Here is a 121,896-nt window from a genome sequence, read left to right as displayed (position 1 = left end):
ATGTATACATATATCAAAACATTATGTTGTACATTGTTATGATATGCAATCTTTATTCGTCAATTATACCTCAATAAAACTGGAAAAATAAATAAGATTTTAACTTAAATGTCACTTGCTTAGAGATGTCTTCTCTGACCCAAGTCACTGTATCACATTGCCTTCCTAGCCATTAAAACTACCTGAGAGGTGAAACCCCGTCTCTACTAAAAATAGAAAAAATTAGCCGGGCGTGGTGGCGGGCGCCTGTAGTCCCAGCTACTCGGGAGGCTGAGGCAGGAGAATGGCGTGAACCCGGGAGGCGGAGCTTGCAGTGAGCCGAGATTGCGCCACTGCACTCCAGCTTGGGCGACAGAGCAAGACTCCGTCTCAAAAAAAAAAAAAAAAAAAAAAAAAACTACCTGAGATTTATTGCCTTTTTTGGTCTATTTTATCTCTCCATTCTAAAATGTATCTGCCATGAGAGGGGAGATCTTGTCTGTTTTGTTTTCTCTCTGCCCCCAGAGCCTAGAATAGTGTCTGGCATTTTAAAGTACACAATAAATGCTTGTTGAACAAATGAATGGATTTGTTAGTTTTGTGCCCATTTCACAGAGGGGCAAAGTGAGGCCTTTGAGAGCCAGAAGCTCTAGGTCAGCGCCTGTCCTAGTCTATCCAAGCACAGTGCAGCTCTGGCTCGTCTCTGCTCAATTCCTCTCCCCTCGCCGAAATGTCCCTGAGCTGCAGCCTAGCTCCCGGACGACACCCTCGCGGGTTCTCCCCGCAGTGTCTCCTGGATCCCGCCAGGAGGCAGCAGAGGCGCCAGCACCCAGTCCGGCGGGACAGCGGACCGGAGGGGGTTTCCGCTTCCGGGAGAGACTGACCGTTTCCGCTTCCGTCCACTTGGCGAGTGAGACGCTGACGGGAGGATGGACGGATTGGTTTCTCGGTGCTCCGCGCGGCTGCTGCAGCAGGTTTGGACGCAGGAGACCGGCGGGAAAGCCTGAAAGAGATGGAACAGGCTCTGGCTTCTGCCCAAGCGGCTTCGGGGGCGGGACAGCTAGACGAGGACCATCCTGGTCGTCTCAGAGTGGGGCGGCAGGGTCCCTGTGGGAGCAGGAAGGGTTGGGAGAGGAAGCACCCATCATTCCAAAGCCCGTGTGACTGTGATTTTCAGCGTAATGGAAGGTCCCCACACTCTCCCAGGCCTCCCCCAAGCCAGCGTCTTCGGTGGGCTGGAGCCTGGCATGTTCAGAACGATTACCTCCCCACAATCCACCTCTTCTGCATACACACGTGCTTTCTCAGGGGATGCGGGGAGATAGACAAGGCGGGAGGGAATACGTTCAGAGCTCTGGGTCTTGGTTTGCAGCTCAGCCGCAGTTCTTTCCGGGTTACTGAGCGAGAGGATTCCTAGTAAGCCCATGGGGTGATTTACTATCAGACCAACGGAGTTTGTTCTGTGCCCTCAACATTGGTCGGAAGGCAGCCACACCATATAAAAGTGAAAGCGGAACAATACCATTACCTTTTATGCCCAGATGGGGAGGAATGGTAGGAAGATAGTTCACAGCACTGTATCCTGTTACAGCTTTATACTTAATCAGCAGTCACAGAGTACAAGTTAGTCGAGTAAATTGGCAAGGTCTTCACATTTCTGAGCAATGTGTTTATCGGTATGAAGTTATAAGGACTGCCTCACTGGGTTGTGATAATCATGAAGATAATTTCTGAAAAGTGTTAAGCTCAGCTCCTGGAACATACTGTATGCTCATTTATGGCAATTTGGTTTTGGCTGTAGCTATCTCCCAGTAAGTAATCTGAAATTGCAGGTGAGGAATCTTCCCCTGAGTTTTGCAGTTAAGTTGGAAGCCTTCTTTCTTTCTGAATTGACATGTCTTTAGTTTTAGGTGTTAAAGTACAAAGCCTTGTCTGGTCTAGTCTAGGACCTGACACACTGAAAATAGGAAGAAATGGGCAAATTGTTTAGTCCGAGAAAGGGTGAAAGGCAGACCCTCGAGCTATTTTGAATGTGACAGAAGACATTTGGTTTTTTAAGAGTCCCAAGTGAGAAGATTTGGGAATAAAAGCATGTTGGTCAACCTGAAACTTAACTAAGTACTCTTGCTAAGTCAGAGTGTCTTATCGAGCCAAAGAAAAAAACTAAGGATATGAGACATCCCATTATATACTTACTCCTATTCCGGTCTCCCAACACACATGTGTGTGCGCTTAATATTTTCTTTTTCTTTTCCTTTCTTTTTTTCTTTTTTTTTTTTTTTTTTTTGGAGACAAGAGTCTTGCTGTGTCAAGCAGGCTGGAATGCAGTGGCATGATCTTGGCTCACTGCAACCTCCACCTCTAGGATTCAGTCAATTCTCCAGCCTCAGCCTCCCAAGTAGCTGGGATTACAGACATGGGCCACCATGCCTAGCTAATTTTTGTATTTTTAGCAGAGACAGCGTTTCGCTGTGTTGGCCACGCTGGTCTTGAACTCTTGACCTCAAATGATCCGCCTGCCTAGGCCTCCCAAAGTGCTGGGATTACAGGCGTGAGCCACCATGCCTGGCTAGTATTTTCTTTTTTGAGACGGAGTCTCGCTCTGTCGCCCAGGCTGGAGTGCAGTGGCCGGATCTCAGCTCACTGCAAGCTCCGCCTCCCGGGTTCACGCCATTCTCCTGCCTCAGCCTCCCGAGTAGCTGGGACTACAGGCGCCCACCACCTCGCCCGGCTAGTTTTTTGTATTTTTTTAGTAGAGACGGGGTTTCACCGTGTTAGCCAGGATGGTCTCGATCTCCCGACCTCGTGATCCGCCCGTCTCGGACTCCCAAAGTGCTGGGATTACAGGCTTGAGCCACCGCGCCCGGCCTAGTATTTTCTTATTAAGGATAATATGCTAACATCAGCAAAAGTCTCAGAGGAGAAAAAAACACAGCTCATCAGAGGGAACATTAATGATTCCCATGGTCTATGCCATGCCTTGCTAGAGAGGGGAAATGTGGAAGTAAGTTTATGGACTGAAAAAAGTGCTTTTTTTCCATAGGAAGAAGAGATTAAATCTCTGACTGCTGAAATTGACCGGTTGAAAAACTGTGGCTGTTTAGGAGCTTCTCCAAATTTGGAGCAGTTACAAGAAGAAAATTTAAAATTGAAGTATCGACTGAATATTCTTCAAAAGGTGAGTACTTTGGGTTCCAGTTTTATCCTCCAGTTTGAATTATTATACCTTTTTTAAAGCCTTTGTTACCGAAGATTCTGGAAGTATATCCTATGGAATTTGGAAAAAGGAGCATAGAAACCCTATTCTTTTCCCTGCATTAGACAACTTAGGACTGAGGTAGTTGGTACAAATAGTGAGAAGTTGGTGTTGTCCTGTCCTTCAGGACTCTTTGAAATGTTTCATCCTGCTATTTGGCTAACTTTAGGTAGGGTGAGGCATTTCTTTTTAAAAATTTATTTATTATTTTTTGAGACAGGGTGTCAGTCACTCAGGCCAGAGTATGGTGGCATGATCACAGCTCAGTGCAGCCTCAACCTTCAGGCTTAAGCAGTCATCCCACTGCAGCCTCTTGAGTGGCTGGGACTACAGGTGTGTGCCACCACATCCAGCTAATTTTTTTTTTTTTTTAAATAGAGATGGGGTCTTGCTGTGTTGACCAGCCTGGCCTCAGAATTCCTGGCCTCAAGCAACCCTCCCTGTCTTGGCCTCCCAAAGTGTTGGAATTACAAGTATGACCCACCGCACCCAGCAAGGTTGAGGCATTTCTTTCAACAGTTTATGCCCATGCCTTTTTTAAAAAAACATATTTGATTTTTAAATCATTGCCTCTATCATAAAGGAAATATTTGAAAATACACCTACATATTTTCTCTGCCCTAAGTTGGTTATTTTACAGTTTTATTTTTATATCTTACATAATCATTTGGGTTTGTTTCCACCTGGTATTTCAAAACTTTTTTTTTTCCCTGTGAAGCTTGTGCTATATTTATTTAATGGTCTCATAATTTAACAGTGTTTATCAATTTTGTTTTAAAAAAATGAACTTACAGCCAGGTGCAGTGGCTCACTCCTGTAATCCCAGCACTTTGGGAGGCTGAGGCAAGCGGATCACGAGGTCAGGATATCGAGACCATCCTGGCTAACATGGCGAAACCCCGTCTCTACTAAAAATTGCAAAAAATTAGCCAGGCGTGGTGGCGGGCACCTGTAGTCCCAGCTACTTGGGAGGCTGAAGCAGGAGAATGGTGTGAACCCAGGAGGCGGAGCTGAGATCACGCCACTGCACTTCAGCCTGGGCAACAGAGCAAGACTCCGTCTCAAAGAAAAAAAGAACTTGCTGCAGTTTTTTGGTCTGCCTTTAATATTTGGTGATGACATATCCCAGAGTGTTGACCTCATTCCCATAACAATTCTCCCATGTGTATATATTACTCTCAGACAAACTGCGCTGGCATTACATCCTTTTCCCAAAGCTGATTGATTCCATTTACTCACCTTAGACTCTATGTGCCCCACTCCCATGACGTCTCTCATATTACCTATTTTTATTTTTTTATTTTTTTGAGACAGAGTCTCGCTCTTGTTGCCCAGGCTGGAGTGCAATGGCACGATCTCGGCTCACCGCAACCTCTGCCTCCCGGGTTCAAGTGATTCTCCTGCCTCAGCCTCCTGAGTAGCTGAGACTACAGGCATGCACCACCATACTGGTTAATTTTGTATTTTTAGTAGAGACAGGGTTTCTCCATGTTCGTCAGGCTGGTCTCGAACCCCCGACCTCAGGTGATCTGCCCGTCTCAGCTTCCCAAAGTGCTGGGATTACAGGCGTGAGCCACCACGCCCAGCATCCATATTACCTATATGTGGTCTGCTAGGCTGGAGTCTCATACTACCTATATGTAATCTGCTGTGCTTGTCTTTGAGTCTTCTAAAATCACAAAATTCCTTTTCCATAGAATCTTCTCAAAAGAATCTCACCTTTCTCGTTATGTCATTTATTCTGCACTTATATATGTTTAATTCTGTTATATTTATTTTAATTCAAAAGTATTATTAAATGTCTAATATATGCTAGAGACTATAAGGGAAAAGATACAAAAGGAAGTACAGTATTTTCTGGAACTCCTCACCTCAAGTAATCCTCCCACTTCAGCCTCCCAAGTAGCTGGGATAGAAGGACAGCATATTCTACAACACATTTTTTCCTGTAATGCAAATTAGCTCTCATATAGATAGGAGAATGCTCTTAGTGTATTGTGGAAGGCATATTGGTTCTTTGACAAATACTTTGCCCTACTGAATGAGCAACTGAACACAAGGTACACAGCAGAACTAAAAACCACAGAGTAATAAAGTACTGTGTGTGATGGCCATTCACCCTGTTGTCTCACCCTGGTTCACTTTGGCCACATGCTCTGACTTGAAAGCATCACATATGACACTGGTAGAGACAACTTGTTGAATTGATTATAATCAGATAGTAATTTGCATAGTGCCAAAACTTAAGCACAGATTTCGTGTGTATAGGTACACACACATACATATGTACATAGTGGTACTCCTATCCTTTAAAAATAAAAAATTGAGGCCAGGCGCAGTGGCTCACACCTGCAATCCCAGCTCTTTGGGAGGCCGAGGCAGGTGGATCACCTGAAGTCAGGAGTTCGAGACCAGCCCGGGCAACATGGCAAAACCCTGTCTCTACTAAAAATACAAAAATTAGCCAGGGATGGTGGCGCAGGCCTATAATTCCAGCTGCTTGGAAGGCTGAGGCATGAGAATCACTTAAACCCAGGAGGCACACCTTCATGACTTGAGCCAAAATCGTGCCACTGCACTCCAGCCTGAGCAACAGAGCAAGACCCGGTCTCAAAAAAATAAAAATAAACAAAAATTTGATATTTATTATAGCAGGTTTTGGGTATAAGATCATAATCTAGGCCAAGTGTGGTGGCTCACACCAGTAATCCCAATGCTTTGGGAGGCCAAGGCAGGAGGATCTCTTGAACCCAGGAGTTCAACATTATAGTGAGATGTCATGCCACTGCACTTCAGCCTCAGCAGAGTGCACAGTGAGATCTTGTCTCTTACCCCCAACAAAGAAGAAAAAAGGATCATATCCAAGTAAGTTTGGTATTTGCTGTTGGAAATCTTTAGATTGGTAAAAACATATCTTCCTTAAGTATGTTACCACAGAGAGGAGTCAGTTATTGATTAGCTACAAACTTGAAATCAGGTTTTTTAGTGAATTTAAGAATGTAATTTCTTCATATGATAGAGAGGGATGATGAGGGGAGCATAAAACTTGGACTCCATTCCAATAGACCTGAATTTGAATCTGGCCTTTTCCACTTATTCTGTCTTGTCTTTGGCAAGTTACTTATCTGTAGCCCACATAGAAATAGTGTTAATAGTAACAAACTCAATTTTATTATGTAGATGGAATAAGATAATGCATATAAATAAAGCATTTGGTTCAAATCTTGACATTACATACTCAAATGTTAACTTTTGTTATTGTTGTCATTATTTTATACTGTTGACATTTTGATGAATATAAATTTATGATGAGCATAAAATTGTGATGAACATTTTGGTGAACATAAAATTGATGAACATAAAGGCGTATAGGCAATATATTTATCTTTCATTAAAAGCATATTTATTCATTGACTTTTTTTTTTTTTTCTTTTTTTTTTGCTAAACTGCTGTATGGCAAGTAGTGCTAGGTGCCAGGGAAGAGAGCCATGAATTAAGCACTTTCTGTGCATGCAGCAGTCTAGTGATAGAGACAGATAGTTTTGTGAGGGCATGATAAGTGCAGTAATAGAATTATATGCCATCTTCAGTGACTATATTCCATGGGAAAACAGGAGGTAGTAGGTCTAATAACAGTAAAACAGAACTACTGGCTTTTCTGGTATATTGATATTACCTACTTTGCTCCCTTTTATTTCATGCCTTGAACAGGTCAACATTTTGATGGACATCATGTATTTTTTTATTTGTTTTTTGCCCATTGAGTTTTCACTTCCAATATTTGCTGTGAAATTATATTATTTTCTCAGATTTGGAGAAGCTGAGAAAAGGTTTCCGTCAGCCCTTTTAACTCCCTCCTCCCAGTCTCTGTTCTGCTAAAACAAATGCAAAAAGTAAGACCTCAGGGCATTTCCCATGGATGTCTTAGATGCCGTGGGATGGACTTGTCCTGCTACATGTCTTAGAAAATCCCAGAAGTGAGGGCCTCACACTATGAGTACGTTTTCTCTTTTGGTTCTTAAGATATTTGAAGGTTTATACTCAGAATACTTGGAGAAATCGTGTATGATGATGGTGTAGTACATTGTTGACATGTTTCCCTTCTTTTCCTACAGAGTCTTCAGGCAGAAAGGAACAAACCAACTAAAAATATGATTAACATTAATAGCCGCCTACAAGAGGTATTTGGTCATGCAATTAAGGCTGCATATCCAGATTTGGAAAATCCTCCTCTGCTAGTGACACCAAGTCAGCAGCCCAAGTTTGGAGACTATCAGTGTAATAGTGCTATGGGTATTTCTCAGGTGATGTATTGTCATGACTCCTGGTTATTTGATTTTTTTAAAGTATTATTATCATCATTACCATTTACAGAAGTAATACTATTGCAAGTTGTGTCCTTAGTGAAAAGGACATTTGCCACAGTTTGAAAAACTTGAGAAATGTTGGGGGGGTATATGTGTTAACTTTTTTTTAGGCACAATTTTTAAGTTTTGGTTAAATTTTATATGTCTTCTCAATATTTAAGGGCAATCATTGGTACTCTTTCGTTTAGGTATTTCCCTCCTGCTGTGTCCAGAATTGCTGTCTGTTGTTGATGAGTGTTGGGAGGTGAAAAATTAAAATAAACCATTTACCAGTTGGCATCCCAATTAAATATTTGATGTAACCGTGGTCTTTGAGCCAGGGTTATATATTCACCTTCAAGCAGAGGAGTTCCCCGTTTTAAATAGCTGCATTGTCTGATGTGTTTGTGGTTAACTGCATCTGGCTTGGGTCTTTCTGTTTTCCTTTCTTTGCTGAATTGGAAAGGGTTACTCTGAAGAGTCCAGGTCTTATTGTGTTGTTTATTTCTCAAGTGTGAATATTGCACACCTTCATGACTTGAAAATTAGAAATGTAAATATGCTGGAACCAGGCTTCATAACTGTAGACTTTGTTAGGTCATCATTAAAAAGTTTGAGGTGTTGTAATCCCAGCTACTAGGGAGGCTGAGGCAGGAGAATTGCTTGAACCCGGGGCAGGGGTTGCAGTGAACCAAGATCATGCCACTGCACTCCAGCCTGGGTGACAGAGCAAGACTCCGTCTCAAAAACCAAAAAAAAAAGTTCCAGGTATGTATGTGTGTAACGTATTTGGAAATAGAGATCATGTAGTTTGGGCACTTTTCTATTCCTCTTGGCACTATTGATACTTTAATCTGTCATTCATAATGTGATTGGACTTCTCTGCTTCTGCCTTTTGATGGTTCTTAATGTAAAATGCATCTCGTGCCTTGTCAGGTGTGCATTTCCGAGTAACTTGCTGAAATCTGTTGTGTAATGAATCGTTTTATATTGTGTTGTAGATGCTCAAAACCAAGGAACAGAAAGTTAATCCAAGAGAAATTGCTGAAAACATTACCAAACACCTCCCAGACAATGAATGTATTGAAAAAGTTGAAATTGCTGGTCCTGGTATGACATCATGTTATCCTTCTTAATAGTTGTATTGAAGATGAGTCCTTTTTGAAGTTAAAAAAGAACACACATTTTAATTACAGGGTTAAAATTTATATACTGAACAAGGTGGTGAGAGCACTGTGGATTGTGATATAGGAAATTGTTAATCTAGACTCAGCTACCGCTTTTAGCTGCCTTACCTTGAATGAGTTACTTTGCCTCTCTGTGATTCAGTTTTTCATCAGCAAAATGAGGATAGATAATGGCAGATAAGTCTTCGGCACAAGGGCCTTCTGTTTTCTCTTGAGAGGCTGAAAGGGAAAGGGCCCTGAGTTAAGTAGGAAGCTTTTAGGAGAAGGGTGAAGGCTTGAAGTAGACGGTGAGACAGAAGCTTACAAGACAGCTTAAGTCAAGGCCACAACTGGTATTGGAATCCTGAAGAATTTTGCCAGAGCCAGGTCAGTGTCTGGAGCAAATCCTTAGGAGTGAGCGAGTATTCAAGATAAGACACTATCAGATATTTTTTTCTCTTCTATCCATTAGGTTTTATTAATGTCCACTTAAGAAAGGATTTTGTATCAGAACAATTGACCAGTCTCCTAGTTAATGGAGTTCAACTACCTGCTGTGGGAGAGAATAAAAAGGTATATGTGCAGTCTTCTATTAATATATTAGTATCTTAGAACTGCATGGAACCAAGCATGGTGGTATGTGCCTATAGTCTTAGCTACTAGGGAGACTGAGGGAGGAGGATTACTTGAGCCCAGAAATTCAAGGCTGAGGTGTGCTACAATTGCACCTGTGAATAGCTACTGCACTTCAGCCTGGGCAATATAGTGAGACTTCATCTCTAAAAAAGAAAAAGAAAAACGAACTGCATGGAAAGTGCTGAAACTGGGAATGGATTTCACTTTTTATATTGAAATTTAATCATTCACATTTGAGATTATGAACATTTATGAAGTAGCCTTTCTCCTGGGTCTAGCATGTTGTGTGATTTTTTTTTTTTCCACTGAATTCCACAAGGCATTTGAGGTAGCCAATTGATACACAGATAACAGTGAAATAGAGTGGATAATTTGTATAAATGAGTTTGATTCTTTTTCAGTTAATAATATACAAGCAGGGCCGGGCATGGTGGCTCACGCCTGTAATCCCAGCACTTTGGGAGGCCGAGGTGGGCAGATCAAAAATACAAAAAATTAGCCAGGTGTGGTGGTGGGCGCCTGTAGTCCCAGCTACTTGGGAGGCTGAGGCAGGAGAATGGCGTGAACCCTGGAGGAGGAGCTTGCAGTGAGCCGAGATCACGCCGCTGCACTCTAGCCTGGCGACAGAGCGAGATTCTGTCTCAAAAAAAAAAAAAAAAAAAAAAAAAATGTGTGTGTGTATATATATATATATATATAAGCAGATCCTTCATAAAATCAAACATGGTTGAATTACAACCCAAATTAGTGTTTAAGTCTGAGTTTGTTATTAGATGTGTTATTAATGAATGCATTAGAACAAAATGTTTATGCTCCTCTTAAAAAAATCTTTCTCTCTTTATGTTTTTGCCCCTCTTAACAGCCTTTCTCTTCTTGTCTACCCCAGGTTATAGTTGACTTTTCCTCCCCTAATATAGCTAAAGAGATGCATGTAGGCCACCTGAGGTCAACTATCATAGGAGAGAGTGTAAGCCGCCTCTTTGAATTTGCTGGGTATGATGTGCTCAGGTATGTGCTCTTGCCTTGCTTACTGTACTCTTTCCTTATTTTCTTGTTTGGAAAATTCTATAGAACATGAAATGTCTCACTCAAGAAAGAACGTTCAACTAAATCAGTGGTTCGTCAGCTTAGTTCTTTACAATCACCCAGTAAACTTTTAAAATACGTCCTGAGCCTCTCCTCTGAACCTTTTTTACTGTTTTTTTTTTTTAGACTCTTAGTGGAACCAAGGATAAAACACATTCATTCATTCTACAAATGCTTCTTGAGGACCTCTTGTATGCATGGGGTTTATATCCTAGTAGGGAGAGAAGTAGTAAAGGAACAGGGTATTTTGGGCCTTGTAAGCTATGATAGGCAATTGAGATTTTATTCTAAGTGTCCTGGGAAGCTATTGGAGAGTTTTAGTTTGTGAAGCAGGGTGATCAAATTAAAGATTAGTCTGGGTACTGTGGCTCACACCTGTAATCCCAGCACTTTGGGAGGCCAAGGTGGGAGGATCACTACCTTGGCCAGGAGTCTAGGCCAGCTTGGGCAACATAGCGAGAACCTGTCTCTATTTTTTATATTTTTAAAGAAATAAAAATTTTTAAAATAATACAAATAAAAGATTACTGTGGTTAGTTACTGTGAAGAAGCTAGGCAAAGAAGGGAGACTATAACAGTAAGTGTTAGGCTGGGCACAGTGGCTCATGTCTGTAATCCCAGCACTTTGGGAGGCCAAGGGGGGATGGATCACGAAGTCAGGAGTTTGAGACCAACCTGGCAACACAATGAAACCCCATATCTACTAAAAATACAAAAATTAGCTGGGCGTGTGGCACACACCTGTAATCCTAGCTACTTGGGAAGCTGAGGCGGGAGAATTGTTTGGACCTGGGAGGCAGAGATTGCAGTGAGCTGAGATCGCGCTACTGCACTCCAGCCTGGGCAACAGAGCAAGACTCTGTGTCAAAAAACAAAACAAAAAAACGAAAACAGTAAGTCGAGAGGCTATCATCATGATCCCCTTGAAAGATGATCTGGTGGTTTGGATTAGATAAAAGCAGAGAGGGAGAGAAGTAGGTAGGATCAACGTATATTTTCTTTTTTTTTTTTTTTTTTTTTTTTTTTTTTGGAGGCAGTCTCACTCTGTCGCCCAGGCTGGAGTGCAGTAGCACAATCTTGGCTCACTGCAAGCTCTGCCTCCGGGGTTCACACCATTCTCCTTCCTCATCCTCCTGAGTAGCTGGGACTATAGGTGCCCGCCACCACGCCCGGCTAATTTTTTGTATTTTTAGTAGAGACGGGGTTTCACCATGTTGGCCAGGCTAGTCTCGAACTCCTAACCTCCAGTGATCCGCCTGCCTCCGCCTCCCATAGTGCTGAGATTACAGGCGTGAGCCACCACCCAGCCTCAACATATATTTTCAAGAATCCATTGATATTTGGGAACCATTGGTCTAAATTATACTAAGATAATGGTTAAAATGTTAAGTTTTTGCCGGGCGCGGTGTCTCACGCCTGTAATCCCAGCACTTTGGGAGGCCGAGGCGGGTGGATCACAAAGTCAGGAGATCGAGACCATCCTGGCTAACACGGTGAAACCCCGTCTCTACTAAAAATACAAAAAATTAGCCGGGCGTGGTGGTGCGTGCCTGTAGTCCCAGCTACTCGGAGACTGAGGCAGGAGAATGGTGTGAACCCAGGAGGCGGAGCTTGCAGTGAGCTGAGATGATGCCACTGCACTCCAGCCTGGGCGACAAAGCGAGACTCAGTCTCAAAAAAAAAAAAAAAAAGTTAAGTTTTCATAAAATTGTGGGAGTAACCAACATTGGCCAAGCTGTCATTGTTTCAGTTAGCTACAAAATAAACAGATTATAGTCCGCTGACAGAAAACACATTCATTCAGCAAATTCTGGATGCCCACCATGTGCAGCCTCTATTACTTGAGTATGTAGAGCTGAAAGTAACAGACATAGTTTTCATCTCTTACGGAGTTTGCAGACCAGTTGAAGAAACAACCAAGTAAACAGATATTACTAAATGGTGATGTACTGGTATGTAAATGTTAGTGGTTCCTAATGGATAGTTCCTCTAATTTAACTTAACCATTTTTATGATTTGAAAAATGATTTTATATTCTCTGATTGGTGTTAGGTTAAATCATGTAGGAGACTGGGGGACTCAGTTTGGCATGCTCATCGCTCACCTGCAAGATAAATTTCCAGATTATCTAACAGTTTCACCTCCTATTGGAGATCTTCAGGCCTTTTATAAGGTTTGATACCATTTATTTTATATTATTTGTGTGTTTCCATTAATCATAATTATCCATTTTCCTTAGGAAACTTAAAATGGTTTTTAAAGCTACTATGGAGTTAAGTGAAAGTTGCTAACAGCCTGAGTAATACATGTTTCTGTATAAGTGACACTCTCTTGAACTTAATTTTTTTTTAAAATTTATAAAGAAAAGACGTTTAATTACCTCACAGTTCTGCAGTCTGTACAAGCATGGCGCTAGCATCTGCTCAGTTTCTGGGGAGGACTCAGGGAGCTTTTATTTATGGTAGAAGGCAAAATGGGAACAGATCAATTGATAAACATATAAAATTTGTTCACTTACACTGACAGGCCTTTTTGTTTAGTTTACTTACCTGAAAAACTGAATTCTTTTTTATTCTGACATTCATTGCATTTGGTTGTGTGCCTTAGAAAGAGCCGTCCCCTACCTCCAGATTCATTGCATTTGGTTGTGTATGTAGAACCACTACTAGATACCCTACATTTGGTTGTATGTGTGGAAACAGCCATCCCCCACCTGTTAATATGTCATCTTTGCTTTGTTTATTGGCATATGTTAAAAATCAAATTCTAGGCCAGGTGCGATGGCTCACGTCCATAATCCCAGCACTTTGAGAGGCTGAGGCAAGCAGATTGCTTGAGCTCAGGAGATTGAGACCAGCCTGAGCAACAAAGTGAGATCCCATCTCTACAAAAAATACAAAAATAACTAGCCAGGCATGGTGGTTCACACTTGTAGTTCCAGCTACTTGGGAGGCTGAGGCGGGAGAATCACTGGAGCCCAGGAGATCAAGGCTGCAGTGTGCCCTGATCATGCCACTGTGCTCCAACCTGGGTGACAGAGCAAGACCGTATCTTAAAAAATAAAATTATATTAAAAAATAAAAGTTTAAAAAAATGAATTCTACCACATTGAATTTAGAGGTTCATTAATCAGAATACATTATAGCACTTAAAATTTTTTGATGTTTAATTTTATGTATTTTGATATTATTAAATGTATGTAAAAACAATTTTAAAGACAAATTTTTGCATCATCCATAATTTTAAAATGCCCAACGTGATCAACTTTCTTTGACTTCTTGACTTATTTATATATCAACATGTATTAATCATTTATGATTTTAACATAGTTTTTATATTATGTTTAATATTGCAAACTTGTGTGTGTTACTTTATGACTGCATATTTTGTTGGATCAGTGTACCAATGTTTACATTAATCCTTTATTGAATTTTTTTCTATTTTAGAGATGTTTTTATTCAGTAAATAGCTTTGTACACATGGATTTTTTTCCCTTTTTAAAAATTATTTCCTGGCTGGGTTCAGGTGTGATTACAGGCTCACACCTGTAATCCCAACATTTTGTCAGGCCAAGCTGGGCAAAATGCTTGAGCCTAGGAGTTTGAGGCCAGTCTGGGCAACATGGCAAAACCTCATCTCTACAAAAAAAAAAAAGTTAGCCAGGCATGTTGGCATACATCTGTAGTCTCAGCTACTTGGGAGGCTAAGGTGGGAGTGAGTATCACTTGAGCCCAGGGAGCTCAAGGCTGCAGTGAGCTGTGATCACACCATTGCACTATACAGCCTGGGCAACAGAGCGAGACCCTGTCTCAAAATTTATTTCTTCAAAAATTAAAAATAAAAAATTAAAAAATTTCCCTTTGGGCCAGGTGCAGTGGCTCATACCTGTAATCCTAGCACTTTGGGAGGCCAAGGCAGGCAGATCACTTGAGTCCAGGAGTTCAAGACCAGCCTGGACAATGTGGAGAGACCCTGTCTCTACATAAAATACAAAAAAATTAGCCGGGCACACTCCTATAGTTCCAGCTACTCGGGAGGCAGAGGTGGGAGGATCACCCAAGCCTGGCAAGGTTAAGGCTGCATTGAGCTGTGAACTTACTACTGCATTCCATCCTCAGTGACAGAGTGAGACCCTGTCTTTAAAAAAAAAAAAAAAAAAAAAAAATTCCTTATGGTAGAAAGATTATAAAGATCATAATTTCCTCTCAAATATTTTGATTAATAAATTTATTTTAATGTGAAATGCATGTTTTCTGTTAGTTTAAATTCTTAGGCATTTTCTTTATGACGGAGAACCTTTTAAGAATAGGATTCCTATATTAAAAAGCAAATATTTGTGGGGATTTTGTTTTTGTTTGCTTCATTTTACTTTCGGTAAATTTTTTCTGTGGAAAATAAGCTAAATATTTACTGGTACGAGACTGGAAAAGTAATGTTATAAACATCTTTTGGAGTTCTGCACTTTGAATATAATGAAGCAGATCTATTAATGCAAGAAATTGTTTGTATAAATAAATTGCTGAAATTTACAAACCACAGTAAAGAAAAGCCATTTCCAATTTTTGATAAAACATATATGTCGGCCGGGCGCGGTGGCTCAAGCCTGTAATCCCAGCACTTTGGGAGGCCGAGACGGGCGGATCACGAGGTCAGGAGATCGAGACCATCCTGGCTAACACAGTGAAACCCCGTCTCTACTAAAAAATACAAAAAAATAGCCGGGCGAGGTGGCGGGCGCCTGTAGTCCCAGCTACTCGGGAGGCTGAGGCAGGAGAATGGCGTAAACCCGGGAGGCGGAGCTTGCAGTGAGCTGAGATCCAGCCACTGCACTCCAGCCTGGGCGACGGAGCCAGACTCCGTCTCAAAAAAAAAAAAAAAAAAAAAAAAAAACAACAAAAAAATATATGTGTATTTGCAAAGAAATATCTAGATTTGTTCACTAAATGTTAACACCGGTTAATTTGAGGTGAGAGTAATTATTTTTAAGTAAGTATTGCTTTCAAAATAGAAATAAAACAATGAAAGCAACTTTCTTTTTAGTTAAAAAAATAGTAAGTTGGCCAGACACGGTGGCTCACACCTGTAATCCCAGCACTTTGGGAGGCCCAGGTGGGCAGATCACTTGAGGTCAGGAATTCAAGACCAGCCTGGCCAACATGGTGAAATCCTGTCTCTACTGACAATACACAAATTAGCCGAGTGTGATGGCGTGTGCCTATAATCCCAGCTATTTGGGGGCTGACGCATGAAAATCGCTTGAACCCGGGACACGGAGGTTGCAATGAGCTGAAATCGTGCCACTCCAGTCCACTCCAGCCTGGGAGACAGAGTGAGACTCTGTCTCAAAAAAAAAAGAAAAAAAGAAAATTCATTCAGGACCACATCCAAAATGGAGATTGGAACACAGAAAATTCAGTCCTACCTGTTAGCTATTCTGTACTAACTCTTCTTGAACACAAAAGTATTAGCTGAAGTAGACTTTTGTGAATTGGAAAAGTGTAAAGAAAACTGTGGTGAGATTTTTGTACTTTTCAAGAGAAATGATTTCAGAGTTCTTTGTCATGTTCATTTGTAACAGTATTGTCAACTATTGAGGGAGAGCACTTGTTCTGGTGTTCTGAGTTTGTACTTTCTCACTGTGTTTGTGTAGAAATGTGTAAGTTCTTTTTCTAGAAATACAGGATTAGATCTTTTTACAAACCTTTCTTTTTAAAATATATATACACACAGGAATCTAAGAAGAGGTTTGATACTGAGGAGGAATTTAAGAAGCGAGCATATCAGTGTGTAGTTCTGCTCCAGGGTAAAAACCCAGATATTACAAAAGCTTGGAAGCTTATCTGTGATGTCTCCCGCCAAGGTGAGTTTCTGGGCTTTGTTCCTTCATCCAGCAAATACTATGCATATCATTTCCTTGAGTCTTCATTTTGATTTGACTCTGAATGATATTTTAACCTTATGAGGACAGGCAAATGGATTTTTTCTTAAATGTATTTCTGAAACAACTAATAAATTTTGAACCTGCCATAGGACAGGCAGGTTCAAATTTTAACTTTCTTAGAAGTCAACAAAAATTAATTAGAAAATAAAGTGGAAAATAAAAAGAAATCTTATTCATAGTAGCAACAAAACCTATAAAACAGGAGCACTTAGGAATGAATTTATTCAGAAATGTATAGGACCAAAATGATGAGAAGTACACACTGAGATGTAATGGAATGTTCGGATAGAGTGCCGTGCCCAGCTCCCTCAGTCTCCACATTTATTTATGTTTTTAAGTCAATTTCAAGTTTTCTAACTTGACATAATAGTTTTAAAGGTTTCTTTGAAGAGTAAATGGGTAAAGAACAATCAGTAAATCTTTGAAAAAGACGACTAATGATGACTGGCTTGCAGCACTAGGTAATAAAATGTTTTATAATTACAATAATTAATACTATGTCACTGATGTATTGCTACATAGACAGGTAAGTGGTTTAAATCAGGAGAAACCACAAGAAAATTCAGTAAATATTTGATCACTAGATAGGAAGAGTTTTTTTTTCCTTCTCATTTACATTTTTTTAAGAATTAATTTTTAAAAAGTTATACAAGAAGGACATGTTCCTTATATAAAAAAGTAAATGTAGGCCGGGCGCAGTGGCTCACACCTATAATCCTAGCACTCTGGGAGGCCGAGGCAGGTGGATCACCTGAGGTCAGGAGTTCAAGACCAGCCTGGTCAGCATGGTGAAACCCCGTCTCTACCAAAAATACAAAAATTAGCTGGGCGTGGTGGCACACGCCTGTAGTCTCAGCTACTCAGGGGACTGAGGCAGGAGAATCACTTGAACCCGGGAGGCAGAGGTTGCAGTGAGCTGAGATCGCGCCACTGTACTCCAGCCTGGGTGACAGAGCGAGACTCTATCTCAAAAAGTAATAAAAAGAAAGTAAATGTAGACAGGAGAAAAATAAAATTATAGTCCCACGATTGTTAATATTTTCTTTTTTTTTTTTTTTTTTTTTTTTTTGAGACGGAGTCTCGCTCTGTCGCCCAGGCTGGAGTGCAGTGGCCGGATCTCAGCTCACTGCAAGCTCCGCCTCCCGGGTTTACGCCATTCTCCTGCCTCAGCCTCCCAAGTAGCTGGGACTACAGGCGCCCGCCACCTCGCCCGGCTAGTTTTTTGTATTTTTAGTAGAGACGGGGTTTCACCATGTTAGCCAGGATGGTCTCGATCTCCTGACCTTGTGATCCGCCCGTCTCGGCCTCCCAAAGTGCTGGGATTACAGGCTTGAGCCACCACGCCCGGCCAGATTGTTAATATTTTCATGTGTATCTTACCATATTCTTTCCCTTTTTTCAAAACAACAGCATGTATATAATGTTCTATATCATACATTTATGTAATTAATTTCCCTTTAATATATTTATTAATAAATTTATTTCAATATAGGATGCATGTTTCTTGTTTTTAAAAAATTCTTATGCATTTTATTTGGTGGCACTTTATTTTTTTCCTTAGAGTTTAATAAAATCTATGATGCATTGGACGTCTCTTTAATAGAGAGAGGGGAATCCTTCTATCAAGATAGGATGAATGATATTGTACAGGAATTTGAAGATAGAGGTAGGCACTCTTAACTTTTTATTATGGAAATTTTCAAACATAGACAAAAGTGGATAGAATTTATAGTAATGCCAGCTTCACGTACTCATCGTCCAATTTCAACAATTAAGGGTACTGACCAACCTTATTGTATCTACACGTTCTTACACTGCTTCCATCATATCATTCCATCTATAATGACTTTGGTATATGTCTCTGAAAGAACAGTCCCTTCTTTCTGCCCTAAAACCACAATGTCGTTATTGACAAGAAATGTATATGTATATATAATTTTTTTTTTTTTTTGACAGTCTTGCTATGTTGCCTAGGCTGGTATGGAACTCTTAGCCTCAAGTGATCCATGGCGGCCTCCCGAGTGCTGGGATTATAGGCATGAACTACCATACCCAGCCAATAATAATTTCTTAATACCATTAAATAGAGTTCAAATTTCCCAAGTTGACTCATGAATTTTTTTTTTTTTTTTTTTTTTTTTTTTTGAAACAGAGTCTTACTCTGTCGCCCAGGCTAGAGTGCAGTGGAGTGATCTCAGCTGACTGCAACCTCCGTCTCCTGGGTTCAAGCAGTTCTTCTGCCTCAGCCTTCTATGTAGCTGGAATTACATGCGTGCACCACCACACCCAGCGAATTTTTGTGTTTTTAATGGAGACAAGGTTACACCATGTTGGCTGGGCTGGTCTTGAACTCCTGACCTCAGTGATCCACCCGCCTCAGCCTCCCAAAGTGTTGGATTCATGTTTTTTTTTTTTTTAATCATTTTTTCAAAGTCTGCATATAACATTTGTTTGATATGTATCTTAAGTTCTGTAACTCTGAGGTTTCTCCCTCTTTTTAAATTTATTTTATTGTTGAAGAAACTGGGCCATTTATCCTAAAGAATTTCCCATATGGAACTGTTTAGCATAATTCCTTGTGTTTCTCTAAAGAGGCTTCATTAGATTCTGATTTATGTTTTATTCCTTTTTTTGTTGTTTTAGTTGCAAGAACGCAGGCAATGAGGTGGTGTCTGGTTGTCTTTTTGTCATATTAAGATTGATTAGTGAGTTCAAGTATTGTCAGCTGGATCTGTCCAGAAATTTCCCCATCAGACTTCTCTATTGGTTTTATTAGCTATTTATAACCATGACTTTGATCCATCACTTCATTGGAGGTTAGGAAATGGTAGTGTTCTGTCATTCTTTCTCTATTTGTTACTTGGGATTCTCTTATGCTGAACTTTGTTACAAATTATTTTGGTTATCCTCAGGTATAATAAGACAGGTAGGGTAGTAGAAGTGCTTTTTTTTTTCTTCTTCTTCTTCATCAATTGCAGAATAATAGGTTTGTTTCTTAGCATCTCAAAGTGAGTTGTTTGATTTTAACCTTATTGGGTGGGCTTTTAATGTGTTTTATATTTTTCAATCAGTTATCTTTATAATTTTTGTAATGCTCAAATTGTCCCATTTTGGCTAAGTAACTTCATATTTTTTGTTGTGGTTTTGTTTTTTTTCAACCCCTTTGGTAGTTACTTAATTGCTTTCTGGTGTACAATATTCCAGGCCCATTTTGTACATTTCCTGCCTCAGACCTGAAATCAGCCATATCTCTATGGAAGCCTGTTTCCTTGAATGGAAGTAGTATTTTAATAACAGTCTAGGGTCTAGGGACCATACTTTTTAAGATGATAAAATTTTGGCTAGGTGCAGTGGCTCATGCCTATAAGCACAGCACTTGGAGAGGCTGAGGCAGGAGGACCTCTTGAGGCCAGGAGTTTGAGACCAGCCTGGGCAACATAGCAGGACCCTTTTTCTACCAAAAAATTAACGAAAGAAATAGTTGGGCGTGGTGATGCATGCCTGTAGTTCTAGCTATGCTTGAGCCCAGGCATTTGAGGTTACAGTGAGCTATGCTTACACCACTGCACTACAGCCTGGGCAACAGAATGGGGCTCTGTCTCTGGAAAAAAAAAAAAAAAGAACCATGAGAGAGAGAGAGGTCAAGCACAGTAGCTCGTGACTGTAATCTCAGCACTTCGGGAGGCTGAGGTAGGAGAATCACTTGAGCCCAGGAGTTTAAGGCCAGCCTGGGCAACAAGGTGTGAGACCCTCTCTCTACAAATTAAAAAATTAGCCAGGTGAGGCTGGGTGTGGTGGCTCACAGCTGTAATCCCAGCACTTTAGGAGGCCAAGGCGAGAGAATCACAAGGACAGGAGATCAAGACCATCCTGACCAACATGGTGAAACTGCATCTCTACTAAAATACAAAAAATTAGCTGGTGTGACGCGCGCCTATAGTCCCAGCTACTCGGGAGGCTGAGGCGGGGGAATCGCTTGAACCAGGGAGGTGGAGAGTGCAGTGAGCCGAGATTGTGCCACTGCACTCCAGCCTGGCGACAGAGTGAGATTCCATCTCAAAAAAAAAAAAAAATTAGCCAGGTGTGATCGTGCATTCCTATGGTCACAGCTTCATGAGAGGCTGAGGCAGGAGGATTGCTTGAGCCCAGGAGGTCTAGGCCACAGTGAACATGTTCACACCACTGCACTCCAGCCTGGATGGCAAGAGCAAGACCCTGTCTCAAAATAAATAAATGCAATTTTTAAAATATTTATTTTATGAGAAAATAGGCACAGAGAAGTTAGTAGCTTCCCAGGGTGACATAGCTAATAAGTTATATGTCTGAGATTCAAACTTAGCCAGTCTGGCTTCAAAGCTCGTGTTTTTAACTACTATTTTATACTGCCTTTACATTACCAAGCCTCAATTTTCTAAACTGTAAGAAAGCAGAGAGTTATTTACTACATAGGGTTATTTTGAAGGTTAAATTTAAGGACTTAGCGTAGTACTTGGCACATAGTAGCACTCTTACATAGCTGCTACTGTTACCTTGTTCTTCCTGTACCTTCTTGCATCCAATAATTTTGTATTTTTCATCGTGAGTGTATGAACATGGATTTAATTTTTCTTCCTACTTCTCATTCCAAATGCCAAGTCCTGCCATGTTTGTTTTGTGGACCTTGAAACAGTGTCAACTACTATTCAGCACATTGTTAGAGATAAGTATAAGAATTGCATCTTTCTCCAAGAGGAAGGTTATGGCTCCAGCTTGAAAGCAAAGCACAGAAGTTTTCGTGTTCTGGGCCTACCTAGCTGATGGGCTCCAACTAAAGAGTTTGGGAGGCCAGGCATGGTGGCTCACACCTGTAATCCCAGTACCTGGGGAGGCACAAGCAGGAGAATCACTTGAGCCCAGGAGTTTGAGACTGACCTGGGCAATGTAGCAAGACTGTTTGTCAAAAAAAAAAAAAAAAAAAAAAAAAAAGCATTTGGGAGCCAAGTTTACTGTAAGTCTGGAAAACTGCCAGAACATCTGACCTGTGCTCTGATGGCACCCTGAGTGTCCAGGCAACCTTGATGGTGAACCTTTTCCAAGGCTTGTAATAGATCATGGTGAGGAAAAAAATACGTGATTTCTTTAGCTCTCTAATAAATACATTTTAAAATATTCTTAGAATAACTAAATATTTATATAGTAGAATGAGTAAGCCTTCATTTTCCTTCAGGGTTCTTTTAACTTTATTAATGAAGTTTTTTTTTGCCCCCTAGGATTTGTGCAGGTGGATGATGGCAGAAAGATTGTATTTGTCCCAGGGTGTTCCATACCATTAACCATAGTAAAATCAGATGGAGGTTATACCTATGATACATCTGACCTGGCTGCTATTAAACAAAGACTATCTGAGGAAAAAGCAGATATGATTATCTATGTGGTGGACAGTGGACAAGTGAGTTTGTAGATTTTGTAGATTTGTATGTATTTTACATTGTCTGATTGGAGGTAAGACAGTATGGTGAGGTTGGTGACATTTGACACTGGATGACTATAAATTTTCCCCAAAGACTAAGATTCAGGACATCAATATAGCATAGAAGAAAGAAAGGGTTTGGGCCGGGCGCGGTGGCTCAAGCCTGTAATCCCAGCACTTTGGGAGGCCGAGATGGGCGGATCACGAGGTCAGGAGATCGAGACCATCCTAGCTAACATGGTGAAACCCCGTCTCTACTTAAAAATACAAAAAGAAAAAACTAACCGGGCGAGGTGGCGGGCGCCTGTAGTCCCAGCTACTGGGGAGGCTGAGGCAGGAGAATGGCTTAAACCCAGGAGGCGGAGCTTGCCGTGAGCTGAGATCCAGCCACTGCACTCCTGCCTGGGCGACAGAGCAAGACTCTGTCTCAAAAAAAGAAAGAAAGAAAGAAAGAAAGGGTTTGGACCCAGCCAAACTGGACACTTCCTAGTTTTCCAGCTTGCCACCACAAACTGGAGAAGGTTGTTAGTCCTCTGAACCTCCAGCAATTGTTCCTATCAGTAGGGTTGTTGTGAGACCTAAAATGTAATAGAAGTTTCTGCATGTGACCCTGTTCTTCATTTAGTTGCTTTTAAAAACGTTTGAACATAGTAGAAAATATAACAGTGTTGCTCTTAGTGTTTCTCATATATAGGGAATAAAAGAAGAGGTTTTATAATAACACTTGTCTCACAAGATTTATGAGCAATTTGAATTTTACAGATCTATTCCTAAGCAAAAGCGCCTTAAGTCTTTTTTTTTTTTTCTTAAAGAAGACTAGCAAGTAACTTTCCGTTTCTGTTGATTTGTAGTCTGTGCACTTCCAGACAATATTTGCTGCTGCTCAAATGATTGGTTGGTATGACCCTAAAGTAACTCGAGTCTTCCATGCTGGATTTGGTGTGGTGCTAGGGGAAGACAAGTAAGTCTGGAAAATCCGAAGATGGTAATGATATACTTGGTCCCCACATTTACTTGGAAGAGGCTACTTTTCATCTGAGTCCACAGTTTTCTTTAGTCCACATAAGCTATAATGGTGTAAATCCAGCTGAGTGATTTTGTGTCTATATCATCACTGCCGGAGAATGTAGCCTTTTAGGTAGATAGTATGTACAAAGTTTAGTGAAAACCAGACTGTAGACCTAATAGATTATATATAAGGGGTTTCCTCTCCCACAAATCTAAATTATAAAATCTATTACTGTACCTGCTCAGATTTCAGACACTAACAATATAGCTTATGCATTTTATAAATGTTTTTGTTTTTTCCTTCAAAGTTGAACATAGGCAAAAGGTATAAGTTATTGAGATTCCAATTAAGTTTTAAGATTCACTGGTTTTGTTTTTATGTTCTCTCCAAAAATATTGTTTATTGAGAACTATAAATATTCATACTTTCAGCTTTTCTATTTTCTAATTTTTTAATATTCTCAATATTTGTAAAATAAAAAGGTAAATACAACCGTGTTTCGATGCAGTAGTCCTCAATTCAAAGGCACAGCATTTTTCATATTTTAACCTCTGGTATTCACTGGTGTCTTAGGATCACTTACCAAAAATCTGTGGCATCTTCGAGTTGGTGACAAAGCCTAAATATTTCCATCCTACAAAGGTGGTAATGCTTCTAAAAACCACGTGAAGTAGCTCAAGATGTTTGGCCAGCCAATGTACAAAAGCCCTAATTGAACATGTAAAAGATTAGATGTGTTAAGGTATTATCTTAGATACAGATTATGTGGAGCTCAAGGACCTTGTTGGAAACAACATTTTCTAATTGTGTTACTTCTCCGCGGATCTGCACTTTTTTGAAATCAAAAGATACTAAGGGCCGGGCACAGTGGCTCTCATGCCTGTAATTCCAGCACTTTAGGAGGCCAATGCTGGAGGATTGTGTGAACCTGGGAGTTGAAGACCAACCTGGGCAACATGGTGAAACCCCATATCTGCCACAAAAAAAAAAGAAAGGAAACTTAGCTGGGCATAGTGGCATGCACCTGTAATCCCAGCTGAGGATTACTTGAGCGTCAGACATGGAAGTTACATTGAGGTGAGATCACATCATTGGGCTCCAGCCTGGGTGACAGAGTGAGACTCTGTCTCAAAAACAAAAAGAACAACAAAGAAGACACTAAGTCCTTATTATAGTGTGTATGGACATAAAGTTTTTTAAAACAAACCAGTAAGTTGAACATTACTTAACAGTATCTTAGTTACTTAACGGTTGGTTTTTTGGACATGTAGATGATATTCCGACACTTGCTTAAAATTACTCACTAGTGCTCATATGGCATTTAATTCATTTGTCATATAATGGCTACAGGATTCTTGATAATTTTTAAAATTTTTCTGCACTCAGCATCATGTAATTACAGCATCCTATCCCCCCCCTTTTTTTTTTTTTTTTTTTTTTAATTTTGGGCCAGGCGCAGTGGCTCACACCTGTAGTCCCAGCACTTTGGGAGGCCGAGGTGGGTGGATCATGAGGTCAGGAGTTGAGACCAGCCTGGCCAACATAGTGAAACCCCATCTCTACTAAAAATACAAAAATTAGCTGGGCATGGTGGCAGGCGCCTGTAGTCCCAGCTACTCTGGAGGCTGAGGTAGGAGAATGCTTTGAACCTGGGAGGCGGAGGTTGCAGTAAGCCAAGATTACACCATTGCGCTCCAGCCTGGGTGACAGGGTGAGACTCCATCTCAAAAGAAACGAATTTGTTTGTTTTGTTTGGTTTTGAGATAGGGTCTCACTTTGTCACCTAGGCTGGAGTGCAGTGGCATGATCACAGCTCACTGCAGCCTCAACTTTCCAGGTTTACATGATCCTCCTGCCTCAGCCTTCCGAGTAGCTGAGACTATAGGTGCGCACCACTACACTTGGCAAATTTTTTCCATTTTTTGTAGAGACAGGGTCTCACTATGTTGCCCAGTCTGGTCTCACTGGGCTCAAGTAACCTCCTATCTTGATCTCCCAAAGTGCTGCGATTACAGACATGAACCACCACGTCCAGCCCATTTTTCTTTTAAGGGTAATTTAAATGATAGTTCACCAGTGACAACTTACCATATTTTAAATATTTATCTCAAAATGCTCATAGAGGGCCTGGCGTGGTGGCTCACGCCCGTAATCCCAGCACTTTGGTGGGCCAAGGCAGGCAGACCACAAGGTCAGGATATCGAGACCATCCTGGCTAACATGGTGAAACCTCGTCTCACTAAAAATACAGAAAATTAGCTGGGTGTGGTGGCGGGCGCCTGTAGTCCCAGCTACTTGGGAGGCTGAGGCAGGAGAATGGTGTGAACCCGGGAGGCGGAGCTTGCAGTGAGCTGAGATTGTGCCACTGCACTCCAGCCTGAGAGACAGAGTGAGACTCTGCCTCAAAAAAAAAAAAAAAAAAAAAAAATGCTCACAGAGGGGGATGGGACTTAAAAAAAGGTTTGTTAGTTTTTTTAATGCTTACAGATTCTGCTATTTTTAAATGACATTTTCTGTTTTAATTTTTTGAGTGATAAAAAAATTTTATTTCATCATCTTCCTGCTATTCCTTGTATATCTGTTTATTGAGTATGTGCTGTGCATGGTGTTGGTTGGATGCTGCACAATGTGTACACACAGATACACAGAACATGACCTCCTCTCTGAAGGAGGCTATCATCTAGAGCAGAACAGTTTCCTGTGGAGCTTGTGAAAATACACATGCAAGGCCTGCTGTGGGAGTTGCTGACTTATTAGGTCTAAAGTGGGTATTAGTCATCTGTGTTTTTTTTTTAAAGCTCTCTTGGTATTCAGATATGCATCCCTCATTGTAGAGCCACTAGTCAGAACAGACCAACACAAAAACAAAAATTCAAGGCAGGCACAGGTAGGGAGTAACTGAAAGGAACAGTAATTGCAAAGTTGAAACAGTAAGGAAGGTTTTCTTTAGCATTTTGAACTGGTCTTCATGATGAGTTTCATTTTATCAGAAATTTGAAAGTTGGACACTTGAGTGTATGGCATAAAGCTATGGAAATATATAATGCATTTGTGGGATAATAAAGGAGTTTTAATTCTGTATAAGAATTTTACAGGGCAAGTAGATTCTTGCTTAGGCAAGCTCTGGAAATAAAACTTTAACAGAAAGTAGCACATTCATTTTGGTACTCTTTGTGTTAGAAAAGCATGCTTCATTGTTAATTTTTGAGGGATTTTTTAATCCCCCTCCCCCCAAAAAAAGGAAAATGATATTATATCCTTGGTGTTATGTAAACTTTTTTGTTTAATAGGTGTAATTCAATTTTCTCAAAATGCTTTTTTAACAGCAGCTGCCCAGGGCAGTGCTTATTAGTCCTTTTGCCGTATCCATAGTGATTCTGATTGCAGTAGATCTGAACAGGACCCTAGCATCCTGGGGTTTTTTCTCTTTTTTCTTTTCTTTTCTTTTCTTTTTTTTTTAAAGCAACTGGGCCAGGTGCAGTGTCTCCAGCCTGTAATCCCAACACTTTGAGAGGCTGAGGTGGGAGGATCACTTGAGACCAGGAGTTTGATAGGAGCCTGGGCAGCATAGCGAGAAGATACCATCTCTACAAAAAATAAAAATTAAAAAATTAACCTGGTGTGGTGACTCGCACCTATAGAATTAGCTACTTGGCAGGGTAAGGTAGAAGAATTACTTAATCCTAGGAGTTCAAGGTTACAGTGAGCTGTGGTCATATTACTTCACTCCAGCCTGGGTGACAGAGCAAGACCCTGTCTCTAAAAATAAATGAGTGAATGAAGCAAGCAAACAACTGGCTGCTCAAACATCTTTTTTAAACCTTGCCAGGCGATTCTGGTATGAATCAAGGCTTGGTTACCACTGAACAAGAGGAATTAGTATACAGAGAAATTCAAGTGAGATTTCATCAAAGAATTTCCTGACTTTCCCAGCAATTCTAGAAACATATATTTTGATTAGTAATTTTTCTAAAAAGGTGAAACATCTAAGCCAAACTTTGTATTCCAAGAAAGTGAACAAATGAACAAATACCTTCTTTCTCTGTTAGGAAATTTATTGAAGGTAAATATGTAGAGAGAGCTGTTGAGGGCTAGAGCATTGGATGCTTTGCGTTGAGGGCTAGAGATGAAAAGCACTTGAAAGCACAGTGTTTCATTTAGTACTCTCCTTGCTTGATGACTGGCATAAGGCATTGTTAACATTGGCATCAACCCTCTCTTAATAGTTCTCAGGGGCAATATATACCTTAGAGATTTGAAACATATGTTGAAGTTTGTGGTCAGGTCTCTCAAACCTTCATTTTCAAAGATTTCTAAGTTGAAAAGTCTGTTTCAAAATCTGATTGAGGGTTTTACATTTTTTAGGAAAAAGTTTAAAACACGTGCGGGTGAAACAGTGCGCCTCATGGACCTTATGGGAGAAGGACTAAAACGATCCATGGACAAGTTGAAGGAAAAAGAAAGAGACAAGGTAATCCCAAGCCTTATTGGCATAATGTGTATCAAGCATTGTGATTTTTCATTTTTGTTTTTGTTGAGAGAACTGAGGAGAATTATAAGGAGTCAGTCCCACCTAGGACAAGGCTTATATTGCTCTGACTTTATTGCACAGTAAGTTTATCTTGTGAATTGCTGAGCATTTATTTAGAAAATATAGTTCTTGGCAATTAAAAAAGACCTTGACGTTTTCCTCCTTTGTTAATGTAGCTTAGTATCTGTGCTGCTTAACAGCAGTTCCCAGTGATGGGAGAATATTGCAGACTGAATGGGTTTGATTCTTCAGCTCACATCAGAGTCTACATGTGCCGTGCTCCTTCTTTGGAGCATTTGTAGAGTGGTCATAGCAGTCAGTTCTTGTCACCCAAGGCCATTGATGAACCTTCAGAGCAGGCAACATGATGGCCTTTCATAGCTCCGTTAGAAAAGACTGTGGTTCAGTTTGTGTGGAATTTGGAGGAATGAAAAAGAAGAGTCAACAAGAACTTTTTTTTTTTTTTTTTTTTTTAAGTTTAGAACAGTAGAGAGGCCACGCATACCTGAGACTGGGTAATTTATAAAAGAGATTTAATTGGCTCTTGGTTCTTCTGGCTGTAGGAGCGTGGCACCAACATCAGTTTGCTTCTGGGGAGGCCTCAGGGAACTTTTATTCATGGGGGAAGGTAAAGGGAAAGCAGGCACTTCACATGGCTAAAGCAGGAGCAAGAGAGAGAGGGTAGGGGGAGGAGGTACCACACACTTAAATGACCAGATCTCACAAGAACTCTATCACCAAGACAGCACCAAGCCATAAGGAATCTGCCCCCATGGTCCAGCTAAATCACTGGTCTAGGCATATCTGGCACAGTCAGATGAAAAGTGGAAAGTTAGGCCGGCGCAGTGGCTCACACCTGTAATCCCAGCACTTTGGGAAGCTGAGGAGGGTGGATCACGAGGTCAGGAGTTCAAGACCAGCCTGGCCAAGATGCTGAAACCCCGTGTCTACTAAATATACGAAAATCAGCTGGGTGTGGTGGCACGTGCCTGTAATCCTAGCTACTTTGAAGGCTGAGGCAGGAGAATCGCTTAAACCTTAAAGAGGTTGCAGTGAACCAAGATCAAGCCACTGCACTCCAGCCTGGGCGACAGAGCAAGACTTTGTCTCAAAAAGAAAAGTGGGAAATTTAGTCATCTAGCTGTTTGTTAGTCTGCCTGATGACAAAAATTGCTTTGACTCTTTTTAACCACCCCAGCTAGTATTTTTTTAAGTTAATTTTAAATGTGTATGGTAAAATGCACAGCTTAATAAATTTTTACATATATATGCCTTAGAACACAAGATATATTTCCATCACCCCAGAAATTTTCCTATCACCATAAATCACTTTTGCTTATTCTGGAATTTCATATAAATGAAATCACATAGTATGTGCCCTTTTCCATGTGCATCAGTAGTTCGTATGTTTTCGGTTTTGTTTTGTTTTTGAGACAGAGTCTCACTCTGTCACTCAGGCTGGAGTGCAGTGGCAAGATCATGACTCACTGCACCTTGACCTCCTGGGCTCAAGTGATCCTTCTATCTCAGCCTCCCGGGTAGCTAGGACTATAGGCACCCACTGCCATACCTGGCTAATTTTTGTATTTTTTGTAGAGATGGGGTTTTGCCATGTTGCCGAGGCTGGAACTCCTGGGCTCAAGCAATCCACCCACCTTGCCCTCCCAAAGTGCTAAGATTACAGGCATAAGCCACCACACCCAGCTGTAGTTCATTTGTTTTTATTGCTGCATGATATTCTGATATATGAAGGTGCCACATTTTGTTTATCCATTCTCCTATTGATGGACATTAGGATTATTTCCAGTTGTTGGCTGTTCTGAATACAAAGGTATTGTGAACATTGTTGTTCAAGCTCTTTTAGAGGTACATGTGCTTTTTCTTTTGGATATATATCTAGGAATGGCATTGCTGGGTTGTAGGGTTGTCTTATGCTTAACTTTATTAAAAATTGCCAAGGAGGGCCAGGTGCGGTTGCTCACGCCTGTAATCCCAGCACTTTGGGAGGCCGAGGCGGGCGGATCACGAGGTCAGGAGATCGAGACCATCCTGGCGAACATGGTGAAACCCCGTCTCTACTAAAAATACAAAAAAATTAGCCGGGCATGGTGGCGGGTACCTGTAGCCCCAGCTACTGGGGAGGCTGAGGCAGGAGAATGGCGTGAACCCAGGAGGCGGAGCTTGCAGTGAGCTGAGATCGCGCCACTGCACTCCAGCCTGGGTGACAGAGCGAGACTCTGTCTCAAAAAAAAAAAAAAAAAAATTGCCAAGGAGAAAGTGGTGACTGTTGTATACTCCCACTACTAACATATGAGAGTTTCATTGCACCATATGTTTACCAACATTGATGTATTAGGGTTCTCTAGAGGGACAGAATAGGATAGATATATATAAAGGGACGTTTATTAAGTATTACACAATAACAAGGTCCCACAATAGGCTCTCTGCAAGCTGAAGATCAAGGAGAGCCAGTCTGAGTCCCAAAACTGAAGAACTTGGAGTCAGATGTTTGAGGGCAGGAAGCATCCAGCACAGGAGAAAGATGTAGGCTGAGAGGCTAGGCTAGTCTCTTCTTTTCACGTTTTTCTCCCTGCTTTATATTCACTGGCAGCTGATTAGATGGTGCCCACCCAATTAAGGTTGGGTCTGCCTTCCCAGCCCATGGACTGAAATGTTAATCTCCTTGGCAACACTCTCACAGACACACCTAGGATCAATACTTTGTACCCTTCAGTCCAATCAAGTTGACATATTAACCATCACAATTGGTTTAGTCAGTGTTTTTTATTTTAGCTTTTCTGGTGAGTGCATAGTGACTTATTGTGGTTAAAATATTCATTCCTCTGATGAATAATGATATTGACGATACTGACTACCTTTCCTCCCTCCCTCCCTTCCTTCCTTGTTCTTTTCTTTTCTTTTCTTTTCTCTCTTTTCTTTTTTCTTTTCTTTTCTTTCTTTTCTTTCTAAAGTCTCACTCTGTCACCCAGGCTGGAGTGCAGTGGCATGATCTTGGCTCCCTGCAACCTCCATCTCCCGGGTTCAAGCAATTCTCCTGCGTCAGCCTCCCGAGTAGGTGGGACTACAGGCACATGCCAACACACCAAGCTAATTTTTGTATCGTTTGTAGAGATGAGGTTTCGCCATGTTGGCCAGGCGAGTCTCAAACCCCTGGACTCAGCAATCTGCCTGCCTCAGGCTCTCAAAGTGCTGGGATTATAGGCATGAGCCACCATGCCCAGCCTGACTGCCTTTTCTTAGGCTTATTGGTCATCTAGATAATCTTCTCTTGTGAAGAGTCTTAACTCTTTTGCCCATTTATCATTATTATTATTATTTTGCATTAGACAATCAGTACTTACATTTATCTATATATTTTTGCCCTTTCCTGCAGTTTTTTTGCTTACACCTGGGGTTGTTTTTCCACAATCTGAAGGTCTTTATTCTTTTACCACAAGTCTGCTGGGGCGACAGATTCTTTCAGAATTTTTGTTTGTCCAAAAATGTCTTTATGTTGCCTTCAGTTTTGAACAATGTTTTTATTGGGTATAGAATTCTAGTTTGGCAGCTGTTTTCTTTCAGCAATTTTAGAGATGATATTCCACAGAACTGGAGAGGACCAGTAGGGCGGGGGGAAGGAAATAAATAAAAATGATATTCCATTGTCTTCCAGCTACCATAGTTTCCTTCGAAAATCAGTTGTAAGTTTCATTGTTTCTCCTTTGAAAGTATGCATCTTTTTCTCAGACTTTTTTTAGTGTTTTTCTTAAGCTTTATTTTTAGTATTTTGACTAAGAAATGCCTAAGTGTGGTTTAGGGAGTCATTTTTCTTTTTACCCTCTGGAGGGCTGCCGAACTTCCTAAATCTGTGAGTTGAGTTCTTTCATCAGGTTAGGAAAATTCTTGGCCATGTCTCTTCAAATATTACTACTTTTCGTCATTCTGTTATTTTTGGTACTCTAAGTACATATGTTAGAACTTTGTATCTCATGTGTTTCTTATGCTCTAAATCATTTTTTTCTCTTTGCTTTATTTTGGATATTTTCTGCTTCAGATATTATATTTTGGTATTCTATGTTTAAGGTATTTTTTGAAACTTTTCATCTTTTCTTCCAGTTTTCTTATTCTTTTCCTTTTAATTTTTTGAACATGTTAATCATAGTTTTCTTTAAACATTTTAAAACAGTTTAGACATAAAAAGCTTGTGAGATAGTACGAAGAATTTTATATATTTCATTTAGTATCCCCAGATACTAATATCTTTCATAGCTATATAGTATGATTATCAAAATCAGGAAATTAACATTGATATAATACCATTAACTAATCTGCAGTCCTTATTCTGGTTTCACAGTTGGTCTCACTCATGTCCTTTTTCTAGCCTAAGATCCAGTCCAGGATAACATGTTACATTTAGTTATCATGTCTCCTTTATCTTTAATCTGGGCAGTTAGTTCCTTGGTCTGTCTTTGACTTTCATGACCTCGACACTTCTGAAGTCTGCTGGTCAGTTACTTTTTTTGGAATATCACTTAGTTGGATTTGTCTGATATTGGCTCCTGTTCTGTTAAATTCTGTTTCCAGGTTATACAGTCTTATAAGTTTTATAAATCGTACTCTGTTTCCAGGTTATACTGTCTTATAAGAATAGATGTAGAGTTCTTATCAGTTCATCATATCAGGAGGCACAATATCGATAAGCTTCATGATTAATAATAATAATTTTGATCTCTTTGGTAAGGTGATAGTGTCAGTTTTCTCCCCTGTAAAGTTAGTATTTTCCCCCTTTGTCATTAATAATTATTTTTAAAGTAGCTTCTTCTTAAACAATTCCAGACTTTAAAGTTGCTGTTATCTTTTTTCTTTTGTTTCTGTTTTCTTGATTCTCTCCTAGCCCTTTCTTTGTAGTCCCCCTCCTTAGTATTTAGTTATTTCATCTTACTCTTGAGACCCCCAAGAGATAGGGGTCTCACTATGTTGTCCAGGCTGGTCTCAAACTCCTGGCCTCAAGTGATCCTTCCGCCTCAGCCTCCCAAGTAGCTGCATTACAGGCATGAGCAATTATACCTGGCTTATCTTGCTTTTTTAGAAAGCTTTGTTATTGGGTGCTGAGCATTATGAAGATAAAATTATAAAGATTCTGGCTGAGGTTATTTCCCTCCAAGACCATTAAGTTTCCTTCTAGCCGACAGACAGCATACCAGCTGATTATCTTGACCCTGTTTGTATTGGCCTTATGCTTCTTTAGGGCTGAACTATTTAAATTTTACCTTCATGACTTGGGTGAGGTCCTTACTCTTGAAATACGACCCTCTGGCCATATTTCAATGGCGTGTATGCTAATGCCCTTCCATTTTGCCGCTACAGAACTGCCTAGTGTCACACAGTTGCTAAAATCACTGCTCAGCTCTTTAATTACCACTTGCTCTTTCATGATAGATTTTTTGGAGTCTTGCCTTGTGCATGCCAGCCGTATGACATTTGAAAGAAATTTGTTCACAGAGTCTTTGACTCCTCTGTGGCTCCTTCTTTTTGGGGATTGTGTCCTTGCTTCTTTTGCAGCCCCATACTCTTAAACTCTTGTCTTCTCACCTTAGTAAGACCACTTCTTTCTGCTTGGATTCTGTCCCCCTTGTCCATTATGTAGTGATTTGAAAAATGCCCTTACGGAAAAAGCCAAGTGAGTATGGACTCATTCCCTATGTTTCGTTCTTCCAGGAACTGTGTTTTGTTCTTCCAAGAACTTCAACTTTGCTTGTGTTGATGCTCTCTAGTGACTTCAAACAGTTGTTTCATATGCTCAACCCAGTTTTAAAGAGATGCTTTGGGTAGAATAGTTAGTCTGCTGCAAGGTACTCTGTCATGGGCAGAAGCAAAAATCCTTAATTACTTACTTGTGGCCTAATAATGCTTCAGAATACTTGAGCAAATATTAGCAAAACAGTGAATGGGTTCTTTTATCTACTCTTAATACACCCTTGATTTCAATTAATTATTTAACCCTTTTTGTTTGTATTTTTCTGTTACTCTGTTTCCTATAACCTCACAATGTTCATAGTATGAAGTGGATATAAACTAATAATTGATGCTTCTGGTTTCGTATCTACTGAATACATTGGAAAAAGGTATTCATGCTGACATTTTATATTTTACAAATTCAGTTTCTCATAGAAACATTCTTCATTGTGCATAACGCGTTTTATATTTTCATTATTTTCTTTGTACATTGGCCCATGTCCTTCTGCCTCAGTGTTAGTGTTTATTAAAGTTCATTGGTAAAAGAATACCATTAGATGTTCCCTACCCTAGTCTTATGCCTATGAGACACCAGGGCAAAAGCAGCAGTCAGTAAGCTATGAAATACTGTTTTGTTTTCCCCAAAGGTCTTAACTGCAGAGGAATTGAATGCTGCTCAGACATCCATTGCCTATGGCTGTATCAAATATGCTGACCTTTCTCATAACCGGTTGAATGACTACATCTTCTCCTTTGACAAAATGCTAGATGACAGAGGAAATACAGCGGCTTACTTGTTGTATGCCTTCACTAGAATCAGGTAATTGTGGGTAGGCATTGTTGTATTTTGAATCAAATGAAAACATATTTAGTTACTCAAAAATACATTTTTTTTCTGAAATGAGACAGGGTCTTGGGCACAAACGATCCTCCCACCTCAGCCTCCTGAGCTGGGATTACTGACATACTGCCATTACACCTGACTTCTAAAGTGTGGTTTGTTTGTTTGCTTGTTTGTTTGTTTGTTTTTGAGACGGAGTCTCACTGTGTTGCCCAAGCTGGAGTGCAATGGCGCCATCTCGGCTCACTGCAACCTCCAACTCCCAGGTTCAAGTGATTCTCCTGCCTCAGCCTCCCCAGTAGAAGGTATTACAGGCACTCACCACCATGCCCAGCTAAATTTTGTATTGTTAGTAAAGACAGGGTTTCACCATGTTGGCCAGGCAGGTCTGGAACTCCGAACCTCAAGTAATTCACCCGCCTCGGCCTCCCAAAGTGCTGGGATTATGGGCATGAGCCATTGCGCTCAACCTGAAGTGTTTTTTTCGGGTTTATTTTTCTACCTACAAGCATCTTTGGAAATATGTCCTCTTTTAGTATTGCAAGTTATCCCAGAATCCCTAAACCTGGCCCTAACTGCACTTGCTGATACTCTCCTAGATGCTCTATGTTTAAATACCTAGGACGTGTCAGCTGATCCCCTAAAAGAATTACATTTCCATTTTTAGTATTATGAAATACTTTAGATCAGGTTATTAGTTTTGCCTAATAGTATGCCATATAATAAAATACTTCATTTTATAGGAACCTCTTTTCAATTGGTGATAATTTCTGATTTACGTGAATCACTTCTTAGTACATATTTTCGAGTGGGGAATGAGTGTGCCTAACAAAAGGGAATGGTGGTGGTTGCCTGATGATTTTTTTTTTTTTTTAAGGTCTATTGCACGTCTGGCCAATATTGATGAAGAAATGCTCCAAAAAGCTGCTCGAGAAACCAAGATTCTTTTGGATCATGAGAAGGAATGGAAACTAGGCCGGTGCATTTTACGGTTCCCTGAGATTCTGCAAAAGATTTTGGATGACTTATTTCTCCACACTCTCTGTGATTATATATATGAGCTGGCAACTACTTTCACAGAGTTCTATGATAGCTGCTACTGTGTGGAGAAAGATAGACAGACTGGTGAGTGTCTTTTTTTTTTGCGAGAGACACGGATCTACCTCTGTCCCTTGGGCTGGAGTACAGTGGTGAAATAGCTCACTGAAGCCCCAAACTTCTCGCCTCAGGTGATTCTCCCACTTGAACCTCCCGAATGGCTGGACTTACACGTGTAAGCCACTGCACACAGCTCCAGGTGTCTCATTTAGTAGCCATATTAGGGATGGGGTGTCATCAAAGCATTTGAATTGTGTGAGAGTGGTTTTCAGATTTATTTTATTCATGGAAACTTCCACTTTTTCCCTAACAGTTGCAGAGTGATCCATATCATATATAAAAGACAAAATGTGAAGTAGCACTTTAAACCAGAAATGGAACTCTGCCCACTTAGTCTGTTTTTCTACGATTAGGCACATGAGATGAAACCTTAGGACTCCAAAGAAAACAATTGGAAGATGACTGAGAGTAGGACATTTCCAACAAACACAGTGTGTTTGTGGCTCCCAGAAGGAATCTTTGGGTGTTTTTGATAATGGAAACTTCTTAGAAAACAATTGTTATCTTTTCTTACCTTAGGCTCTCTGCACTCTGTCATATTACATAGTTAATGAAGTAGCCCAAATTAATGTGTTATAAGGCAAGTAGGCATTTGTTAAAGTCATGCCTGAGGACTGAAACTCTACTAGGGAAAAAAAATCAATATGATAATGAAGTTTATAGTTATTTCAGACCATGAGGCCTAGGAAAAATTTTTAAAAGGTAAAATTTACTGTTCTCATCATTGCAGACCTTATCTCTCTTAATAGTTAAAAACATATTTCTTAACAGAAATACCTTTATTTTTTAAATTGTCTATCTGCATAGTTTAAGGTAAAGAAGATTCTAGTTAAAACCCAAAAACATCTGTGGGTTGGGCTATGTGCACTTCTAACTAAAATTTCCAAGTAACATAGATTCTTTAATAATGATTTTCAAAAAGGAAAACAAGTTAATAACTTTTTTCTGTCTTTCCAGGAAAAATATTGAAGGTGAACATGTGGCGTATGCTGCTATGTGAAGCAGTAGCTGCTGTCATGGCCAAGGGGTTCGATATCCTGGGAATAAAACCTGTCCAAAGGATGTAATCCTTCGTAGGTTTGAATACTGTGTGTTTTTACCAAAGTGGCCATTGGCACTGTTTGCTTTTTTACAATCATGTGGACACAAGCAAAAGTAAAGAAAATTTGTCAACTATGCAAAATGTGGTTCTTTATCTCTAACAGCTAGAATTCTAAAAAGAAAAAAATCACTTCTACAAATATGCTTATATCTTGCTGAGCATTAAACCAAAATGGCTTAGTGGAGGCCACGAAAAACAGGATTTGTGCACCACAGTGAGAGTGTATTGACTTTGCAGGAATGTGTTTTATTAATTTTAATTAGATAAGAAATCCCATTTATTGACCCTAAAAAGGCCCCAAGAATTTACACCTCTTCATTGTCCCATTCATGTTTCATTTCATTGTTCTGTGAGAGGTACTTACCCTGTTTTACAAGTAACAAAACTTGAGACTGCGCAGAGATAAGTAACTTGCCCTGGATTGCTCAGGAACAAAATTAAGATTCACACCTGTGCACGTTAAAATCCCAAATTCAGGCTATTTCCATTTTAAGAAAAGATGACATTGGCATATAACAGACTTGGGTTCGGGGGAAGGGGGCAAGGAAATGTAGATTGGAAATTTTCCCGAAGCTCAAGATTTAACTTTTAACACCTTATTGGCTAGATGCCAATCCCAGTCGCAAAGGAAGGTAGAAACCTAGAGTGAATGTCCAAGCTAAGAAGAGGATTGCCATGATTTCCTTAGACCAGTCACTATTCATCCCCTGGGCAGGGCATATTGTCTCATTTCATGAAATTGGAGTCGTTGTAGCAGCACAGAATACAGAGATTGGTAGTGGCAGCGAGACGTTTTGGGGTACAGCTCAGCACACTGATTATTGAGTCATCAGTTAATGGAATCTGCCAACACAAAAATGAAATGAGATTCCATGTAAAGCCAACACAATAGAAAAATGAATGCTTAATGAGCATGAATTGTATCATACTATGCTATTTCTAAAAGTCTCCAAGCTTAGAGGAACCTTAGATAGGATCTTAATGAGTTATCATAATAGCTTCCGTTCACAAACAAATTGGTATGTGTAAGTCTAACATGTCCACATTAGATCGCTGCTCCCTCCAACAAACATGGGGAGGCTAAGCAGTTTCCTCTCACTCTACTAACTGCAAAGACAGTTCACCTAGACTATTGAGCCCTTGGGTCAGAAGACTCAGGAGATTCTAGGAATTAAAACAGGATTCAACCGGGCATGGTGGCTCACACCTGTAATCCCAGCACTTTCAGAGGCCGAGGCGGGCAGATACCTGAGGTCGGGAGTTCAAGACCAGCCTGACCAACATGGGGAAACCCTGTCTCTACTAAAAATACAAAAAATAGCTATATGTAGTGGCAGGCATCTGTAATCCCAGCCACTCCGGAGGCTGAGGCAAGAGAATTGCTTGAACCTGGGAAGTGGAGGTTGCGGTGAGCCAAGGTCGCACCATTGCACTCCAGCCTGGGAGACACAGCAAGACTCCATCTCAAAAAAAAAAAACAGGATTCGGTGAGCAGTGAGGTGGAGGAGAAAGTAATGAAAGACTAGAGGAGTATGTTAAATTAACCAAAGGTCATGATAAGTTCATATACTGGAACATCATCATCTCAGATACCTGAGGCCATAACTATCTTTAAAACACTGTCGACTGGGCGCGGTGGCTCACGCCTGTAATCCCAGCACTGTGGGAGGCCGAGGCGGGTGGATCACGAGGTCAGGAGATGGAGACCATCCTGGCGAACACGGTGAAACCCCGTCTCTACTAAAAATACAAAAAAATGAGCCGGGCGAGTTGGCGGGCGCCTGTAGTCCCAGCTTCTCAGGAGGCTGAGGCAGGAGAATGGCGTGAACCTGGGAGGCGGCAGAGCTTGCAGTGAGCCGAGATCGCGCCACTGCACTCCAGCCTGGGTGACAGAACGACACTCCATCTCAAAAAAAAAACAACAAAACACTGTCTTACCATAATTTATAGATATATAAATACCATTTGGTAATACAGATAATATCAGAAACCTTTCCTTAGTAGTAGAGTTCTGATTCTCCTGTTTTTGTTTATAGAGACGAGGTCTTTCTCTGCTTTTCAGGCTGGAGTGCAATGGTGCCATTGTAGTTCACTGTAACTGTTTTTGTTTGTTTTTTGTTTTTTGTTTTTTTGAGACAGAGTCTCACTCTGTCACCCAGGCTGGAGTGCAGTTGTGCGATCTCGGCTCACTGCAACCTCTGTCTCCCAGGTTCAAGCGATTCTTATGCCTCAGCCTCTCAAGTAGCTGGGACTATAGTATGCGCCACCATACCCTGCTAATTTTTTTTATTTTTAGTAGAGACAGGGTTTCCCCATGTTGGCCAGGCTAGTCTCAAACTCCTGACCTCCGGGTGATCTGCCTGGCGCAGCCTCCCAAAGTGCTGGGATTACAGGTGTGAGCCACGGCACCCGGCCATTCACTGTAACGTTGAACTAACGGGCTCAAGTGATCCTCCTGCCTCAGTCTCTGGTAGCTATGACTATGGTTGTGCTAATTAGCCTGTTTTTAATGTGCTAGCCTTTGGAAAAACAAAGCCAATTTGACTTCAGATAATCCTTAATCTCATTTAAGTCTGTGGGCCTTTGTGACCCTCAAACTTGCCTTCATTTGACCTCTAAAAGAAGTCAAAATAATTTTTTTGTTGGTTAATAGAAAAAACACGATTTTTGCCAGGCGCGGTGGCTCACATCTGTAATCCCAGCACTTTGGGAGGCTGAGGTGGGCGGATGACGAGGTCAAGAGATCAAGACCATCCTGGCCAACATGGTGAAACCCGTCTCTACTAAAAATACAAAAATTAGCTGGGCGTGGTGGCGCATGCCTGTAGTCCCAGCTACTCAGGAGGCTGAGTCAGGAGAATCGCTTGAACCCGGGAGGCGGAGGTTGCAGTGAGCCGAGATTGTGCCACTGCCCTCCAGCCTAGGGGACAGAGCAAGACTCCGTCTCAAAAAAAAAAAAAAAAAAAAAAAAGAAAAAGAAAAAACACGATTTTCAGGTGTTCATTCATTTATCCTAACAAATGGAATGATCTGTGACCTCAAGCTTATTTACTGCATTCTAGGAAATTACAATACTATATATCAATAGCTCTAAGAACTATAGATTGCAAGATACTATAGTTTTGCACTACTAAAAAATTTTGACAAACTTTTAAACTGATAGAACTTTCGTAAGTTAGAATTTTCATACTGAAAAGAGTCTTTTAGACTTTGTATCATGTATCACTATGTACAAACTTAGCAAAGGAAAATACAACTGAAGTAAATTGGTTAAAATATTCTTAAAACTTGAGTCCCACTCTTTGAGATACTTTTTGATGCAGTCATTAATATCTGTCTTTTCTAGACAATATCATCCTCTATGCTACCAAAAACATTGATGATGCAGTGTTTTGATGTTCCACTGTAGTTCCCAGGATTATTTATCTGAGTCCTGATATTCATGTGAAGGCAGTGATGACTATGTCACAACCATCATCTGACTAATAATGACTGCGAGATGCATTGCAATTTCAGAAATGTTAAAATGTACATCCCCAAATTGATTAAACACAATAGTGTGAGGAATGAGGAAAATTAAGTTGGTTGGAAAACGTTTGACTTGGTATGGTCCAGTGTCTCTACATAAATATAAACTCTCCTTATTCCATTCTTTAATTTACAGGGACCTGTTTGCTAAACTAAGGTCTCTAGTCTCTACTAGGTCTCTACTCAGTGCTTTTCCAAACACAGGGCTGCCTGAAACCTTCCGTCATCCAAAGGTATGTGGTTTGCTGGAATTCAGTTACTCTTCCCAATGCCACCCCCCACTGAGAATTCCAGTGCCAGTCCTACCTTCCACGGGCACTACACAGGGACAGTGGAATGACATTTAAAGTGCCAAAAGGGAGGAAAACTGTCAGTCAAGACCTCTATATTCAGCAAAGCTATTCTTCAGAAATGAAGATGGTATTAAGATGTTTCCCAATAAACAAAAAGTTTGTCACTAGAAGACCATCCTTACAAGAAATGCTAAATGTTGATACGTAAGGACCCTAGACTAACAAAATCACACAACACCAGTAAAGGCAAGTACATAGTACAAAGTATATTTAAAAAGTGTAAAAGATTATAAAATCAAGTATGTAAAAGTATAAACATCAACAGTAATGTCTTGTTTTTAACTTACTTAAAAGGCAGCTACGGAGATGTGTATGGTGGCATATGCCCTGTAGTACCAGCTGTTTGGGAAACTGAGGTGGGAAGATGGCTTGAGTCTAGGAGTTTGAGGCTGTAGTGTGCTATGATCACCTCTGTGAATAACCATTGCACTACAGCCTGAGCAACATAATGAGACCTCATCTCTAAAAAATTAAAATTTTTAAAAATAAAAAGGACAATTGAAACTAAATCTATATTGATGTACATACAGTGTATAAAGATGTAATTTATGACAAAAACTACAAAAGGGAATAGGAGACTGCTATATAGGAGTAAAGATTTTGTATACTACTGAAATTAAGTTGATATTAATCTGAACTTGATTGTTATAAATTAAGATGTTAATTGTAACCCCCAGGGCGGCCACCAAGAAAATAATTCCAAAATATATAGTAAGAGAAATGACAAGGTAATTAAAATATTATACTAAAATGAAAAATACCTATTTAACATGTTGAAAGCAGAAAGAAAATGATAAAGATTATGGTGGACATGAATGAGTTAGAGAATAGAAAAACAATAGAGAAAATGAATTAAACCAAAAGTTATTTTCTTTTTTTTTTTTTTTTTTTGAGACGGAGTCTCGCTGTGTCTCCCAGGCTGGAGTGCAGTGGCGTGATCTCGGCTCACTGCAAGCTCCGCCTCCCGGGTTCACGCCATTCTCCCGCCTCAGCCTCCCAAGTAGCTGAGACTACAGGCGCCCGCCACCACGCCCGGCTAGTTTTTTGTATTTTTAGTAGAGACGGGGTTTCACCATGTTAGCCAGGATAGTCTCGATCTCCTGACCTCGTGATCCACCCGCCTCGGCCTCCCAAAGTGCTGGGATTACAGGCTTGAGCCACCGCGCCCGGCCAAAAGTTATTTTCTTAAGATCAGCAAAATTGACAAACCTTTATAGCTAGACTGAGAAGAAAAAGATAAGATTCAAATTATTAAAATCAGGCATGAGAGTAGAGAGGTTACTATTGACCTTACAAAATAAAAAGAATAGAGAATAGAATTGTATGCTAAAAAAAATTAGACAATTTAAATGAACAAATTCCTAGAAACATACAAATTATCTAAACTGTCTCAAAATCTGAATAGACCTATGTAGCAAAGAGATTGAATCAATAGTCAAAAAATTTCCAACAAAGAAAAGCCAAGGACCAGATGGCTTTTCTGGTGAATTCTATCAAATCTTTAAAGAAGACAACACCAATCCTTCTCAAACTCTTCAAAAAAAGGAGGATTGCTTTTTAACTCATTCTATAAGGATATTACTACCCCAATATTCAAACCAAAAGCATCATAAAATAAGAGAACTTCAGATCAGTTATCACATAGATACAAAAAACTCTCATTACTAGCAAACTGAATTCAGCAAAATACTAAAAGCACTATACACATGACCAAGTAGGATTTATCTGAGAAATGTAAAGGTGATTCAACATATGAAATAAAATCACAGGCTGGCACGGAGGTTCACGCCTGTAATCCCAGCACTCTGGGCAGCAGAGGCAGGTGAACTGATTGAAGTCAGGAGTTTGAGACTAGCCTGGCCAATGTGGTGAAATCCCATGTCTACAAAAAAATGCAAAAATTAGCTGGATGTGGTGGCATGCACCTGTAATCCCAGCTATTTGGGTGGCTGAGGCATGAGAATTGCTTGAACCTGGGAGGCAGAGGTTGCAGTGAGCTGAGCCTGGGCTGCTGTACTCCAGTCTGGGCAACAAAGCGAGACCCTGTCTCAAAAACAAAAGTTCACAGTAATACATCATACTAATAAACTGAAGAGTGAAATAAATACCCCACATGAGCATCTCAATAGATTAGAAACAAAGTTGTCCACTCTTGCCACATCTATTCAAGATGCCTGTAGTCCCAGCTACTCTGGACGCCAAGGTGGGAGGATCACTTGAGCCTGAGAGGCAAAGGTCACAGTGAGCTGTGATGATTCCACTGCACCCTAGCCTGGGTGACAAAGTGAGCATGCCCGACTAATTTTTGTATTTTTGTAGAGACAGGGTTTCACCACGTTGGCCAGGCTGGTCGTGAACTCCTGACCTCAAGGGATGCGCCCACCTCAGCCTCCCAAACTGCTGAGATTACAGGCGTGAACCACTGCACAGCACCTGGCCCACACTTACTCAAATAAAAATTTTTTTTTTTTTTTTTTGGAGACGGAGTCTTGCTCCGTCGCCCGGGCTGGAGTGCAGTGGCCGGATCTCAGCTCACTGCAAGCTCCGCCTCCCGAGTTCACGCCATTCTCCTGCCTCAGCCTCCCGAGTAGCTGGGACTATAGGCGCCCGCCACCTCGCCCGGCTAGTTTTTTGTATTTTTTAGTAGAGACGGGGTTTCACCGTGTTAGCCAGGATGGTCTCGATCTGCTGACCTCGTGATCCGCCCGTCTCGGCCTCCCAAAGTGCTGGGAGTACAGGCTTGAGCCACCGCGCCCGGCCTCAAATAAATTTTAAAAGCAGATTTAAACTAGGGCATAAATGGTACAGAGAAGTTAATATGCATCTACAATTAATTTTATGCTAATTTTCTCATTTTTGACTTTGCTTCTTGGCCAATGTCAGCCCAAAATGGCCAGGATTAATATTCTAGAAAATTGGCTAAATAATATTCAGTCAATGGAGGTAATTATCTTAAGTGCAATGAGCCAGGCACAAATAGACAAATATCCCATGTTCTCACTTATATGTGGGAGCTAAAAAAAAAGTTTGTTTTGAAACGGTCTAGTTCTGTTGCCCAGGCTGGAGTGCAGTGGCGTGATCATCACACCACATCACCTCCACCTCCCGGGCTCAAGCGATCCTCCCACCTCAGCCTCCTGAGTAGCTGGGGCTACAGGCATGTGCCACCATGCCTGGCTAATTTTTGTATTTTTTGGTAGAGATGGGGTTTTGCCGTGTTGCCCAGGCTGGTCTTGAACTCCCGGGCTCAAGTGATCACCTGCCTCAGCTCCCAAACTGCTGAGATTACAGCTGTGAGTCACCGTGCCTGGCTGGGAGCTAAAAAATTTGATCACATGGAGGTAGAGAGTGGAAAAACAGATAACAAGAGACTGGGAAGGGTGAATGGGGGCAGGAGGGAAGATGAAGAGAAGTGGGTTAAAAGGTACAAACATACAGGCCTGGCGAGGTGACTCACACCTGTAATCCCACCACTTTGGGAGGCTGAGATGGGTGGATCACCTGAGGTCAGGAGTTCGAGACCAGCCTGGCCAACATGGTGAAACCCCATCTCTCCTGAAAATACAAAAAAAAAAAAAAAAAAAAAAAAAACAGGCATGGTAGCATGTGCCTATAATCCCAGCTACTCGTGAAGCGTGAGGCACAAGAATCGCTTGAACCTGGGAGGAGGAGGTTGCAGTGAACTGAGATCACACCACTGCGCTTCAGCCTGGGTGACAGAGGGAGACTCCGTCTCAAAAAAAAAAAAAAAAAAAAGAAGGCCGGGCGCGGTGGCTCAAGCCTGTAATCCCAGCACTTTGGGAGGCCGAGACGGGTGGATCACGAGGTCAGGAGATCGAGACTATCCTGGCTAACACGGTGAAACCCCGTCTCTACTAAAAAATACAAAAAACTAGCCGGGCGAGGTGGCGGGCGCCTGTAGTCCCAGCTACTCGGGAGGCTGAGGCAGGAGAATGGCGTGAACCCGGGAGGCGGAGCTTGCAGTGAGCTGAGATCCGGCCACTGCACTCCAGCCTGGGCGACAGAGCGAGACTCCGTCTCAAAAAAAAAAAAAAAAAAAAAAAAAAAGAAAAGAAAAAGGTACAAACACAGTAAGATAGAATGAACAAATTCAATGCTTGATAGCTGAGTAGGGTGACGATACTTAATAAAAATGTACTGTACTCTGGTGATGGATACTTTAAATACCCTGACTTGATCACTGCATTATACATGTAACAAAACTTCTCATGTACCCCATACATTTGTACACATAAAAAAATACTTGGTTGCATTATAGAAATTTCACTGGTTAATGAGAGTACATGGGGTCATCTAAAGTAAAACAATTTTTTTTGCTTTGTTTTGTTGTTTGGCTTGCTTTGCATTTTCATACCAATTTAATTACATAAATATACATGGTGTTTATAAAAAATAAAATGTACCGGATTGAAGGGGAGCACAGTTAGACTCACTGTAATTTTTGTGGGGATTTTAGATTGTAGGAGTTTGATATTTGTAGAAATTTTTTAATATATTGAGTTGGGGTCTATGTTTTCCAGGTTGGTCTCGAACTCCTGAGCTCAAGTGATCCACCCACCTCAGCCTCCCAAAGTGCTAAGATTACAGGCATGAGCCACTGCGCCCAGCCCAAATCTCAGATTCTTATTCCATAAAATGAAGAATTACAGAGAATTTCTAAGGTGTCTTATGGAAAGAAGACCTTTGCAAAAGTAGTCCAGCTAAGCTTTTTGAGCATTTCCTGAATGGCAGCCACTAGTTCTACAGTGGGGAATGGAGTGAGTCTGAGCCACCAAGAGATGAAGTGTCCCCCAGCAGAGGTAATGGCCAAACAATAATGACATCCCAAATAAGGGATTTTAGCTACTCTCCAAGGCCCAGAGGCTAGAAAAAGGGAGAAGATTTTCTTTTTCTAATTAATTAACCAGCTATATTAGATATATTATTGGGAGTTGACTATGATTCTGAGTTTTAGTCATGTGTTAGGAAGGAGGTATTATATTTTGTCTTGATGAGTACATTTAAATATATACATGCCGAACAGTAAATTTCACCTGAGGTGTTTGTGTTGGGTACACTGATCCAGGTGTGCCAGCTGGCATTATGCAATAGACACCTAGGTAAAAACATTTACTGTTCCCCAATTATGGCACCCACATATCTCAGCTGCCTTTCAGCTAGGCAGGCCATGTGACTGACTTTGGCCAGTCATCAGCCAGGAGGCTGAGGTGGGAGAATTGCTTGAGCCTGGGATATCAAGGCTGCAATCCGTGGTGAGTAGATATGATTGTGTCAAAGTCTTGACTAAACATACAAAAAGGTTGTGAGTTATCTGCACTCTATTCTTCAGCGGTACAGTAGAGGCCCTCTTTTTTCTCATGTGGCAGCCACAAGATGATGGGGCCTGAGTTCTTTAGTGGCTGTGTGGTGCAAACCTCCTACTGACTCTCAGTGGACATAAAACATAAGAAATAAACATAGTTGTATTAATACATTGAGATTTTGGAGTTCTGTGTTACTGCGTCATAGCCCAACTCCTCTTGAGCAAATGTAGCTGCACCTGTCACTGGGGTGGAGATCAGATCCCTAGAGTCAGTCACCTTTGGAAGTGGACCATGGCTTAGAGAAAACAAGTTTCTTCATGCATGGATGCTTAAAGTATAATGAGAATAGGGATGGGGTTATAGAGCATTACCTCTGGTTTCACATCAATCATGGCTAGTTACTCCTTGGGCAGTTTGTTGGAATGGTTGTGTGAGAAAATAAGCAAAATTTCTCATGCATTTTTTAAATCTATGGGAATGATTCATGTACCCCATGTCTACTACTGAGGCCTAGTCACAGATGTAATTATTATCATTACTATGGGGCACATCTTATGGAATAACAAGTCAATTGTAAACAAAAGTATACCTGGTGCCAAATGTGGTGGCTTGTGCCTAGAATTCCAGCAACTCAGGAGGCTGAGGCAGGAGGATGGCTTGAGGCCAGGAGCTGGAAACTAGCTTGGGCAACATAATGAGGTTGCATCTCTACAAAAAGTAAAAAAAAAATTGTCAGGCACGATGGTTTATATCTATATAGAAAGAAATGTGGCTGGCCACTCTGGCTCACACCTGTAATCCTAGCACTTTAAGAGACTGAAACAGAAGGACTGCTTGAGTACAGGAGTTTGAGGCAAGCCTGGGCAACATAGTGAGAACCCATTTCTATAAAAAATAAAAAATTTAGCTTGGTGTGGTGGCACACACCTGTAGTCCCAGCTACTGAGGAGGCTGGGGTGGGAGGACTACTTGAGGCTGGGAGATCAAGGCTGCAATAGCCATAATTGTGCCACTGCACTCAGCCTGGGTGACAGAGTGAGACCCTGTCTTAGAATAAAAAAAGAAAAATAAAGCCCTTTTCTTTATAAATTACCCAGTCTCAGGCATAGAAACATAAAACAAATTAAGACAGTAGATTAATGCCCCAGCCTCCAACCTGCAGCAGAACAATTCTGAGATGCCTTCCACACAGTTTCTCAGAGAGTACTCAGAGCAGTTGAGCTCCCATTTTCCACTGTGGTCATCTTCTCATTAATGTACCCTCTTTGTTTTTTTTTTTTTTTTTTTGAGACAGGGTCCCGCTCTGTCACCTAAGCTGGAGTGTAGTGGTATGAGGACAGCTCACTGCAGCCTTGATCTCCCAGGCTCAAGCGACCCCTCCAGCTCAGCCTCCTCAGTAGCTGGGACTACAGGTACACACCATGACACCTGGCTAAGTTTCTTTTATTTTTGTAGAAACAGGGTCTTGCTATCTTGCCAGGGCTGGTCTTGAACTCGTGGGCTCAATCAATCCTCCCACCTTGGCCTCCCAAAGTGCTGGGATTACAGGTGTGAGGCACTGTGCCCAGTTCTTTCTTAACCTTTCTATCTTTTCTATCTCGTTTTTGCACCCCCACCCCCACCCCACATGTGCTTCCTGGGATCAACTCACAAACCACTTGGACTCAAGTCTTTGTTTCAGGATCTCTATTATTCAAGGTTCTCCAAAGACACAGACCTGTAGGATATATATATGTGTGTGTGTATATATATGATATATATTGGTTCATGTGATTATGGAGACCAGCAAGTCCAAAATCTGCAGGGCCAACGTCCTGGTCCAAAGGTTGTCAGGCAGAAAGAGCTGATGTGCCAGTCGAAAGGCAGGAGAATTCTCTCTTCCTTGGGGAAGGATTTTGCTTTATTTCTGCCTTCAACTGATTAGATGAGGCCCACCCACATCCTAAATGGCAATCGGCTTTATTCAATATACCAATTTAAATGCTAATCTCATGTAAAAACACCCTCACAGAAACACTCAGAATACTATTTGACCAAATATCTGGGCACCCCATAGCCCAGTAAAGTTGACAAATAAAATTAACCCTCACAGACACCAAGCGTAGTTCATCATTTTGGAAATATTCGACTTACAGCCAAAGTGGAAACCTCTAAGTAGAGTATCAGGAATCATACATTTCGCTCACTGATTTCTTGTTCACATTCCAGTGTATAAAATTCTGGTCGCCATTAAGGAGACACTCCAGTTCTCAGGGAAAACCAGACTTGGCATTGCCGTCCATGAGTATGAGACAGGAAGAGCTGTGGTCCAGGATGGAACGAAAGTCATACTGCACATACCAGGTGTTCGATACATGCTCAGCAATTCAGGCGCGCGTTGTCTCTCTCTCTCTGGAGTAGACACTTACTTCAACTAACGGGAGGCTGGCCAGTTGTTTTACCACCTATCCTGCTTTTCCCAGCTCTTGTGTGGGCCCCAAAGCCCCCAGCAGTAGACGGCCCCAACTGCTGTCGCTGTCCCTGGTGCTGACCAAACGCTAACGCTTCTGCGTTGCGGCCTTAGGGCCACTGGTGGCGCCCAGTTATTCTTTTATTTTCCTTTTGTTCTTTTCTTTTCCTCTCTTTGTTGCTGCCCTTATTGCTGCCCAGTTATTCTTTTCTATCTCTTTCTCTTTTCTCTTTCTTTATTTTCTTTCTCTTTCTTTCTTTTTCCTCCAGAAAATGCTGTAGATTGTGATTTTGAAGCATAGACTAGACTTCGAGGATGAACGTGACATTTTGACTCTCTGTATATCCCCATTCACACTGAAGAATCAACACTTAACTTGCTGATCAATATTCCTAGAACTGGTGGCACAGCCAGGACCTACGCTGATGCTTACCTCCCCCTGTCCTGCCGCAGAGACGCCCCCGTCCCTGTGGCCCAGGGAAGTGCCAGGGGTCCCTGGGGAAGGCGGGAGATGGGGAAGGGGCAGGGTGAGCGAAGAGGAGCAGGCTGCGTCTGCACGCAGGCTGGGAAGTGGGGCTTCCGGGCCGCAGGGTCGCGGGGACGGGTGTGATGCAATCGCGCCACAGCCGCTGCGTCAAGGGGCGGCTCCGGGATGCGGGGACTGCGGTAGAGCCGGTCCCGCCCCCGCCGCCCGCCGCCCGCCTTCGCTAACCCCGCGGACAGCCGCCGGGACGACCACCCAGAGCCACCGGAGCCCCCTGACACCCGCCCCGAGTCACCGGTAACCCGCGGCACCCGCCCCGGGGCGCGCCATGAAGTCGGCGGCGAGCTCGCGCGGGGGCGGTGGGGGAGGCCGCGGGGGCGGCGGCTGGGGCGGCTGGGGCGGGGGCCGAGGCGGCGGCGGCGGCGGCGCGGGCAAGGGCGGCGGGGGGCGACGGCGGCGGCCCGGGGGGCAAGGGCGGCTTCGGGGCACGGGCGCGCGGCTTCGGCGGGGGCGGCCGGGGCCGGGGGCGAGGCGGCGGAGACGGCAAGGATCGCGGCGGCGGCGGCGGCGGACAGCGGCGGGGCGGGGTGGCCAAGAGCAAGAGCCGTCGCAGGAAGGGCGCCATGGTGGTGTCGGTGGAGCCGCACCGGCACGAAGGCGTCTTCATCTACCGCGGGGCGGAGGACGCGCTGGTCACGCTGAACATGGTGCCGGGCCAGTCGGTGTACGGCGAGAGGCGCGTCACGGTGACCGAGGGCGGCGTGAAGCAGGAGTACCGCACGTGGAACCCATTCCGCTCCAAGCTGGCCGCGGCCATCCTGGGCGGGGTGGACCAGATCCACATCAAGCCCAAGTCCAAGGTGCTGTACCTAGGCGCCGCGTCGGGCACCACTGTCTCCCACGTCTCCGACATCATTGGCCCAGACGGCCTGGTCTACGCCGTCGAGTTCTCCCACCGCGCCGGCCGCGATCTGGTCAACGTGGCCAAGAAGCGCACCAACATCATCCCTGTCCTGGAGGACGCGCGGCACCCGCTCAAGTACCGCATGCTCATCGGGATGGTGGACGTGATCTTCGCCGACGTGGCCCAGCCCGACCAGTCCCGCATCGTGGCCCTGAACGCCCACACCTTCCTGCGCAACGGGGGCCACTTTCTCATCTCCATCAAGGCCAACTGCATCGACTCCACCGCATCTGCCGAGGCTGTGTTTGCTTCTGAGGTGAGGAAGTTGCAGCAGGAGAACTTGAAGCCCCAAGAGCAGCTGACCCTGGAGCCCTATGAGAGGGACCACGCTGTGGTGGTCGGGGTCTACCGGCCTCTTCCAAAGAGCAGCACCAAGTAGCATCCAGCTCAGGCTCGCCTGCCATCTCCCCAAGCCTGTGTTGTGTTTGCTATTATTTTCTATGTGTTTTCTTTGTGCGTGTTTTGTTTTGTTTTTCTATTAAACTGCATAAAGAAACGGCACCTATCTGTATGGTGATGCCAGGCTAGGTTTTGCTGCAGTAACAACCCCCAAATCCCAGTGGCCTAAACCAGCTGGTGTAAGGGGCCCATCACGCAGTAGCCTGGGAGCTGTGCTCATTCTAATCACTCCGGTCCCCAACTCCCCAGGGCCCCATTTTCACACATGCTCCCTCCATCCCTAGGGCAAAGGAAAGAGCTGGGGAACTGCTAATAAAAGCTTTTAAACTTCCCCTTGGAACTGATGGGGCACTTCTGCTCACATTTGGCCAAGTCACATGACCAAGCCTGACTCCGGGGAAGGACACTGAATATTGATGGACAATAATATAGTCAAACACACCAATCATCTGACTCACAGCCAAAGTCAACCACAATAAGTTTTTATTACTTTACTCTTCAACTAAGCCCTTTTGCATTCACGGTAAAAGTGAATAATAAATAAATGTTAAATTTATTCCTCACACCAGCCCTGAGATGGCTTTGTTAGCACTTGCGTATTACATGTGAAGCAACAGGGCTTCTGAAGGTAAACTAGTTGCTCAAACTTACATAGCCAGTAAGGAGGTAGGACTGAAATGCCAGTCTTCAGGGCTCTAAATCCATTGCTGTTTCCTCAGCACCAGGGGGATCTTGTCTCTGGCCCCCAACCCCTATGGCATGCACACAGGGACACACTTAGAGCAGAGCCCTGTGACCTTATTGTGTTCTTTTGCTCCCCCCTGTCCCCCACTGGGCTAGCCCTTTGGTTTCACAATAGCAAAATAAGGTAGGGGGGCAGGATGTAGGTCTAGCTAGCAGACTGTCTCCACTGCAGGGCATAACATACCCCAAGTGGCATCACCAAGTGTCTGCAGAACAGGCAGAAAAATGACTCCCAGAAAGTATCTGTCTTTGCAAGGCATGTCCTGCAGTTCCCAAGATGCTGGTCTCAGTACCTTGGAGTCTCTCTCCAAAGCACCCCAAAGGGAAGGGAGAGTGGGTAATCCAAGGAGAGCTGAGAATGCCCCCAAGGCCCAGTAAATGCCTCCAAGCCAGACCTTAGGAAGGCCTTTCATTCATTCATGCATGCATACACTCAAAAAAATCCCCACTGCCAAAGTCACCAACATTTAGTCTTTGAATGATTGCACACTAATGTATCATTTGGAGGGTGGATTTGCCTTTCTAAACATGTGCTTGGGCAGCAATCATGGTTAGTCTGCTTTTTCTGAGAGCATACTTCTTGAACAACAAAGGATAAATCAAACTTTTTATTTTATTTATTTTATTTGAGACAGGTCTTGCTCTGTCACCAAGCCTGGAATACAGTGGCACAATCATGGCTCACTGCAGCCTTGAACTCCTGGGCTTAAGTGATCTTCCTGCCTCAGCCTACCACACCTGGCTAATTAAAATAATTTTTTTTTTTTTTTTTTTTTTTTTTTTTTTGTAGGAACAGTCTCGCTTTGTTGCCAAGGCTGGTCTTGAACTCCTTGCTTCAAGAAATCTTCCTGCCTCAGACTCCCACAATGGGATTAGAGGTGTGAGCTATGGCGCCTGGTCCAAATCAGATTTTTTAAAAGGCTACCACTCTTTCACCATTCCCCCCATCCTACCCCATCCCAAAATTCAGAAAGGGAATTACAGTTCAGATGTATTAGCAAGACTGACTCAGGAAGAAGAGAGTGAATGAGGTACATGTCTATTTCCATAAACAATGGAAATCTTCATTACAACCCTGCAAAGCCAGGATCACTTTTCCTATTTGGCATATGAGAACACTGCAGTTCAGAGATGACAGTGCCTGGTTTAAGATCCCCCAGAAAGGCTCACAGCCAAAAATCACAGCCTTGTTAATCTGACTCCAAAATCTATGTCGTTTTCACTGAAGTCTATGCTGGTTCTGTTGCCTTGAAAAGCCCTCTCTGCTTCAAATACAAAAAAATTAGCCGGTCGCAGTGGCGGGCGCCTATAGTCCCAGCTACTTGGGAGGCTGAGGCAAGGGAATGGCGTGAACCCAGGAGGGCAAGCTTTGCAGTGAGCCAAGATTGCGCCGCCGCACTCCAGCCTGGGCGACAGAGCGAGACTCCGTCTAAAAAAAAAAAAAAGAAAGAAAGAAAAGAAAAGAAAAGAAAGGCCCTCTCTCCAATCCTAGGCTAATTTATTAGTTGCTGGGATGAAGCCCTGAGGCTGAGGTGGACTCCCTGGGAACAGGAACTGTTTGCTCACTAGGGGAAGGAGGGGCTCTGCAGCAGCTGAGGCCCAGGACCCAGCTCCTCCTCAGAGCCAGATGGGCTCCATAAAGGAGCTCTTGATTCCTCCTTAAAGGTTTATCCCCCAAGGATGGGGGATGAAGCGGGAAACACGACCTCTTTCCTTGGCATGAGCACTCCCATTCCCTGTCCCTCCTGCCCCAAGTGAAATTTACAGTCATGTCTGAAGCTTCTCAAAGTGGGAATTATTTGTGAGGAAAATGGCAACAAAACAATCTCCTGAAGAATTTCCCTGCATTGCAGATGAATTCCTGAGCCAATGGAATGACATGGTGAGTACCAGGAGAAATACAGGAATACAGCAAGGGAGCTGGAACCTGGTTTTAGAGGATGAAGGCAGGGAAAAGAATGGGACTATAGTCCGGGCACAGTGGCTCATGCCTGTAATCCCAGCACTTTGGGAGGCCAAGGTGCGTGGATCACTTGAGACCTTGACTGAGTACTTGAATCGAGATCAGCCTGGTCAACATACGAAACCCCATCTCTACTAAAAATATGAAAAATAGCTGGGCATGGTGGCAGGCACCTGTAATCCCAGCTTCTCGGGAGGCTGAGGCAGGAGAATCGCTTGAATCTGGGAGGCGGAGGTTCCAGTGAGCCGAGATCACGCCACTGTGAGACTGTCTAAACAACAACAACAAAAAAGAATGGGACTATAACTCCAGTGGGCCCTGGGTCCCAAGAAACCTAGAAGTAGCAGTGACCGTAGGTAACAAACCTGCTCAGAGCCAGGAATGCTTCAGTGACTATCAGCTTGGGTTCCCAGAAGGCTTTACATTTGGGTCTCTAGGTATATTAGTCTTCTCAGGCTGTTGTAACAACATACTACATGTTAGGTGGCTTCAACAACAGATACTCATTTTCTCACTATTCTGGAGGGAGGCTAGAAGTCCAGTATCAAGGTGCTGAAGAATTCAGTTTCTGGTGAGGACTCTCTTCCTGGCTTGTAATCGGCCTCCTTCTTGCTGTGTCCTTATGTGGCCTTTCCTCTGTACACACACGGCGAGAAAGAGAGAGAAAGAGAGAGCTCTTTTCTTCCCGTTTACAAGGACACCAATCCTATTGGATTAGGGTCCTACTCTCAGGACCTCTTTCAACCTTAATTACCTCCTTAGGGCCCCATCCCAAAATATAGTAACACTGGGGATTCGAGCTTCAATTTGTGAATTTTCTGGGACACAATTCAGTGCATAACCCTAGGGTTGGATGAGAATGTTCAGCTAAAATGCCTGTCTTACTGGATTGTGAGTTTTGGCTGAGGAGACCAATGTTTAATGTGAAAATACCTGCCGACAGCCTGGCACTAAGCGCTCTGCCTGTTTTTTCATTTTTTCTTTTTTTCCCCCTCTTATTGGCAATAGAGAATAATAAGGTAGCTGAGAATTAAGAGTTTAAAATGGGCCCAGCACAGTGGCTCAGGCTTGTAATCCCAGCACTTAGGGAGGCTGAGGTGGGCTTCAGATGGCTTCAGTTCAGTAGTTCAAGACCATCCTGGACAACATAGTGAAACCCCGTCTCTACAAAACAAAAATTAGCTTGGGGTGGTTGCATGCACCTGTAGTCCCAGTTACTTGGGAGGCTAAGGCAGGAGAATCACTTGAACCCAGGAAAGTAGAGGTTGCAGTGAGCTGGGATCACACCACTGTGCTCCAGCCTGGGCAACAGAGTGAGACACTGTCTCAAAAATAAATAAATAAATACATAAATACAAGTTTACATAAATGCCAGGGGTTGCCTTGGAGTGGGGGAGCACACTTAGCAAGTCTTCTGAGGGGACTGCCCTGTGCTGGGAGCTGCGGGGAGCTTGCCACTGAGTTTCAGAGTCAGCGGCTCCATCCTGGGCCACAGGAGAGGACTCAACTCAAGCATCAGTGAGTGCCCAGCGGCAGTCACCTCTGCAGCAGAAGCAGCAAGGGTGGAGGCTGGTGCTCAAAGGCCAGGCAAGAGGGGCCATGTGCCCACGGCATCGGCGGGAGCCTCAGAGAACAGGCGGAACAGAACTCCCACCCCACCCACCAGCACCATGATGTCTGCCAGCTTCTCCCTCGCTCAGACGCCTCCTGAGGTGAAGGGAAGAAGAATGGGGCAGGAGAAGACCTGAGGGAATGAACCTTTATCCAAAAAAGGCAGTTTTAAATGGGAAGAAACCATGTTCCATTAGTTAGCGCTTTCCCCTGCCAACGTTGCATTAAGCAAGACGTTCTGGCCCATCTGAGCTATGGTGAGCACTGCATCTGGATACTGCTACTCTAACATGTATCAAGCACTTAGGTCCCAGGCAGAAAGCTCAGTATTTCTTTGATCTTTAGAAGTATGACTTTTTTTTTTTTTTTGAGACAGGAGTTTCGCTCTGTCACCCAGGCTGGAGTGCAGTGGCACAATCTCAGTTCACTGCAACCTCCAACTCCCAGGTTCAAGTGATTCTCCTGCCTCAGCCTCCCGAGTAGCTGGGATTACAGTAAACACCCGCCACCATACCCAACTAATTTTTGTATTTTTTTAGTAAAGACAGGGTTTCACCATGTTGGCCAGGCTGGTCACGAATTGCTGACCTCAAGAGATCCACCCACCTCAGCCTTCAAAACTGCTGGGATTACAGACATGAGCCACGGCGCCCGGCCTCATGATTTTTAAATTAATAACAAAACAAACATTCCTGAAAGTGCCGACACTAACATTCCACTTGATGAACTGCTGCAAAATGAACACCGGTGTCAGAGCTGCACCTAGCATTTGCGTGGCGTGGAGCAAGAGCATCCGTAAGGACCCTGGCCCGTGGCTTCCCCTTCCTCTTCCCACTCCTGGTTCCCGGCCCTGGAAGGGCCTCATGTACACTGCTGTAGATACTCAGTCCTCCAGTCCAAGATCTGTCCCCAGGCCCTTCAAACAGCCTTCTTGAAACCACTTATTGGAACTAGAGTTGCAAACTGGGAGCAGGGTCTCTCGGGGGACCGGCCTGGGGAGGAGGACTGGAATAGGGCTCGCATTGTTCAGGCAGAGCTCTGAGTGCCTGATGCATAATCCAGAAGGTCGGAGACGTGGCTTCTAGGGGGCATGGCACTTGGTCCCTATGGACTCCTTGCCTCACAGGATAAGGAACAGACAGAGGAAGGCCAGAGTGCAGTCTTTTTTTTTTTTGAGACGGAGTTTCACTCTTGTTGCCCCAGCTGGAGTGCAATGGCGTGATCTCGGCTCACCACAACCTCCGCCTCCCATGTTCAAGAGATTCTCCTGCCTCAGCCTCCCTAGTTGCTGGGATTACAGGCATGTGCCACCACGCCCGGCTAATTTTGTATTTTTAGCAGAGACGGCGTTTCTCCATGTTGGTCAGGCTGGTCTCGAACTCCCGACCTCAGGTGATCTGCCCGCCTGGGCCTCCCAAAGTGCTGGGATTACAGGCATGAGCCATTGCGCCCGGCCAGAGTGCAGTCTTATAAAGTGCAGGAGGCAGGGCATGGTGGCTCATGCCTGTGTTCCCAGCACTTTGGGAGAGAGAGGCGGGCAGATTGCCTGACCTCAGGAGTTCAAGACCACCCTGGGCAACATGGCAAAACCCCGTCGCTACTAAAATACAAAAAATTAGCTGGGCATGGTGGCATGTGCCTGTAGTCCCAGCTACTCAGGAGGCTGAGGCATGAGAATCGCTTAAGCCTGGGAGGCGGAGGTTGCAGCGAGCCACGATCGCACCACTGCACTCCAGCTTGGGCTACAGAGTGAGACTCTGTCTCAAAAGAAAAAAAGAAAAAAAAAAGTGCAGTTGCCAATGACTAAGAGTGTCCCCTTTGCCTGTCCACCCATCCAATCTCAGCATTCCTCTATGAAGATGCAAAGTCTACCACTTCCCAGGAGTCCTTCCAGGCCCGTTGACTCACAGGAAGCTCCTTCTGACATTACAGCTCTCGGTGAGTATTCTGATGAAGACATTGCATGCAGGGTGCTTCCATGCACCTTCTTTCACTGAATCCGCACACACAGCACCCCAGGAGGCAAGTGTTATCACCCCGTATCACCGATGAGGAAACTGAGGCTCAGAAAGGTGATGTCAGTCAGTCAAGGTAGTGTAGCTGGAGGGTGAGAGAGCTGAGATTTCTGGAGCAGAATTGCATCTCTGGTCTAAGTCAGCAACATGAAAATCAGATGCTCTAGGGAAAGGCCTGGCATTGGTATTTTTTTTATGTAACCATAACCTCCCCACGTGATTCTAAGGTAGGGCCAGGACTGAGGCCCACTATTTAAAATGCTGTATCATTTTTGTCATCGGCTGGGAAAGGCAGATTTAGGATGGTATTTTGAATAACTGAAAGACAACGGCTGAGCAATTCTGCCATGCCTGCTGGTACCTGGGGCCTCTTTGACAACAGAGGATGCTCCCTGAGATTCCAACAAGGCGAATGATTGAAGTCAGGGCCTGAAAACAAAGTTCTTGCTACTCCTGCTCTTTGGTCACTGGGCTGCACACCGCATGCTGAGGATGTTTGTGAGGGAGAGAGCTGAGCTGACGGGCGTCAGAGGAGCCAATAAAGCCAGGAGCTCAAAATGCAAGCGTTAAGTCTGCAGTCACTGTGATAGTACAAGCAAGAGACTGAAATAGAGAAAGCACCGATTGCCCGTTCCATTTCCCCCATGAAACGGCACACCTGGCAAGGGCCAAGTTGATCAGCGCAGTCAGAATTGTCTCTATTGAAGGAGCCCCCAGCAAAAGACTGGCAGTTTCTTGGGCGTGGAGGTGAGGAGGGTGAGGAGGAAGGGGTAGGAGCAGAGAAGTACTGAGTTAGTGGGGAACAGCGTCTTCAGGCTTTTGCCCTCTTGATGGCCTCTGCCCAAGGCCTCAGATAGTGGGACCCAGAAACGAAGACGCAGAACGTGAGCAGGGGAGGGGACTGAGTCCTTGACCGCAACTCCCTGCGGAGACGGCAGTGCACCAGGGTCCTCCTGAGGGCTGCCAGGGAAAACATCACACACAGGTGCTGGTCCAGCCTAAAAACATCACACACAGGTGCTGGTCCAGCCTAAAAACATCACACACAGGTGCTGGCCAGGAGCCGGAGCCCTGAGGGTTTACCTTCTATAGATTGTAAGTACAGGCGCCCAGTACTGAAGTTGGTTTTTTGGTCTCTTGAGCAAAAGCATTTTATGAACTTCTCTCTAAATCTTGCCTTTGCACTTTTCACTTATTTCTCATGTTTGCCTCTTCCATCCCCTGGTGACCACCAAGCCGCCTGTCTACTGCTTGGGACCCACCGTTCATTAGATCCTTCCCATCCCACTGCCTCCAGGCGAGCCTCTGCTCCCTGCCTGGAGAACTCAGGTGCCCCAAACACAATGCAAGAATTCTAGCTGCTTGTAACAGCCAGTGTGTTTGGCAGGGTTTTTTTTGTTTTTGTTTTTTTTTAAATCTGGGCCACACAGGAAGGCTTCCAGAAACATTGGACCAGAACTGAGGAAGAACCCGAAGTAGTTTTGATGGAAAACACTGTGTTTCTTACCTCTTCGTGTGATTTTAATTTTAATCTTCTCCCACCCAAACCTCCTTCCTTCCCACTTACCTTTCCATCTCACTACCTCTAGGAACCCCAAATCCAACAGTCACTTAACCCATGAGGACTTCGATCCACCAATCACCATCTTTTCACCGTCTGTTCAATTAATTCGCATTGTCCTCATTTCCCTCCTCGCCTGGCTGAGATTTCATGGTCCATCATTATAATCACTTCCTTACATAACACCTTATCCCTCTCTCCCTTCATTTTTGCTTGCAAACCGGCCATTCCTTTCCTGAACCTACCTCTTTCTTGGAGTAAATCATCAAATGGAAACAAAGCTGCCAATACCAGCTACTAACAATGTTTGCCAGCTTCTCTTAAGGCCACAGATTCATTGGTTCATGACCTACCTTCCAAGGTATCATGGCATCAGGGTCACCTCTTCCTAAACGAACAGCATCCTTCTAGCCTCTGATAACACCTCCTTTGCCACCTGCTGCCAGCCTCTAATCCAATACCACATGGTTTAGGTTTCTGTTCTTCAGTGGCACTCCATCTCTGGTGTCAACTTCTGTATCGGTTGGAAGAGGCCAGGTTATGCTGGGGTAACAAACCCCTAAATCTGTGGTGTAAAAAAACAAAGTTTGTTTTCTTCCTTTTACTCCAGACCTTCATTAATGTGGTGAGGGAGTGACAAAAAAGGAGCTTTGCTACTTTTTGTCACTTAGGGATCCAGGCTGACAGAGCAGCCACTGTCTCAAATGCTGCCGGCTTCAGTTAGTGGGAAAAGAGGGCTCTGGAGGGTCTCAAAGAGGTGACTAAGTGCTCCAGCCAAAAAGTAGCATGCACCACTTCCAAACACAACTCTCACTCACTAGATGGCCAGAGCTAATCCTACGAACCCACCCTCTCAACTGCAAGGGAGCCAGCAAGCACAATCCTACCATGTAGCTAAAAAGTGGCTTATTAAAATCCCTGCTGAACATGAATGACCACCATCAGAAGATACTATTATTAGTCTCATTTTGCATGTGGTAAGGCACAGGTTAAGAAATCTGTCTGAGACTTTATGCCTAGTAATTATGTCAGAGTAGGATTTGAACTCATGCTCCAGAATTTTTTTTTTTTTTTTTTTTTTGAGACAGGGTCTTGCTCTGTCATCCAGGCTGGAGTGCAGTGGTGTGATCTTGGCTCACTGCATCCTCTACCCTGGATCAAGTGATTCTCGTGCCTCAGCCTCCTGAATAGCTGGGATTACAGACATGCACCACCATGCCCAGCTGATTTTTGTATTTTTAGTAGAGATAGGGTTTCGCCATGTTGGCCAGGCTGGTCTCAAACTCCTGACCTCAAGTGATGTGCCTGGCTTGGCCTCCCAAAGTGCTGGGGATTACAGGTGTGAGCCACCGTGCCCAGCCCAGAATATTTGTTTTTAACCACTACTCTCAGCAAATATGTAGACTTAAAATTTATCTGTTATTGTCATGTAACTTGTGATGTACTCAGAGAATGTGGTCTTATTTTCTGAAATGCATGGAGTCTTTATGGCCTGCATGTAATTAATTTTGGTAAATGTTTCGTGTGTGCCTAAGAGGGTATCTTCTAATTGGTGAATGCAGAATTCAATATATGTCCCTTAGAGCAGTCTAAACGGGAGTGTTCAAATCTACTTGTTGATTTTTTTTGTTTGCTTGACCTATCAAGAATTGAGAGGTGTTGCAATCTCCCACTGTGGTAGCATTTTCCTGCCACAAAGGTTTATCCATTTTAGCTTTATTTTCTGATTATCTTATTAACTGCCTATGTATCTTAAAAGTTCTGTCTTCTTGGTTAATTGAACTTTTTGTAATTATATAACGACTCTATTCCTAATGATGGATTTGTCTTCAAGTTTATTTATTTTGAGATAGGGTCTCACGTTGTTACCCAGGCTGAATGCGGTGACGCAATCATGGCTCACTGCAGCCTCGATCTCCCAGGCTGAAGCCATCCTTCCACCTCAGCCTCCCGAGTAACTGGGACCACAGGCGTGTGCCACCAGTCTCGGCTAATGTTTGTATTTTTTGTAGAGATGGAGTTTCACTGCGCTGCCTAGGCTGGTCTCGAACTCCTGGGCTCAAGTGATCTTCCCATGTTGGCCTCCCAAAGTGTTGGGATTACAGGCGTGAGCCACCACACCTATTCTTTTTGTCATAATATAGCTACATAAGCTTTCCTTTGGTTAGTGTTTGTCTAATCTTTTTTTTTGAACTCTCTGATTTCAACCTGTTCAGTTAATATTATAAAAAGCATAGATGGTAGTTTTTTTTTTAAGAGATAGGATCTTGCTCTGTCACTCAGGCTAGAGTGCAGTGGCACAATCATACCTCACTGTAACCTTGAACTCCTGGGTTCAAGCGATGTTCCTGCCTCAGCCTCCCCAGTAGCTAGGAATACAGGCATGTGCCACCATACCTAGCTAATTTTTTTTGTGTGGTGTTTTTTTTTTTTTTTTTTTTTTTTTTTTTTTGAGACAAGGTATTGCTATGTTGCCTGTGTAGGTCTTGAATTCCTGGCCTGAAGTGACCCTCCTGCTTTGACCTCCCAAAGCACTGGGATTATAGGCATGAACCACTGTGCCTGGCCTAGAAGTTGTTTTCCTTTTAAACTCAAATTTCACATTCTCCTCTAATTGGCAAGTTTGCCCCATTAATATTTTCATCTTTCTGATTTTTTCCACATTTACTTAAATTGTCCTGCTTTTTCTATATTGATTGCTCTTTCTCGTTATAACCAAATTTATTATTATTTCTGAGAGACAGGGTCTCGCTCTGTTGCCCAGGCTTGAGTACAGGGGTGCAATCTGGGCTCACTGCAACATACGCCTCCTGGGTTCAAATGATCCTCAGCCTCAGCCTCCCTAGTAGCTGGGACCTCAGACAGGCATCACCAGCTAATTTTAAAATTTTTTGTAGACAAGTTCTCACTATATTGCCCCGGCTGGTCTTGAAATCCTGGGCTCGAGCAATCCTCCTGCCTTGGTCTCCCCAAAAGCTGGAATTACAGATGTTAAGCCTCTGTGCCCAGCTCCAAATTACTTATTTGGATAACATGCTGGTGCCATGTCATTTGTCCAACACAGACAGGGTATTAAAAAAAAGCACTAGGATGGAGGTGAGGACACCTAGGGTTGAGTTTTGGTTCTGTTAATAACTTGCTGTGTGATTTAGGACAATCTAGTTGACTTCTCTGGACCTTTTTTCCTCCCTATAAATAAATCTTGAGTTTGATTCAGTAGTCTGTGAGATTCCTGCTAACTCTTGGATTCTCTGTTCCCATGCCTGGTTGGTCACTGGCTCTTGATATGTGAAAAATCCTAGGGCATCTCTAATTTGCAGCTTGCTCTTAGACTAAGATTCAGGACAGCTAGGTGTGGGGGAGCGTGCCTGTAGTCCCAGCTAGTTGGAAGACAGGTGCGAGGATCGCTTGTGCTCAAGAGTTGGGAGGCCAACCTGGACAATATAGTGAGAGTCTCTTAAAAAAAAAAAAAAGAAGAAGAAGATTCAGGGCCGGACATGATGGCTCATGTCTGTAATCCCAACACTTTGGGAGGACAAGGTGGGCAGATCACTTGAGCCCAGGAGTTTGAGACCAGCCTGAGCACATAGGTAAACCCTATTTCTGCAAAAAGTAAATTTAAAAAATTAGCTGCGTATGGTGGTGCATAACTGTGATCCCAGATACTCAGGAGGCTGAGGTGGAAGGACAGCTTGAGTCTGGGTGTTTGAGGCTGCAGTGAGTCATATCGTGCCACTGCACTCTAGGCTGGGCGACAGAGTGAGACCCTGTTTCAAAAAAAAAAAGATTCAGGATGGACATTTTTTCTTCACGACATTGAGAAGAGTTTAGACTAAGGCAGCATATGGAGCCGGGCACGGTGGCTCACGGCTGTAATCCCAGCACTTTGGAAGGCCAAGGCAGGCAGATCACTTGAGGTCAGGAGTTCGAGACCAGCTTGGCCAACATGGCAAAACCAGGTCTCTGTTAAAAATACAAAAATTAGGCCGGGCGTGATGGCTCAAGCCTGTAATCTCAGCACTTTGGGAGGCTGAGACGGGCGGATCACGAGGTCAGGAGATCGAGACCATCCTGGCTAACACGGTGAAACCCCGTCTCTACTAAAAAAAAATACAAAAAACTAGCCAGGCAAGGTGGCGGGCGCCTGTAGTCCCAGCTACTCGGAAGGCTGAGGCAGGAGAATGGCGTAAACCTGGGAGGCGGAGCTTGCAGTGAGCTGAGATCCGGCCACTGCACTCCAGCCCGGGTGACAGAGCGAGACTCTGTCTCAAAAAAAAAAAAAAAAAAAATTAGCCAGGCATGGTGATGCACATCTGTAATCCCAGCTGCTCGGGAGGCTGAGGCAGGAGAATCACTTTGAATCATGGAGGTGGAGGTAGCAGTGAGCTGAGATCGCACCACAGCACTCCATCCTGGGTGACAGAGCGAGACTTTGTCTATAAATACATAAACAAAATAGCATATTGGAAATGAACCCAAGAAAAAACAGAATGTCAATAATTTAGTTTGACTTGCTTGCCCAGAATGGGTCAAATCATAAATTTCGTAATCAGGGTCAAAAGAGAATTGAATTTGTTGACACAAGTATAAATGTTTATTTTGTATCTTTTTAGAAGAGCTTTATTGAGTTATAATCAATGTACAATACACCACACATATTTAAAAGACAATTTGGGCTGGGCGCAGTGGCTCATGCCTATAATCCCAACACTTTGGGAGGCTGAGGTGGGCGGATCACCTGAGTTCGAGAGTTCGAGACAGCCTGACCAACATGGTAAAATCCTGTATCTACTAAAAATACAAAAATAAGCCAGGCTTGGTGGCGGGTACCTGTAATCCCAGCTACTTGGGAGGCTGAGGCACAAGAATTGCTTGAACCTGGGAGGCGGAGATTGCAGTGAGCTGAGATTGCACTCCAGCCTGGGCCACAGAGAAAAAGAAAAAAAAAAAAGGCAATTTGATGAGTTCTGCTATTTGTACCCACCCATGTGAAAGTATCACAGTGAAAATACTGAATATATCCACCACACCCACAAATTTCCTCCCTGTCTTCCTCCAGCTCCTGGACCCACACAACCAAAAAGAAGGGATACTTTCAACAAATGATACTAAAACAACTGTAAATCCATATGCAAAAAAAAAACCCTGAACCCTACCTCATACCATACACAAAGATTGACTGATTATATAGGCTGAAAGATAAAAATTAAAACTACAAATTGTCTAGAATAAAACAGGAGAAAATATCCATGATCTTGATTAGGCAAAGATTTCTTAGGACACAAAAAGGATAAGCATAAGAAGCTGGACTTCAACAAGATGAAGCTCTGTTCCTCAAAATAGTATTAAGAAAATAAACAGATAAGCCATAAATTTGGAGAAACTATTCAAATATATATCCAACGAAGGACTTCTAACTAGAATATATGAAGAACTCTTACAAGTCAGTAACAAGACAACTCAATGAAAAATGGGCAAAAGATTTTCCCTTTATAAAAGATATATATGAAAGGCCAATAAGGATCTGAAAAGATGCTCAATGTCATCAGTAATCAAGGAGACACAAATTAAAACCACAAACAGACAGTATGTCACACAAGTAAGAATGGCCACAATTTAAAAGATGGACAATACTCATGGATACAGAGCAAGTGGAACTCTCAGACACTGCTGGAGGGAATGTAAAATGGAACCTCTTGGAAACTGTTTTCGAGTTTCTTACAGAGTTACCATACAATACAGCAATTTCACTATTTATCCCAGATAAAAACACAGGTCCACCCAAAGACTTGTATGGAAATATACAAGCAAATGGATAAACAAATTGTAGTCATTCATCCAAAGGACTATTTTTTTTTTCTTTTTTTTTTTTGAGACGGAGTCTCGCTCTGTCGCCCAGGCTAGAGTGCAGTGGCGCGATCTCAGCTCACTGCAAGCTCCGCCTCCCGGGTTCCCGCCATTCTCCTGGCTCAGCCTCCCGAGTAGCTGAGACTACAGGTGCCCACAACCGCGCCCGGCTAGTTTTTTGTATTTTTAGTAGAGACGGGGTTTCACTGTGGTCTCGATCTCCTGACCTTGTGATCCGCCTGCCTCGGCCTCCCAAAGTGCTGGGATTACAGGCATGAGCCACCGCGCCCGGCCCCAAAGGACTATTAATGAGCAAAAGGAATGCAGTACTGATACAATATGGATTAACCTCAAAACCATTATGCTGAGGAAGCAGACACAAGAGTACATACCACAGCAAATCTATATCTATATGAACAGAAAGTAGACAGTAGCTCTATGAAGTCTAGGGCTGGAGAGAAAGAGAGATTGGGAGTATCTACTGTATTGGTCCATTTACATAAAAACTCCAGAAAAGACAAACTTTAGTCTATGTAAGACTTTTTATGTAGTCTACATATCTACATAAAAACTCTAGAAAAGACAAATTTTATCTAGAGCGAATCAGTGGGTGCTTAGGGATGGGGATTGGAGGGGACTGACTAGGATGGAGGCCAAGGGAACTTTTTGGAATGATGCAAATACCTTGGAGTGGTGGTTACATGGATGTACACATTTATCAAACTTATTTAAATGTACAGTTAGACTATTATTGTATAAGTCATACCTCAATAAAATTGATTATAAATAGGTCCAAACCCAAAACTAAACCAAAATCAGCAAGATTAATTACAAATTCACTGAATCATTTCTGAATAAACGGTTGTCCCAAAAACCTGCAAAGGTGCTTTAGGAAATCTGAAAACACAAGGTGTCAGAATATTTTATTCAAACTGTTAAAATGAGACAACTAAAAAAGCTGCTATGTAACAAGCAATTGTCTCTCTATCCATGGAAGATTGGTTCCAGGAACTTCTGCAGATACCAAAATTCATGAATGCTCAAGTCTGTTATATAAAGTGGCATAATATTTGCATATAACCTACACATCCTCCTACATGCTTTTTTTTTTTCTTCTGAGTCTGCTTGCTAGGGAACTCCCATATACTTTAAATTATCCTTATGTATAATACCTAATACATTGCAAATAGTTGTTATACTGTATTTTTTATTTGCATTAAACTTTTAATTTTAGATTCCAGGGTACATGTGCAGGTTATACAGATTAACTCATGTCACAGGGGTTTACTGTACAGACTATTTCATCACCCAGCTACTAGGCCTAGTACCCAATAGATATTTTTCTGATTCTCTCCCTCTTCCCAGCTTCCACCCTCAAGTAGGCCCCAGTTTCTGTCATTCCCCTCTTTGTGTTCACACGTTCTCACCAAGCTCCCATATATTACTTTTACTGTTGTATTATGTTTTCTTTCAAATATTTTCAATCCACAGTTGGCTGAATCCATTGATGTGGAACTCAGATACGGAGGGCCAAGTTACTTTTTTCAAGTTCAGGTGCTTAGTTTTTTTTTGAGATGGAGTCTCGCCCTGTCGCCCACCCAGGCTGGAGTGCAGTGGCGCAATCTCAGCTCACTGCAAGCTCCGCCTCCCGGGTTCACACCATTCTCCCGCCTCAGCCTCCCCAGTAGCTGGGACTACAGGCGCCCGCCACGACGCCCAGCTCAATTTTTTGTATTTTTAGTAGAGATGGGGTTTCACTGTGTTAGCCAGGATGGTCTCCATCTCCTGACCTCGTGATCCACCCACCTTGGCCTCCCAAAGTGTTGGGATTACAGGCATCAGCCACCACGCCCGGCCAGGTGCTTGAATTCTTTTAGTGGTATCATTTAACGTTTTGTGTTTTTTGTTTTCAAAGAAATCTGGGGTAGCTGGACTCCAAACTCTTGCTAGAAGAAAATGAGCAAAATGGGCTTAAATCAAAAAGAATATGCCTTCATAGTTTTGGTAATTTTTGCTACTGTTCCCAGAAACTGAAGATTATGTTTAAAGCCCTGGCTGGGGATGAGCACTTACTTACCTAAACGTGTGGTCAACTGCACTTTTGGGATATTGCTAACCTCTGGGTAACATTAAAAACTATCCAAAAGTACCAATTTTCTATGAAAAGGATGTAAAGTTTCGGGAGCTAGTCAGGTTTTCCAGGTTTACTTAGGGAAAAAGTCAAATCCTAAACTCCACCCACCAAAACCAGACGCATATCTTAAAATGGGAACTTATAAAGTATTGCCATAGAAAATGATCAATAGATTCTAGATGCAGAAATAATAAGGTTTGTTCAATACACAACACACTCATTAAGGACTATATCATAGAAAGTAGACATCCTGCTTTCAAAGGTTATTTTTTTTTTTGAGACAGAGTCTCGCTCTGTCGCCCAGGTTGGAGAGCAGTGGTGCGATCTTGGCTCACTGCAACCTCCACCTCTCAGGTTCAAGCAGTTCTCATGCCTCAGCTTCCCGAGTAGCTGGAACTACAGGTGTGCACCACCACACCCAACTAACTTTTGTAATTTTAGTAAATATGAGGTTTTGCCACATTGGCCAGGTTGGTCTCGAATTCCTGGCCTCAAGTGATCCACCTGCCTCGGTTCCCCAAAGTGCTGGAATTATAAGTGTGAGCTACTGCTCCTGGCCACTTTTAAAATTTATATAGCACTGTGTATTGACTTCAGTACAGACTTTTCCCTCCTTGGAAAGTTTATTTAAATTAAAGACTTAAGTGTGTAGCCTTGAATGTTTGCTCTTTAGGAGCTTATTTCTAAGTGCTTGTGGAAGCAGTACTTCTGCATTTGAGTAGCTAAACTACATTTCAAATCTCATCCATACTGCATCATATTCTCCTTTAGTCCAGATCTTAGATTTTTTTCATCCTAGTTCTTGCTAGTTTTTTTTAATAAAGGATATGTACTTCACAGGTCACATGGTAGTCATGTTCATGTTTTCAACCATTCCTATACACTCCAAGAAAAGACACTATGATCTGAAAACTATGCCCGGAGCCATGACAATCATACAATTTGAAAACACAGCCATCAAGTTTCCGACTTAGTGCCTCACGCATTAAGATGATTTTTTTAAACAAACTTAACAGGCCGGACGGATACCCCATTCTCCATGATGTGCTTATTTCACATGCACACCTGTATCAAAACATCTCACATACTCCACAAAGCCTGAAATCCCAGCACTTTGGGATGCCAAGGTGGTGGATCACTCGAGCCCAGGAGTTTGAGAACAGCCTGGGCAACATGGCGAAACCCCATTTACACACACACACACACACACACACACACACACACACACACCCCCACCCACCCACCCCACACACAAAACGAAACAAACACCTAACCAACAAACAAAACCCTAGCCAGGCATGGTGGTGCATGCCTGTAGTCTCAGTTAGTTGGGAGGCTGAGGCTGTAGTGAGCTATGACTGCACCACTACACACCAGCTCAGTCAACAAAGAGACTATCTCAAAAAACAAACAAACAAACAAACCCCAAACCAAAAAGCCAACAACATTCCTTTCTGATGCGAGATAACATGGTCTCGTCGGGGGAAAGTTTTCACATCTTAATAAATGCAAGTCTTAAATTTCATCAATGCCTTCTCTGTGCCACTGGGAATCTAGAGGTGAACAAGACTTTACAAAGTTCTTGCTCTCACGGAATTAACCACAACCGTGCATTTAATCGAAGTGAAAATGTGGGAATATGTAAGGTAAATAATAAAGGGACACATAGTAAACAACTTAGATAATTTATTAAGCAGAAAATAAAAAGTATGATTCTAACATCTATTTAGAATATGAACAAAATTAGAAACGGTTAAACTACAAGAAAAAAGGCAGAGATATTGAAGTTGGCTTAATGGTTATCCAACACAAACAAGCAAAACCCAAGTTACCTTCATGCAAATAAGCATTAAGGAAAAGAATACGGGAATGTTTACAGAATGTGCCATGGCAAACATTTTTCAAATTTACATAAGAAACTGTACATGAATGAAAAAATAAATTAGGTAATTTACAAGAAATGTTTTACAGATTACAACAGGCTATAACTTAGTTTATTATGAATAAAATTTGTAGCACATCATACATTTTTACATCACAGATTCAGTGTTAAAAGAATTCAGACATGATAAAGCTTAGACTTGACAAGAATAATGTAATAGACAGAATAAGGCAATTTACACTGAAATGGCATGTGGAAGTCAAATTAATCCCCAAATTAAAGGATTCCTTAGACTGGGACATAACATCTTCTGAGTACGATTTGGTCAATAACTGGTCATTAAGATAAATGCCATTCAATTTTAGTTAAAAAGTCAGCTTTTAGCTGTAGTTTAAATAAAAAGTAAAAGTACAGTGTACAAAAAAATAATAAAAACCATCTTAATATCACTTACATCCTAATACTATTAATTGTATTTGGGACAAGCAGACTAGGATATTGGTGTTACTTCTATAAAGTTACCTTCTATTTCTAAATGCTGTAAACTAAACTAAAACAGGTTCCACAGAAAAAGGTGGCAAATTCCAAAATGGCTTAATACCTGTGACGACTATTGACTGAGCCAGGTATGACATCGATGAAATTCAGACATACAATATAAAGTTGAGATAATCCCAAATTATTTTACATTATTTATATATACTTTACAAATTATGCAAACATGGAAATGTTTTCTTGGAAAGCTATTGGAACTGTAAGCACTGCGATGTATGAAAGAAAGATGTTTAGAAATACAAAATTTAATAATATCCTACAATTGAATTAGTTGCATATTTATACCATTCAAAATCTTGATTTTAACCTCATTCACTCCTTTGAAAAATACATTCCTCTTTTGTTCTTTTAAACGCAAAATGAGTGGCAGTTGCAGCAAAAACACTGAAATTCTACAAGGAAAAAAATTGATTTACCCCAAACATATCTTTCAGCAGGAACTGTGGTACCTGAAATCCCAGTATCAGCTAATAGTTCGTTCGTTCGTTCGTTCATTCATTCATTCATTCGTTCATTCATTCATTCATTCATTCATTCATTCATTCATTCATTCATTCATGTTTGAGACAGAGTCTTACTCTGTTGCCCAGGCTGGAGTACAGCAGCATGATCTGCCCTCTGCCTCCCGATTCAAGTGATTCTCCTGCCTCAGCCTCCCGAGTAGCTGGGACTACAGGTGTGTGCCAACAAGCTGGGGTATTTTTTTTATTTTTAGTAGAGACGTGGTTCTTCCCATATCTATCCCCACTCACAATGATCAGAAATAAGAAACAGCTTTTTAAAAAGGGTCACTAAAAAATCCCAAATATATGTAACACAAACAGTCCGACTTAACAATGGTTTGACTTATGGTTTTTCAACTTTATAATGGGGCAAAAGCAATACATATTCAGTAAAAACTGTACTTCAAATTTCATCTTTTGATATTATCCTGGGCTAACGATATGTGGTATAATACTCTTATTTGAGATATTAAATCTTTCATTATAAAATAGGTTTTGTATTAGATGATTTTGCCCAGCTACAGGCCAACATTAAGTGTTCTGAACACATTTAAGGTAGGCTAGGCTAAGCTGGGATATTCAGTAGGTTAGGCGTATTAAATGTATTTTCAACTAACAGTATTTTCAATTTACAATGGGTCTACTGGAACATAACCCTATCATAAGTCAAGGAACATCTGTATTCCAACATTTATGAATAATTTTTTTTTTGTACAATGAAAAAGTCATAATGCCCATATAATTCTGAAATTAACATAGTAAAAATTCCAGATCACCTTTACAGATTTAAAAGTACAAACATTTTAATTTACATATAAAACCTTTCATATTACTTTAAGGTATATCTACCTGGCCATTACAGGCAATGACATATTAAGAGAGAACGCCATTCTACTGGTTTGGTGAGAATCCAATACCTAATACCTATAAAACATATAACAATAAAAATTATGTAATAACTTAAAATTATATAAGCACTAAATATTAACTCCAAAACATGATACCAAATAACTGAAAAAAAATTAATTTAGTTATCCCAAACACGGCCATGAATGAAGCAACTTTCTCAGGACCCTGAAAACTGACTCATTTTCCATCATAACAAACCAAATAATGTTCAAAGAGGCAAGACCAGTGACCAACACTACTTCTAATACAATACCAAATATGACCTCACATTCACTGGATATACAGGACTAATGCAAATAGTAGTGACTGCTTTAAGAAAACATTTGGGCTGTTTGGAAGTGGAAATTAATTATTCAAAATTTAGATACGTCAGAAAAGCTGGGATGATTCATTTTCACACCACCATTATCGTGAAGGGGCTATCCAAATACTCTTAACAGAAGGAAAGAATTACTCACTTTTTTAGGTCTTCAGTGATTATTACTAGGCTCAGTAGAAACCAGAAGACAATTATTCTCTTAAATATTGACAAGAGGCAGTAATATAAGTAAAACATTATTTTCTGAGATTATCTGATGATTGAAACAAAGTTGGCTGAATTCCTTAGGTATCAGAATAAACATAAACTTGATCATTGATACTTCATGGCAGATCACTTTAAGTGAGGTCAGAGTATTATTACAAAAAGACAATATACTTCTAATGTTTTGTTTACACACACCACAAAACAGTTAAATTCAAAATAATGTACACTCATTTTCATTATCCTCTATCAGTTTTCACATGGCTTTAAAAAGTGAAAGAATTTCTAAACTACATTCTCAAATGCAATAGACTAAAATGAATAAAGTGCTCAACAGAAAAAGATACAATGAAATATGAAAAAATTTTGCTTATAATATACTGAGTGGTTATAAAGAACATATGGAAATTACTATCCAGTTAAGCTTTTCATCCAAAAACACAACCTTAAAAATCAAGGCAATATGTAATGGACTACTCTTCGAAGGCAAGAACACTGCTGGAATAAGAGGAAACCCTTTTCACTTTGTGCTACATCATTCTGCTTACAGAAACAATCTTTCAGGAACTGGTATTTACATTATAGCAATCACATGTACACTCAAAGGTAAAAAGAAAAAAAAAAATCTCAGAAGTTTTTATAGAGTCTAATATTTGGCAAATAATCTAAACCACTTGAAGGGCTTTCAATTACCAAGTGTATTACAGGCAATAGCACTGACTTTACCCAAACTAAGATACCACCTAATTTCCAACTTATTTAGGGTAGTTGAGCAAGGAACTGCCATGTCAAATTACATGGCAAGTTTACTAATAGACTTAGTCTTTGGAAAAGATGAGCGTAGAACTTAAAAAGCACTAGTTTTAAAAGTCTCTAATTAAAAGGCAATCTTCTCGCAGGGGCAGGGTGGTGGTGATGGGAGATTCTATATCCTGTGTTCTTTGCCTAGCCTCACAGCAAACTGACAGTGCTCCTTGCATTTGAAAAAGTTACCAGATTTTTTAAGAAGGAAAATTAAGCCCAAAAGTTACAAAGATTTTCTGGGTACAGAGGTCTACAATGCATTAGAGTTTCTTTTTAATCCTTAGAAATTGGCCCCTCAAAGTCCGATTTTAGAAATGAAGTCAATGGAATCATTAGATCTGCTTCAGTGAAGTATGTATGTTTGGACTGTTGGGAACTGTGCCCAGTGGACTCATACTATCTCAAATGTGATCTACTGGAAAGATTCAGGTCTCCTAAGAGAACTTGGCATAGTACCATGGTCAGATGGTAATAGACATACATAAGCATGCCATGACCCTAAAGCAACAACACACTTAAACTAGATAATAATTGTTTAGGAAGAACAATCCAACTAGAAAATTGGAGGTCCAGTTGGAGCAACCAGCCATTGCTATTGCAAACTGAAGAGTGTGGCCACAGTATACCAGAGAATGGGGCCTGGTCCAACTCCAGAGAAGGCCACAAAGACCAAGACAGCCCCACTACAAAGTTCATCCCACCATACTCATCCTTTAATAACAAACAATCATGAGGACAGAACAAAACGCCATCCCTCCAAGACCTATCATATGTAAAGTCCTTCCTGCCCTTTCAACCAGAAACAGAGACTACAGTCAAGAAGATACTAACCACTCCTGCACTAATCTCTAGATTGGCTTCTCAACACCTGCAAATCCTTGAAGATTCTCATTGAGAAACAGAAGACAACATTGATTCCAGAGAGCTACTGAGAGAGCTGGAACATGATGGAAAAGACAGTGGGTTGTTGGTAGCTGGGTATTCTAAAGAGCGCCAGTGTGTTGCTTTTCTTGTACCATCCTAGCACTCTTATCTCCTGGATGTCCTGGGACACATCCTGAGTCCCCTACAATTGCCGAAGGATCTCATTAGTACTCTTGCTTTCTGTTAATGAGCAAAAACTTATGACTTTCAGGGCAAAATGGAAGGGCTACACTTTATAGGACAGCTGGAAGGATGGTAAAGCCCAGTATCACTGGGCATAGCTCTTCAGACCCCAAGATGATCTCCAGACCAAAGATCTGGATCTCCAGAATACCAACAATGATGCCCAGCTGGGTGAGAGCACTAAAGGCAGTAGGCGAGATCTCTCCAATGTACATGGGCACAAAACCTGTGCAGAGTCCACATTACAAGCCAGTAACCAAGTGGCCCAGGATCAGCATTTCAACCAACTCAGCTTTGTTGCAGAATCCCGTAAGGCAACCATTGATAGCCAACAAATTGATGATAAGCATTGAATTGCACCTGCCAAAGTGGTTGACAAAGAGTGCAACAGAAAGGAGTCAATCATATCACCATTGGCGAAGATGGCCACAGACAAGGGCCAGGGGGGAACGAGCAACACCTCAGAGGGAGAGTCTTCTAACCTCTCTTTCAAAGTGTAATTGAGAAAGTCCTGTATGATTGTCTCAGGAGCACTGATGACTCCAATGTTGTAGCCAAACTGAATAGAAGAGGTGGGGTGACCTGGGTCCCCATGGCCCTTATCTAATTCTTTTCAAATATTCAAGAAAAGAGTTAGGAGTGGGATTCCAGAGCCATTTCTTCCAGTCAACAAAACCTTCAAAGTGTCCTTGGCAGCAAGTTTTCAGGTCCTCAGTAATGCTCTAAAACTCACGCATCATTACAGCATCTCTGCGTTCTTGCCTTACCACATTTATCTCAGACCCAAACTTAGTTATTTCTTTTTATTACATCTGAACCATCAAAGCTAAATATTTTATTCTATTATGAATAACAGCAACAAAACCACGTTTATCCCAAATAAATGTTACAGGAATCTAATAGATGAGCTGTTTTGAAACTTTATGGGAGTCTGAGGCAATACTGCAGAATTACTACAAGGATCAATGTTTAGTAAACAAAAGCATAATAGCTCCAAAATTTGTAAATCCTTTTACCTGGGAATTTATTCTCTCTTTTGTATTTTTGACAGTGATTACAAAGTTTTTCAGATTTTTATATTGGCAAGTTAACACTGGAGGTCCAATAGTTTAGTGAAGTTGTTTGAGTCTCTTGCTAATCAATGGTTTAGGAAGCAGAGATACTTGGGGATAAAACTGACTTCTATACATTACCAGTAAATCTAGATGTACTTTGTTTAAAGAGCTTAAAAAACTGTTTACATTACACAAGGTAAGTATCACTACGGGTTTTTTTTTTTTTTTTTTTTTTTTTTTTTTACAAACCACAGTTTTACTTAACAGAGTTTTCAGTAGACTCAGAGATGCATGATAAAGACATTTCCCCATGTAGTTTTCGAATTTTACACTCAAGTTCTTACATTTGATTATAGGCATGAGCCACTGCACCCAGCCTCAAGTGTTTCAAATTCAGTTTTCTTCACCTAAAGACATGAATGTATGAATTATAAGAGTGGTTATTTAGGAGGAAAAGCATGTAAAGGTAAGTTTTTAGAATTTAGACTGAAACTTTGAATTCACGTCAGTCAGTAGCCATTTTAAAACCCTACAATGACTTTGTATTCTTTGCTTTAATGCTTCCATTGTAGTGACTAAATATTTGAGCCAAAATTCCATTAGTTCAATTTATTTTAAAAGTTTCTGATTTGTGTATCTGTACAGGTAAGAATCTTAATTGAATGATAGTAACTACAAGTTTTATACCTGTGGCAAATACTGTATTAGCATCTATAGATTTAGGGCAATCTTGAAGGAAAAATAGAATGGTCAGAGTCTAAGTTATTTCATCACTGTACTTTGGTTAATGTGGAACTATGATTCATATATTTTGTCCTTTCAAACTGAAATTACCTGCTAAAGTGCACGTAAAGTGAGCAACCATCTCACCACTGTGGCTCTTAGCTTTTCCCATATGTAGTCTAGAATTACTGGAATAATAAGAACACAAAATCATAATGAAGGCTGACAAAGATTATAATTTTTTATTAAGATCTCAAGTAACTCCCTGTAAGCTTACTGTGGTAAATAGATTTGGTTCTAATACCACAATGCCTCAAAGCTCTATGTTCTTAACGGTGCTGTCTTAGTAGAAATAAAACGTGAACCATGTGTGATTTTATCTTTTCTAGTAAGCACATTGAAAAAAACTGGAAACAGACGATTCTTTTTTTTTTTTTTTTGAGATAAGAATCTCACTCTGTTGCCCAGGCTGGAGTGCAGTGGCACAATCTCAGCTCACTGCAGCCTCCGCCTCCTGGGTTCAAGCGATTCTTCTGCCTCAGCCTTCCGAGTAGCTGGGACTACAGGTGTACACCACCACGCCTGGCTAATTTTTGTATTTTTAGTAGAAACAGGGTTTTGCCATGCTGGCCAGGCTGGTCTCGAACTCCTGACCTCAGATGACCCACCCATCTTGGCCTCTCAAAGTGCTGGGATTACAGGTGTGAGCCACCATGCCCAGCTAAGATTCATTTTAATTGTATATTTTTCTTTAACCCAACATTTCCAATGTTAACATTTCAACATGTAATCAATACAAAAAATTAGGAGATATTTAACCTTTTATTGTCCCTAGTCTTCAAAAACCAGTGTATATTTTACACTTATGAGCACATTTCGGCCGGGCGCGGTGGCTCAAGCCTGTAATCCCAGCACTTTGGGAGGCCGAGACGGGCGGATCACGAGGTCAGGAGATCGAGACCATCCTGGCTAACAAGGTGAAACCCCATCTCAACTAAAAAATACAAAAAATAACTAGCCGGGCGAGGTGGCGGGCGCCTGTAGTCCCAGCTACTCGGGAGGCTGAGGCAGGAGAATGGCGTAAACCCGGGAGGCGGAGCTTGCAGTGAGCTGAGATCCGGCCACCGCATCCCAGCCTGGGCGACAGAGCGAGACTCCCTCTCAAAAAAAAAAAAAAAAAAAAAAAAAAAAAAAAAAAAGCACATTTCAATTCAGACTAACTACATTTCAAATGCTCAACAGCTACATATGGGTAGTAGCTGCTGTACTGGACAGTGTGGTTCTAGAACTACCTCTTACAAATGAACACTATCAGTGTCCTTGAAAAACTTTCTTATTTGAGCTAGTTTATTTTATACAAACAAACTGTATTTCTTATTATTCCTGAAAGATCTCATATTGGCATCCTGCCATTTCACTGTAGTGCCTATCATTTTTCCATTGATACTGATAAAGTTGCCCAAGACACATCTTCCCACATAGAGGAAGTAAGAGGAAAAAAACCCTTTTGGATAGAATCTATTAAAACTCATCCCACTATTCCTATGTACATAAGTAACACTGCGTCTGCTGAGTGGAATTTGCATTCGGAACTTCAAAATTCAGACTCATCTACCTTTCCAAGTTAGACAGCTGGGGAAAGAACTTCCTAAATCTTAAGGATGAGGGTAGAGGGCTCAACCCCACTCCAGATTCAGGCAAGGGGAATAGGAAAGAGTGAGATCAGAGCATGGTGGCCTCTTGCGGGGGTTCCTTTGATGGGGACTGTGGGGGAGTGGAAGGCATTATTTTAAGGGGATAAGAAGCAAATGGAAGACTTGCTCCAACTCTAGAGTTTTCATAGAGTTAGAGGAGGTGAAGGGATTTATTCCTGCCATGGATCATGGGCGCTTCTATAATCAACTCCTGGTTTTGCACTATTTTTATAAATGGAGATTGGACCTTGGTGACAGCCTCTCTTCCCCTTTTCCTATGTTGCTCAATCTTCCTTTCCCTCCTAGGTTCTTACACATTTCAAACCCTTGCCAGTAACAGTATTTTAGTTATCAGTTCTCACCATTCCCTCTGGTGGTTGAGCCTTTGGATAAAAATCCACATGGCTATGGAGTGAGTTTTGTTGGAAAAGGTGACCTTTCTCTAACTGCACCTCTATTTCTGGCTCCTCAAACGGCGAAGGGTGATAACAAGGCATGGTAGAGGTTTTCCCATTTTTCAGTGACTAGATTGTGAATATTTCCAAATGATTTTTCTATTATTAATGTTACTGTGGTTGTTTTAAAATAAAAGCTCCTAATGTACATATGATCAAAACAAACAAACAAAAAAGAGCACAGTGAACTCAAATCACATTCCATTACAATAGTCCCAGGACTTCATTAGACCGACTCCCAGTAATTAAGCTTCCAATCTTAAAATGTTAAACATTTCAACGTGTACTGACTAATTCCTGTAAAATACAGAAAGTGCAACATCACCAAATGTGCATTTCCCAGGATTCATTTCAGAATTCTCATGAAAATTTAATAATAGTATTTCAGTTAATTATGGCATTTGAGAAAAGATACTTATGGGGAAAGATCACATACATGCTTTGGGTGATATGTTAAAAAAAAAAAAAAAACCTACAATAATTAGTAGTATTGCCTTAACATTTCTAAAATCACATAAAAATGATCATCTTTGATTGCTATTTCAATAATTTTGGATACAGGGTATGTTATTTTCTGCTTACTAGTAATCAAAACATAAAACAGACTTGTAACAAATATTCAGAGTCGATTATTTTCATAAGCTAAACATTTCCGAGACTTTAAGATTTGTGTTTGAGCATACAGTACTGCAATGTTGGCTACATAAAATTTAAAAATCTTTTTAAGAGGAAGCTCAATAATCAGAGGCTGTATTGCATTTAAGGATTTAACACTGGCTATATACAAAAGGGAAAGCATTTCAATGAGAAATACTTCACGTTACCAAGTTCTCTCCTTTAATATGGCAACATTCAGCAGCTTATGCTACTCTTCTATCCTTTGGTTCCCAGTGACAAACAATGCAGTAATAATGCCTCTGGTTTTAGTTCCTCTTGGACGACATTTATTAGCAGAGAGAGAGACCTGATGCTTTAGCTGAAATTTGGCAGCCCAAGAAGTGCACCAACTGCTCCAAAGTATCCCTGTATAATTTAAAAATAACTGTTATGTAGTGCAGCTTTTAAATTAGCATATAATATTAACCACTTGAGAACACACAACTATGCACAATCTATCTGTTTAATAATATTTGGAAACCTACCAATTTCTGCGTTGTTAGCTATTATAAAAAATCTTCTGAATCTGTATTCTTGATATCTACACAGCTTTGAAATATGTATTTTTATTTATTATTATTATTTTTAGAGACATGGTCTCACTATTTTGCACAGGCTGGCCTTGAATTCCTGGGCTCAAGTGGTCCTCCCATCTCAGCCTCTTTAGCTGGGACTATAGGCTCACACTGAAATATGTATTCTAAAAGTGTGGCCTTTAGACACTAAAGCTTCCAGGACTGTAATAGCAATTCTGCACCCTCTCCCCTTTACTTAATAAACAAACTAACTTCCTCTGGCTGTGCCTGACACTCACACGGCATGCCATGTGGAAATGCACAAGGGCACACCATTCTGATTTGTATTGTGTGAGCAGTGACAATGAGACAGGGAAGCTTTTAAGAGCAGAATAATTTGAATCTGTGTTACTAATCTGTAATGATACAGCCATTTGACTTTGATCACAAAATGATTCAAGTTAAGTTAATCCAAAACATTATGTGGACTGATAATTGCTCAGATCAGAATTTAACTGCATGTAGTAAATGAATACTAAAAAATTTGGGGGTGCTTAGCAGGTTATTATAATTCTCTTCCCCACAACTGAAACTGAAGTGAAGGAACCAATATTCTACCTAAGGCTGGGCACGGTGGCTCACACCTCCAAAGGATTGCTTGAGGCCAGGAGTTCCAGACCAGCCTGGGCAACAAAGACAGATTCTGTCTCTACAAAAAATATTAATAAAAATAAATTAGCTGGGCATAGTGGTGCATGCCTGTGGTCCCAGCTACTTGGGAGGCTGAGGTGGGAGGACTGCTGAGCCTAGGAGGAAGAGGCTGCAGTAAGCCATCATCGTGCCACTGAACTCAAGCCTAAGTGACAGAGCAAGACCCTGTCTCTTAAAAAACATGCTATTAAAATTCACAAAAAACATTTTCCTACCATACCTCATGTTCTAGAAACAATGCTTTTAGTTGACCTTTTGACCAATAATCCAGTGCATACGCCAGAAGTTTCATTGAGAGGGTATTGACACGTAAAAAGTTTCCAACAAAGACAACTCTGTTTATTTTCTAAAAGAAAAGAACAAAGAAAAAACTTGTAAAAATAATTAACACATTTTACAATATAAAAGGTTTCAAAATATTTATTTAAAGATGTAAACAACAGCTACCCTTTATCAGTATAATACCTACTACATTCCTGGCATATAGCTCTATAATCCTGAGTATTTAAAAATTAGTTCTGCACACATCATCCAAAATCCACAAAACGTATAACACCAAGAGAGAACCCTAAACTATGGACTTTGGGTGATGATGATGTGTGCACAGGGTGATTGACTGTAACACATGATCACTCTACTGTGGGATGTTGAGGATGGAGGGCTATGTGTATATATATGGAAGGTGGTATATGGGAACTCACTGAGCTTTCCACCTAATTTTACGTGAAACTAACACTGATCTAAAAAATAAAGTCTACTTTTAAAAAAAGGTTCTAGAAAGACTCCTAGCAGATGATTTCAGGTAAGACTTGTTTTTGAAAATGGACAATAAATAGCCCCCTTACAAAGTCATTTGGAGACATATTATTGATGTGATTAAAAAAAAAAAATCAAAACATGGTAAGTACTATGAAATGCATTTATGATAAGTAGCAAATTTGGCCCATATATTGCACATTATTGATGTGATTTAAAAAAAAAAATCAAAACATGGTAAGTACTATAAAATGCATTTAGAATAAGTAGCAAACTTGGCCCATATATTGCAATGCATGTTGAACAATGACATGCAACTGTGGATTCTATAGAATTGGAGAGTAATACTGACTGGGGCACTGGCACGTGCATTCCTCTAGGATTCTAGCATTCTTTCTCCATCCCCTGCCTGATTAATCAAATCATTCTCTCTCTGCAAAGATTCCACACTAATTTGGTTTCTTAGATATCTCTATTAGGAAATCTTAGGGGAACTGGTGTTTGAATCACCAGAAAACTTATTTCGACTCTCACAATATACTGACTTTTGAGTAGAAATCTTTGTACATAAGTTGGGATACTATAAACCATGGCCTAAATCATTGTTAACTCAATTGGTCAGTGGAAATTTAGACATAAAGGGCTAAGAATAAAGGTTTCAAATTGTTGTCAGCCCCCAACATGGCCTACTAGTAACTCCATCAACCAACTAACACTTAAGTTTCTTAAGTTATTAAAAAACTGATGAGATCAAGTTCTGGATTTAAATATAGAATAATTCAGAGGATTTGCATAGTTGTTCTCTCTGCTGGAAGCTTTCTCCCCAAAATGTCTACGTGTACAGTTTCCCCCTCACCTCCTTCAAATCTCTGCCTAAGAATCACATTTTCAAGAAAGCTTTCCTTTAGCCACTCAATTACTTGGCAATTTGTCCTCTACCACTCTCTGCCCTATTCCCAATCCTCTTTATCCTGTTTGATGGTCTCTTTTTAAAAAAATAGCATTCATCACCTAATACACACTAAACAATTTACTTAATATGTCACTAGAATGAATGCAAGCTCCACAAAGCCAGATCTTTGTTTTCTTCGTTAATATATTCCAAATACCCAGAACAATGTCTGGCATCTGGTAATCAATGAATATTTACTCAATGAATAAATGAATGAATGAATGAACAAATGAAGGCTTCCTTCAAAAAGCGTATTTCCCAATCCATTTAAAGTATTTGATATTTATAAAAATTAAATGGGCAAATATATCTATTATTATATAAGGAAGCTAGAATTAAATATATATATTCTCTTCCAAACTAAGAATCCCAACTATATGGTCAATCTAACAGTATATGCTTTTCACATTTTTCTTGGAACAATAAACACCACTCAAATATCATGAAGAACAGGTCTCAATGCCTTCATAGCCCTGTACAATGCTGCTTGATCCATATGCAACAAGGCAGCACTGTAAAGAAGCCGAGGGCAGTAAGAAAACTTCCAAGAATTTCACTAATCAAATGCAACATTAAGCACTGGTGGTATAGTGGTGAGCATAGCTGCCTTCCAAATGCAACATAAGACTAAAAAAAAAATGCTTTCACAAAATAGTTACCTCAAAATATCTTATGCTTAGAATTTTCTTTTACATCCTCAAGGGATTTAGGTTGTGTTTTTCTGAAAAAAAATTCTGAATAAATTTCTCCTATTTCAATTTGAATTATCTGCTACTTTCTTTAAAGGTAATATAGCAATTAGGTACATAACATATATACCTAATGAGTCTTGGCGTTTAATGGGCTACATCTCAATCCCAGAGGCCTCCTTAGGGAAAGTGAAGAAGCCCTGCTAGGTGTATATAGGACTCCAATTCACATTTTTGATAATTTGAGTTTTGCAGTTTTTTGTTTTTTTTTTACCTCATTAACAGCACACATTCGTGCCACAGAACCAATGTTATTGGTGATAGTAACTAAAGTAGCTCTTGCCAGATCTTCTTTACTAACAGATTCTCGCTTCTCCTTATAAATCATATTCCCAAAACTGCAGAAAAATGAAAAATAAAGTCAAATCTGCTGAAAACAAGCAACATTTTACATATTAACAGATATATCTATAACTTGGATATTTTTTATAAAATTAGGACCAAAAAGTAGAAACACATAGGGATAAGATCAAAACAACCTAACAAAAAAAATCTATGCAAGAGTAAAGTAATACCTTTCAAAGAATTAAGGTTAAAATGACAAAAAAAAAAAAAGCATAGTTATTGTAAGAAAGCAAAGATTACCAAAATATCTTCATTTTTAAACCTGATTCAAAACAAATTAACAAAGTCAAAATTACAAAATGTTTCCAAAAGTATCTCAGCTTTAACTTCAAATTCTTTTTCATTCAGTCACAAGAAACATTTATGACATACCAAGCTTTGTGCTGGAGACACAGTCCCTCAAACAGAGAATTAGTCTAGTGCAGCACTGTCCAATAGAAATAAAATACGAGTAATATATAATTTCATATATGTTCTATTAGCCACATTAAAAAGGTAAAAATAAACGTGAAATTAATTTTAATTGTACATTTCATTTAAGCCAATATATCCAAATATCGTCATTTCAACATGTGGCACTCAAATGCCAAGTGTCTGATGTGACTAGAGGCTACCATAATGGACAATGCAGGCCTAGATACAAAAGACAGCAAGAGAAGCGCTAACAGTAACAGGAAAAACAACAAACAAAGGCTAACCTCGGAAATACAAAGAAAAAATTATCTTTTATTAAGTGGTAAGAGAAAAAAGTTAAGAAGGTATGAGGCAGGGCTTTTCAAAGCAAAGGGACCAGAAAAAGCCAGAGAAAAAGAGAAGGAAAATCTTAGGCAGAGGCAACTAAAGGTTAAAGGCACACAGAAATGAGAAATGAAAACATCTATGAAATCACAAGATATTTGGTCAGAGTGAAGCGTCTATGTGAGGGAGAGGCAAGATATATTATTGAAGAGTGAGACAAAGTCCACTATCAAAGGACACTGGATTCCCTGACAAAGAACTTGGGGCACACAAGCAACAACGGTTAGGAAGCATAATGAGAGACAAGACTGATAAATAACAGAACAGTAAATTTAAAATATTTAGGAATCAATTTAAAAAGCTATGTATGGACATATTTGGAGAGGCCTTTTTAAATGTGTGAAAGGCACAAAAGTAGCCTTAAACAGATAAGCTAAGTTCTTCAACAGCAAGACTCACTATAAAGATATCATCTGTCCAAGTTAATATATAAACTTACTGAGATTCCAAAAAAACTTTTTGTAATAGAGAAAATGCTTGCCAAGTTCATACAGAATATCAAGCAAAGAAGTGAAACTAGCCCTTCTAGAGATTAAAACATACTTTTTATGCCTCTATAAAGCTGAAAGTATAATGCTGGTACATCAACAGAATGAAAAGCCAGCATATGTAAAAAAGCCATCTCAAATCAGTGAAATAAAGATGGATTATTAGACATTAGGGCCTTCTGGAAAAAAAAAAAAAAAAAAAACCCTGAAATATGAAAGCATGATCTGTAACTTACAAAATACCCTAAGATAAACTGTAAGTAAATCAAAGATTTAAGTATAAAAATACCACCATTAACATATTAGAAGAAAACAAGGGTTTATTCCTTTATGTATTTGGAATGTAGAAGACTTACTTACTATGAATCAATATCCAGAAGCCATAAAAGAAAAGACTGATAAATTCAACTGTATAACAATCGAGCAGAAAAGTAGAACATGAACAACAACTCACAGAAAATAAAATATGCAAGGCTCTTAACCCCAGTGTTGGTAGGAGAAATGTAAATTAAAAGTACATTAAGGGCCAGGCACAGTGGCTCAGGCCTGTAATCCCAGCACTTTGGAAGGCCGGGGCGGGTGGATCACCTGAGGTCAGGAGTTCAAGACCAGCCTGGCCAACATGGTGAAACCCCGTCTCAACTAAAAATACAAAAAAATTAGCTGGGCGTGGGGGCGGGCGCCTGTAATCCCAGCTACTTCGGGAGGCTGAGGCAGGAGAATCACTTGAACCTGGGAGGCAGAGGTTGCAGTGTGCCAAGATGGTGCCATTGCACTCCAGCCTGGGTGACAAGAGTGAAACTCTGCCTAAAATAAAATAAAATAAAATGAAATAAAATAACATTAAGATACCATTTCTCCACCAGATGGAGAAATGCAAAAGTCAGCACTCTACTGGTGAAACAGGCACTTTCATTTACTGCTAGTGAGAGTGAAAAACAGTACCGCTCCTTTGCATAGTTAACAGTATCTCAAAAATGCATTTGCAATCCAACTTTTGGGAATTTATCCTACACATGTATAACATAAGGACAACAACATGTAAAGATTTCTAGGCTATATGGATACTTTAGAGTATATATACTATGCCATATAATGGTAAATTACCTTTTGTATATGGGGAGAAAAGTAAGAATATGTATTGGTATGTGCATCGAGAAACACTGGAAGGACACTCAAAAATTAAAAAAGAAAATTTTCCTACAAGGTGCACTCAGGGTAGACTTCTTAATGTATACTTAATTTTTAAATGACATCTATGTTCAAAACTTGGAACCTAAAATGGGTAAGAGAAAGCACCCTTACAACTTTCTGTTATACTGCTTTCCAAAAACGTAAGCAACTTTAATTACTTAAGTTCCGTAACTTAAATAACACAAATGTTAAACTTACCTAGATGCTACAGCCCAACCTGGCAAACCAAATCTTTCGTAATCTCCTCCATAAATATCACGGACCAGCTTGTCAGCTTGTGTGCTATCACCTTTGGATGCCATTTCAAGAGCCTCTTCAAAACTTTCACAGCCAGTCAATAAACTGCATAAACCCAGAAAGGTACCCCCTCCAAGGCTAAAGAAAATAAAGAAACTTGCTAAGTTGCATTTATACATTGTATTCTTGCTCTAAAGTAAAAGAGTGGATCATTCATGTATTCAATAAACACACAGAAAAAACCCATGACTAACGCTAAGTGCTGAAATAACATAATGAAGGTCACAAAAATTGTTTAGTAAAACCAAACTTGTTAGATCAAAGAATAAACCAAAGGAAAAAAAAAATCACTTGGTGGAAATAAGAGGAAAGACCTCTTAAATATCTCCCAAAGTCTTCAGCTAATACCTTACACTCTGTAGTTACCAAAAATAAATTTTTGTGTGTGCATTAAAAAGGAATAAATGTTAAAAATCAGTACCATATTAATTACAAAGAGAAAATCTGTAATTTTTCTTTTGAGACAGGGTCTCACTCTGTCCCCTCAGGCTAGAGTGCAGTGACCATGATCATAGCTTACTGCATCCTTGAACTCCTGGGCTCAAGCAATCTTCCTGTTCCAGCCTCCGCAGCGGCTAGACTACAGATGCACACTACCACACTGGACTAATACATATGTATATATTTTTGCAGAGATGGGGGTCTCACTATGTTTCCCAGGTTGGTCTTGAACTCCTGGTCTCAAGCAATCCTCCACTATGGTCTCCCAAACTGTGAGAATGACAGGCATGAACTACCATGCCCAGTTTTGTAATTTTAAATGGTTTCCAAGAAATGATTTTGGGAAAGGCGTATTTACTTGGTCTGACATGGATGAAATCAATTCAATGTGATACATTAACATTTAACATGACCTACACATAAATACAATGAGTAAATTTATGTCCAGCTGGCCAACACGTCAATTACAGAAATTTATTTGCTTCTATTATTCTTCTGGATATGCTCACAGAATGAAATCATATCTAATTCCTAAACTCTAAACCTTTGCTCCCTAGTCTCACCTAAATTTCCAGCAAGTTCTACCCCTGAATCACTGTTGGATTTAGTTAACAGACTGAACTTCTTTTAGAGTTAACCAAAGAAGGTAATAGTAGTGTATGATTCTTTGGCATAGAGAATTACAACAGAGGTGAACTTTTAACCACTATAAAAATAAAGTACTAATTAAATATAAGTATAATTTAAACAGAATTACTACTTTAAAATTAAAATGAGTTTTTCCACAAATCAATCTAAAGTATCCCAAAATCTTTCTTCCTTAAACAGGAATCTTCACCTCTCTGTAAAAGTTGATAAAATACATAAAAGAATCATGAGTTTTAAATCTTATTTCTCATTCGTATTTCAGGTATCACAGAAAAGTATGTGGGCTATTTGGGAACATTAATGTTATCACAAAAAGAAATCACATTAATTCATCCTATAAGAATAAATTACAATGTTCCCCAATACTGCAGTTTAAATGCTCATCTATTCAGCACGTTGCAAGCTAGAGGTTTACATACATTAATATCTATTAAAAAGTGAAAAAATAGGTAAAGAAGAAAAATGCTTTGGAAAAAAGAACAAAATATAAACATAGTAAAGTTTTAAAATCAATAGAACACTGTTGCCTCCAAGTAAATGCTCTTCCGTTAAATTCTAGAAAAAAACATTACCAGACTCATTCTAGATAAAAATTCACTTTTACTATTATGGAAATTTTGATCCCAACTGATGCTGACTAATAAACATTTAATAATTTCAGTTTGAGTCTTGACATACATATCCTATAAAAATACATTATCTGTTGGCTGGGAGCGGTGGCTCATGCCTGTAATGCCAGCACTTTGGGAGGCTGAGACAGGCAGATTGCTTGAGCTCAGAAGTTCGAGACCAGCCCGGGAAACATGGCACCCTCTTTCACACACACACACACAAAAATACATGTTTGCTGTTGTGCAAAAACATGCTCTTTTACTGGTGAAAATGGCATTATTATACTGATTTCATAACTTCTGTGTATAAAACAATGTGAACGCAGCAATACAACCAAAAAGGTCACTACCTTGTCCCAGTCACTCGTTTATAGTTGTCTTTGGAATGGACTGCTAAAATACTGACTCCTGAGCCAATGTTCACTACAAGCAGTGGATAGGGATCATCCAGGTTAAAAGGCATCTTTTGGCATCGCTCAGGTTCTGAGGCATTAGCAAAATAATAGCACTCGGCTTGTCCATTGAAACTGACAGAGTCTATATACAGCAAGCCCTTTACAAGGCAGTCAAGTTCATCCAGTTTGTGCAGGTGGAGGTTTCCAATCTGTTAAAAAAACAACAACAAAACAAAAAAGGATGACGTTCAAAAACACTCGCCTCAACTAAATGATTTTCCTGTATTATTTTACAAAAATTAAAAATAATCTATGACCCCACATTTTCATTTTGTTTCATGTCAAAATCTCTTTAGGGATTTCACCTAGTCCACTGGTCCTCAGTGAGGGTGGTATCACCTCACTGCTAGCTTTCTAAATGATGGGGAGGAAGGAAGAACCAAGCTGACATTTAGTGGGCAGGGACTTGTGATGTTAGACATCTTTAATAGGTGGGACATTTCTGCAAACCAAAGAATTATCCCATCTATGCATTATCTTTGAGTGTTCTGCCAGTCGTTTTTATAGTGGCAGTAGGAAAATTATTTATAATTATCTGAGGCTAGAGAAGAACAAAGTTATTTTACCTGTCAGTGTATATAAATACAAAAGTATTTGTCCCATGGATTTATTTATTTATTTATTTATGTGGGGAAAAGAAAGAGATCAGCCTGTTACTGCGTCTATATAGAAAGAAGTAGACATAAGAGACTCCATTTTGTTCTGTATTTGAGATGCTGTTAATCTGTGACCCTACCCCCAACCTTGCCCTTGCAAGAGACATGTGCTGTGGTAACTCAAGGTTTAATGGATTTTGGGCGTGCAGGGTGTGACTTTGTTCCTAGAAAAGCTAGGTATTGTCCAAGGTTTATCCCCATGTGATAGGATGAAACAACGCTGCTAAAAGGTTTATCTCTAGGCACAGGATTTTCCTTTAAACTAATTCATGTCACAGAGATCCTTGTTCTTATGTCTTACTGCTGATTTCCTCCCTAAACACGATCCTATTGTCCTGCCACTCCCTTATCTTTAAGATGGTAAAGATAATTATCTATAAATACTAAGGGAACTCAGAGACCGGTGCCGGCGTGGGTCCTCTGTAAGCTGAGTGCCGGTCCCCTGGGCCCCAGCTTTTCTCTATACTTTGTCTCTGTGTCTTATTTCTTTTCTCAAGTCTCTCGTTCCACCTAACGAGAAACACCCACAGGTGTGGAGGGGCAGGCCACCCCTTCATATTTATTTTTGAGATGGAGTCTAGCTCAGTCACTCAGGCTGTAGTACAGTGGCATGATCTCGGCTCACTGCCACCTCCACCTCGCGGGTCCAAGCGATTCTCCGCCTCAGCCTCTCGAGTAGCTGGGATTACAGGTGCCTGCCACCATGCCTGGCTAATTTTTGCATTTTTAGTAGAAATGAGGTTTCACCATATTGACCAGGCTGGTCTCCAGCTCCTGATCTCAGGTGATCTGCCCACCTTGGTTTCCCAAAGTGCTGGGATTACAGACGTGAGCCACTGCACCCAACCCACATAGTTTTAAATATATACTATATTTGCTAGGAAACGAACCACCATATAAAGCAAGGGAATATTGTACTTCTTACTGTTTGGAATTTTACCAAGTGTTTGTTTAGCACGCTGGAGGGTCATGTCAACAACAGCAATGCCATTTATGGTATCTGATTTTCCAATAGAACATACCGTATCAATCTGGCATGTGTAGCTTTGGTATTCATGATCAATCTAGGCATAGGTGCAAGCATATAACTACTTCATGATGTCCTCTGGAATGATCATACTGTTTGTTAATCTATCCACTGACAGGTTAACTTCTGATTAATCACTGATACCTTAATCTCCTGTCTTTACATTATAGTTTGAGTATTAGTTTGAAATTATTAAATTCATCATTTCAGGTTAGTAAAAAGTGTATTATAAGACATTTGTTATAAAATATTGCAGCTTAGATATCAGTTCCTCTGGGAACCTCTTCAACTCTCTAGCTGTTGTTACTCCTCTGTGTTCCCAAGGCACCTCTTTTCATACAGTACTATAGATCGTTACCTCAAATTATAAGGGTCTCGCTTCTATGAGCCATTTAAGTTATTTATATTCCTTTTGAGACAGGGTCTCATTGTCACCCAGGCTGGAGTGCAATGGCTCAATCACAGCTCACTGCAGCCTCAATCTCAAGAGCTCAAGCAATCCTCCCACTTCAGCCTCTTGAGTGGCTGGGACTACAAGCACAGGCCACTATGCCAAGCTAATTTTTTTTTTTTTTTTAGATGGAGTCTCGCTCTGTCCCCCAGCTGGAGTGCAGTGGCATGATCTTAGTTCACTGCAAGCTCTGCCTCCCGAGTTCATGCCATTCTCCTGCCTCAGCCTCCTGAGTAGCTGGGACTACAGGTGTGCGCCACCACACCTGGCTAATTTTTTGTATTTTTAGTAGAGACAGGGTTTCACCGTGTTAGCCAGGATGGCCTCCATCTCCTGACCTCATGATCCGCCCTCCTTGCCCTCCCAAAGTGCTGGGATTACAGGCATGAGCCACCACGCCTGGTCCAAGCTAATTTTTTTATTTTTTGTAGAGACAGGGTCCTGCTATGTTGCCCAGGCTGGTCTCAAACTCCTAGCCGCAAGTGATCCTTCCACATCAGCCTTTATATTCCATTAACAGTATTTTCTTACGATTTTGAGAAATTAAATTATTCACATTTACATTTTCAAGAAAAACAAATTTCAGTGGTATTCCTAAATAGAGCCACTCTTTATTCTAATAGAAAAGACTAGAAGCCTGGCAAACCACTCTTTGAACTGTCATTCTAATGGAAAAGACTAGAAGATGGCAAACTGCTAACAGCACATAACTCAAACCAATACTCATAGTTCTCCTGCCATATCCATTCAAATCACCCCATCTGACACAGGAACATGGCAGGATTGACAGTGTAAAAACAGGAAAAAAAGGGTAACAGATTTTCATTCAGGTGTCTATTATACTAACCAAAAGACACTGGTTTCCAAACTTAGGGTTTGGGAAGGAGATGGCCCTGGAAGATTAATATTATTTGAATAAGCAATATTCCAAAAACCATGTAAATGTAGGACAATAGTGAAAATAATTCAAGTTTCATTTATATCTGGCTTTGTACACTGCCAAATTCATTAAAGTCCCCAAATTCCCTTTTTATTATAGCTTTGTAGTACAGCCCTAAACAAGTTTTACCAAATATTATGTGCAACAACATGGCTAAATCTGGGCAATTTTTAGTTACCCCAAATAAGTGTTTAAAACGCCCTAAGTGAAAGGCAATCACGGATACATATTTCCCACTGCATGTGCAGGGAGAATTAAAGAACATGCTAGATGGAAACCTACTCTCATATTTAAAAACGAACACGTATCAATTTTCAGTTTTGAGTAAAAGATACCTACTGTGCGAAAATCTTTTTCAAACTTGTAAGCACCACCTCCTGTAGCACATAGCACCGTCTGCAATGTTGAGAAGTTTTTATCTCTTCCCATTTGGATAAAAGTAGGCAGGTCCTGGGTTGGAAACCTGATAAAGTGCAAGTTCCCTCTTCGGCCAAAAAGTGTTAAATCCTTCAGTTCAAGGTGTACATCCCGAATGCCGGTGGATCCATATGCTACATTAGAAGTCAAATATTTCCGAATACTTTTTAAACTCTCAACTTCTTCTTGTTCTTCCTCTGCTGTGATATCAATAGGTTCAAAGTATGAGAGCTTTACTAGAGTTCCCCCAATGTCCATGCCAAACCATGGGAAAGCTATGGGAGGAAGAAAAAAAAATTTTTTTTTATATATATATATCCATTTTAGAAACACAAATTAGAAACTAGTTAATTAGTCACAAACTTCATTTACTCTGAGTCATGCATTCGTGCAATAATACGTATTGGGTAAGACACATGTTCCATGTGGAACTCACCTTTTTCCCTTCAAAGTTTCATTAATATATTTTCTAAAAACATATAGGGTGCTTAGAGTTGACCCAGGATCTTTTCATTCCTGGCCTGGTAGGCACTCCTTTTCAGTTACTATATACTTACCATGTGCTCCAGGGATGAGAAAAAATTCAGATCATTTTTTTTCCCCCAATAAATAGGTCATCACTAAGGGCATGAAAATCTTTGTTTCTATAAACATTTTAATACAGTAAAACTGGCCTATAATCACTTCAAGTAACCCAGGAGAAAAGCATCTCCTGAAAAAGCAATTCCTGCCAGGTATGGTGCTTATACCTGAAATCCCAATACTTTGGGAGGCTGAGGTGGGGGGCATTGCTTGAGGACAGGAGTTTGAAACCAGCCTTGGCAATATAACAAGATCCTATCTCTGCAAAAAATTTAAACATTAGCTGGGCGTGGCAGCATGCACCTGTAGTCCCAGTAACGGGAGGCTGAGGCTGCAGTGAGCCATGTTTGCACCACACTACAGATTAGGTAACAGAGTGAGATCCTGTCATAAACAAACCCAAAAAGCAATTCCCTTCAGTAAATAATCATTATCTCCTCTACACCAGGAAACAGGAATGCAAATGAATAAGATAAAATACCTGCCTGAAGGAGTGCTCAATGTAGCAGGGGAATATAAATAAAACACATTAAGAGGCATAGGTCAATACAGTTAAGGAACTAGAAAAAGGGGGAAGTCTGAGGAAACAGAGGACCTTGCACACTTAGCTAAAGAGCTTAGACTTGAACCTCTTAGACAATGGGAACACTACTGATGTTCTAAGTAAGAGAGTGGCACAGTCTACCTTCAAATTAGAAAGCGAACAAACTTTCTACTTTGGCAGTGTACAGGATGATATAAATGAGCTGCTTAAGATGTGCCTGTAAAGTAAGGCCAGCAATAGAGGCCATCTTAAGTAACACCCTCTTGAAAAAAATGGTATAGACCATTTACAAAAACTGTATCATTTAAAAACAGATTCCTGACCTCTTACCTCAGAGGCACTGGACAATAATCTTGAAGAGTGAGATATGGGATGCCGTTAAAAATTATATACTGTATATATTCGGAAGATTATACTATAGTCAGATCTAAATGGCATTTGAAAATCACTGGCTTTGGTCACCTGATTCCTTCAGGCTATGACATTCAGTTTTACAACGTGATTTCCTTATATTTATTGGCCATAATCCTCACACAGATACAAAGGAGTATTTTACAATTGTTCCCAAGGCTGGAAGGAAAGTCAGTATTATAATATTAAGAATTACAAAATTCAAATTTTTAGAATTAGTTTAAAACACAACTGATTCAGTTCTCCATAGAATTACAGCTAACATTTACTGAGTGCTCAGTAGCTGTCAGATACAGGCTCATTTAATCCTCAATACCCCCACTATGAGATTGCTCTATTAAGTGTATCACTTAGACAAGGAGGCAAAGCAATTACAAACTTGCCTGAGGTCAAACTGTTAAGTGAAAGTGAAAAGATTCCATCCTAAAAATATATATTTCTATTCTCTGGGATCTTAACTATTATGACAGAGACTCAAAAAGAGTTTAATACTCAAGATACATGGATTAAAATGTCTGGCAACAAAATATATTTAGCAGTTTTTATGTAAAAGTTGTCATAAATTATTTCTAAAATTCTACTTTCTTACTCATTTTACTTGATATGTGTGTGCCATTACAAGACCAGGAACATATAATTCAATGAGAAAGAAGTCTATACATTTCTCCATTTTATAATTTACACATTTACTAAAATTAGCATAAAAGTTTGAATATAAGGAAGGACTAATCCTCATTATCTTCTTTTGGAGAAACAGTTCGTTCATCTTTATATTTGAAACTCAAATTACAGATCTGGAGCTACATCACAGATAAGAAACAGTATTCTGTATTCTGGAAAGGTACTTTCCAGTGTAGGAAAAAAAAGTTTTTTAAAAAAGTAAAATGACATTGGACCGTAATTTGGGAAGCCAGGGGAAGTTGAGCCCAAACACAATACTTTCATCATGTCACCTATAAACAGGTATAAATAACTAAGCAACATAAGCAGAAGAAAGTGACTAAATTTTCTCAGTTTTGTCTAGTGACTAGCAAGAAAGGCGGTCTTTTTTTTTTTTTTTTTGAGATGGAGTCTTGCTCTGTCACCCAGACTGGAGTGCAGTGGCATTGCACTGCAGTGCCTCCACCTCCTGGATTCATGCAATTCTCCCGCCTCAGCCTCCCCCGCCTCAGCCTCCCAAGTAGCTGGGACTACAGGCGTGCACTGCCACACTCAACTAATTTTTTTTTTAGTAGAGAAGGGGTTTCACCATGTTAGCTAGGATGGTCTTGATCTCCTCACCTTATTTTGTGTGTGTTGTGTGACAGAGACAGCAACATGGCTGTTTATTTCACCTGGGTGCAGGAGGGCTGAGTCCAAAGAGTCAGCAAAGGGTGGTGGGATTATCATTAGTTCTTATAGGTTTTGGGATAAGCCATGGAGTTAGGAGCAACGTTCTGCGGGCAGGTGGTGGATCTCACAAAGTACATTCTCAAGGGTGGGGAGAATTACAAATAACCTTCTTAGGGGTAGGGGAGATTACAAACTACGTTGATCAGTTAGGGTGGGGCAGAAACAAATCACAATGGTGGAATGTCATCAGTTAAGGCTACTTTCACTTCTTTTGTGGATCTTCAGTTGCTTCAGGCCATCTGGATGTGCACGTCACAGGGGATATGATGGCTTAGCTTGGGCTCAGAGGCCTGATAGTCCTGTCTTCTTATATTAATAAGAAAAGCAAAACAAAATAGTGAAGTTTTGGAGCGGCGAAAAATTTTGGGGGTGGTATGGAGAGATAATGGGCGCTGTTTCTCAGGGCTGCTTCGAGCAGGATTAGGAGTGGCGTGAGAACCTACAGTGGGAGAGATTCAACTGAAGAAAGATTTTGTGGTAAGGGGTGATATTATGGGGTTGTTAGAAGGAGCATTTGTCCTATAGAATGGTTGGTGATGGCCTGGATACAGTTTCGGATGAATTGAGAAACTAAACGTAAGACACAAGGTCCGAACAAGACAAGGAGAAAAACAGATACTAAAGGACTAAGATTTGGGAGGACCCAGGACATCCAATTAGAGAGTGCCCAAGGGGGTTCAGCGTAATGACTTGCTTGGTTGGCAAGTTTCTGGGCTCTATCCTTCACAGGGTCCTCCTTTTTAAGTTGGAGGCTGAGCTTGGTGAGGAGTGTTTTTAAAAGCCCATTAGTCCATTCTACCTTTCCTGAAGATTGAGGATGGTAAGGGGTATGAAGGCTACATTGAATACCAAGAGCCTGAGAAACTTCTTGGGTGATTTGACTAATAAAGGCCGGTCCATTATCAGACTGTATAGAGGTTGAAAGGTCAAACCGAGGAATTATGCCTGACAAAAGGGAAGAAATGACCGCGGTGGCCTTCTCAGAGCCTGTGGGAAAGGCCTCTACCCATCCAGTGAAAGTGTCTACCCAGACCAAGAGGTACTTTAGTTTCCTGACTCGAGGCATATGAGTAAAGTCAATTTGCCAATCCTGGGCAGGGATAAATCCCCGAGTTTGATGTGTAAGGAAGGAAGGGGGCCTGAACAATCACTGAGGAATAGTAGAATAGCAGAAGGAACACTGAGAAGTGATTTCCTTAAGGATAGATTTCCACAATGGAAAGGAAATGAGAGGTTCTAAGAGTCGGGCTAGCGACTTGTAACCTACAAGGAAGAGGTTATGAAATGACGATAGAATAGAATGGGCTTGTGAGGCTAGAAGGGGTTGATCTCCTGACCTTGTGATCTCCTGACCTTGGTGTCCCACAGTCCTGGGATTACAGGCGTGAGCCACCATGCCCGGCTAACGAAGGCCATCTTAAGTAACACATGCTTGAAATGAATGGTAGCAGCGATACTAACACAGGGTAAATTCATACAGGTGTTTGCTTAGACAAACACACTGAAATAAAACAATAGGAGCAGGTCTCTTTATCCCATAAACCAGAGATTCCTTCAGAAATATCCCAATCTGGCCGGGTGTGGGGCTCACGCCTGTAATCACAGCACTTTGGGAGGCCAAGGTGGGTGGATCACTCGAGTTCAGGAGTTTGAGACCAGCCTGGCCAACATGGTAAAACCCTGTCTCTACTAAAAATACAAAAATTGGCTAGGCTGGTGGTGCACGCCTGTAATTCCAGCTACTTAGGTGGCTGAGGCAGGAGAATCGTTTGAACCGGGCAGGCAGGCGTTGCAGTGAGCCGAGATTGCGCCACTGTACTCTAGCCTGGGCGACAGAACAAGACTCCATCTCAAAAAAAAAAAAAAAAAAAAAAAGTCCCAGTCTGTTTAAACAACATGTTATGAGGACACTTTTCAACAGGCATTAGATAAAACAAAGGCATCCTTCTGATATTAAATAGCCAAAATGAATTCTCCTATTTGACTGACGGTGGACTCTAGAAGAGTTTGTGGGGCAGGGGTGGAAATCACTATTGCCATATCAAGTACATTCTAGGATAAAAAAATTTATACAAGGTGAGATTAAGCTAAAAACCTTTATTTTTCAAAATTCAAACTATATTTTTAGAAAATATCTGCAGGTTTTCTTTCTGTGCTTTGTGTCAAATAAACATAGGTTGTTAAAACAGACATGCAAATATAAAAATGTTACTCAGGGAGCAAACTACAAAGCTAATACATCACCAAGTTTAAAGTTCATGCCATTTTTACTTTCAGCCAAAAGTCTCTGCTCCCAGGTTTATAAATATCTGAATACTGTCATTCTCAAAAGCAAAAATCTCAATTAACACTTACACAAAGAACTTTGAATTATTATACAAAACCATGAATTAAGTTTCAAAGGAACTTTAACATCCAGGAAAAGAGTTCAAGTTTATAGACTAAACATTAGAGAAATAAATTATCTGCTTTTCTGAATCTATGAATAGGTGCCAAAGATTCTGACTCCAAAGGTATATCAATAATCAATTCCAAAATACATACTTTGGCTACTCAGTAACACATACAGTGAAGCATTAAAGACAAACACATAAAAAGTGACAAAATATCTGTAAAGGTTGAATATCCTTAATCCAAAAATCTGAAATCAAAAATCTGAAACCTTTTGAGCACTGACATAAGGCTTCCAAGGAAATGCTCAACAGAACATTTCAAATTTCAGATTACGGATGCTCAATCTGTAAGTATAACGCAAACATTCCAAAACCCAAACGTAACTGAAATCTGAAACACTAAACACTTCAGGTCTCAGGCATTTCAGATGAGGGATAATAAATCTGTATTTTACACACACATACACACACACACACACACACACAGAGCTGGCAGTAAAAAGGCTCATTCATAAGTGACTGAAATCCTCTTTTTAAAGTCTGAAGTACGTGAAAATGTTCATGTTTACTGACATTTTCACAAAGAAAGAAAATGGCTATCTAGGTATAATAAATCATTAAATGATGAAAAACAAAATCCTTCCACTGCTTCTTTAAAAGGGTTTTCAGGCATGTTTTTTTGCATGAAAACAACCAAAAGAAAACTTCACTGAACATTATGATGTACTGAAAAGAAGAAAAAAACTTTAAACAAAAAGTAAAACTTCCTAAACAAAGCTATATTTTATCTTATTACATATGTTAAATCTCTCATGTGTGGTTTTTGCTTTTTGTTTTTTTTGAGACAGAGTCTTGCTCTGTCACCCAGGCTGGAGTGCAGTGGCGTGATCTGGCTCACTGCAACCTCCGCCTCCTGGGTTCATGCCATTCTCCTGCCTCAGTCTCCTGAGTAGCTGGGACTAGAGGCGCCTGCCACCATGCCCGGCTAATTTTTTGTATTTTTTAGTGGAGATGAGGTTTCACTGTGTTAGCCAGGATGGTCTCGATCTCCTGACCTTGTGATCCGCCCACCTTGGCCTCCCAAAGTGCTGGGATTACAGGCATGAACCTGGCCCTCATGTGTTTTTAAACTATATTAAATACTTCAGAATACTATAAAACGTGTACACAAGGCATAACTACGAACTCATAAACAAATTATTAAATTTCAAACTTGTGACCCACTTATTACTGTATTAGACTAGAGAAACACAATGTTTTATAAAATATTGTAAATTAAATTGGAAAAACGACACTATTATCTTAAGTTACTGCCAGAAGAGGTAGGTTTTTTAAAAAGTTAACAATGCAAAAAGCCCAAGACTCATTTCGCATATAGTCTACTACAAATGTGTTCATTCCTTAAGTGCTGTTTTTAAAGAAAGGTAAACTAGAGAAGCTATCCTGCAGATGATGACTTCATAGTAACCATAATATGCAAACCAGAAAATTGCAGGCTCCTTCTATTATTTCTAGCATATATCAGTTATGACAATTTTCTCCTTAAATCAACAAAGTAGGGACTGAAAGAGAACTCAGCCCTGCTGTAACTTCAATTAAGAAAAAAGAAAAGCTGGTGGCTGGTAATGGCCACCTTTTACACTGAAATCCTTTCAACAGACTTCAGAAAGTAATTTCTTTATGCCAGAAAAATAATCACCATTAAAAAGCACGAGATGCAGAACCTCAGCAAGACAAAAAAAAAAAAAAAGGCACAAAGAAGGCAGCACGAACAGAAGAGACACGAATTCTCAATTATGATACATTCCTATCATTTAGTAAGTGGTCTAATTACCAACATATATTTTCCAGTATTTCTACAAAATACTTATGATTGATATATTGTCACCAAAATAAGGGTAGGGCATGAAGCTCAAATTTTACTTATTTGCAATGAAAATATGAGAAAATACAGATATCAAATACAACCACAGGTCTACCTAATAGTTCCATCAGGTAAGAAAAACACCAGTTTCCCGGCCGGGCGTGGTAGCTCACACCTGTAATCCTAACACTATGGGAGGCCGAGGTGGACGGATCACTTGAGGTCGGGAGTTTGAGACCAGCCTGGCCAACATGGCGAAACCTCGTCTCTACTAAAAAATACAAAAATTAGCCAGGCATGGTGGCATGTGCCTGTAATCCCAGCTACTTGGGAGGCTGAGGCAGGAGAATCACTTGAACCCGGGAGGTGGAGGTTGCAGTGAGCCGAGATCACACCACTGCATTCGACAAAAGTGAGACTCCATCTCACAAAAAGAAGAAAAATATCAGTTTTCTAAGAAATCAAGCAAGTATCTACATATTTATAGCTTTGTTGCTTCTGGCCAAGAGACCCTTGAAAAGTAGGTCACCAGTGCATAAGCAGCCTACTTACAGCATATAACCTAAACATATATATATATATATATATATATATATTTTTTTTTTTTTTTTCCCCAGAATAAAACATTCCTTGCTAAGATGGAAAAAAAAAAGAACCAAAATACACATTTAAAAAGCAAAACAAAGCACACATTACACAAATGTAAGCACTTTGATGGTGGCCAATATACAGTCCCAGACAGTGAAAATTATTAGAATCTCTCATGATCTGTTTATTCTGCCTTTAACAAAATAATAGCTCTTATTCTATGTCTCAAGTGGTCTCATGAGAGTTGACATTAGTTCCCCATATGTAGCAAAAATATCTCAAACTACTGCAAGGATGAAGTGCTACTTCTTACTAGACACATTATATATACAAAAGGAGAAATGTTGTCCAATCACCTTTTAAAATACTGAACAGCAGAAGCTATCTAGCCACAAGAGCAGACTGTTAATTTCTAACAAGGTGTGATAAACTTGGTATCCTACTAAGTGTTTGCTAAGGAAACAGGGAACAATCACTAAAAGAACTATTTAATTGCTACTGGTACCATGCAGATTTCAGACTAAAGGGATCCTGGCCAGGAACGTGGCTCATGCCTGCAATCCCAGCAGGAGGGTCGCTTGAGCTCAGGAGTTCAAGACCAGCCTGGTAAGGGCAACATGGCAAAACCCTATCTCTGCCAAAAACACAAAAAAATTAGCTGGGCATGGTGGCAAGCACCTGTAGTTCTAGCTACTGGGGAGGCTGAGGGGGGAGGATGATTGCTTGAGCCTGGGATGCCAAGGTTGCAGTGAGCTGAGATCGCGCCACTGCACTCACTGCACTCCAGCCTGGATGACAGAGTGAGACCTCGTCTCAAAAAAAATAAACAAAAATGGGGGTGTGGAGAGACACTAAACTAAATCAGGACTTAATTGTTCTTTAGGCATAAAGGGAAACCAACGTGAAGAATGCTCAAAACATAGGGTATTTTAAAGAACAAAATTCTAAAGTGAGCATGTACGCTGGTATATTCTAGATAACGCTTCAACTTCTTGGATAAGACATTTCACTATTCTCAATAATCATTCCAAACAAAAATGGTTTTTGTTATGAAATAGACTAAGAAAATAATCACCTTCACACCTTCAGGATTATGATTCCTTAGGATAGCTTCAGGTGTTTTTTTCTTTAGTAAACTAGTTATTTCTAAGGGGAGCTATATTAGAAACTACTACCCCAACTATCTACTGGGAGTGATGACTCTTATATTACAACTGAGTTTACAAACAGGCCAATCAAATGACACAGACACAAACTACAAATACATGCTATACCATTTTCTCTGGTCTTGACAAAAACTTCAAGTACCTTACTACTTGGGGTAATAAAGAACAAACTCAAAACCTACATCACATCACACTTAAATATATGTATCACCTTTTACTATCACTTTGTTAATCCAGTTACGTGCTATACAGGTAATCCAAACACAATCTTAAAAACCTGTACCCTAAGAAATCATGTCAGGCAGGGAAGAGAGTAACACAGGATTGACTTTCTCCTTCCTTCGCCTGGGGTTGAATTAACACATAATTTCAAATGCTAATCTTCCAGTTACACAATTTAGAGGATAAAATCAATTCCTTTTTAAATTTTCTGGTTAATATGTGCATTCGGTATATAACCTGTTAAGATATTGGTAATGTATTTAGAAGCAATATTTTCAAACACTTAGGTGAATAATGTAAGAACACATGCGAAGCCAAGGTCACTTGTTTAGCCAATATAGTATACAGCTTCTTCTAGTATGCAGTTAAATGATGCAATGCATATAAAGAAAATGCCATACACACACTATGTGATCAATAAATGTTATAATTATGCCAAAAAAACCCATACAGGTATTCAAAAACAAAACAAATATATCTTTTGTTAACCTGAGTGATTTAAAGTTAAAATATTATTATTATTTTTTGAGATGGAGCCTCATTCTGTCACCCAGGCTGGAGTGCAATGGCATGATCTCCGCTCACTGCAATCTCTGCCTCCTGGGTTCCAGCAATTCTCCTGCCTCAGCCTCCCAAATAGCTGGGACTACAGGCGCATGCCACCAAGCCCGGCTAATGTTTCTATTTTCAGTGGAGATGGGGTTTCACCATGTGAAACCCCATGTTGGGGCCAGGCGCGGTGGCTCAAGCCTGTAATCCCAGCACTTTGGGAGGCCGAGACGGGCGAATCACGAGTTCAGGAGATCGAGACCATCCTGGCTAACACGGTGAAACCCCGTCTCTACTAAAAATACAAAAAAAAATTAGCCGGGCGAGGTGGCGGGCGCCTGTACTCCCAGCTACTCGGGAGGCTGAGGCAGGAGAATGGCGTGAACCCGGGAGGCGGGGCTTGCAGTGAGCTGAGATCCGGCCACTGCACTCCAGCCTGGGCAACAGAGCCAGACTCCGTCTCAAAAAAAAAAAAAAAAAAAAAAAAAAAGAAACCCCATGTTGGTCAGGCTGGTCTTGAGCTCCTGACCTCGTGATGCACCCACCTCGGCCTCCCAAAGTGCTGTGATTACAGGCCTAAGCCACCGTGCCCGGCCTTATTTTTTATTATCCGGGACAGTTCATGGTTGAAACACCTTTCCCACACACAAACGTGATGTTCCTTACTTTTACGACAAACAATAGACAGGAAAGTCACCTTTTGCATATAAAAATGTTAGGCTTCTACATCATAGTAACTGACCAGATTTTCACCATGATTAAATTTTAAGATTAGTGGTCTCACAACGTAACACAATGTTGTAATAATCAACTTATTTGAGAAAAAAAGGGGGTATTCTCTTATTTCTCAACCTAATATGTATTTTTAAGACCTTAGCTGGGACTACAGGCATGTGCCACCATGCCCAGCTAATCTTTTATAATATATATTTTTTGTAGAGATGAAGTCTCGCTACAGTGCCCAGGTTGGTGTCGAACTTCTAGCCCCCAGCGATTCCTCTGCCTCGGCCTCCCCAAGTGCTGGGATTTCAGGTGTGAGCCACCATGACTGGCCCTATTTTATGAACTTCTCATAATAATAATCTTTATAATCTTTTCTAAAACACCTTTGAAGGGGGTGGTACTTATACCTGATTATTAGTTTGTTCAAATATAAGTAATCAAATCACTATCATGACAAAAGAAAATAATCACCGCCAGAAGAGTCAGAATTTGAGTTGGTCATACACTGTTCATCAAATGGAAATTCTAAGAGAAGCAGAGAAAACGTATGCATGAGGGAAAATGTCCAAGTGTTCTAATTACTGCACCTGTTCAAGATGCATTAGTTTAACTCAGCAAACGTAAATTCGAAGTCTCTCTATATTATCACTATTTTATAGACTTCTTGAACAACTATGACACGATCTATTGTTATCATAAAAAAAATTTAAAAAATTTTAATTAACAGATGAAACTACCAGATAAAGTACTTAGACAATGCCCTATGGGTGCAGGAGAAAGAACGCTGTATTATGAGTCAGTCCATTTAGAGTTATGAACCTCATAGCACATGGCTGGGTATATCCTTGGAAAAGTTACTCTGGGGCTAAGTTCAATTTCCTCACCTGTAAAGTTAAGACCAAATTACCTTACAGTTAAATAGGCATTTGTAAGTTTTCACAGTGTTTTGGCTTGTTGCCTCTCAGGTGAGTTTTACAGGAACCCTGATGGACGGGCAGGGAAGGTGTCACCGCCCTGTTTTATAGTTGAGGATTTCTTAACAGTTAAGAGATCACATGGAACACTGTAAAAACAGCAAAAGCATCAACACGATGAGCATGAATCCCCACATTCCTAGTCCTGGGAGGCAATACTTAAGAGTGACAATCACAATGGCTGAGTGATTAAATAAGTCAATTACTGGAATAAAAGGTTTTTAAAAGACTAAACATAAAAGGAAGCAAATGAAAGTCGACCTTTCTAAAAGCATAGCAAGAATTTTAAGTACATACATAGAAAGGTCTCTACGGGTATTCACCGTAATATTAACAGTGGTTCGCTCCGGGTGCCGGGAATACGGGTGACTTTATCTTTTTTGTTCATCTGCGTTTTCTAAAACAAACGTGAACTAGTCGATATTCCAAACAAAAACAAGCCAAAGCAATTGCACGCTGGCAGACTGCATGCACGTACGTTTGAAAGCTCCAACTGTAACAACAGTGACAACTCCCAGGAACCCACCGGCATTTCAAGGACACCAGCAGGAAGCCCGGAAATCCCTAAAAACAGGTGCTAAAAGCCGCCAGCGCAACCTGACAGCCGCGACCGCCTCTTTTCAACCTGAATTCAGGGGGAGCTGGGAGAGGAGACTAGTCTAGTTTGACAAAATCCGAATCAGAAATTCCCTCTGGCACCTCCCAGATCTCGAAGAGAAAGTGGGAGGAAAGGCTAGGGGGCGGCAGGCATTCACCATGCAAGAATAGGGGGGGATGGGGAGAACGGAAGCCTCGAACTCGTGGCTGAAATGGTCCCTCCGCCCCCATCCCGGACTAGGCGCCGGCGAGGAGCAACGGGCTTGGAAGCAGGCCGCCCAGCCAAGGGGCTTTCAGACGGGGCCCAAGGATGCCCTCCCAACCCGGCAGACCCCAGCCCCCATCTTACAGGGTTTCTTGGCATCTTTGATCTTCATGGCGTCGGCCCGAGGGGAGAGGGACGGCCTCCGATCCGGAGCACAGAGAGCAGAGACTGCGACTCCGGAGGTGGCTGGGCCTCGCGGCGAGGCCCGGCCGGTTCCTCCCCTCAGGCCGGGCGGGGCCGGCCTAGGGCGGGGCGGCGGCGCCTGAGCAGATGCCCGGCCCAGGGGGCGGCCCCCCACCCCCGCGAGGGGCGACCGGGACCGAGCAAGCTGGGGAAGGCCGCCGGCCTCGCCGCTCCGGGGCCTCCCCGCAGCCGCTCCAAACAAAAGGCCCCGGTCCCGGGAGCCGCCGCCGCCGCCGCCGCCGCCGCCGCACTGAGAAATAGCCCGCCCAGGCCGAACGCCCACGTGATGCGAGCCCCCCTCACTCCACTTCCGCCTGGCTGCTGGGGATTGTAGTTCTCCACGTCGTGAGGCCCCGCTCTCTGGCTGTAGTTGTGCAGGTGGACTACAAAGCCCAGGATGCATCCCGGCCCCACCTCCGAGGCCCCTCAGCTTCCGCAGATCGCCTCAGAGTGGTCCCAGCGAGAAGAGGGCCGGGTCTTAGTCACGCCAGCGAGGAGGCGACCAATGGTGACTGAGATGGGCGGGCTGGGGAAATTGGGCGCAGACCTCAGCTGGTCGCGGAAAGAGAAAAGGGCATGAACTCTTCGCGGGGATTGTCATGGCTCTTTGACCATTCTCAGACTTCCCTTTGAGGCAGGAAAGCTGGTCATCAGGCCATGGAAAGCGCTAGAATCAGGGCTCTAGAGCCGTGCTTTAGATAGACCCTTGAGTACATTGGCGAATTAAAGTCATTCACAAAGGAATCCTCTTGCTTAATGGAGACACCTTGAATGTTAGGGTCGGAATGATGACAATAGCAGGCATAGAGGTAACATCTATTGAACGCTTTACGTCCATGGGACTCTGCTAAGCACTTTTTGTGATTTACTTCAATTCAGGGGCCTTGTGAACCACGTGCAATTATTCATTTTATTGTCACTCATATTGAAGATGGGGCACGATCTGAGGAGTTCAATTACTTGCTGAGCATTCTTTTTGCCACCGATCCATATTCCCCTGGGGCCCTCCCGCCCAGCTCCCTCCTTCTAAAGGGAAAACCGACTCCCAGAGAAGAAAATTTAGATGCTCCAGTTCTCACAGTAAAGCCAGGACACCCTTTCCCCTTGCCTCCTAGAGTCTTAGTCCTCCAGCTGGAATGGGAGAAGATGGCATTGGGTATCTTCTCTTGGCCTTCACTTTTGTTGCCCAGTTAGATGGCCAGGAATTCTGTGGTTTTTACAATAGATGGATAGAGGGTTGGCAATAGAGGATTGGGCATTCCAGTCAAAGAAGCCCGCTTGCCAAAGAGCTTTACTCCTCCTTGCAGATAAGCCAAAGGATGTGAAGAAGGACAGGAGAGGACACAAACTACCATTTATTGAGTACATACTGAGAGCTGACACTTTGCAAAGTGCCTTACTTTTAAAATTAAAATTAAAATTTAATCCTCCCAACTACTTTTTGAAATACAATGATTAAAAAACTAAAAAAAACTTGCTGGGCGCAGTGGTGTGTGTCTGCAGTCCCAGCTACTTGGGAGACTAAGGTGGGAGGCCCAGGAATTTGAGGCTGTATGTGATAGAGTTTGTGAATATCAACTGTGTCAGAGACATTTATCAGAGCACGACTCCAACTTGAAGAGGGACTGAATAAAATAAGGCGGAGATCTACTGGGCTGCATTCCCAGGAGGTTAAGGCATTCTTAGTTGCAGGATGAGAATAGGAGGTTGGCACAAGATATAGGTCACAAAGACCTTGCTGATAAAACAGCAGGCAGTAAAGAACCTGGCCAAATCCCACCAAAATCAAGATAGCAATGAAAGGGACTTCTGGTCTTCTTCACTGCTGGTTATATGCTAATTATAATACATTAGCATGCTAAAAGACACTCCCGCCAGCGCCCTGACAGTTTACAAATGCCATGGCAACATGGAAGTTACCCTATATGGTCTAAAAAGGGGAGGAACCCTCAGTTCCGGGAATTGTCCACCCCTTTCCTGGAAAACTCGTGACTAACCCACCCCTTGTTTAGCATATAATCAAGAAGTAACAGTAAGTATGAGCAGCTGAGCAGCCCACGCTGCCGCTCTGCCTATGGAGCAGCCATTTTTTTATTCCTTTACTTTCTTAAACATGCTTTCATTTTACTTTCTGGACTCTCCCCAAATTCTTTCTTGCACGAGATCCAAGACCCTTCTCTTGGGATCTCGATGGGGATCCCTTTCTGGTAACAGCTGTACTCCAGGCTGCGTGACATAGTGAGACCCATCTCCAAAATAAAATAAAAATTTTAAAAGGTGAAGAAGAATTCACACAATTCAAATATTGGTCCTATCACTTGTTAACAAATTGGGCAAATTACTTCATCTCTCTAATTACTTAAAAAATTTCTTTTTATTTATTTTTTTAAGATGCAGTCTCACTCTGCTTCCCAGGTTGGAGTGCAGTGGCATGAACAAAGCTCACTGTAACCTCAAACAGCAATCTGTGGGTAGGGCGGTGGCTACACTGTAGTCTCAGCCTGCTGAGTAGCTGGGACTGTAGGCATGTGTTACCATGTCCAACTAAGTTTTTTATTTTCTGTAGAGATGGGGTCTCACTTTGCTGCCCAGGTTGGTCCTGACCTGCTGGCTGGCTTCAAGCAATCCTCTGCCTCAGCCTCCCAAGGTTTTGGGATTACAGGCGTGAGCCACTGTACCTGGCTGTCTCTCTGATTCTTGTTGAAAATAATAATGCCTGCATTTCACAGGTTTGAGATGGGGATTAAGTGAAAAATGCAAATAAGGTAACAGCGAGGTCTTAATGTTTGTATTCTTACATGGTCTGAATTCAGTATTGAGAGGTGGGGCTTTTAAGAGATGATTGGGCCCTTCTCTCTTCCTCGGCACTGCCTACGGAGGTGGCAGCCATCTCCTCCTCAAAGGCATCATGGCCGCCCTCAGACCCCTTGTGAAGCCCAAGATCGTCAAAAAAAGAACCAAGAAGTTCATCCGGCACCAGTCAGACCGATATGTCAAAATTAAGCGTAACTGGCGGAAACCCAGAGGCATTGACAACAGGGTTCATAGAAGATTCAAGGGCCAGATCTTGATGCCCAACATTGGTTATGGGAGCAACAAAAAAACAAAGCACATGCTGCCCAGTGGCTTCCGGAAGTTCCTGGTCCACAACGTCAAGGAGCTGGAAGTGCTGCTGATGTGCAACAAATCTTACTGTGCCGAGATTGCTCACAATGTTTCTTCCAAGAACCGCAAAGCCATCGTGGAAAGAGCTGCCCAGCTGGCCATCAGAGTCACCAACCCCAACGCCAGGCTGCGCAGTGAAGAAAATGAGTAGACAGCTCATGTGCACGTTTTCTGTTTAAATAAATGTAAAAACTGCCAAAAAAAAAAAAAAAGAGATGATTGGATCGTGAGGACCCTCCCCTCATGAATGTATTAATTATTCATGGATTGATGGTTTAAGGGGTTAACGGATTAATGGATTATCACTGGACTAGTGGCTTTATTAAAAGAGGCTGAGGCCAGGTGCAGTGGCTCACACCTGTAATTCTAGCACTATGAGAGTCAAAGACAGGCGGATCGCTTGAGCCCAGGGGTTTGAGGCCAGCCTGGGAAACGTGGTGAGACCAGGCATGATGGCTCATGCCTGTAATCCCATCATTTTGGGAGCCCAGAAGTTTCAGACCAGCTCCAGCAACACAGCGTACCCAGTTTCAAATGTTCTGTTAAAAGCAATAGAAAATGGACTATGACATATGTAACATATTGTCTGGCATATATGTAGTGATCAGTAAGTGATGATTATGTTTATTATTTGAATGTTATTCTTTATTTTTTTTGAAATGGAGTCTCACTCTGTACCCAAGGCTGGAGTGCAGTGGCGTCATCCTGGCTCACTGCAACCTCTACCTCCTGGGTGTCAGGCCTCTGAGCCCAAGCTAAGCCATCATATCCCCAGTGACCTGCAAGTATACATCCAGATGGCCTGAAGCAACTGAAGATCCACAGAAGTGAAAATAGCCTTAACTGACATTCCACCATTGTGATTTGTTTCTGCCCCACCCTAACTGACCAAAGTACTTTGTAATCTCCCCCACCCTTAAGAAGATTCTTTATAATTTTCCCCACCCTTGAGAATGTACTTTGTGAGATCCACCCCCTGCCCCAAAACATTGCTCTTAACTCCACCGCCTATCCCAAAAGCTATAAGGACCAATGATAATCCACCACCCTTTGCTGACTCTCTTTTCGGACTTAGCCCTCCTGCACCCATGTGAAATAAACAGCCATGTTGCTCACACAAAGCCTGTTTGGTGGTCTCTTCACATGGACGCGTGAAACACTGGGTTCAAGTGATTCTCGTGCCTCAGTCTCCCAAGTAGCCACCATGCCTGGCTAATTTTTGTATTTTTAGCAGAGATGGGGTTTTGCCATGTTGGCCAGGCTGGTCTCGAACTCCTGATCTCAAGTGATCCGCCTGCCTTGACCTTGGATTTTTATTGTTATTCTTATTGTAAAGTAAAGGAAGAAAGCTTATGTATTTAGACATTTTGCCTAAGGTCATTATTTGGGATCAGACCATAGGTCTAATTAAGTAAAAGATAAGGAACCACATGGCACCAATCAGACCAGATTTTGGTTCTAGATTTTATGTTTGATTTACTATTTTGATTCCAGATTTTATGTTTGTTGTTCAGAAATTTTTTTTTTTTTTTTGAGAGACAAGGTCTCACTCTGTCGCCTGAGCTGAAGTGTAGTGGTGAGATCTCACTCTGTCACCCAAGCTGAAGTGTAGTGGCATGATCATAGCTCACTGCAGTCTCCAACTCCTGGGCTCAAGGGATCCTCCTGCCTCAGCCTTCTGAGTAGCTGGGACCATAGGCAGGCACCAAAACACCCAGCTAATTTTTTTATTTTTAAATTTTTTGTAGAGATGGGTTCTCACTTTGTTGCCCAGGCTGGTCTCAAACTCTTGGCTTCAAGCCATCCTCTCACCTTGACCTCCCAAAATGTTGGGGTTACAGGCATGAGCCACTTTGACTGGCCTTTCTTTCTTTATTTTTATAGAAACAACTTTCTGAGCTACCAGGAATATGACATGGCAAGTCAGAATCCTGAATGGTATACTTAACCTGCTCTTCTTCTTTTATTTCCCGTTATTACTCTGTCCCACACAGAACCCTAGATATTCTAAAATGGTCCTGTTTTCCACAATTTTACTGGATGAGAGTCATGATTTCTGATCTGACATGGCTTCAAAGAATACTCACTATCTAATATGATTTGCCTGCTGCTTCTCTAAATCTTATGGGCACACCAAGTTCTCTGACGTCAAACATATATCTTTTGGTTGTTTCTGGCTTCTCTGTGATGGTATCAGCTTGGGAGTCAAAGGGGAAGTGATACGTATGCCTTGTGATAGGCTGGCCATGGTCTGAAAGGAAGAAGAGCTAGAAATTAGAAGCCATAAAAATTTGGGTAAGTTTTGGGCACAGGCTCTTGCTAGTTTCTGTGGCCACACAGATGAGTGTACACATGGATGACTTAGCTTAAAAGTTAGGCTATACACCTGTGATATGACTAGAGTTAGTCATCTATTTGCTGTTTGTTCAAATATGAGACTACTCTTCAGTCTGTTATGCCAGAAAATCACTGAACTTTGAATAGTGAGAATTCCCCTCTCAGATCAGCCATAGAATTGCTGTGTGACCCAGGGAAAGTCCTTTTTCTCTCTGGGCTTCAAATTACCCATCTGCAAAATGAGATGACTATTGGAGACTTTTTTTTTTTCTTTTTTTCTTTTTGAGACGGAGTCTCACTCTGTCACCCAGGCTGGAGTGCAGTGGCTCGATCTGGGCTCACTGCAAGCTCTGCCTCCTGGGTTCATGCCATTTTCCTGCCTCAGCCTCCGGAGTAGCTGGGACTATAGGCGCCTGCCACCAAACCCGGCTAATTTTCTGTATTTTCAGTAGAGATGGGGTTTCACCGTGTTAGCCAAGCTGGCCTCTATCTTATGACCTCGTGATCCGCCCGCCTTGGCCTCCCAAAGTGCTGGGATTACTGGCGTCAGCCACCGCGCCCGGCTTTTTTTTTCTTTTTGGAGATGAAGTCTTCCTCTTGTTCCCCAGGGTGGAGTGCAGTGGCGCGATCTGGGCCCACTGCAAGCTCCTCCTCTCGGGTTCATGCCATTCTCCTGCCTCAGCCTCTGGAGTAGCTGGCATTACAGGCGCCCGCCACCACGCCCGGCTAATTTTTTGTATTTTTAGTAGAGAGGGGGTTTCACCATGTTAGCCAGATTGGTCTCGATTTCCTGACCTCGTGATCCGCCCGCCTCAGCCTCCCAAAGTGCTGGGATTACTGGCGTGAGTCACTGCGCCCGGCTTTTTTTTTTGGCGGGGGCGGGGGGATGAAGTGTTCCTCTTGTTCCCCAGGCTGGAGTGCCATGGCTCAATCTCGGCTCTCTGCAACCTCCGCCTCCCAGGTTCAAGCGATTCTCCTGCCTCAGCCTCCTGAGTAGCTGGGATGACAGGGGCCTGCCACCAAGCCTGGTTAATTTTTGTGTTTTTAGTAGCGACGGGGTTTCACCTTGTTGGCCAGGCTGGTCTCAAATTCTTGACCTCAGGTGATCCGCCCGCCTCGGCCTCCCAAAGTGCTGGGATTACAGGCGTGAGCCATGCTGCCTGGCCCAGAGATTTCTTTCATCTCTACTTTTTGAGTTTCACTAAGAACCTGTTCCCTTTTCAGGACCAATGTGAAATGTGTTCAGCCATGTGTTTCCTAAAGTTTTCACCAGTGTGATTGAAACTGACAGGTCATCTTGTTTTAGTTTGTGGCCACTCTTCCTTCTGCAGCCCCCATTGGCTTTCAGCTCCAGTCCCTCCTCCTAGCACCATCTGGTTAATTGCATTTTCTCTCTTTTCTAGCATGTCCTCAAAACCCATTCCTGGCAGAGTGAATGCGGGACCTGGGAAAGCATCTAAAGGGGCCAAGAGACTGTCTTCTTGTCTCAATATTTATTGTCTACGAAACACAATAAATCCAACCCATCATGCAAAATGATAGAGGAAACCTGACACGTCTTCATTTTGCCTTTACTGGGCGGGTATCCACAGAGACAGGTGGTGAGTTGTACCTAATGATGACTATAGGTCTCCTGGTGTGAATAAACACACACACACACACACACACACACACACACACCCCCTACACATCCTTCAAAGCCCAGATGAACCTTTTAACAATGGATTCTGTCTCTAATTAAATAGAACATACTTCAGTCAGTCATTGGATCCACAAACTCAAATAAGCTAGGGGAGAACATCATGAATATTAGCATCCTCAGTCATCATCCTTGTCATCATCATCACTATCATGATAGTGGAAGCACAATTTAATTCAAAAATACAAATTAAGCTGTAACTATCTTCCAGGCAGTGGAGTACCTGCTGGGGGTGGAGAGAGGTGAAAAAGAGAGAAACAATATTTAATTAACAAATCAATAAACAAGAATAGGCTATAAAAAGCAATGTGAAGGAGATAATCAGGTTGATGTGCTAAAGAGTGCCTGGGGCTGTGGAAGATTGGTTGGGGATGGGGGCTTTATTTTAGATTAGATGGGCCAGGGAGGCTTGTCTCAGGAAGTGGCGTTTAAGCAGGGACCCGTGCATATTGCTGGAGAAGAGTGTGCCCGACAGCAATATGACTGGTTCTGAAGGTAGCTTTTTTTTTGAAGAATAGAAGCAGCAATGTGTGAGGAGTAGAAAGTGAGGTGTAAAGTGATAGGAGATTAATCAAAGAGTTGAGCTTGCTGGCCCTTGCGGGCCACCTGAAAATTTTAAGCAAGGAGTGACTTGTCCATGAATTTAGAGGATTATTTTGGCTGCTTTGTGGAGAATGAGTGGATGGGAGAGGATATATGACTTGGAAATGAAAAGACTAACAGACTCCCATCCTTCTCAACCCACAAAGAGTCAGTCACCAAGTCTGAGGGGTTCCCGGAGCACTCCAGGAATTGTACAGGGGCTTGAATCATTATGGGAGCAGCAGAGACGGGGAGAAGTGTTGGATCAATAATTTCATTTAATAGTTGGGTGTGGTGGCATGTGCCTGTAGTCCCAGCTACTCAGAGAAGGTCAAGGCAGGAGGATCATTTGAGTCCAGCCTGGGCAATGTAGTGAGATGCCATTTCTTAAAAAAAAAAAAAAAAAGAAAGAAAGAAAGAGAAAAAGACAAAAGTGAGAATTTATGTTATGTCAGGTATTAGTGAAGGATGAATATTAGTAAAGCTGAAAAAGGTTTGAAGAAGGTTAAAAAAAAATGAACTTCATTTAATTCACGTTTATTGAGCTCTGACAATGCACCAAGCACTGTTCCAGGGATTAGGGATATGGAGATGAATGGGACAAGACCCCTGCCCTCCTGGAGCCTACGCTCCAGAGGCAACATAGGCAGTAAACAAGTAGGCAGCAGTATAATATCATTTTAGATCATATAAATGCTATGAAGATGATATAGCAAGATAAGGGGACCAAGAATGATCGGGACTGTTTGAGACGGAGTGGTTGTTGAAGATTAGTTAAATTAGATGGATGGGTATGGGGAGAAGGAGGCAGGAAGGTAGGTTTTAGGGTTTGGGCTTGCGCTTTGGAGGAGACAGGTAGTTGTGTCATTTACTAAGAAGGGAAGCCTGGAGAGTAAATAAGTGGTTGATTCTCCCAGCCACTCCTCACCTCAGGTTGGGGATGCCAGGCATGTTTTGCCATTGGAGTCAGCTGGTTTCAGCAGTTGGTGATTTTCATCTCAGAGGCCCACAGCGTGGGTGTCACAGACTTCTGCTCTGCCTAGGAATGCGTCCTACCAGGCATTCCCTAGGGAGCAGTGAAGAGTCTCTCCCTGGAGTTCTCCTCTGCCTGACGATCCCTGCCTCCTGGCACCTCCACCTCAAAAGCCCAGTCTCATCATTCTCCCACTCCCTCTTCATTTCCCTAAAAGCCCTGCTTCAGCTGCTGGTTCCAGCCACCACCCACTTGCCCAGCACAGAAAGTTAGGAGTCACTCTGGACTCCTCCTGCCCCCTCACAGTGCACATCCCACTAGTCACCGAGTCCTCCTGCTATTACCTTCCTGTCTCTTCCTTTCTGTCCAACCTCACTGCTCTCAGCTGAGCACCAGCCTCTGCGTCTCTCATTTATACTCTTAAAGACCCTTTCTGGTGGTCATGGTGGCTCACGCCTGTAATCCAGCACTTTGGGAGGCCGAGGCTGGTGGATCATTTGAGGTCAGGAGTTCAAGACCAGCCTGGCCTATGTGGTGAAACCCTGTCTCTACTAAAAATACAAAAATTAGCCAGGCGTGGTGGCACGCACCTGTAATTCCAGCTACTCAGGAGGCTGAGGCAGGAGAATTGCTTGAACCCAGGAGGCAGAGGCTGCAGTGAGATGACATTGCACCACTGCACTCAAGCCTGGGCGACAGAGCCAGACTCCATCTCAAACAAACAAACAAAAAAGACCCTTCCTGGCAGGTATGATGGCTCATGCCTATAATCCCAATGACTCGAGAGGCTGAGGCAGCTGAGGCAGGAAGATCAGTTGAAGCCAGGAGTTTGAGACCAGATGGGGCAATATAGCAAGACTCTGTCTCTAAAAAATAAAAAAAGACTCTTCTTGCTTCTTGCCTGGCTTTATCTGACCAACCCTCTTTACCCATGCCAGAGAGAGTTTTCTCAATAGCAAACCAGAATGTATCATTTTCAGGGCTTAGGACCGTGTCTTTTGCCGACATGTTGTCTTCAAGATAAAAATCCCAGCTCCTGAGCCTAGGGTGTAAGACCAGTCATGATTGGCCTCTGTGTATCTCTTTAGCTGCATCTCATGCCTCTACTCACCCTTCATTGTATGTTCCAATCAGACAAAAGCAGCTTCTAGCAAACTAAATGCTTGCTGCTGCCTGATGTCCTAAGCCTTTAACAAGTGGAAGACTCTCTTTTTGAGTTTCATTGAATGCATATTTCTACTTTAAAACCCAACCTAGAAATCCCCTCCTCCAGAAAAGCTTCCTCTCTTCTATGCTACTTCTGGTCCCTGTATGTGCTTCTAGTTTTCTCACTCGCTGCAAAATAATACAGTGATCTGTTTACTTGCCTGTCTCTTTCACTGCCAGATAAGCTCTTTGAAGGCTAGGATTGTGACTTATTCTGTTCAGTGTCCCCAAGCCTAGCAGGGGTTCTGCCCCCAAATGGGGACTTACGAATAATTAAATTGGATGGGTGTTGGCCCAGGTCCTTCAGATGCAACCTGGAAAGTCTTATTTTTGTAGAAACTTCTAGAAACAAATAATTAATGACAACACAAACAGTTTAGCACCTCTCGTAGGAATGAATCACAGTATTTTAGAAGGGTGGGACTAGACAGTGTGGCCTAGGAGCCATCATGTACTTCCTCACACGATGTTTAATCAGGGGCAGCTCTAATTACAGGTGGCCCTCTTCCTAGGCTTGGGATGCCTTCTAGTGTATTTATCAAGGCTTCCTTCAGGTTAGAGTAGTTAAAAACTAGGCGTTGTAATCAGGCAGAATTAGGTCCCAATCCCTGATTGGTTGTGCAACTTTGGAGTGGTAACTTTGCTTCTCAGTTTTCTCATCTATAAAATGGGGGTAAAAATGGCTCCTTTGCCATTGAGACCTTGTGAAGATGAAATCACTTCATGCGTCTAAAGTGTTTAACTCAGTACTTGGCATTGGGAACAAAAGAGTGGGCTTGATGTTGACTATTAGACAAAAATTCATGATGACATTTAAGCTCATTGTAAATATCACTTCTACCCGCAAACAGATTAGATTACTTTCTCAGATAAGTGCCTGCTTTACTTTCTCAGATAAGTTATTTATGTATTTATGTATGTATTTATTTATTTATTTTGAGACAGTCTTGCTCTGTCATCCAGGCTGTGGTGCGATCTCGGCTCACTGCAACTTCCGCCTCCCGGGTTCAAGCAATTCTTGTGCCTCAGCCTCCTGAATATCTGGGATTACAGGCGTGTACCACCACGCCCAGCTAATTTTGTAATTTTTAGTAGAGACGGGGTTTCACCATCTTGGCCAGGCTAGTCTCAAACTCCTGGCCTCAATTGATTTGCCCGCCTCAGCCTCTCAAAGTGCTGGGATTACAGGTGTGAGCCACTATGCCCGGCCCTCATAGAACTTTAATACTTTTATTTATAGCATTCATCATGATGTCATTTAGTCTGACTTCCTCACTCAGCTCAGAAAACTCCCAGAGGGCATGGCTGTCTTTTTTATTGTTTACCATTGTGTCCTTAACTCTTAACCCAGTTCCTGGTACAGAGACAGTTCTGACCGAATATTTGAATAAACAAAAGAATGAATGAGCAAACCTTTCCTAACAGCTACTGCCACTAAAGATCTTAGCATGGGGTGTGTGTGTGTGTGTGTGTGTGTGTGGTGGGGCTATTCAGTGAAGCTAAAAGTGAAAAAGCTGGTAGAAAGCCCATGGTGATAGAGAATGGAGGAAGACTGATTAGGGAGCTCCTCAGGAGTATACGGAAGGACTAAGAGCACATAAGGACAGGACCATAGAATTCCGCATCGCAGGATTTTTGAGGCTGCCACTGCCTTAGGCTGTGAGGCTAGTGCATATAAGAATAGTTTGCACAGTTCTGTTGTGGAAATCAGGGCTTTTACTGAAAGCTTAGCCAACTAGCCAGCAAGAATAGCTTTCTGGAACTTAGAGCCTTGTGAAAATTCCCCAACTGAGGATAATTCCAAAAAAGATTTTCTTCCTGGCTTTGAAAAGTAGGATATACTTTTTAAAACCCCTTCTTCATCTATGATACAGATTATCTGGCAGTTCCTGTGCTGAGGTCCACAGAAGGCAGGAAAGAAGGGGCCAGGAATAAATCAGGTGCTTCATATAAAGACCTCAGCTAAGGAATAAGAAGAGTAAGAAAACAGCACGTCTTCAAATAACATAGTTTCCTTCAACACCGTTTCATTATAATGTTGATGAGAAAAAAAAAATCTCTTCCCATCTGGGGCCACTGTCTGTGTGGAGTCTGCACATTCTCCCCATGTCTATATGGATTTTCTCCAGGTACTCCGGCTTCCTCCCACTAGGACACCATCCCAAAGATGCACACCTGAGGTTAATTGGTGTGTCTGAGAGGTCCCAGTGTGAGTGAATGTGGGTGGGTGTGTGTGAGTACGCTCTGCAATGGGATGATGTCCTGCCCGGGGCTGGTGCCCACCTTGTGCCCTGAGCTGCCAGGATAGGCCCCAGCCACCCAGGACCTTGAACTGGATTAATTGGGTAAATAATTCTCTTATCTCTTTTTATTAATCTTTCCTGAATGTCTGTATAGCTCACATTTGTTTCAATGTTTAACTTTTAGAAGTGTTTTGAGTCTTTATGCAGAAGTTTAGTGATGATTTTGTTACCAGAAATATGACATAGGAATTTAACTCTTGTTTGTATTAATTAGCCTATGGCCAAATTTGTTTCCTTATACATCTTTTTTCCTGAAGTCACCGTTTCCAAGATTTTATTGACAATGTTAAGTGAGGACTTACTGTACAGTGTGGGGGTCAGATTGCAGCAATGCTATTCAAAGTGTGGTACACAGATGGCTGCTGATCCCCAAACTGCTTTTGGCTTCCAACGAGATATGGAGCAGGAGGTAAGTCAACTGCATAACTAATCATACTGTTTTTAGTTCAGCTGCTATTTTCTTCGCAGCAAGACTTTCTCCATGAAGGTAGCATGGCATTGATCTACATTTTGACAGGTTGTCACTGCCCTAGGCTTGGACCGTTAACAAATAGTTCACTGTAAAGCTGCTGTGAGCAGCTCTGGTCTGGAACATGGGCTTTGGAATCAGTCAGAGTGGGCTCTACCACTTAGGCAAGTTCCTTCAGCTGCCTGAGTTCCCTAGTAGGACACAAGGAAGAGTGTGGATTCTATTCCAAAAGCAATTCAAAGCCACTGGGAGGTTTCAAGCCAGATCATAAACTTTCTTGTGAACTATGTTAAAGAGTTTGGACTTTGTTCAAGGAAAAGGGACCCACTAAAGATTTAAAAGCAGGGGAATGTCAGGATTAGAATTGTATTTTAGGAACTCTACTCTGGCTGTGGTAAAGATAACAGCTTAGGTGGGACAGGAGGCAAAGAGACCAGCTAAGGGAAGGCATTCTGGTGGTGGAGTGAGAGAATAAGCTCAAGAATGAGTGAATTCATCGCATTTACTAGGTAAGAAGCTTCCCTGTGGCAGAAGCTTCACCACCTTTTGCTTTGGATGTTCTTCAGCACAAACTTTCAGTTTTTGTGTAAGTCCATTTTTAATTCACATTTAACTGGCAAAAATGACTAGCTAATGTAAAATCAAGCTAGATTCTCTGTCCGCTCTAGAGAAGTTGAGACTTTGTGTGCAAGGCTGATCTCGCTCGTGGTACAGAAGTCTGTCTCTTTTACCTTGTTTACTTTTTGCCTGTTTACCTTCACACCCACTAATCCTCAAGGTTAGCAGATGAGTAAGTTTCCAATAGCAGCTGAACTGGAGTGATTTCTCTCTGGAACCAAACAAATAGCTAGATTCTGTTTGGAATTTCTGCTTCCAGAGTTATCCAGCCACAGAGCCTGTTGCACAAGGCAAACTGGCGCTTGCCCAGCCTGCCTAATAGAATTCTCAGTACTCTTACCTAGAAGTCCTATTAATTATTTGAGGCCATGCCACTCAACACCAGCTCAACCAATATCAATGACCAAGTAACAATGAAGACAGCTATATGTTGAGCACTTACTGTGTACCAGGCACTGAGTTAAGGAATTTACATGCATTTTCTGATTTTTTTTTCCTTGTCACGCAGAATGTTTTCATTTCTGCCGATAGATTCCTTATGATTTGAGATACATTTAAAATATTTTTTTATTATACTTTAAGTTCTAGGATACATGTACATAATGTGCAGGTTTGTTACATATGTATACATGTGCCATGTTGGTGTGCTGCACCCATTAACTCATCATTTACATTAGGTATATCTCCTAATGCTATCCCTCCCCTGACCCTGACCCCATGACAGGTCCCAGTGTGTGATGTTCCCCACCCTGTGTCCAAGTGTTCTCATTGTTCAATTCCCTCCTATGGGTGAGAACATGCAGTGTTTGGTTTTCTGTCCTTGCAATAGTTTGCTGAGAATGATGGTTTCCAGCTTCATCCATGTCCCTACAAAGGACATGAACTCATCCTGTTTTATGGCTGCATAGTATTCCATGGTGTATATGTGTCACATTTTCTTAATCCAGTCTGTCATTGATGGACATTTGGGTTGATTCCAAGTCTTTGCTATTGTGAATAGTGCCACAATAAACATACATGTGCATGTGTCTTTATAGTAGCATGATTTATAATCCTTTGGGTATATACCCAGTAATGGGATGGCTGGGTGAAATGGTATTTCTAGTTCTAGATCCTTGAGGAATCACCACACTGTCTTCCATAATGGTTGAACTAGTTTACAGTCCCACCAACAGTGTAAAAGTGTTCCTATTTCTCCACATCCTCTCCAGCACCTGTTGTTTCCTGACTTTTTAATGATTGCCATTCTAACTGGTGTGAGATGGTATCTCGTTGTAGTTTTGATTTGCATTTCTCTGATGGCCAGTGATGATAAGCATTTTTTCATGTGTCTGTTGGCTGCATAAATGTCTTCTTTTGAAAAGTGTCTGTTCATATCCTTTGCCCACTTTTTGATGGGGTTGTTTGATTTTTTCTTGTAAATTTGTTTAAGTTCTTTGTAGATTCTATATATCAGCCCTTTCTCAGAGGGGTAGATTGCAACAATCTTCTCCCATTCTGTAGGTTGCCTGTTCACTCTGATGGTAGTTTCTTTTGCTGTGCAGAAGCTCTTTAGTTTAATTAGATCCCCTTTGTCTATTTTGGCTTTTATTGCTATTGCTTTTGGTGTTTTAGTCATGAAGTCCTTGCCCATGCCTATGTCCTGAATGGTATTGCCTAGGTTTTCTTCAAGGGTTTTCATGGTTTTAGGCCTAAAGTTTAAGTCTTTAATCCATCTTGAATTAATTTTTGTATAAGGTGTAAGGAAGGGATCCAGTTTCAGCTTTCTACTTATGGCTAGCCAGTTTTCCTGGCACCATTTATTAAATAGGGAATCCTTTCCCCATTTCTTGTTTGTCAGGTTTATCAAAAATCAGATGGTTGTAGATGTATGGTGTTATTTCTGAAGCCTCTGTTCTGTTCCATTGGTCTATATCTCTGTTTTGGTACCAGTACCATGCTGTTTTGGTTACTGTAGCCTTGTAGCATAGTTTGAAGTCAGGTAGCGTGATGCCTCCAGCTTTGTTCTTTTTGCTTAGGATTGTCTTGGCAATGCAGGCTCTTTTTTGTTTCCATATAAATTTTAAAATAGTTTTTTCCAATTTTGTGAAGAAAGTCATTGGTAGCTTAATGGGGATGGCATTGAATCTATAAATTACCTTGGGCAGTATGGCTATTTTCACAATATTGATTTTTCCTATCCATGAGCATGGAATGTTCTTCCATTTGTTTGTGTCCTCTTTTATTTCACTGAGCAGTGGTTTGTAGTTCTCCTTGAAGAGGTCCTTCACATCCCTTGTAAGTTGGATTCCTAGATATTTTATTCTCTTTGTAGCAATTGTGAATGGGAGTTCACTCATGATTTGACTCTGTCTGTTATTGGTGTTTAGGAATACTCGTGATTTTTGCATGTTTATTTTGTGTCTTAAAACTTTGCTGAAGTTGCTTATCACCTTAAGGAGATTTTGGGCAGAGATGATGGGGTTTTCTAAATATACAATCATGTTATCTGCAAACGGGGACAATTTGACTTCCTCTTTTCCTAATTGAATACACTTTGTTTCTTTCTCTTGCCTGATTGCCCTGGCCAGAACTTCCAACACTATGTTGAATAGGAGTGGTAAAGGGGGCATCCCTGTCTTGTGCCAGTTTTCAAAGAGAATGCTTCCAGTTTTTGCCCATTCAGTATGATATTGGCTGTGGGTTGGTCATAAATAGCTCTTATTATTTTGAGATACGTTCCATCAATACCTAGTTCATTGAGAGTTTTTTAGCATGAAGGGCTGTTGAATTTTGTCAAAGGCCTTTTCTGCATCTACTGAGATAATCATGTGGTTTTTGTCTTTGTTTTTGTTGATGTGTTGGATTATGTTTTTTGATTTGCGTATATTGAACCAGCCTTGCAACCCAGGGATAAAGGTGACTTGATGGTGGTGGGTAAGTTTTCTGATGCACTGCTGGATTCGGTTTGTCAGTATCTGTTGAGGATTTTTGCATTGATATTCATCAGGGATATTGTTCTAAAATTCTTTTTTTATTGTGGTGTCTCTTCCAGGCTTTGGTACCAGGATGATACTGGCCTCATAAAATGAGTTAGGAAGGATTCCCTCTTTTTCTATTGATTGGAAGAGTTTCAGAAAGACTGGTACCAGCTCCCCTTTGTACCTCTGTTAGAATTCGGCTGTGAATCCGTCTGGTCCTGGACTTTTGTTTGGTTGGTAGGCTATTAATTATTTCCTCAATTTCAGAGCCTGTTATTGGTCTATTCAGAGATTCATCTTCTTCCTGGTTTAGTCTTGGGAGGGTGTATGTGTCCAGGAATTTATCCATTTCTTCTAGATTTTCTAGTTTATTTGTGTAGAGGTGTTTATAGTATTCTCTGATGGTAGTTTGTATTTCTGTGGGATCAGTGGTGATATCCCCTTTATCATTTTTTATTGCATCTATTTGAGTCTTCTCTCTTTTCTTCTTTATTAGTCTTGCTAGTGGTCTATCAATTTTATTGATCTTTAAAAAAAAAAAAAACAGCTCCTGGATTCATTGATTTTTTGAAGGGCTTTTTGTGTCTCTATCTCCTTCAGTTCTGCTCTAATCTTAGTTATTTCTTGCCTTCTGCTAGCTTTTGAATTTGTTTGCTCTTGCTTCTCTAGTTCTTTTAATTGTGATGTTAGGGTGTCAATTTTAGATCTTTCCTGCTTTCTCTTATGGGCACTTAGTGGTATAAATTTCCCTCTACATAGTGCTTTAAATATATCCCAGAGATTCTGGTATGTTGTGTCTTTGTTCTCATTGGTTTCAAAGAACATCTTTATTTCTGCCTTCATTTCGTTATTTACCCAGTAGTCATTCAGGAGCAGGTTGTTCAGTTTGTACAGAGTTGTTCAGTTTTGAGTGAGTTTCTTAATCCTGAGTTCTAATTTGATTGCAGTGTGGTCCGAGAGACAGTTTCTTGTGATTTCTGTTCTTTTACATTTGCTGAGGAGTGCTTTACTTCCAACTATGTGGTCAGTTTTGGAATAAGTGTGATGTGGTGCTGAGAAGAATGTATATTCTGTTGATTTGGGGTGGAGAGTTATGTAGATGTCTGTTAGGTCTGCTTGATGCAGAGCTGAGTTCAAGTCCTGATATCCTTGTTAACCTTCTGTCTTGTCAATCTGTCTAACATTGACAGTGGGGTGTTAAAGTCTCCCATTATTATTGTGTGGGAGTCTAAGTCTCTTTGTAGGTCTCTAAGGACTTGCTTTGTGAATCTGGGTGCCCCTGTATTGGGTGCATATGTATTTAGCATAGTTAGCTCTTCTTATTGAATTGATCCCTTTACCATTATGTAATGGCCTTCTTTGTCTCTTTTGATATTTGTTGATTTAAAATCTGTTTTATCAGAGACTAGGATTGCAACCCCTGCTTTTTTTTTTTTTTTTTTTTTTTTTGCTTTCCTTTGCTTGGTAGATCTTCTTCCATCCCTTTATTTTGAACCTATGTGTGTCTCTGCAGGTAAGATGGGTCTCCTGAATACAGCACACTGATGGGTCTTGACTCTTTATCCAATTCGCCAGTCTGTGTCTTTTAATTGGGGCATTTAGCCCATTTACATTTAAGGTTAATATTGTTATGTGTGAATTTGATCCTGTCATTATGATGTTAGCTGGTTATTTTGCCCATTAGTTGATGCAGCTTCTTCCTAGCATCAATGGTCTTTACAATTTGGCATGTTTTTGCAGTGGCTGATACCAGTTGTTCCTTTCCATGTTTAGTGCTTCCTTCAGCAGCTCTTGTAAGGCAGGCCTGTGACAAAATCTCTCAGCATTTGCTTGTCTGTAAAGGATTTTATTTCTCCTTCACTTATGAAGCTTAGTTTGGCCGGATATGAAATTCTGGGTTGAAAATTCTTTTATTTAAGAATGTTGGCCGGGCGCGGTGGCTCAAGCCTGTAATCCCAGCACTTTGGGAGGCCGAGACGGGCGGATCACGAGGTCAGGAGTTCGAGACCATCCTGGCTAACACGGTGAAACCCCGTCTCTACTAAAAAATACAAAAAACTAGCTGGGCTAGGTGGCGGGCGCCTGTAGTCCCGGCTACTCAGGAGGCTGAGGCAGGAGAATGGCGTAAAAACCCGGGAGGCAGAGCTTGCAGTGAGCTGAGATCCGGCCACTGCACTCCAGCCTGGGCGACACAGCGAGACTCTGTCTCAAAAAAAAAAAAAAAAAAAAAAAAAAAAAGAATGTTGAATATTGGCCCCTACTCTTTTCTGGCTTGTAGAATTTCTGCCAACAGATCCGCTGCTAGTCTTATTGGCCGCCCTTTGTGGGTAACCAGACCTTTCTCTCTGGCTGCCCTTAACATTTTTTCCTTCATTTCAACCTTGGTGAATCTGACAATTATGTGTCTTAGGGTTGCTCTTCTCTAGGAGTATCTTTGTGGTGTTGTCTGTATTTCCTGAATTTGAATGTTGGCCTGCCTTGCTAGGTTTCGGATGTTCTCCTGGATAATACCCTGAAGAGTGTTTTCCAACTTGGTTCCATTCTCCCCGTCACTTTCAGGTACACCAATCAAATGTAGATTTGGTCATTTCATATAGTCGCATACTTCTTGGAGGCTTTGTTCATTTCTTTTTACTCTTTTTCTCTAAACTTCTCACTTCATTAATCTTCAATCACTGATACCCTTTCTTCCACCTGATCGCGTCGGGTACTGAAGCTTGTGCATGCGTCACGTAGTTCTCATGCCATGGTTTTCAGCTCCATCAGGTCATTTAAGGTCTTCTCTACACTGTTTATTCTAGTTAGCCATTCATCTAATCTTTTTTCAAGATTTTTAGCTTCCTTGCAACGGGTTCGAACATCTTCCTTTAGCTTGGAGAAGTTTGTTATTAATGACCTTCGGAAGCCTACTTCTGTCAGCTCGTCAAAGTCATTTTCCGTCCAGCTTTTTTACGTTGCTGGCGAGGAGCTGTGAGTTTTTGGAGGAGAAGAGGTGCTCTGGTTTTTAGAATTTTCAGCTTTTTTGCTCTGGTTTCTCCCCATCTTTGTGGTTTTTTTTTTTTTTTTTTTTTTTTTTTTTTTTTTTTGAGACGGAGTCTCGCTCTGTCGCCCAGACTGGAGTGCAGTGGCGCGATCTCGGCTCACTGCAAGCTCCACCTCCCGGGTTCACGCCATTCTCCTGCCTCAGCCTCCGGAGTAGCTGGGACTACAGGCGCCCGCCACCACGCCCGGCTAATTTCTTTTTGTATTTTTAGTAGAGACGGGGTTTCACCGTGTTAGCCAGGATGGTCTCGATCTCCTGACCTCGTGATCCGCCCGCCTCGGCCTCCCAAAGTGCTGGGATTACAGGCTTGAGCCACCGCGCCCGGCCCTTTGTGGTTTTATCTACCTTTGGTCTTTGATGTTGGTGACCTACAGATGGGGTTTTGGTGTGGATGTCCTTTTTGTTGATGTTGATGCTATTCCTTTCTGTTTGTTAGTTTTCCTTCTAACAGGCCCCTCAGCTGCAGGTCTGTTGGAGTTTGTTGGAGGTCCACTCCAGACCCTGTTTGCCTGGGTATCACTAGTAGAGGCTGCCAAACAGCAAATATTGCTGCCTGAAGCTTCATCCCTGAAAGGCACCCGGCTGTCTGAGGTGTCAGTCGGCCCCTACTGGGAGGCGTTAGGCTACATGGGGGACAGGGACCCACTTGAGGAGGCAGTATGTCTGTTCTCCGAGCTCAAATACCATGCAGGAAGAACCACTGCTCTCTTCAGAGCTGTCAGATAGGGACGTTTAAGTCTGCAGAAGTATCTGCTGCCTTTTGTTCAGCTATGCCCTGTCCCCAGAGGTGGAGTCTACAAAGGCAGCAGGCCTCACTGAGCTGCGATGGGCTCCACCCAGTTCAATCTTCCTGACTGCTTTGTTTACCTACTCAAGCCTCAGCAATGGCAGATGCGAGGCCTCTCAGGGTGATCTCAGACTGCTGCGCTAGCAGTGAGCAAGGCTCTATGGGCGTTGGATCTGCCGAGCCAGGCATGGGATATAATCTCCTGGTGTGCCGCTTGCTAAGACCATTGGAAAAGTGCACCATTTGGGCGAGAGTTTCCTGTTTTCGAGGTACCGGCTGTCAAGGCTTCCCTTGGCTAAGAAAGGGAAATCCCATGACCCCTTGTGCTTCCTGGATGAGGCAATGCCGCGCCCTACTTCGGCTCACCCTCC

The 121,896-nt window shown here is 41.7% G+C and overlaps 4 protein-coding genes, 1 long non-coding RNA gene and 1 pseudogene across 6 annotated transcripts; 3 read left to right on the top strand and 3 right to left on the bottom strand.

Annotated features, from left to right (window-relative positions):
• Positions 1-854: 854 nt before the first annotated feature.
• On the top strand, positions 855-36,308 carry RARS1 (arginyl-tRNA synthetase 1). Its single transcript, XM_050794641.1, has 15 exons — positions 855-953; positions 3,023-3,157; positions 7,351-7,539; positions 8,583-8,691; positions 9,220-9,320; positions 10,270-10,391; positions 12,522-12,642; positions 16,200-16,329; positions 17,972-18,076; positions 21,660-21,838; positions 22,711-22,820; positions 27,234-27,339; positions 33,783-33,955; positions 34,854-35,101; positions 36,092-36,308. Exons 1-15 carry the CDS (start codon positions 909-911, stop codon positions 36,199-36,201), a joined length of 1,983 nt encoding a protein of 660 aa, XP_050650598.1. The 5' UTR covers positions 855-908; the 3' UTR covers positions 36,202-36,308.
• Positions 36,309-36,423: 115 nt separating this feature from the next.
• LOC126957139 (uncharacterized) lies at positions 36,424-61,821 on the bottom strand. The gene is made up of 3 exons (XR_007726665.1): positions 57,985-61,821; positions 46,031-46,149; positions 36,424-37,079 (listed from the first exon to the last, which is right to left on the bottom strand). It is a non-coding gene; the product is annotated as an uncharacterized LOC126957139 (long non-coding RNA).
• Positions 48,329-50,230, top strand: FBLL1 (fibrillarin like 1). Its single transcript, XM_050794653.1, is given in 2 exon segments — positions 48,329-48,816; positions 48,818-50,230. Coding segments are annotated over 2 exon segments (1,014 nt in total). The 5' UTR covers positions 48,329-48,702; the 3' UTR covers positions 49,718-50,230.
• Positions 61,822-67,278: 5,457 nt separating the features above from the next.
• On the bottom strand, positions 67,279-72,293 carry LOC126956083 (solute carrier family 2, facilitated glucose transporter member 3-like; annotated as a pseudogene). Its single transcript, XR_007726242.1, has one exon. The product of XR_007726242.1 is annotated as a solute carrier family 2, facilitated glucose transporter member 3-like (transcript).
• PANK3 (pantothenate kinase 3) lies at positions 67,279-101,606 on the bottom strand. Its single transcript, XM_050794652.1, has 7 exons — positions 101,285-101,606; positions 88,853-89,205; positions 85,335-85,588; positions 83,186-83,362; positions 80,377-80,500; positions 77,926-78,051; positions 67,279-76,845 (listed from the first exon to the last, which is right to left on the bottom strand). The coding sequence occupies exons 1-7, from the start codon at positions 101,310-101,312 to the stop codon at positions 76,795-76,797; spliced, it is 1,113 nt and encodes a 370-aa protein (XP_050650609.1). The 5' UTR covers positions 101,313-101,606; the 3' UTR covers positions 67,279-76,794.
• Positions 101,607-104,226: 2,620 nt separating this feature from the next.
• On the top strand, positions 104,227-104,760 carry LOC126957137 (60S ribosomal protein L32-like). Its single transcript, XM_050794654.1, has one exon. It carries the CDS (start codon positions 104,292-104,294, stop codon positions 104,697-104,699), a length of 408 nt encoding a protein of 135 aa, XP_050650611.1. The 5' UTR covers positions 104,227-104,291; the 3' UTR covers positions 104,700-104,760.
• The last annotated feature ends 17,136 nt before the right edge of the window (positions 104,761-121,896 follow it).

The sequence above is a fragment of the Macaca thibetana genome, chromosome 6 (assembly GCF_024542745.1).
Source record: "Macaca thibetana thibetana isolate TM-01 chromosome 6, ASM2454274v1, whole genome shotgun sequence".
NCBI lineage: Eukaryota > Metazoa > Chordata > Mammalia > Primates > Cercopithecidae > Macaca > Macaca thibetana.
This window is presented reverse-complemented; position numbering and strand designations above follow the sequence as displayed.

Coding starts and splice junctions, on each gene's coding strand:
- LOC126957137 (XM_050794654.1), top strand. CDS start 104,292: ATGGCCGCCCTCAGACCCCTTGTGAAGCCCAAGATCGTCAAAAAAAGA.
- PANK3 (XM_050794652.1), bottom strand. CDS start 101,312: ATGAAGATCAAAGATGCCAAGAAACCCT. Junction 89,206..101,284: donor CAAAGATGCCAAGAAACCCT/GTAAGATGGGGG, acceptor TTCCTCCCATAG/CTTTCCCATGGTTTGGCATG. Junction 85,589..88,852: donor TTGAAAAAGATTTTCGCACA/GTAGGTATCTTT, acceptor TTTTTTTAACAG/ATTGGAAACCTCCACCTGCA.
- RARS1 (XM_050794641.1), top strand. CDS start 909: ATGGACGGATTGGTTTCTCGGTGCTCCGCGCGGCTGCTGCAGCAG. Junction 8,692..9,219: donor AGTTGAAATTGCTGGTCCTG/GTATGACATCAT, acceptor TCTATCCATTAG/GTTTTATTAATGTCCACTTA. Junction 27,340..33,782: donor AGGAAAAAGAAAGAGACAAG/GTAATCCCAAGC, acceptor TTTTCCCCAAAG/GTCTTAACTGCAGAGGAATT.